At 32.3% G+C, this 144,179-nt stretch overlaps 9 protein-coding genes across 28 annotated transcripts in view; 4 read left to right on the top strand and 5 right to left on the bottom strand.

The window, feature by feature from the left end:
• The first annotated feature begins 26,652 nt into the window (after positions 1-26,652).
• Positions 26,653-40,659, top strand: LOC134688475 (uncharacterized). Its single transcript, XM_063549230.1, has 6 exons — positions 26,653-26,808; positions 32,351-32,731; positions 34,298-34,666; positions 34,984-35,394; positions 37,420-37,538; positions 39,101-40,659. Exons 1-6 carry the CDS (start codon positions 26,736-26,738, stop codon positions 39,185-39,187), a joined length of 1,440 nt encoding a protein of 479 aa, XP_063405300.1. The 5' UTR covers positions 26,653-26,735; the 3' UTR covers positions 39,188-40,659.
• Positions 40,660-46,171: 5,512 nt separating this feature from the next.
• On the top strand, positions 46,172-50,795 carry LOC134686603 (uncharacterized). Its single transcript, XM_063546276.1, has 5 exons — positions 46,172-46,556; positions 48,266-48,634; positions 48,943-49,083; positions 49,490-49,605; positions 50,566-50,795. Exons 1-5 carry the CDS (start codon positions 46,211-46,213, stop codon positions 50,689-50,691), a joined length of 1,098 nt encoding a protein of 365 aa, XP_063402346.1. The 5' UTR covers positions 46,172-46,210; the 3' UTR covers positions 50,692-50,795.
• Positions 50,796-51,235: 440 nt separating this feature from the next.
• LOC134688474 (uncharacterized) lies at positions 51,236-59,277 on the bottom strand. Its single transcript, XM_063549229.1, has 5 exons — positions 59,245-59,277; positions 58,113-58,560; positions 57,733-57,903; positions 52,478-52,759; positions 51,236-51,846 (listed from the first exon to the last, which is right to left on the bottom strand). The coding sequence occupies exons 2-5, from the start codon at positions 58,551-58,553 to the stop codon at positions 51,340-51,342; spliced, it is 1,401 nt and encodes a 466-aa protein (XP_063405299.1). The 5' UTR covers positions 58,554-58,560; positions 59,245-59,277; the 3' UTR covers positions 51,236-51,339.
• A 4,939-nt stretch (positions 59,278-64,216) lies between these two features.
• LOC134688473 (adenylate kinase 9-like) lies at positions 64,217-100,538 on the bottom strand. 19 transcript variants are annotated; one of them, XM_063549208.1, is made up of 41 exons: positions 100,485-100,538; positions 98,742-98,885; positions 98,125-98,245; positions 97,359-97,508; positions 96,807-96,919; positions 96,317-96,424; positions 96,022-96,090; positions 95,525-95,653; positions 95,015-95,089; positions 94,380-94,621; positions 93,659-93,839; positions 93,239-93,398; positions 92,007-92,060; positions 90,397-90,426; positions 88,717-88,848; positions 83,829-84,135; positions 82,915-83,142; positions 82,221-82,345; positions 81,823-81,840; positions 80,045-80,131; positions 79,048-79,101; positions 78,328-78,374; positions 76,882-76,914; positions 75,714-75,891; positions 75,199-75,320; positions 74,673-74,891; positions 74,131-74,327; positions 73,387-73,611; positions 72,801-73,020; positions 72,577-72,645; positions 71,861-72,091; positions 71,001-71,219; positions 70,522-70,735; positions 69,924-70,125; positions 68,893-69,039; positions 68,066-68,283; positions 67,330-67,488; positions 66,733-66,934; positions 66,354-66,452; positions 65,660-65,877; positions 64,217-65,163 (listed from the first exon to the last, which is right to left on the bottom strand). In XM_063549208.1, exons 1-41 carry the CDS (start codon positions 100,500-100,502, stop codon positions 64,952-64,954), a joined length of 5,976 nt encoding a protein of 1,991 aa, XP_063405278.1. In that variant the 5' UTR covers positions 100,503-100,538; the 3' UTR covers positions 64,217-64,951. The 19 variants fall into 19 exon arrangements, with proteins under 19 accessions (XP_063405278.1, XP_063405279.1, XP_063405283.1 ...); XM_063549209.1 differs by having other exon boundaries at positions 79,048-79,098; XM_063549213.1 differs by lacking the exons at positions 90,397-90,426; positions 92,007-92,060 and adding an exon at positions 92,664-92,723.
• A 4,060-nt stretch (positions 100,539-104,598) lies between these two features.
• LOC134688137 (uncharacterized) lies at positions 104,599-106,158 on the bottom strand. Its single transcript, XM_063548609.1, has one exon. The coding sequence runs from the start codon at positions 106,156-106,158 to the stop codon at positions 104,599-104,601; it is 1,560 nt and encodes a 519-aa protein (XP_063404679.1).
• Positions 106,159-106,162: 4 nt separating this feature from the next.
• Positions 106,163-108,610, bottom strand: LOC134688136 (uncharacterized). The gene has a single exon (XM_063548607.1). The coding sequence runs from the start codon at positions 108,608-108,610 to the stop codon at positions 106,163-106,165; it is 2,448 nt and encodes an 815-aa protein (XP_063404677.1).
• Positions 108,611-114,573: 5,963 nt separating this feature from the next.
• LOC134688471 (uncharacterized) lies at positions 114,574-125,511 on the bottom strand. 2 transcript variants are annotated; one of them, XM_063549206.1, is made up of 3 exons: positions 125,368-125,511; positions 119,213-119,362; positions 114,574-116,176 (listed from the first exon to the last, which is right to left on the bottom strand). In XM_063549206.1, the coding sequence occupies exons 1-3, from the start codon at positions 125,482-125,484 to the stop codon at positions 115,016-115,018; spliced, it is 1,428 nt and encodes a 475-aa protein (XP_063405276.1). In that variant the 5' UTR covers positions 125,485-125,511; the 3' UTR covers positions 114,574-115,015. The 2 variants fall into 2 exon arrangements, with proteins under 2 accessions (XP_063405276.1, XP_063405277.1); XM_063549207.1 differs by lacking the exon at positions 125,368-125,511 and adding an exon at positions 122,551-122,569.
• A 7,440-nt stretch (positions 125,512-132,951) lies between these two features.
• LOC134686601 (uncharacterized) lies at positions 132,952-135,342 on the top strand. The gene is made up of 2 exons (XM_063546273.1): positions 132,952-133,102; positions 134,119-135,342. Exons 1-2 carry the CDS (start codon positions 133,053-133,055, stop codon positions 134,762-134,764), a joined length of 696 nt encoding a protein of 231 aa, XP_063402343.1. The 5' UTR covers positions 132,952-133,052; the 3' UTR covers positions 134,765-135,342.
• A 1,261-nt stretch (positions 135,343-136,603) lies between these two features.
• The window catches only part of LOC134688470 (eukaryotic translation initiation factor 3 subunit H-A-like), a 12,788-nt gene continuing 5,212 nt past the window's right edge, over positions 136,604-144,179 (top strand). Inside the window, exons 1-3 of the mRNA XM_063549205.1 lie at positions 136,604-136,717; positions 141,055-141,211; positions 143,444-143,611. Of these exons, the coding sequence (XP_063405275.1) occupies positions 136,661-136,717; positions 141,055-141,211; positions 143,444-143,611 (382 nt within the window). The 5' untranslated portion in view covers positions 136,604-136,660. The remainder of the gene's footprint in view (positions 136,718-141,054; positions 141,212-143,443; positions 143,612-144,179) is intronic.

Genomic DNA, 144,179 nt, shown 5'->3' with positions numbered 1-144,179 from the left:
AAAGGCATATTTTGTTCAATAATATGTATTTGAAATCTTTATAAAAAAAATAATGATTGATACATGCAATTGTATCATTTACAGTTTAAAGAACATTGAATATTGATGCCAAAGTTAGTTTTTATCGCTAATTGTATTCTTGCATATATGCGTAGGGTGAAATTTACTTCCGCACGGTACCATAGCTAGTCTTGGGTCCTGGGTTATCCACCTGGGACAAAAACATCATTATTATCAAGAATAATACTTAGTTTTGCAAACAGTATTTTTTTTTATAAAATGACTATATAATAGATGTACATGAATAAACTGAAGTCGTGACTAGCTATCGAATAAAAACGAATACATTACAAAATCACGGCTCTGTTAGCACATCTTATATAAATCTTTTAATAATAATGTATAGATAAATGTAAATATGATCAGTAGGGGTTACTACTTGAACAAGTATTGTTTATTCACTTGAATATGTAAAAATCAATATACTTATATAAGTTAACTTGTAGGATACTTATACAAGTGTATTTTATTACTAGTATATGTCAATTATTTTCTGGCTTAGTTATGTTTATTAGACATTCAGATGCTTTTACTTATACAAGTAAAAATGTTATCCCACCTACTTGTTTCTTTTTTTTCTTGAAATCTCAACACTTCTTTGATGTAACAAAATTTTTATTGTCTGTCCTTTGCAGATGTATTTACTCGTCATGTTAATGCAATTTCATGAGCAATGCAAATCTCGTGTGTTTATTATATACAGTCCGCCAAATTTAAGCAACACAGATATATAATTGGCAATTTGTTTTTAACTATTGCATAAAAAATATTTATGTTTGGTGATATGAATTGCCTTTAATATACTGTGAAAGTACTTTTACGCGGGGTAACAATTTTCGTGGTTTTCGTGTTTGACTTTATCCACGAATTTAAGTGTTTAACGAAATAAAACAACCATTTTCCAAATCAAGACATGGAAAGATCCCCATCAGTCTGTTTGACTTCTGATCAATATGATCTAGAGAATATATTGAATAACGCCAATTCTGAGAATACTTTAATAGCAGTTACAGATCTACAACCGCATGCATGAATATACCCATTTAATCTTTAACATCCTAAACTCTACAACTTTTGATCTTTAAATTCTCATAAAAAATATTTTGGATCGATGAAAGTCAGATTTCCGGTATTGATAAAGTTTTCATTTTATATCCTCATAGTTACATATCGGAAACAATAATTTCATGCTTGGCTGATTTTGATCATAATTATTTAACAATTCAAGATAAGTTTATAGCATTAGTTTATGTACCTGTTTTCTTTAGGTGACATGTTTATGGCCTAATTAACACCTTTGATGGTCTTTAATCTGTTGATCATTTTATCATGGGTTAATTAGTGTTATCAGTATGATTTACACTACACGGGTCATTGTTTACTATGCAATTTCCTTCAATCCAGACTATTTGTAACCTTCGTTTCTAAAGGCTATAATTTACAATTTGTTTTTTAGAAGAAAAAAACACGAATTTAAAAACCACGAAAATTGGTACCCACGAAATAAAGTCCTTTTACAGTACACTAAGAATATTCATTACGACCAAAAGGATTGAACTCCGATAAAGCAGTCAAGCAACTTTTTATTAAAGGGCATCGGCGCGTTTACAAATACACTGTTTCTCCAGATGGTCGTGTTAGTGTGCGAACATTGGTTCGTCGACTTCATAAAGGCAACCGAAAAGCAAGTCGTATTGTCAAAAGACATGCCGTAACAGGTAGGCACTGTACATGCAGGTTTTAATAGGAAAATGACTATCTATGCTCGAACATGTGAGGCTGACAAACCACTCATTGTCAGGTGAGAGTCGGTTCATGATTCGACCAGTAGACGCCATAATACGAATTTTGCGGGGATATAATAGAGCCTATGACCAACACAACATTTTCCCAATGATTTCATTCGGTCCTGGTGGTGTTACAGTACGGGATTGCTTCTTATACTGTTGTAATCCGGGTGTATATATCCTGCAGGGTCACATAAACGGACAGACATACAGAGATTTAGTGCATAAAAACATTGTAGTCCTTCATTTTGATAATCCCCCAGTTTCGTCAATAGGGTCACGACCCTTGTACATGGACGACAACGCTAGACCACACTGGGCAAGGAGTCCAAAAAGCAAAAAGCTATTTACACTATCTTTAGGCCTTCCATGTTTCCATACATAAACCCTATCGAACATGTCTGGCATGTCATTGGCAGAAATCTCAATCACAGAGACCAACCTCTATAAAATGTTGTCGATTTAAAAGTGGTAATTGTTCATGAATGGCTAAGATTTCCTCGACTTCGGTTTTGAATGCTTGTAACGAGTCTCAGACGTCGTGCTATTGAACTGTACCGGAAGAGAGGTTGTTACACATGCTATTGACTCAAATATTGACATTAATATATGTATAACATACCAAAGATTATTTCTAGAAAATGTTAATGATATTGGGTGATTAATTGTTGTAAAAAAATAAAATCACAGTGAAACTTAAATTCCGTTTCTAATTTGTGTAATTTAGACTATTTCTATGAACGTAAAACCTAAATGCATAGAACCTTCATAAGTGACCAAAATTATATTTGTGGTTTGTTTATGGTATATGTTAGCAAAATTGCTACATAAATGTTTTCTTTTTTTCGAGGTATAATTGATTTTTTAAATTGGTAAACAATTTGATGCAATAAAAATAGGTTGTGCTTAACTTTAGGCGGACTGTATATAAAGAACACTGTTCATTTCATGAATTTACAAGCCCTCCAAGGGCATTTTGCTAAGGTCCTGCCAAATATATAAGATATATGCGCTATCAGTTTCTATGTTAAATCAAAGAGATGGAACATTGAACTATAATAATAGAAAAAAATAACCGCTATCCTGCGAAAAATTGTTAAATGCATGGTTTTCAATCTTAAAACTTGAGAATTTTTGTGATATTGCATAAAAAACTACGTATAGACGTACAAGTAAATGTTTAAGGAAATTAAGGGGGAAATATTCAAACATTAAAATGAATTTATATCAGTATATTATTTTTACTTCTTCAGATAAAGATTACTTATACAAGTAGTATTGTACCCCAGACTAATGTACTCTGATTATCATTTGGTCCATTTATTGATGAGTTCTTCCGTGCATTTGTTATAAATATTTTCGTTTGACAGATAGCATATATTTTAAATATTTGAGATAACATTTGTATCCTGTCAAACAAAATTCAACTCGAGTGAAAGGCAATGATACAATTAAAGTATTAAGACATGAAGAATGTTTTTTCACATATCACAAGTCTTGTCTCGAACTATTTGAGAAAGAACTCAAATGCACTGACAATTCAGCTTGCTGTTATTATGAAATAAACTAAAAAATGATGAAGATTTTCATAAAGCCATTGCTGATGTAGATGCATTGCTTTGTAAATGTACCATGCTGAAATTGTCAATATTGTTTTGGCACCTAAAGAGAATTAACTGATAATCTATGTAACCATTGCTATATAAACACATCCAGGATATCACTATTCAACATATATATTCTTTCCTAATTGTAAAAAATCAATTGATAATATATAGTATTTTATATGTCCAAATGGGGAATATGTCAAAGAGACAACAATCAGAACAGCAGATAGTTTATTTAAGTAAAGGTATATTTAATATTTAAACAGCAGATTATTTCTACACAGTATTTTTTTGACATGGTTATTACAACAGGCAATAAAATGATGAAATGCTCCTTTTCTATTTAAAAGATTACTAGTACTATAAGTATTTATCATTTTGATGATCGGCCAGTTTCTCTGTCGTTTTCGGCTGTTGAACTATCTCTTTTCTTATTTGTTCCCTTCCCGTCAGACACACGTTTCTTTTTTTCAACAACTGCATACACATTACTCGTTAAGGGTTGGTCCTCGCTTTTATCAACGTTCGCTTTGTTTGGTTTGCTAATAACAGCATATTCACATCCATTTTCACCAGGTGCTGTAACATGCTTCACCCTTTTCTTATCAGGGACAGAATAGACATCATCTGCAATGGTTACTTTTTGTTTAGGCTTAGGAGCAATAGTCGGTTTTCCATTTGTTGACCCGTTTATATTCGACTTCGACATTGTCGGTTGTATTAAGTCAATTGAACTGTAATCCCCGGTTAAATCTTCTACCTGTGGTACTTCATCCAGATCTACAGTACTGTAATTACCATCAGTATCAATAGATATACGGTTTGTATTTTGGCAATTCCCGCTGTTTTGTGTTACAGTAATTTTAGTTGTTTGTTGCGATGAAACATATAGGGCATTGTCTCGCATTCCATACGTATCAGACTCATCAAATGCTGGGCCTGGTGAAGATGTCGGTTTTGAGTGGTATCTGAAATTGTAATGGTAAAACGCCGTCATACCACTTTTGATACAGGTTCCTGATTAGATAATTGAGTGGATCATTTAATTTTATACAGTTTGGTTTGCAAGTACTATATTAAACTGTGGTAACAAAATATCCGAAACGTAATTCAAATGGAGTACAAAAAAATGCCTTCTCAAGGGCAAAGTGTCACGAATCTAACAGTTTTTAAGAAAGATGTCAAACAAATTACAACTAAAATCTGCAAATTCGTATATCATCACTACGGGGTTATTTCTCGAGATTTCACTCTCCAAGACACATCTGCATTTTTACATTAGATACTGTTATAACATTTCCTTATTCGGAACAGTTCAACTTTCGAAAATGCTTATTTTGCCGTTTATATATTTAAAATTTTACTGTCATGGTTAAACATTATGTTACCATTTAGATTGAGATGCATTGTTTTAAATAAAAAATCACACATTGACTAGTATTACCAATAGGCCTGGATCAACATACATAATTGGATGATGACTTAATGTCAGCCAGGTTCATGAAATTTAAATTAAAAAAAAAACCAACTACACGACCTTTCAAAATGTAATATATGTGATGATTTGACATACCTTCTATAGAGAAATACCGCCACACTAGTTATTACAATGATTACAAATCCTACAACTGATGCTCCTGCTGCTAAAACAGAGGTGTTATCATTATCTGTAAGAAATTATAAACGTTAAACTTTAGATGTCCTTTTATAAAGCTTCCAAAATCAATATTTCAGAATTAATTCCAGAATGAAATAAAAATCTCCATAGCAGAAAATTAAATATGAGAAAGAAACCTGGGAAACTGGATAATAACAAATCTATCAAATATCGTCCTACTCATATTTGAGGAGTTTAATAAAAGTAAGAAGATTTGAATAAGATAAGCACGAAAACTTTTTTCAAAAATAATATATAGCAAATATTTTTGTTGATATATACTTGAACAATGTTGATATGCTCAATGCTCTTCAACTTTGTAATTGTTTGGCTTTATAAATATTTTGATATGAGCGTCACTGATGAGTCTTATGTAGGCGAAACGCGCGTCTGGTGTACTAAATTATAATCCTTGAACCTTTGATAACTATTGATATATTATGTCAAATAACTCTTTCGCCTAGCTTATTGTCAATCGGATATGAGCGTCAATATTCGTGTGCCCTCTGTAGTTGTCATCATAACTTGTTTCTTGTTTGACATAAGTTGCGTATGATCAAGTCCTGTTAGTCTACTAGTACAGATATCAAAGAGTAGTGGGTTGTCAAGCCTAGAAACCGAAATGAGAAATTAGAAACTGATCCAATAAACAAAGCAAATATACTAAATGATCATTTCAAATCTGACACACCAGGACAAGAGATTTTTGAAAAAAAAATGACAGATCTACCAGAAAACCATTAACATAATCGAAGCAGCGAACAAATAAGCATTACTAACAATATAATGGATTAAACAAACAACTAAATCATTTAAACCATGCACGGCCCCTGGAGCTGAGAACATCAAACCAATGGAAACCAATGTAAATGAAATAACTAGCCAGTGAAGTTGCCTCAATTTTAACAACCATTTACTATTTTTCAATGGAAAAGGAAAGACAACCTATCACCGGCGAACTGCAAATGCAACTCCAACACATAACAAAGACCAGAAATGCATTATAGTTAAATAAAGGCCAATATCCCTTACACTTATCGTTTGCAAAATAATAAAACACATTGTCACAAGAAATATCATGAAATCTCCAGGGGTACGTGACATCCGACATAGTAGTTACAAATGTCATAAAGGGGTCCAACAGTAAACAGTCTGTTTTAATCTAAATTGTTCTTTTTCATACACACCTTTAAGGATTTGAACAAACTATATATTGACAGCAAGTCTCATGCGATATTCAAACCTCATGTGACAGTAGATGTCAACATTGTTTAAGAAAATCACAACCGATACCAGTCTCAACCTGACATACTTATAAGATATTCTTGTATATACAACTATATTTGAAAGAACTAGAGACAAATTGTTATTTTACGTGAAGTTGATTAAGAAAACCCTTGTATACTAAAAACTCGTAAATCTATGGACAAAAAACAAAATTGGGGTAACAAACTAAAACTAAGGTAAACGCATTAGATATTAGAGGAAAACAACGACACAACATTAAGATGTAACACACTAAAAACATATGATACGTATTGATGAACGCACTGTCATTTTGTCAAAACTTTACTGGCCGAACTGAAAAAAATCATTCCAATGTCATTTTAAATCAAATAGGTCTGAGTTAAGATTGAGAAAAGATGTCTTTTAGTTATCTATGGCCTAATTCTCTACCTAAAATCATGCAATAACCATTATAAGATATCATTACACTTTTTGTTATAGTGTAATGTTACAGTCATCAGTAATACGTATAAGAAAAAGAAAAAATATATATTGATTCGGCATACAGCACAATCTCTGGCGTTTTTGAGAAATTTGATCATAAAATTTAATTATTCAAGTTCTGTTTCTATATGAGAAATTATTCGTCATTATTGTTTTATAATGGAAACAAATGCAAGTAACATATCTATATTTTTAATCATTTAACGGCCTTGTCAAATCAGTGTGTGTAAGGTTTGTTTGATTCATGCAGTAATTGACAAACTAAATAATCCTCAAGATTTTTAAAGAAACTGTGAAATTGCTATCAAATTAAATGATAATCTAGAATCTTCTCAAATGCAATTCAATTTATCTAATTTCATCACAATTTATAATGTAATATCGTGCATTAAATCAGGAACATATGTGTATTGTTAGATAAACTGTTCCCAGCGTAAATGATACATCAGAAACAACACTCACAATTGAGTAATTCGGAAAGCCTCTATTAAACGCTTGCAGTTCGGACCGTCCAGTATGGTCAGTTTGTAACTACCCACCCAACTCCTTATAGACTGAATATTTTCCTTGTACATTTGATATTGATAATTATTAGGCCAAGGTTGAATACGAAAGAATGATTTACTGTACTGTATTGGCGGCCAACATAGTTAATATATGGAAATGCTCTAGAATCTCAAAATTATCCTTACAGTGACGGAAATAATAAAGAAGTTTGTGCCACTTTCTGTCAAGATCTGGAATCAATTTATTTTCTAAATGGTGTCAAAATATTAAACTTATATATAAAACCAGTTTAGGAACAGGAACTCTAAACTTATAGCGTATTTTTTAACTGTATATATTTTTCAGTTATCTTTAAACGGCTCTAGAGTAAATTTTATGATAAAATATCCATGTAAAACTGAAAATTTTTGCATATAATTAGTACTTAATTGAAATGTGATCGACAATTTTGATCGACGGATGCATTCTGATTTTTTTATCTATACAATATGGGAATAAACTTAGATATTTTACACCTATAACATATATTACCTTTATTCATTTGTTGTGATTGTTTTGGTTGTTTTGTACTAATTAAAGAACCATCAGTACTGGCAGAATTTTCAGATGAGGACTGGTCAATATTCAGTACTGTTGGTGTGGTTATTGATATCACTGGTGTCGTGGATATCTTCGATGTTATTTCTTCTGATTTTGTTGATGTGTGAGTCGGAGTTATGCTGCCAGTACCACATCGTAGCTTTAGTTGGTTTCCTACTGAATGATCGACTGCTATGAATCAAATAAATAGTTGTAAGAGATAATATTGCGTAGTTTCTTTCTAATTATCTAACAAACTGTCAGGAATATCTTTTCGTGACAAATTAAATAATAAAACAAATAGTTTTGTAATTTTATCTTTAATGTTTGTTTCACAGAACTAGATTACGATGAACTCTCGTATCTATGCAACATTGAAAGATCACTAATAAAAAATAATTACAAAATAAAAACAAACATAGATATGCCATAGTTGTCTTTATCTTGTATTCAAAAATTTAAGAACATGAAAAATCTATCTTCAAATGTACACAATTATTAAGCTTTTCAGATTTGATAATAGATATGCCTCGTGATTCATATTCAATTAGGAGAGGAATATAATTGAAATTCTGCCGAAGTTACCTCCGTTTCAGATACCAGCGGTTGCAAATCGTGAGAGATGAATCTAACCATAGGCTACATCTTGTACACAGACTTTGCACACACATCTTTATTACTATTTGTTGATCAACTTCTCATCAATAATCAATCTGCATACCCAAACATAAATCTCTGATCACTTTTAAAAGACATTTGAGTTTTACACGAACGGGTAAGTGTTGGATAAAAGTAATTTTTGATGAAGTAATTTAATATATTGGGACACACAACGCATGAGGCACACTTTTCTCTTGAGGGAATATTTGGTTTATTGTATATAGAAAAGGGGCAATCGACAAAGGATCGCAGTTGAGACCCATCTCAGAATTTCAATTGGGAAAATTTTAAATTGTGATTTTACTTATACTGGCATCTTTCATGCATAGTATTTATTTTACGCCATCTCCAACAAAAGTGTTAATTTAGACTAACAAACTTTACAAAAGAATGTAAAAGTACGGTTTTTTTTATGGGAAACATGATAAAGTTGCCTTAAAGGGGAGCAATAAAAATGAAATTGTTGTGAAATTGAATATTATATATACTGTTAATTCATTTATTTTCGTAGATTGCGGAAACTTTGCATTTTGGTGGATATGTGACTTCGTGGTTCTGCCAAAGTCTGGATACAACTGTATATAATTTGTATTTCGTTAAACATTTAAATTCGTGATTAATAGAACAATAAAACAAAAAGTCAGTCTTTACGTAAGATTGATTGGTAACTTTATCTATAATGTTTGTTCCACAGAACTAGATTATAATGCACTTTTGTATCTATTCAACATTGAAAGATCAATACTAAATTATATATTTTTATAAAATAGATTTATAAATAGAAAGTAGGTATACCTTAGTTAAACATTTAAATTCGTGGATCACCTGTACCGAAACCTACGATTTATAATGAATCTACAGTACTGACACTGCAATTCATTTGTATTTGGTTCACCAGGATGGATAGTTGTATGGACTAATATATTTAATACATCCTAGATACATAGGGCCTAAGTCAGCGGTTGATGTGGAATTCTTCTACGACTCAATATAGATGATATACCTAGTAATCTGATTAAATCATATGGTGTTTTGGCTCAATGAAAAAAATGCAAAATTATAAAATTTATAAGCATGACAACCCCCTTTACACAAATCTGTTTCAGAACATATTGTTTGGGTACTCGGATTATGAAGAAATGTCTTACATGTATTTGACCAATGCAGTCTGCTGTATATCAGTATAATTACATAGATGTATGTTTCATTATAATACGTTATTCTGATTGGCTAACTAGCAATCTCGTGATATTCCTTAATCAATTGCATTATACAATGCAACTTTTCATTCATGATGACACGAGGTCCCACAATAAAGTGCACAGGTAAATGAAATAAAAATTTGTTTTCATGATCCTTTAGGTAAAAATGTAATTATAAGTATTGAATGCGCTTTTTTTTTGTGTAACTTTATAGGGGTGTAAAAGCGTTGACCGTGAGCATTCGCGCTTCATACAAAATGCATTTCGGTCAACGCTTTTACACCCCAATAAATTTACAAAAAGAGCATTCAATACGGGCATACGATACAGTTACAGGGAAGGTAATGACGTTGCTAACGTAATTTGTTATTTTCGCGACGTCAAACTGTGACATATCGGGAAAAGATGCATTTTCCGACTGATTTTTATCATTCAAACTGATTTAATTTGAAAACGGGTTCATGGACCCCTATTTTTCAAAACGGCATTTTGTTTCATTTTGCAGGGAGATTATGTGAACCAAATTTTATAAAACTGTAAATAGAGGATTTTTTTTAATTTTGATAAACATGCAGTAAAAAATGACGTTTTTTTCTCAATTCATGAACATTTGATAAATATGAGTTATTTCTGAATAAAACTTTTTAGGATATTTATAAAATACGGAAATTACAGATTAGTTAACAAAAAACAATTTGTGTTTATCTTTTATAACAAAAAAGTTATGTCTTTCCTTGGAAAAAGAAATTACGTCAACAAATCTGAATTTCGAGCAAATATACAAAATGTCTACCTCATTTTACTAAAAAAGTAGCACATGAAGGTATATTTTTTATTACATATTTGATTTTATCAGGTAAAAAATAGCCTACATGCAAATTGTCATGAACTTGTAAATACAGGATCAAAACTGTATCGTATGCCCTTAAATAACAAAAAAAGGACGGTTTCATATTGAGGTTTATGTTGTCATCCCCGACGAGATAAAGTTTTATAGGATAATTAATAACCGTTAAACATATTTTTTTTAAAATATTTGCGAATTTTCAAAAGTTCGGTCTTTCAAGCAAGTCGGATACATTGATTGAAACAATAAATAATTATTAAAAACCGAAATTGATTTATGTAAAGTGGGTATAAGGATACAATCCTTGTTTGGCAAGATAATGTTCTAGAACTGGAATTAATCTGTAATCTGAACAATGTAAATGTTTACGAAAAAATACGTTATCCCAAAAATATTGTATTTATATTAAACACATTATGTTTGAAATTATTCGTGTTTCTAACATATATCTCTATAGCGATTGTTATGTCATGGTTTTTAAGAAATACATCATCTTGAATCTCGATCTAAAGAACAATGCGTTTGTTTTCTCGTTTAAAATGTTTTACCTAGTCATATCGGGGCATTTTATAGCTGACTATGCGGTATGGGCTTTGCTCATTGTTGACGGCCGTACGGTGACGACCTATTGTTGTTAATGTCCGTGTCATTTTCGTCCCATGTGGATAGTTGTCTCATTGGCAATTATACCACATCTCCTTTTTTTTTATATTAAAGCAAATGGATAACACTTGTCATATTCTTGGCTTAGAGTAGGCATTTCCTTATATGTAAAAAAAGGTGGATTTAAACTGGTTTTATAGATAGCTAAACCTCTCACATATGTGACAGTCGCATATTATTCCATTATACTGACAAGGATGTTTGAACAAACCAAACAGACTTAATAGGTAATAATATCTAAAATAGGAGGATAGCTTTAACCTTTATCACTTTTTAAAAATACAAACACAGTTATTCTCAATGAAAATCAAAAAGTCATATGGAGTCACATGAAATGGATATTACCAGCAAAAGATATGATTTACAAAGACAAATAAAAGAAAACAATATCACGTAATAAGGTAGCCAGAATCCATACTCAAAGACCATCATGCATTTTTTGTGAAGTTGATACGGAATATTTATCCACAAGGTATCTTCCGATGAACATCTATATAGAAAATAAAGTAGGAGACGTTCTTTAACATTGGTCTAGTTCATTAACCTTCTGCTCAAACACTGGTGACGTTTAGCAAAATCTGACTAACCTATACAAGTTTTTTAATACTGAATAAGCTATGAAATGTATATCCAATACTAGTATACAAGTAAAGTCATACGGTTAATAAGTTTCCTTATAAATCAGTTTTTATGTTCGTTTTCTTTTTCGATAAGCATAACGATGGAGAAGGGTCACTAGCCTTGTGTGGATAACTTGGCTTTTTTCAGGAAGTAATGCGAAAACAGTCTGTTGATGGGTCTTTTGACGAACGCGAGTTTTCTACCTCAGTAATATTGATTCCCTTACCAGAATTTTGCAAAACAATTCAATTCTCTTCAACTTTGTACTTTATTTTGGCCTTTTTATCTTTTTTCTATTCGAGTGACACCGACGATTATTTTGTAGATTAACGCGCAGCTGGCGCATATACAACATTTTAATCCTGGTGTCAATAATGAGTTAATTTACGATAAATATTTAGCTAATCTGCAACCAATTCCATCTTCATGTCTTATATATCATGTACTGTGTTACAATTCTAGATTATACTAGACCTAGACTAGACGAAAGATAACACTTGGCCACCGAAAGCTGGATTATAGTTCAATCAAGATGTACATAGAACAGGCGGTAGTCTTTCGATATCCCAATAGCCTCAAATCAAATCCCGGCGAGGTAAGAACAAAAATGTGCTTCCGCAAATGTATCACGAAATGACTACACCTGCAAGTCCAACCTCCCCGTAAAACTTCATTTGAGATCACATGGGCACGCCTAAGCTGATCGTGAAACCCTTACCATCACAATAATAGACCGACACGAGGGTTGGTCAAGGGCCGAAAGACGTGCCCGGGAAACGTTAAGGATAAGAATTCTAAGGACTGTTTCCCCACAGGGCATAATGAAAAAAAATACCATCCCTGTTTTAATTACTCTAACGTTGTCAAATTTGTAATATCATACCAGCCTTGATCGGTCAGTGCTGTTTATTGGGAATGTATTTCCACGCAGTTGTTGTAACATCTTAGCTGTCGTCATTTTGGAATTATAGAGTTGTGTCAGTTTATATCGCGAATTACTATTTTTATTTTAGACATGTCTTTGCGTCGTGTTTTTGAAATTATAGAATTGTACTATAATCTCTTTATATAATGTTCGTGTAAATCTGTTTTATTGTATAGAATTGCTATTCAAGATTGTTAAAGTTATATAATCAGAATAGATTGATATGATTTATTTTACATCTTGATCACACTGATGAAGGATATCTGTTATCCCAAATATTTAACATTTTTTCATTTTATTGTAATTTTTTGGTGATGTTGTACCCTATTAGACTGGTAATAAATGAATAAATGTATATATAAGTCTAAATATTGGCACAACGAAACTAATATGAGAAGGTATTATACGAAGATGTTGTTATTAAATCGTGTTGAAAAATATTTCAGACGCACTTATAAATATAATTATTTCTGTGACTGTATCTTACATTTATTTGTAGTATCCCTTACTATATATATTTCAGCTGATCTGTAACTATTCCATCTTCATCCAATATAAAGCATGTACTATATTACGACGCTACATTAAAACTGACGAAGATAGGTAACACCCGGCCACCGTAGGCTTCATTATTTGTGAAGCCCAGGTGGTCAAGTGGTCTAGAGTGTCAGATACAGTGCAGGCGATTTGGTGTCACGATATCTCAGTAGCATAATTTGAAGTCTGTATGGAAATCTAGAACTCTCGTAACACCTAACATCCACCAAATGAATGTATCATTCAGCTTCTAACTTTGATGTTAAAGTCAAATTACTTCACATTCAATGGTGAACACTTCCTCCAAGTCAATGGTACAACAATGGGAACAAAAAATGCACCGTCTTATGCCAATATTATTGGGAAATTCGAACAAAGATTTCTCAATTCTATTCTTCATCAACCCCTCTTTTGGTTCCGATTTATCGACGATATTGACATGAAGTGGCACAATACTGAACAAGAACTAAATTTGTTCATGCATCATGCCAACGATGCTTATCCCTCAATAAAATTCACATATGAAATATCTGACTCTAAGATCACAATTCTTGACACTACAACGCAAGTGAGGGATTGAAACACAGACAAACATCAATATCTATCTTCTTATCGTTGTCATCATAAACACTGCACTAAGACCATTCCCTTCAGCCAGGCCATACGAATAACAAGGATTTGATCCACCAACGATATTGAAAAAAACGACAGCAATAATTTCGCGTTCACCTAAAACATCGGGACTACAAAAGAAAAGACATTGATAAAGGTTTTTGTCGCGCTAACAATATCAGCCGAGATGAGCTTTTACAATATAAAGACAAAAAGATTAACAAGAGGCTGCCTTTTGTGTTGAATTACCACCCAAAATTTTACAACTTATCTAACCGAATCCGCGAAAATTGGAAAGAGATCGAAAAACATCCTAAACTATCCAAGATCTTTCCCGACTCACCTGTACTGGCTTTCCGTAGGCCCAAAGGCCTAAACGACTTGCTTGGAGAGCTGATTTATACTCGCAAAAAGGCTCTTCATCTGTGGGCTCTTGCAAGGGTTGCGGAAACAAACGATGTCTGACTCACGAACAAATACTGGATACCCAGACTTTAAACAGTCACTCCACTGGTACAGAATACACCATATTTTGCAATGTGAATTGCACGACTTCAAATGGTGTGTATCTCCTACAGGGTGAATGTGGTAAACAGTATGTTGGCGAGTCAGAACAGCCTTTCACAAACGAATGAACAGTCAACGTAGCGACTATCAATGTAAGCCAGACTTCCCTCTCAGTCGATCCCATGGCCACACTAAGGCAGATCGCAGCCGACTGACCATTACAACTCTGCTTGGTCTAGGGAGGATAGACTCACTCGGGAAAGGTTTGGCATACGAAAATAAACAACTCTGGCACCAAATGGGATAAATGAAAAGATGTAGTTCAACTCCGTGTAGTCACATTTAGGTTATATTACCTATTATAACAGCCTCTGTTTTTATTTCTTAACCTTACTCATCTATAAAATACATTTGTTGAATATACCAATTTAAATTGCTTACTTTTTGAGGATTGTAAAAGTACCAAGCCACGTTCAACTAGTTAGTCTAGACTTATTATAATATTTTAATGGCCGTTTGTTTGCGATGTTTAAATACGCAGACTCTGTTTCTTCTCTGTCAATTTTTGAAATATTCATTAAGATAGATCGTTCAGTACTGTTTATTTTGTATTCACATTGACGTAATCGTTCTAGTACCATCTGTCGTTACCGTTAAAGCTTTAGAATTGTGCTAGTTCATATCGCACATTACTAAAAAAAAGTATTATTTTCATTTAAAGCATATATTTGAACTCTTTGTTGTAATTAGTCATATAAACTATGTCATGTTTAACAATTTTTTTCAATGGTGCAAGCGTCTTAACTGATGTTCGGTTTGACTTTTTATTGTATAAATTCAAGATTGTTATAGTTTAATCTCTAAGAGGACTAAAAGATGATTTATTTAACGTCAGGATCTTACTGAGGAGGGATATCTGTTATCCGAAATATTTATAAATAATTACATTGATAGTTACCAAATATTTAGATCGTAAGATTTAGTAAAAGTTTAATCTAATGAGACTTAAAGATGATTCATTTCACACCAGAATCTGACTGACGAAGGATATCTGTTATCCGAAATATTTATAAATAATTACATTTATAGTTACCTTTTTTTGTATTTGGAGTTGTTGTGTACACTTTTTTAGGCGTTTATATATATACAAATATATATATTGGCACAACGGAACTAATGTCATAAGGTATCATAAGAAGATGTTGTTATTAAATCGTATTAAAAAATATTTCGGCTTAACAATTAGCCATCGTCTATAATTTTAACCATACTGATTAAACTACAGGTAACATTGCACAATATCCTAGTGATTTTCACGGGTGCCTTACTGTGAAAAGTAGAAACAAAGTTACAAACACAGAAATATCCGAAAAAAGGTTTTCAGAAAGCGGAAACAATTCCAAGGAGTAAACTGTTGGAATACAAAGTTTAAGATACAAATAAAAGGATTCCATGTATTCTTACTTACCACCCATCTTTCAAAAACAGCTGCGGTGTCATTCATGATCATTGGAAAACAGTAGCATGAGTTCGAAACCCGGCCAAGGAAGAACGAAAAATTTGCTTCCTCAATTTACAGATCTTACATTGTTAGGCTGATTAACATTTAATAAGACTTACTATTTTTCATTTCAATGCAATATCCTTCATTTTTATTAAACGTTCCATTCACTGCGAATGACTTTATTGTGATAACATCATGCATGTCCATTTGTCTACTAGTAACGAAACCATTTATTAAGCAATTGGCTACCCAAAAGACATCATTTCGGACATCAAACTGCAGTATCAAGCCACAGTTTAGAATAGACGGGTGAGAACTTGACAAACCACCAAATGGTTTTATGTAAACTGAAATTGATTGGTTTTGTTGGATTACAGAGAGTTCACATGTACAGTTGTTTCTGGAATCCGCTTTAATTATGACAATTTTGCTTGAATCCTGGAATGTAGTGGCTTTCCTACATATGTTGACCACTGAAATGAAGTAAATAGATTGAGTTAATAAAATTTTATATTAAACGTATTTGTCACACATATGTTAAACATATGTATACATTTTCAATATTTTAATTACTAATTTAAACAAATACAGAAAGCTAGTATGGCGTTCATTATCACTGAACTAGTATATATTTGTTTAGGGGCCAGCTAAAGGACGCCTCTGGGTGCGGGGAGGGAATTTCTCGTCACATTGAAGACCTGTTGGTGACCTTCTGCTGTTGTTTTTTTCTATGGTCGGGTTGTTGTCTCTTTGATACATTCCCCATTTTCATTCTCAATTTGATTAAATATGATATATATAAATGAAGAACCAGAAGATGTCGATATTCCCAGATTAAGAAAAAATAAGTTCATGGATTCCTTTTACCCAGTAAAGGCGCTACTTTAAAACATTTTATTTACAAAATGTAAGCATATATTCAACAATTTATCGTCTGACGAACATAAAGCTGTGTGGTTGCTTGAATACGACATTTTAATAAAACCAGCAGATAAATGCAGCGCTGGTTTTCTTATAGACCAATGTGGTTACATTCAAGAGGCAGAAATTCAACTCTCTGTTTAAAAACTTTACAAGAAATTAGACTCTGACCAAATCCCTCGATTCAAAATAGAGGTCACCACAAATTAAACTTGAAAAGCATGTGTGAACACTGTCATATTGATGAAGACACATTAAGATATCTAAAACATTAAAAACCAAATTTGGGGAGTTTCTGTATTCTTCCAAGTCAATAATCCAGGTAGAGTAATTGATTCTGCCTATGACCACCCTACAGAGAAAATATCAGAAGTTACTGACCTTCATCTGAAACCACATGCAATAAATTTACCATCCTATATACAGTACACAACACAATATCAAAAGAAAGTTGAAACGCTTGAAACGATCCCTGTCTCGCTTGATTTGACTAACTTTAAACTAACATTCCCCATGGCGATGGCATTGAAGCTTGTATGGAAGTGTAGATCTGGAACTCCTGCAACACCTTAAAATCACCAAATGAATGTTTAATACAGATTTGAACCTCTGGTATTGTAATGCAATAAATTCACATCCAATGATGAACACTTTCTTCAAGTTAATGGAACAAAAATGAGAACAAAGATTGCCCGTTTTGTGCCAATTTTTTAATGGAAGGAAAAGGTAAAATCCCCAAAATACTGAACTTAGAGGAAAATCAATTCGGAAAGTCCATAATCACATGGCAAAATCAAATAACAAAACACATCAAAAACGAATGGAAAAGAACTGTCATCTTCCTGACTTGGTACAGGCATTTTCAAATGTAGAAAATGGTGGATTAAACCTGATTTTATAGCGCTAACCCTCTCACTTTGATGACAGTCTCATCAAATTCCGTTATATTTCCATTGATGCGTTAACTAAACAGACACAATAAATGAAATAGTCAAAATATGGGTACATCAGTCATCATCGTATAACAATTTACAAACACATTCATTGATTTGTGTGTCTGACGTCAGAAAACTTTATACGTCACATAGATTTGTCGTTCAATGTGCATACAAACAATTTTAAAATTTACATAGGCAATGTTAGCATACAGGGTTAAAAAATCAAAAATATGTAAGAATAAATTTCAGAAATAGACCGAGATTTAAACTAGTCCAAAAGTTATATATAGAATTTATAAGAATCCACAAATAGTTAATTCCACTACGTGATTGAATGATGAAAGATTAAAACAGCGAATTCTCAATTTTCTCCTTATCAATTTCTCTCTCTCTCTCTCTTGGTTCCGATTCATCGACGATACTGCATGTAGTGGGATAATACTGAACAAGAGCTTCATTTGTTCATTCAACCTGCCAATGAAGCTCATCGGTCAATAGAATTCACTTATAGAATTGCTGACTCTAAGATTTCATTTCTTGACAGTGTGGAGGATCGAATCATACTAACACATCACAGACGTTATTCTAAGCATTTGGGCATTCTTTACAGCCAGGCCATTCGAATAAATCTGATTTGCTCTACCAATGATACTGCAAAAAGGTGACTTCAAGAACGTCGTGGTCACCTAAAACTAAGGGTTACGAAGGAAAATATTGATAAAGTTTTCGCTCGTGCAAACAGCATCATCCGAGATAAACTTTTGCAATATAAAGACAAAAATGATCGCCAAAAGGGTGACTTTTTGCCTCCTTAACATCCAAAACGTGACAAGTGGTCAAACCTTATCCGCGAAAACTGGAAAGAAATTGAAATACGTCCTAAACTTGTCAAGATATTTCCGAAGCCACTTGTACTGGTTCTTCGTCAGCTCAAAAGCCTTTAAGGTTTGCTGATGACAGCAGATTTATCGTGCAATGCAGAATCTTCGTCTGTGGGGGTCTTGCAAAAAATGCGGAAACAAACGATTTCTGATTTGCAAACAAAAACTGACTACCCAAACTTTGTACACTCCCCTCACTTGTACCGAATACATCACAAGATCGCAATTCTAATTGTAAAAGTAGAAATGCTATTTGTCTTCTACATTGTAAAACTTGCTAGTCGTTCCTCTTAGTCGACATTTGAGCTCAATCAACTAGCCATTACAATCATACACTACAACGGTGCTTGGCCTAGGGATAATAGACTCACTCGGGAAAGATTTTGTGTAAGACGATTAAACACTTTAGAATCAAATGTGGATCAATAAAAAGGTTTAGGAGTAATTCGCACATTGTTTCAAATTTTGTATATAGTGTTATCTAAGTTGTTACACTTAGAGATAGTGAGGTCGAAGATGATTTAAAGATTTTAAATCTTAGTAAACCCAGAATTAGTAAACCCAATATATTTCAAAGAGGCTGCATCACAGCTATGTAAACTATTTAAATTCTCTTTATCTTGTTCTTTATTTACTGTGAATTGGTGAAAAAGGAAAATGTTATTCCAGATTTTAAGATTAACAATAGTATGAAGGTGAAAAATTATAGATTAATCTCGAATTAAGTATCTTAGCAAAGTGTATGGAGCGATGTGTCTATATAATGTACACTATTTCTTATTTAGAATAGGATCATCACCCATAAATCCATTGATTGATATATTAGGGCTCTAGATAACAGAAATGAAATAAGGGTGTGTTTTTGTAATATCAGCAAAGCCAGGCATAAAGGTATAATCCAAATTTAAACAATATGCCATTTCACGAAATTAAATAAATTGGTTTTGTAATTATTTTCTGGAAGAACTTAACGAGTGGTCTAACACAGGAACAATTCAACATGAATACAGAAAGATTCAGGTGTCCTAAAAGGCTCAGTTGTAGGTCATCCATGTTTTCTCGTCTTTTCCAACGACTTAGTTACTGATAGTAAAGCAACTATCAAATTATTTATCTGACAGTAGACATCCCTACGAATATTGCTGAAATTTTTGATAGAGATCTGAACAAAGTTCATATTTGGTCCTCTAAAAGAGGGACTAAAGATACCAGAGGCACTGTCAAACTCATTTATCGAAGAAAAACTGACAACGATCTGGCTATAAATGAAAGCAAACAGACAAACAATAGTACAGACGACACCAAATAGAAAACTCAAGAATAAACAACACGAACCCCACCCAAAACTAGGGATGGTCTCAGGTGCTCCGGAAGGGTAAGCAGAACCTGCTCCACATGCGGCACCCGTCGTGTTGCTTATAAGATAAAAAAAAATCCGTTAAATAGTCTAATCCGGTAGGTCACATTTATGAAAGGAAAGGGGATTGTAGTTACGATTTAAGGAACATATCCGATATCATGTGTGAAACAGTTATTCAATAACGGTCAACCAACTCGTGATGGCGTCCGTAAATTTTACGACTTGTAAACTTTAATTCACTTAAAGCAGAAACCATGATTATTTCAAAAAAAATAATAAAACATAGTCATCCGATTTTAAAAATGAATGATAATGATCTCCAAGAGGTTACTCCTCAGAAAATAGGTTATGGCATAATCATTTTGAACATATAGTTAAACGAGCATACAATAGAAAAATATCCTTAGGAAGATGTGTTTTACACTCAAAAGGCTTACTTTAGAAACTGTATTTTTTATTATGTACGTAGACCTATTTGCATTTTTTTTCAAATTACATTTTTCTTCTTCTTTCTTTCAATGAGGATATATGGAGATTCGTCTAATATATCTTTTTTTTTTTAAATATTGTCTCATGAACACATCCGGTGACATTTTTTTATAGGTACACATAAAATTTATGATCATGAAAATATAACGTAAAGAAATATATATAGAAAGTGTTTTCTATACGATAAATCTTAAGTACAAATATTGACCTTGTGACTTCTCAGCTGTAGCACAAGGCTCTCCTGCAGTCTCTAAAATCAGAATTATATTAAACATGTAAATATGATAAGCTGCATTTCGTATTTATGCCAAAAAGAAAACACCTCAAAATTAAAAAAAGTAAAATAACCGAAAGGAAAAGTTCCTGAACAAATGCAAAATTTTATAAATAAATCTATTATACCGACTTATAGTGGTGTTCGGCTGATTAATGTATTCTAGAGTTTAATAGTATTGTTTGTCTTTTTGTCGATTGTCGGTTTTTGCCTTGTGGACATCAGTTTGATTTCCGACTGATGAGTTCTTAATGTGCTTTTGGTATGTCCACCTCTTTTTCTTGTTTAGGTAGTGTCCGTAATCGTCGGTTCCCTAGGCGTGAGACAAAAATGATATAGCTACAGGTCAGTCAACGTTTACATAAGATGAGAACTTATAATTAGTAATTAAAAACATAATGAATAACCATATTTTGTCGCGAATATAAAATTTAATAAATGAACGGTTTACAAACGGTTTACAAACGGTTTAGAATAACCGTAGCCCCCTTTAGAAGTAAATTAGTCAATTCCTTATTGTACTGTCAGAAATAGTAACATACTGGAATTGTTTTGAGAAAAACAGAAAAATGTCAACGTAAATATTTTATAATAGAGACACGAAATGTATCGCCTTAAATAATTCAAATCTAATTCGAAATGTAAAGTGACCATGAACTCATTGATCATGCACGAGTGATTCTATTCATTTAAAGAGTCCGTGTTACAAGTAAAAGTGCCCATGTATCATCAAAACTGTCCGTTTAACACCCGTTAAACTGTTAAAGGTATTGTTTTTCTATAGCTCTGCTGGGGGCAAAGTCGTACAACATCATAAGAACAATAGCACGTTGTAATTAATCTTGTTTGTTATCACATCCATAATTGATGGCTCAAATGTGATCGTATTTCCACTGTCCCATAAAACAAGATATAGAAATTAAAGTTCAAAAACTATACTCACTTATAATAATAGCAATACTTATCAACAATATTACATATATAAATGTTAACGTTTTCGTATCCATTTTATAAACATAATTTTGGAAACAAACCAAAAGTAGGAAGTTAAATAGCATACAATATGTATAAACCGGTTTTGTTCATTTACTATTATGTGTAGTCTATAGTAAACTATTTATAGTCCTGTCATCTTTAACATTTATTCAAAATATATAAAAGACAAATCGAATTCAACGTCATTTACGGAGGAAAAATATTAATGCTACATGCGGACTTTATATTTAAAAGGGCACTATAGCTACATGATACATTAAAAATTTAAATAATATGATTATTTATTGTTAAATCATTAATGAAAGTGAAATAGTGAAATAGGAATTCGCTATTAGAAGCCAGTATGGTTTCATTTTGTCAAAATAAATTAAGGAACATCGATGATGAATTGCAAGTGGACAATATTTTACCTCATTGATCTGTATTCATGTGAACTTTGATTTAATTTCTTAGCTAGGGCTGGATTATGCATGATTGATGCGTGTTAGGCTATTAACAGAAAATAATGTCAACACTGAAAAGGCCGATTCGATCGACAACAATGATTCTTTATTCGGGTTATTCATTGTGTAACACATGTTTTATGTTCATGTTATTTCTTCATTAAAAGAAAAAATATTACAGCCATTTCTTATAATTAAATTCTAAATTTCATTCTAACATGACGTCCTTCAAACGCTTTGAGTACACACCCGTGGTAAAATATGAATATATTTCATGGGCTGTTCCCATTGTACCCCCACGTCATATGTTTTTTAATGAATGAGCGACTCGACGTCATAGAACAATGACGTCAGAATATAAGCAATTTACGGGAAAATACACGCTGAAACGGAAAATCATCACAACAAGGAAACGTTAACAAATGATGCTAAAATGAGTTATATTAGCCGTTTTTGTATACATATGAGACATATAAGTACAATAATAATTAGATTAATCTAAAATTATCTAAATATGTTTATATATTGGAACGGCAAATAATGCCATCACCTAGAGCGCTTCGATCCAAAATAATTGCCGTATTTGTCCTATTAGAATCGAAATAATTCATGGGGGCTTGAATATATCTATATTTTATCACGGGTTGTCCCTTTATGCCGATATTTTACCCCTCGCTATCGCTCAGGGTAAAATATTTGTCATAAAGGGCCAACCCGTGGTAAAATCACGATATATTCAAGCCCCCATGAATTATTTCTTAATTTGATACCGGAGTAAACCAAGAAAAAAGGTTGATGACGTCACATTCACATGACTAAATTATGTCAATGAGCTGATAAACAAACTAACGTCAGCCAATCAGAAGACGCGTTACATTCAAAATTAAATTATATCGTGTAAAGTAATCGTCATTGGTTTTCGGGGTCATCTAGATTATTAGTTTATTAGATGGTGTCTAGACTGAAATACACACGAAACGAAGCTAAATATTATCGAGCTCATGTCTAGTAAATTGTTTATTTTAGGCGTTTTATAGTTTGGATCATTTTCCTGACTTGAAATATATATAAATTAAAAGAGTGTTTGACTCAAAGCCAAGAAATCAACCATCGACTTATTAAAACAAAATTGAGTGTTTGTTAATAGTGATCAAAGGTACAAGAATTATAATTTAGTACGCCAGACTCATCAGTGACGCTCAAAATATTTATAAAGCCAAACAAGTACAAAGTTAGAGAGCATTGAGGATCAAAAATTCCAAAAAATTGTACCAAATACGGCTGAGATTAAGACATTTGTAAAAGACAACCATATAACAATAATAACACAAAATTTGGTGAAAGTCTCATATAGTCCACATTTTTCACATAAGGAAATGACTGTTCTAAGTCAGAAATACGACAATTATTTTCCATTCGTTTGATATGTTTGAGCTTCAGATGTTGCCATTTGATAGGGGATTTTCCGTTTTAAGTTTTCCTTGGAGTTCTGTGTTTTTGTTATTTTACTTTTATTAGATTACATATAGTATATATTTCCACTATATTCCAATTTGTTTGCACCTGATTATCAATTATGTAAATAATCGCGAAAAGTGTCATCGACCACACTTTTATCAGCTGATTTCAAAAACATGACTTTTGAATTATCAAAAATGTTCATTGAATATTAGTTAACTACTGTTGCCTCTGGTCTAAAAAAAATATTGAACTCCGAGGAAAAATCTGAACAAAAGGTGCCTAAGCAAATAAAAAAATAAAAAGCTCAAACACATCAAATGAATGACTGACAACTGTTATATTCCTGTTGGATTAACCTGGCTTTATAGCTAACCAAACCTCACATTTGTGTTAAATTCGCATAAAATTTCATTATATTTACAATGATGTGTGACAGACATAATAGGTAAAAATGGCAGAAAATATGGGTATAAGGATCGACATTGTGTTATAATCTAATTCACTATAAAAACAAGCAAATGTTCAACAAATATAAACAAAAAAGCATATAGACAAAGCACCCAAACAAAAACAAAAACTGAATACAAAAATACAAAATTTTCCAGAGCACAATAACAAAATGGCGGGATGTGAAAGTATCGAGCCACGTCAAATGGATATTGTCAGATAGATATCAATGGTACCAGGCTTATAATTTGTTTCGTTGTTTATCCTTTTAAAACTCAAATGTTTAAAAAGAAACTTAAAACGGAAAATATATGCTGCATAATATATAACTTTGACCATATTGATATGCATATCAATATAGTGAAAGTTATATATTATGTATCATATATTCATCTAGATGAACATTAAAATGTATGTGGCATACAAGAATATACTACCCTGCCATGGTGAATTTTTCAAATACCTGCAATGAAACTTGTGCAGTGTTGTAAAATTAACACATTTTTAATTGGGATATCTTCATTGAAACGAGCCCAGTATCCATAGGTAAGAATGAATTTACTTGTCGTTAGGGAGTAGTCCTTTGCAATAAATTATGATTATATAAAAAGGTTGAAAAGCAACATAAATTCTCTGAAAACATGGTATTTATAACATCTACTGCTATAAGCAGCAACATCCTGCGTTATATGAGCTAATACGAATGCCATATAAAAGGAGTACTATTATTGTAAGTTCAATTGAATTTAATATCACTAAAACCTTAAGTTTTACTAATTTAAGACATACCTGACTTGAATCAGATTTGACACAAATTTTAGGTATTCTAGGATTCCAATCACCTCAATCTTTTTTTAAATCGATTGAATTTATATTCAGGCTGTTTTTATATGACCAGCAATGTACAAATCGATCGCGTGTATGCATGAGATATAAGAATAATAATTTGGCACTCGTAATACAAAAAAAAATGAAACAAGGTCTTACCCAAATATACTTTGCTACAGGATGTATTTAACCCAATGAAGGTGATTTCCATTTTAGTAAGTACTTGACACTGGTAAATGCATACGTGTAAAAATGATATTTTTTGTCAGCCAAGTCGGTATTACATGATTGGTTTGAAACATGCTCATTAGAAACAAGTGATTCACAAATTGTCTGACTTATTATATAGTATAAGCAGGTCCCTGTTAAAGTTTTAAAATTGTGTTTTAATTAATTCAGGCTTTCTTTTGCCTTTGACTGAATATCTACAAATGTCTATTCCATTACATTTTGGTCTCTGTCACAATGTAACTCGTATTTTAATATTCTGCAGTCATTACTATCCCCTCTCCACACACACACACACACACACACACCCACACACATACAACAAATCAAATCAAAGTGTTATTCATTGTCGAGACATCGAAACCAAAGTAAAACAAGCTCTAGTGAGCTTTTAAAATGGACACACACACATACATACATCATTAAAAGTGCCCCGAGACAGAACCCCACCCCATGTATGTTTTCGCTGAGTTAAATAGCTATCACTCGATAAATCTGAATATCAATTTAGCCTATAGACAAACCATTCAGAGTTGTACAATATATCCGGAAATATATATTAAAAAATTGCTAGAGTACAGATGCAATTGAATGGTATTGAAATCAAAGTATTATAAATAGGTGTTAAATTCCTCTATACAACAAAAAAGGAATTGCACATTTCCTTTGCCGTATCTTTAGATTGTGATTAATGTGAAGGTATTTATGACAAGAAAAACAATATTTAAAATGTGTAATGAGGAAAAATGAGTATATATAGGTTTGAAGCTACATTAAATATCCAAATATCATAATGTGGATTCCTTTATTTTCGTGAGTTCCAATTGCCGTGGAAAAAGGAAAACCCACATGTCCGTGGATGATTAATTTTGTTGATTCGCAGAAGTCTGGACACAGGTCTAAAAAAAATTGTCATTCGTTGAACATTTAATTTCGTGGTTCATCTGGGCCTACGAAATCCTGGAAAATTGTTATCCGACGAGTAATGATGAATCCACAATACAAAAATTATATTTTATATGGTCTATGAATATCATCAATTTCGTTATTTGATCAACTGAACTAGTTATTATGACAATGTCAATGTGCTTCCTAGTTCGATAAAATTCTTTACTGTTTCATACTTCTGGGTCGTTACAGAAATTCCCTTTCATTGCAGATAATAAAACAACTGTAATTAAATAAGGAAGTATGTATTGCATGATTGGTTATAAAAGAAATTTAAAAGAAAATCAATATATCTTATAATATTGAATGCAGGCATTTAATTTAATTGAACCGCTTTTAAACAGTGACAGTACAGTGAATACACACGATAGATCTATGACGAATCGTTGCATAGGTATTGTCATTGAACACTTGTTAAATGTTATAGAAAGTCTTGAGCAGTAATATTTAACCAAACCCTAGCCTACAAAGTATAAATTTCATTAGAAATGTTACAGAAGAGTTGATATTATCCGATGGAATATTTGATGAAATTTATTAAATTTTGTGGGACATTATTGTATTTCTGTTTGCTGTTTTTACATTCTGGTAAGATATAATGGTGTGCTGCTTTCCTTCTTCACTACATGTGTGGGTTTCTATTGTTTGCACTTTATACATGTTTTGGTTTTTACTTGGATGATAGAATAATAATAAATATGAAGGAACTGTACATAAATAAAAGATACGGAAAAAAACTGTGTCACTTATAATGGCGAAATAGTTCGGGCCTTAATTGTATACAATTTGGGTTAAATAATTTCAACTAATAACAAAGAAAAGATGACCGTTATTGTGGTATAACCTGTATCCTAAAACGATAACATTTATTTTTACGAGCTGTTGAAGCAGCACAAAAACCGAGGTTTTTTTGTTTGGTGTTTTGTAGCGAGTGGAAATTCGTTTTATATTTCCAACAATTGACAAATTGTTTTTTTTTCCCTATAATTTACAACCGGAACTGTTTTGCTTAGTTGTCTGATTCTTTGAGTCTATAAGATTTATTGTATATCTTTCTTATCTTATCTTTATTTCCTACTATAATTTCTATCTATTTGTTTTAATAATCAAGATAATAAATGATCATTCTAAAAAGCTAAAATTCCTCATTCATTAGCAACAATTTAAATACGGATTCGACTGACAATATCAGTCTTTACATTCATTTGTAGGTTTTATATTTCTTGTGATGCTGGCTTTTTAACGTTTTTATCTTTATATTATAGTTCTTACAATAAATGACAGAATGCCTAAAAAAATATAAAAGAATTACCATTTTAGCGTATATACTCAAGATTTTAACATGTTGACTTATTTATAGAGTTTGTCTTCCTGATCTTTTTTTCTATTGCTAGTTTATTTCTAGGTAATAGGCCAAAATTGTATCAATTGGACGTTTAATTTGTAGGGCAGGATCATCGATTACATTTATCAATTAGATACCGTTTTTAAAATTATGATTTAATTTAATTCTTTTCGACCCATGTTAAGGTTTAGGAAGATTTTGGTAAAAGATAACACAAATTTACAAAAAATGTGAAAAAATTTACCTTTAAGGGCAATACCTCCTGAAGGGATCAATTATCAATTTTGATCATGGTGACCTTTTTGTAGCACCAGAGCTTACTTTGCCATACAATTTTGCTATTGACAAATTATTATTTATTATAAATCTCTAAAATCATTTCATTCTAGATAATAACCAAAATCTGCAAAATTACCCTAAAATAATCAATAAAAAAGCAGAAATCCAACAACTAACAACGTGTCGTGTGATGCGTTTTAGTATGTCATGTCAGATAGATCTTGTCCTGATAAACAGTGTACCCCATGTCAGATTTACGCTCTTAGTGCTTTAATTAGATATAGGAAGATGTGGTGTGAGTGCCAATGAGACAACTCTCCATCCAAATAACAATTTAAAAATTAAACCATTATAGGTTAAAGTGCGGCCTTCAACACGGAGTATATACGTATATAAGTATATACGTCATACTGCATTTTGATCCCCCTTTTTCTCCCTGTTCTTTTTTTCATGGCGGCTATCTTGGTTTATGTGCGGAGTGTTCAGGTACGTTTTTAATAACATATCCTGAAGATAATTTCGGCAAAGTTTGATTCAATTTGGTCCAGTATTTTCAGATGAGAAGATTTTTGTAAAATATTACAAACAGTATGGTGATTACTCTTTTGGGGCGAAGGATGTTGTTTTGTCTTCAAAACTTACCAGTGATTTGAGTCGCTATGCAATCACAATGACATCATATCTGACATTTGAATCATTAATAAATAAAGAGGAAATTATTATTTTAGACAGGACTAAATAAATCTGACTCTTTGCGATTTGGTCCCTATAAAGAAGAAATATTGAGATATGTTATGAAATGCCAACGAGATAGCTGACGACCATTTGAAACTGACAAAACACATACAGTAAAGTCCGATATGAATTGCACAGAAAAGAAAATACCCGTACCATAACTCCTCCTTTCTTTGGACGTATTTTATTACCGTCAGTATTGAACCAGTACTAATCCCCGACTTCCTTGTTTATAACAATTGAGACAATGTTCTCACATTAAGATGTTTTATTATCACCTGTCTATAAGACCCTTTGTACTGAAATCATAATACCATCATAAATGTATAAGTATATTATGCAATTCAATACTGTTTTATATCACATACAATATTTATTTAACCAGATTTAGAAATTAAACTTAAGTATAAACCACTTACAAGTATACATTTAGCAAGCTCTTGTATGGTTTTCTCGACAGAAAACGAAACTTACTTATATACCTGACTTTTTAGTTGCTCAACCAGTCATCTCTTAATATAATATCAGGCGTTTATAGAATAACTCGTAATTTCAAAAATAAATATAGATTAACATGTATCATATATGGTGCACGATTACAAATTGATGTTTAATCTATGATTTTTCATCAGCTGACTAAATTTTCTAATTAATTACTTTATTCAAACAAGACTAAGTTTGTTTTCACTTTTGAATACATTATGTCACCATTTTCCTTACGACCGTGATCGTCTATTTAGTATTAAAAAAGAGTTTTAACATGATAGACAAATTCATTTGTCATTTTTGTATAGAACAATATATAGATAAATGTTATCATCATATATATACATGCAAAAACATTATTCAGAATTAAGATATAAATGAAAATATTAGTTCATAGAGGTGTGCTGTTCAGAAGAATTGTCCAAAGAAATAAACAATGGGTCATATAATGTATTTTTGATATTGCAGGTGTAATACATTCCTTCATTTTCCCCGATTACTCTTAGTAAGATTTGCACATTTCGAAAAATTGTGCAAAATGTGTCTTCTTTTTCAAATAAATATTTTTTTTGGAAGAGTAAAGTTGAATCCTGTCCAGTTCAATGGAAAATATTTCAAATTACATTTCATTGCATAAAATTAAGAAAAAATTAACCATCACTGGAAAATAACCTATCAAATGTTCACTCCTTTTTCCCTATATGCAAGCTTTATTAAACATGTCACTTCAAGTTCCAAAGATATTCTATAGAAACCCCAAATAAAAAATAATGCTTCTTTAAATTAAACATATTTATTTATAGTGGATTATATCAATCCCATTCCACTTTGCGAGTGCTGCTTTGTAGAGTCATTATTTAGCCTGCTCTTTTTCGAAATCTACAAAGGAGTATTTTACGTGCACGATATATGGCTCTCTCTTAACACGGGTCAATCATTTATCGTCTCCTTCCGACTAACTACCAACGTTTCTCAGGACCATACTAGTAAATGGTGTCTTAGGAGAACGGGGTCGAACCAGGAACATTTGTGTTAGTATCTGATGCGCTTACATCTTTGCTTCTTCGAAACACCCAAGATATATGTTTATGACTCAGAAGTGTTATACTGCAATGAAATGTAGAATATATTTCCTACAACTGTCAAATTTAAGGAGAATTATTTGTTCGCTCTATTTCGTTATGTAACCGGATGTGACGTACCATGATTTGGTGGTATTAATCCTACAAATTCCTTTGTTTATTTACTATAAGGATGTTATACTTATTTATTTGATTGTTTGTATCTGGTTCAAAAGCTATGATTGTAGTTATTCTGCTCATTTTGAGCGTCTCATCTTTCTTTTATAGTATTTGTTTGTTTGTTTTTAAAACAAAATATGATTTATATTAAATATGAACACTTGTTTTAAGTTTTAAAACACTATTGATAGAATATAAGTCCTTTACATTGTTGGTCGATTTAGAAGCTTAAAAATTTATTTTAAGTCTCAGAAAGGATTTCAAACTTCCACGAATCCTTTATAATAATAAGTATAAAAACAGAAATCTTAAAAACAATTAATGATTTTCTTTTACTTCCTCAAGTGTAATCAGACTTTACAGGTCACGTTTTAAATAAGTTTGTTCCCAATGCTCAGTGAAAGCTAATTCAACAAAGCCATGTGTATAACTTGGACAGTTTCCATTCAAAATCATTGTTCGGTAACAAGCTTTTATTTTATCAACGTTTATTGGATGGTCGTGTCTTTAATAAATAGAAAACATTCAAATTGTGTAATTCATTTGTAAAGCAAAATATTGTCCTTTGACATTTTATCCACTGAATCCATTACAAAATATTCCATGACTTTGTATCATGAAATATTGTTCTTTTCTATGATGTAATTCCTAGATAGAGAAGGATAAAGGTCCATAGTAAACATTATCCTCCAAATTCCAAAGACTATTTCATTACTTTATGTCCCTATATTTGAAGTAATTTGAAGAGAGGTACAAAGGTTCATAAGAAATTTTGTCCATATAGAGTAATGAATATTTGAAAAACAAAGACTTGTCTACCTCAGACATAGATTACCTTAGCTGTATTTGGCAAAACTTTTTTGTCATTTTCGGTCCTGAATGCTCTTCAAATTCCTTCTTTATTTGGCCTTTTTAAAATTTTGGATTCGAGCGTCACTGATGAGTCTTTTGTAGACGAAACGCATGTCTGGCGTATATGTAAAATTTTAATCCTGGTATATATGATGAGTTTATTATCATAGATAGAGAGAATGACATTTTATTTTTTGCTTGTGAGTGAGGTGTTATTCAAAATTATATATTATATATATGAAGACAATATCTCATAGATGGATTGTCATGAGAAATTATCTCATAAAGGGAGTTTATAATTATACATTTAATATTATGGATAATGAGTCATTGCACGAGAGGCGAAAGATACCGAACGGGACTTTCAAACTCGTAAGTCAAACAAAATTGACAACGTCATGGCTACAAAAGAGAAAGACAAACAGACAAACAATAGCACAAAACACAATAGTTATCAAAAGTACCAGGATTATAACATAGAAAACCAAAGAGTGAGCAGCACGAACTCCACCACAAACGTGTGGAAATATAAAGCGATTTATTTGAAAGTGTTTCACATTGATATCATAACATAGTGAAATATAGTCGAGGGGGAGGTAACAATATTTCAAAGATAAACACACTTATTTCATTGTTCCTACAAGAAACTTATACATATCGTTGCAGTACTTTCTAAGATCATATTGCTCATTTCTTGGAAATTGTATTGGCTCATAGACGATTGGAGGCTAGAACTTATGAAATATGTCTTCAAATAGTTTTCAATTTCAGTAGCTACACATAAAACTATTAATTTGCCGTCAGATTCTACTATCGGTTTTACAATATTAAACATACATGACTGGTTCTGTATTGTATAAACCTCAAGAAATATAAAAAGTAGTAAATAAATAACTTTATATCTGGAATCACCTTGTCTGTTCTTTATTTCGACTGTTCACCAAACAAATATGGTAGTATCTTACAAAACAGCCGAACAGAATGACTTTGTTTCTGGGTTGCAGTTTCCTTGTGATGACTTATAACGTATACGCGTATTGCAGAATTTTCGATCCTTTGAATGACAAATGGTTATATATATATATTTGAAACTTTTAGTTGTTCTTTTTAAAACTTGGGAATAAAACAAATCATATTGTTTTATATGCAGCTATATAAATAAACATTGATTTAAAATTTTATTATTATACAGATTGCACCTTAATAGACTATGTTGAGGAAGCCTGTTACGGTAATGGACATGTTGACATTCTTCAACCAACATGTCCGGCAGGAGAGGTTATATATCCAAAGGACATATATACCTATTGTAAGAGAATAGAGACAAACTGTCCATTTATTTCCTATGATGGAATTAGGAACGAAACATACTGTTGTAGGTATGTGAATGAAACAGAGGACTGTGGTATGAGATACTTTGGTGTAGACCAAGGACTAGAGCATTACAGAAAGTTTACAGGTGAAGACATCGGTTCCTTACAAGTGGCTTGGAACGATACAGATAGTGTATGTGATCAGTCCATATTCTTTTCAAAAACACATTATATGAGGATGACTTATAATTGTATAAAATGTAAGTAAGCATTTGATATAGGATACGATATTGTAATAATATTCGATATTACCTTACAGTCTATGAAAAACACGATAAATATATGTATGTGTCACGGTTTACTTTTACAAATTATGACCTTGATTGAACTTTGTCTAATTTGCACTAACACCACATCTTATATTTATGTGATATTACAATCGATTCGTTATTTGTTAATTGCTATTTGAAACATTCAAATCTTCTTAGTTTCATTTCCTAAAAACAAACTTTAATATCATGCATGTTTAAAAAATCATGATAGTAATAGTTAAAATAAGAGGCACGAAAGATACCAAAGGGACAGTCAAACTAATAAATCTAAAAAAAACTGACAACGCCATGGCTATAAATGAAAAAGACAAACAGGCAAACAATAGTATACATGACACAAAATAGAAAACTAATGAATAAACAACACGAACCCCACCAAAAACTAGGGGCGATCTCAGCTGAATGTAGCAAAAATCTAGATATATGGGAATTTTTGCTGTCACCAATTCAAGTTAACGTATACAAAATAGGGACGAAAGATACCAGAGGGACAGTCAAACTCATAAATTGAAAATAAACTGACAAAGGCATGGCTAAAAACGAAAATTATTAGTGGTGAAACACATTGCTAAGGTTTTCAGAGTTTGATGGGTATTTATTCGCGAGCTGCCTGCACTTTTTTAACCTAGATACACCATTTTATCATGTAACCGTTGAAATAGTCACTCATTAATCAACAGTCACATTGTCCTGTTTAGCTGTACTTTAGATCCTTTTGCTTGGTCAGCTCTTCAACCTTTGTACAATATTATGTTCCGAATGTTTCCACATTTTGGTCTCTTGCATCACGGAATATACACTAATTGTCGGCCAAATACACATTGGATGCAGAAAATTTTGTACCGTTGGCGTACTAAAATTTAAAATTATAATCCTGGTACCTTTGAGAACTATTTACACCACTTTGAAGATGCCACTGCTGGTGGACGTTTCGTCCCCAAGGGTATCACCAGCCAAGTAGTCAGCACTTCGGTGTTGACATAAATATCAATAATGTGGTCATTTTTATAAATTTCCTGTTTACCAAACTTTGAATTTTTCGAAAAACTAAGGATTTTCTTATCCCAGGCATAGATAACCTAAGCCGTATTTGGCACAACGTTTTGGGAATTTTGGATCCTCAATGCTCTTCGACTTTGTATCTGTTTGGCTTATAAATATTTTTGATATGAGCGCCACTGATGAGTCTTATGTAGACGAAACGCGCGTCTGGGGTACTAAATTATAATCCTGGTAGCTTTGATAACTAATTATATTATTATAGATCGATACTGTGAGTAACAAACAGACTTATGTTTCGATAGGGCATTTACAAAACAAAATAAGATTGTATTTGCACCTTTCCTAAAAGTATAAACAGATGAAAGCATATCAGCTGTCATAATCAAAGTGATATAAGACGAACTTTAATGAATACAAAACAGAAATACATTTTTTTTGTGTAAATTAGAACAAATTGCCATGCTACTATTTTAAGATAAGATTATTTTACAGCTAGTCAAATCGTGTCAATGTGCAATAGTTCGGCAAGTGGAGATCAATTATTCTTGTGGAATGACGGATATCCGAACTCAGATGGAGGCTGTGGTTTGACATCTGGTTGTCAGTGCACTATTCAATCAACGGGAGGTTCTGGTATACAGATAGATGCTTTAGATATTAGATTTGCAATAAATGAATCAACGGGGCTGTGTTCACAAAGATTATATGTGATCGACGGTTCTGACGTAAGTGATATTGCTTGTGATGATGTCAATCTTTTTGAAAGACGGATATTGTATTCAAGTTTGACAGACACAATTCAACTCAGATATGACAATACATACGATGGATCGAATGGAAACTTCTGGATCTTATTACAAGGTTAGTAGTTACATGTATGAAGACTTTTTCATGTATACAAGAAAGGTTATTAGTAACTTATTATTTAAATGTGATCTATATATTGAAAAAAAGACGACGAAATTATCTATATAATGTGATAATGATTAAAAGTTTTAGTTATAACTAATGTTTAATTCAGTGATTATCTACACCAATGTTCAGTTACTAAAATGTGTCTTTTATACTGATTCGTTTTCTGAACATGCCCCATTCATTAATTTCCAAGTCTTGACTGCTCTTAGTAGTTAAATTATAAGGTGAAAGAACTAAGAATTGAACGTATACTATATTTGCAGCCACCGATAGCAGCCAAACCGTAACGATAACATGTAGTGAAGTTCTATTAACCAATACCGAATACAATTGTGGTGAAAACTTCACGATCATTTCTCCGGCAACAGAGCCTACCACAACAGATACTGTGACAACAAATAGTGAACCATATTCTACATCGATGCCTACAACGACACCCTCATCTTATACTTCTAAAAGTACACTCCCTGTTACTGTACTACTTACTTCAACACCTAACTCTGATGGTACTGTTCCTACTGATGTTACTATTCCAACTGACCCCACTGATGTCACTGATCTTACTGATGTCACTAATCCAACTGATGCTCTCGTCACAAAAGTTACTTCGTCATCATCCTATACATCAACTAGCAGTTCACCTGGTGTATCTCAACCGTCAGAAAGCACCGAAGGTTAGTTTATTGGGCAAACGTGTATTTGACTCAATTTCTTTGTATCAAAAAGAAAATTCCATTACCAAGTCATGCAAGTGGAGAATACGACAAATATAAAAAATCAAGAGACAAAATCTTATACAAAACGAAATATTTTTAAACAATTGACAAGTATAAATGCCATAGATACGCTATTTAATTAATTGTTTTATGTGTAATACCACTATTGATTTTCCCCTATTAGTCTTTTTCACTTTTAAAAAATGTGCAGAACTTATCCTTGTTTCGAATAAAGAAATAAATGACATGAGTAAATTTTTATCCTGTCCAGTACCATAGACAAAAAAATCACATAGCGTGTCATTGCATATAAGAAAATAAAACATCACTGGAAGTTATTCAATCAAATTTCTCCCTTCATATAAGCTGAGTACAAGTTTTAGTAACCATGTAACCGCAAAGTTTACAAAATATTCTATAGAATCACCAAATAAAAAAATAATGGTGCTTTTAAATACCCAAGACATATGTTTATGAAACAGAAATGTTGTATTGCAATAAAATTTTGGATTGATTACCTACAACTGTCAAATTCAAGGCAATATTTTTTCGACCTATATTAATACACTTTGTTTGAATCATATGTATAGTTTAAAACATGAAAAATTTGTTCAGTATTTATGATTCTGAAACAAACTCACCTTTGACATTAAATCTACACAGCAAATACATAAGAACTTATGGCGTTCATTATCACTGAACTAGTATATATTTGTTTAGGGGCCAGCTGAAGGACGCCTCCGAGTGAGGGAATTTCTCGCTACATTGAAGACCTGTTGGTGACCTTCTGCTGTTGTGTTTTTTTTATTTGGTCGGGTTGTTTTCTCTTTGACACATTCCCCATTTCCATTCTCCATTTTATTGATTCAAATTATTTTAATGTTTACTAATGTTAATGATAAGATGTAATGCGCTTATATCGTTTATATTTCTTCTGATTTTTATAGTTTTTCTAATGTTGTACTGTTTGACCACTGTCCCATGTAAGGAAAGCATTGGGATCCAGTTGACATCTTCAACCCCGCCACATTTTGTTTGTATGCGCCAGTCCCAAGCCAGGAGCCTGTACTTCAGAGATTGTCTTCTTTTGTAATGTTACATGGTTGATATTTTCGTTCAGTTTGTTTTGTACATTGATTAGGCTATACGTTTTTCTCGTTCGAATTGATTTACATAATGTGATTTCGGTGCTTTTTATGACTAACTATGCGGTATGGATTTTTCTCGTTGTTGAAGGTCGTACGGTGACCTAAAGTTATTAATTTCTGTGTCATTTTTTCAAGAGTTTTCTCATTTGCAATCACGCCTCATCTCCTTTTTTTTTTTAATATGTTTACAATTCAAGGTAAGTGGTATTTGCATGTATTGGGAAAATGTCTTAGATATGAAAATTAGTACATATAGTACTACAAATATCAGACGTCGCTTAATGGTGAGCATTTATTGACATGTTTCATTTTGAACAATGACAAGTTTTAAGTGGTAATAGTTCAAAATCTTCTCCTGTCAAATTAAACAACATCACTAGGTTGTGGACATGCAAATCAGTTTCTATATACGGTGTGGCCATCTTGGATAATTTGCTTTAGTATTTATTGGAAGTTTATCCTGATCCGTTTGTCAGTTTGGCTTTTTTTTTGGCATTAAGTAGAAGAAACTGCTAATAATATTCAAATTTATTATCTAGTCCATAATTATTTTACAAACATTGTGCAAATATTACGTACCAATTCATACTTTTGACTTGACGAATTCAGAGGTTAGTTAGAAAAGACAATCAAAGACAGATTTTTAACCACGATGTTTCTATATAAGCCAGCGTTTGCTCTTTGTTTTTGTTGTGAAATATGAATAAGTATTTAAATCACAGTCGTGTATTTCCAGAAATTATTCAATCGAAATAATGTCTTTCATAGGAATTATCGTTTTCGGTCAAAAGTTTGTTTGTTTTATCATTCAAAATAGTTTATTTTTTAATTATAGAAAAGTCAGCAAGCAAGGGTCCTGTTATTGGTGCCATTATTGGAGTCGTAGCAGCATTAGCCGCAGCAGGTCTAATAGGTTATACGATCTGGAGAAAGAAGTTCAAAGGGAAAGGAAAGGTAAGCTCTACATCAAAATTAATAATAGGTGTAAGGGCTACGACTTAAAAATGTAATGAAGCGTAGTAAGTCTACATTAAGCAATGGAGGTACTGTTTATAGAAACAATAAGTTCTACATCAAAACAAAAAATGGTGGTAATGTTTAAATCAACATGAGCAACGAAAAAATAGATTGACATTGAAATAACCTGTAACGTCAGGTCTACATTAAACAATCTAATACGAAAGTAAATTCTACATCAAAATAATTAATTATGAAATAAGGTCTATATATAAATTATAATGATGACTACAATCTTTAAATGAAAATAAGATATTATGCAGATGACGTCTTCATCACAAAAAACAATAGGTTTACATCAGAATTAAGGTAATGGTAAGACCAAATGGGTGGTAAGGTCTACATAAAAGTTAACAATTCTTGTGGCACGATTAACGAATTTCCTACCATTCTTTGAATTCTGAAATGAAAATTTAATGAACACATTCTGTGTCGTTACTTGCTTTGACTTTTTCAATCTGGTTAGCTAAAATCTATGTATATGTTTAATTGAATTTGATTTAGTCAGTTGTGATGTATCTTTACACATTTTAACCTATTGTATTCAAATTATTACCACATTAAACTATTGTGTCTGCCTTGGATGCTCATCCAAGTTTGCCCTATATATCAGAACTATAAACGTCTGCCATACGTGTGGGAGATTAAGCAAACTTCAACCCCAGGTTCAATTCAACATTTGTTTCTTCTGAAAATTCCTGTACCAAGTCAGAAATATGGAAATTGTTTTTCACTCGCATGTTTGATTTTGTCAGTTTTTATGGTTTGCCCACTTTTTGAATTTACCTTCGAGTTTGGAGTTATACATTTATACTGATTAATTTACCTTCGAGTTTGGAGTTATACATTTATACTGATTAATTTACCTTCGAGTTTGGAGTTATACATTTATACTGATTAATTTACCTTCGAGTTTGGAGTTATACATTTATACTGATTAATTTACCTTCGAGTTTGGAGTTATACATTTATACTGATTAATTTACCTCGGAGTTTGGAGTTAAACATTTCTACTTGTTAATTTTGACTTCTTTTACAGCATACTTGAGTGTATAACATAAACAATCAATCTAACAATGCTTATTTGCTAGATCGACCGTACATTCACTATTAACTATTTTATTCTTTTGTTGCTTCGTTGTTTTCCTCTTATAGTTAATGTGTTCCCCTCGGTTTTAGTTTGTAACTTGAATGTGTTTTGCTATCAATCGATTCATTACTTTCTAACAGTGGTATATTACTTTTGCCTCTATTAATTCAACTATTTAAAGATTGACAATGCTTATTATCATACAGTGAAACCACAGGAAAGTAACTAAAAGATGACTTAAAAGTTGTTTTGACCAGTTAATTGTACTATATTTACAACATCTTATTAAGAATGCATGGTTCGCATATTAAATGAGCAAGCTGAACATACATCTACGAAATACACATTCAATAAGACCAGTTGTATGTTTATGCAGAATTGTAATGCGTCTTTATTCTACTCTTTCTAGGTAAGCCCAGAAGATGAGTACACGGATTTATTTGACAGTGGTGCTGTCAATAGTCAACCACCAGAAAGCTATAGACCTTTACCATAATGTTATTTGGCATATTTAACAAATGAAATATGTTTAAACTAAACTTAGCAATGCAAAATCAAGAATTCGTTGCATGTTTTTGAACCAAAATTAAAGGAAATTCATAAGAGCACATACATTCATTATGACACTCTGTTTGTTAAGTTGAAGTATAAAACTTATATTTTTGAAACTGATTTTACTTTATTTGAACCATCGTTATAACATGATGTCGTGGTTATTATACCTATTCATGTTTATTTTTTAAAGTCGTGCATATACGTCATGCACACACACTCATCTTTAAAATAATGATCATGCCTCTTTTTTGTATCATACAGACAGTAAAAGTTCTGCTATTTTATTTGGGCATATTTGATGTATTAAAAGTTATATGATTTGGATTGCAATATGTTGCTTTAAAGCAAACATTCAAAATTCCAAAAAGTTGTGCCAAATACGGCTAAGGTAATCTGCTCCTAAACACATGCGTTCATTGTTAATGTCGCAAGCGTTTATCTTTAATGACTAAAGCGTTTATCGTTAATGACATAAGTGTTTACCATTAATGGCATTAGCGTTTATTGTTAGTGTCAACTGCGTTTATCATTAATGTTACAAGTGGTTTTTTTATAATGTCACAAGTATTTATCGTTAATGTCATAAGCGTTTATCGTTGATGTCATGAGCGTTGATCGTTAATGTCATTAGCGTTTATCGTAATTGGTATTAGCGTTTATCGTTAAGTATCAAGCGTTTGTTTGTTCGTGTTATCAGCGTTTGTCATCAATGTTTCAAACGTCTTGTGTTAATTTTACAAGTGATTATTTTTTTCCTCGAAATATTGTTATTTGATAGATTTGGATGTTAAATTTAGTCGCAGGCAAGAGAGGAAGGAAAGTGGTGATATTCATGTGTTTTATGAATATTGTTAATTTGTTTTAATTGTTAATATAACGTTTCAAGAAACCATGTTTGTTCTAATGTGCTATCTTCTTATGTTTAACATGTTGTTCCAATTGTAAACTTTACAAGTGTTTATTGTTAATATCACAAGCGTTTATTGCTAATGTCATAAGCGTTTATTGTTAATGTCATTAGTATTTATCGTTAATGTTACAAGCGTTTATTGTTTATTTCACAAGCATATATCGTTAATGCCATAAGCGTTGATCGTTAATGGCATTATAGCGTTAATCATTAATGGTGTTAGCGTTTACATATGTATCAAGCGTTTATTGGATATGTTTCAATCAATGTTTCAAACATGTATTGTTAATGTTACAAGTGTTGTTACTTTTCATCGAAATACTGTTATTTGATAAATTTTGATGTTAAACTTAGTCGCAGGCGACAAAGGAAGGATATGTAGATGGCGATAATTCATGTGTTTAATGAATATTATTATTTCGTGCAAATTGTTAATATAACGAACGTTGAGTTTTCTATTTCTGTTAATTATTTTCTAATCGTAAATAAAAGTTTATAAAATATATGATTTTCATTGTGGTTTGTCTGCAGATTTTTGGTATATGTTTACTGTCCAATAACCCGTTTTGGTGACATATGTGTTTTCTAAATTGAGTTGAAAATGTTTATGCATATTTACCTCCACATGAAGAATAGTTCACTTGAGTGAATGTAAACAACAAAAAGGCGTCAGTGTATATAGACAATGTATTTACATCGAATCATAATCAAATAAGATGCATACAAAGAAACTAGTTAGTGTCAAGGAAAAGTAAATGGATTATGTCACAGATTTATGTAAACTTTGGATATTTGCATATTACTTTTTCTCTGTAAACTTTAACTTAAAAGCGAAAATAAATAATGCACTAACGTCTTTATTTTCTTATTCATGTTACTGAATATTTTTTTAAATCGGTAAACATTTGTTTAGAAGGCACATTAAATCGGTATAAACCTTTGAAATTTGTCTAAAACATCTTGAAATCAGTCTTTTCTAATTAAAAGATATCAAGTTGCAGGTCGTAAAAGTTAATGATTTACTTTTTTTCTTGCTGCAAACTAGATAACAGATTGGATTTTAGACATCAACAAAAAAAGGTGGTCATAGGAATATTTTATATTTACAATTAACAATTAATTATATTTCAATCATTTCCTCTTTTTTTTCATAGATTAAAACTGTTTTTATAGTCTTATATTCACATTAGTTGATATTTCTAAATGTTCCTTTTGGTATACAACTTTGCAAACAAATATTTTACACGTTTGTACAATTGCCAACATACAGTGAACTAAGCCAAAACAATAAGAACAATTATATTTTACCACAGAATAGTTAAAACATGCCTGCCTTTATATACGTCGATGAATAAATGTGTCGATTAGGTTTATGAATATCAAAAGCTTTCTGTTAAACTTTACATAATGCCGTTAACGTTAACAAATGTCTCTTAGAATAGAAAATAACAAATATATTTAAATAACGATATCCAATATTATTGTATAGCAATATAATATTTCCCACAGAAAGTAACCAACAGTTAGCGTGCAATAAATTCCAATATTGCACTAGTGCGATAAATCTTCAAAATTCATGACGTCATCAACGACAAAATATTAGTTTAAACCAATTTTTACTTTCAAATATTATATTGCTATACAATAAAAGGGTTATTGCATGAATATTGTGAAATATTGTCCCTCGTAGAACATATATTGCACTCGCAAGCTCGTGCAATATAAATTCTACTCGGGACAATATTCCCCAATATTCATGCAATAACCCTATAGTATTACATTGAATAACCTGAAATTCAGTTTGACTGCTTCAGACATACCCATTTTTATCTTGTCAAACTGGACTAGGCACTACTTTACGAAAATATTCATGCTCAAAATTTTACATGAATTTGACCCTGCCTAACTGTTTTATGCATAGATTACAAATAAACAAATTTGGAAGGTGTATGAACGAAACATTGCAAGTTATATAATATAATGTGCACACTAACCAGTCGATTTTGGAAAATAAAAGAAAATAACTGTGTCCCTGAACCATATGTGAGATCTACATCAAAATAAATAACGAAAATAAGATCTACATTATAAGTAATGATAATAATGAGTGGAAGTGAATATGAGACATCAATAACATGATATTTTTCTATAAAGTTGCCTATAGTTATGGTTCCATTATTTGAGATTAAAAATATTCGTTTTGAAACACAACTTTGCATAAATGTTTTTTAAATATTGAATAAAATAAAGCATAACATTAAGAAGCTAAACACGAAACAATAAGAACAACAATAGTTGAATTAAGAATAGGTAAAAAATGACTACATTGACGTCACTGAATAAGTGTGTCGATTTGGTTTATGAATATCAAAAGTTTTCTGTTGAAAGGTTCATACTTCTTTTCAAATAAAACAAAGATCTCTCCAAATAGAAAATAAACTTAATATGCCAATTAAATTTAAATTACGAAATAGAATTTTTTTTTGTCATCATATGTACACATATAAATATAGATATATATATATACATATAACGTTGTTTATTATATATATGTCATCCTTTAGAGCAAATCATACTCTGTGAAGTGTAGTGGTGTGGTATCCTTTTTGTCTTTGGGCGTGCCTCATGAGTTCAATTGGTATATTGGCATTGATTTGAACTACTTGAATGTGATGATTATTATAAGTTTTAATAGTCTCTGCATGTGCTTACAAAATTGAATGATAAATAAGAATAATTAGATATATATGACCATGACTTTTTGAAGTTGGTTGTCGATTTAGCAAAACCGAATCCGGTTAACAAACAGAATCGAGGGAATCTTTAGTTAATAGAGAATAAAGAAATAAAATACTTTTATAGATTAAAAAAATGAAGAAATTGTCCATTTGAAGAAAACAGTAGACTCATTGATGTAAATATTTCTTTGGTTTATCTGATTTCATAATTTATCTGACCGACTACCCTGTAGCACAATAATCATATCACCATTCAAATTCAACTCTTTTTCATTGGATTAAACTCACAGCTGATTAAAGACAAAACAAATTACTAAAACCAAATATGACAGACATAAACCAACTAGAACCTTTGATTTATAGGCTCCTGAATGTGAGCAGGCACTCATAGACTTCGGTTGAGATAAATGTGTTTGTGAAAATTAAATCCTGGACAGTAGTTTTACGGCAAAACATAAAAACAAACTACTTGTATACAAATCAGTTTAAAAGGTCGACAAAATATTGGCTTTATCTGCTTTATAACACAAAAAGTGTAGCATATATTCGCAAGCCCGCCCATGAGTTGCAAATTTGGTTTCATAGAAACGTTTGCACAACTCTGTTGTACCAAATGACATTGGTTACTGTTTATCTATTTCGTTTATATTTATTCCATTCAAATTGAGTTTATGATTTCGTTTAACAAAATATCGAGAAAGCCACACTAGAAATAATGGTGTGGGCGAGTTGGAATTCATTCATTCTTTCAGTTATTAAGTTGTTTTCTATGTTTTCCGCAGATTGAAAGGATGAGAATATACATGTATGTCCCTAAAAATACATCAGACAGCAATTCCCTTATATCTCTCGGTCCCATTATGTTTATGTTGCCGCGGTTTTTGTTTTTTAACGAATTATAACATTGCTTTTTATCCAAAACTGTGCAAGGATATTTCAAAAAGTATTATTTGTACAAGTTAAAAAATGAAATTAATAGACGGTTCACGAAATGCACAACTTGACCAAAAAAGACACATGTATCCGTTGACGTCATAAACTGAGCTTTTTCTTTTAACCTTGAAGAAGAAAGTAAGCTTAATGGGTCGATTGAGTTTAAATACCAACATGCAATATGAAATATACATAAGTATAAAGATAACGTTGTTTATAATAAATACGACATGCTATTGAACAATTCACACTCTGTGAAGAATATAAAGCTATAAAGGTAACGTGATATATGTCGTTCAGTGTGAATCAAGTTAAGCACACAGAAATTTATGTATTTCGGTTTGATTCCTGTTTTCAATTAGTGTGTGAGGAATGCTACTGAAAATTTCAAAAGTGTTAATAATCATTATTTTACTCTCTGTTGGTACGTACACATTTTATTAAGAAACAAATATAAGTTATAAAGATTGATTTTTAATGTATAAACTTACAATTCAAAGAAATAGTTTATATAAAATTAACGGTACCAATGTTCTTGCATCAGATGCGCATTTCGACAATTTATGTCTCTTCAGTGATGCTCGTTACCAAAATGTTAGGCAAAAGTTAATTGATTAATAGTATCATTTGAAAGTTCCGTAGACTCCTTGTATTATTTTTATTAACTATACGGTAAAATTTCTTATTCATATGTGACAATCATTGTATCAATCGAACTAGAAGTACTTCAAAAAAAGCTTACTGCAAGAGAGGGACATTCCAACTCATAACTCGAAAATAAACTGATAACGCCATAACTAAAACATTTAAAATACAACAGACAAATAAGAGCACACCAAACACAACATCGAAAACTTAAGACTGAGCAACACTTAACTATACATCAACCTTTGTAAAGTCTATAATGTACTACAGGGAACATTAACAATCATTTAGATGGATAGGAAATCATGCGAGTAAGCTTATAGTATATGGTTCACAAAACTCTCTCTCAAACGGTTTCAGGGATGTTTACCAAAATTGAATATTATCATTCTAGCATATCGTGAACAAAACAAAACAGCGACAACATAAACTAATGCCGACAAGTGAACAAACATACATCATGGTATTATAAATGCTGATAAAGGATGAATGATTAAATATACTTCCCAATCTACACCACCCACTTTGGAAACACTTATGATGAAACAACAATGAAAAAGCACACATTTGAAACGATTATATGTTTCTACTTTGAATCAATCGAAATCAGAAGCAAATTAATCATCAGTATTTTTTCTTCATTTACTTAGTACTCGCCCTGATTATTCGTTACATGTGCACTATTGATACTGTAGTTTGGAAGAACATGATTCATGTATTAGTAGTTATTTGCTTTGAACTGGCTGTCAGTTTCTGCAAATTCTCATATTTTGGTGATTTGACTCTATTATTTTTATGTTATTATTTGTGTGCCGCGTATTGATCTTTTGCGTTAAGCTAATTATTACTGTTTTTTTTTTTACATTTTGTTATTATGTTGTGCTGTTACATATACCTGGTTCATGTCTGTCAAATTTGTTTTCGTATTTTTTATAATATAAATCAGGTATTTTCCTTGGGATGACACATAAAGAATATGGCGGAGTGAAACGTGTTCGTAAGATCTCAAACCTACCCTATCATTATACAGGATGTAAACGAGGGGCGAAAAATACCAGAGGAACAGTCAAACTAATGAATCGAAAAACAAAACTGACAACGCAATTGCTAAAATAAAAAAGACAAACAGACAAATAATAGTACACAACAAACAACATCGAAAACTAAAGACTGAGCAACACGAACCCCACCAAACATTGTAGTGATCTCGGGTACTCAGGAAGGGTAATCAGATCCTAACCCACCTGTGGCACCCGTCGTGTTGCTTGTGTTATTAAAAATCCGGTAAAAAGTCTAATTTGGTAGGTCTCATTCGTAAAAAAGGGAAAGGTATTGTAGTTACGACATAAGGAACATATCCGATATCATCTGTGAAACGGTTTCCCATAACGGCCAACCAAGTCGTGATGGCGATAGTTTAGGTATCCAATACAGTGACAATACAAGAACAGATTGTATTTTCAAATCAGTTTGAAATGGATGTATTTTTCAGATCTTTATAAACCACAAAACCAACAAAAAGAGAAGAAGGACACATATGTCCAAGGTAATAGTCAACTAACAGCTACTGGAGCTGGTTCAAAGTGTAGTTTGAATAATAAATAAACCAATATAAATTTTGTACACTTACATTTCAATAAAAAGTGTCAAATAACAGTAAGCAGTCACTTTAATTTAAAGCTATTATTCCACAGGTATCTGCACATCTACCCTAGTCGCAAACGTATCAGAAGAGTGTATGGGCAACACACATAGTAATTTTCTGTTTCCATCCTGTTTTTCTGGACAGGTAATGTATGTGTATGATGTGAATTCATACGCTAAGACGTTAGATTCCGGTTGTCCACAAATACAGACATCAAACGTGAATGTTTCTGAAGGATGCTGTGCGTATTACAATGCATCAGAGGATTGTGGAATGCGCTACTATGGACCAAATGGAGATCTTACAACTTACTCTGACTGTAGCGGAAGTGTTTCCTGTCAGAAACCTGTCGGATGGAATGATACTGTAAAAGAGTGTAATCAATCAGTGTTTTTACCACAAACAAATTATATGCAGTTAAACTTTCACTGCATTGAAGGTAATATGATTATTTGTATACAAGACCTTATATGACTGCTTATAACACAAATTTCTGTTTTACGATAAAGTATGTTGCAAAGGATATATACATTTGATACGCACGCATACACAATAATTAAAATGATGCATTTACTAGGGTAGTGTGTTCGTTAATTGACAAATTGGTCTTCTTAAACGTATAAAGACCAAACCGACACTGGAAAGTGGGGTCTGTTACTTAGGCATTGTTAGGAAGGTTGGCGAACGGTCTACTAATTGCGATATTATGATACAGGTTGATAACAGGTAATAACCAAACAAATTGATTTTTACACAACGTTTTCTTTAACCTATATAAATCATATGAAAATAAAGGTAAGAATTGTCATGTGATTTCCAATGGGAAAACTGTCCACCAGATAGCAAAGGACGAGGATGTGATGTCGTAAAGGTTTAACATTATAAATAACCTGTTTTCATACTGGCAGTATGAAAAATAAAATGAACAATAACTTGGAAAGCCGAGTCAAAATGTTCTGGCTAGCTACTACAGAAATCTAGTTAAGATGATCTGCTGTCATATCTGTAGCCGGTTGAGATATGATATGTTTTGTTATCAACACTTTTAAAACAGACAAATAAATGTATCGTTTGAATCGTATCAAACCAAACACTGATTCACCTTGTGAACGATTGTTCAAATTCATATAAGTTCAAAATTTGTATCACGAGCATTTTACATCAATCGAATGACTTTAATTTAGTTAAGATGCATACAAGGATATATTGTATTTCATTTGACATATCCTATGAATATAAAGTAAGTACCTGTTACGTGGAGTATGCTTTTTCTGTGGTTTGTTAAAAGGTTAGATTAAGATTCAGTATATCAAGGTTTTCTTTGGTTTTACAGTCTACTAAGCTTGTTCATTGAACATTATGTCAGAAAGGAATAAATTTTACAATAACTGATTTTTAATGCGATTGATCATCAAAATTATTAAAATTTATTATAAACGTGGTAGTACATATGAGTAAACTCTCATGCGAAAATAACTGTTTATTAAACATGAAAGGTGTTTTTATAAATGATCTCCATCTAACAAAGTGTTATGCATAAAACAAAACTAAATTTGGCTTTTTAGAAAGAATTGAAAAGTTTATGTAATTACTGTGCTACAACAAACGAGTAGGCATAGCTCGCCATAGCATTACGTTACAGCTGGTTCAAGCCATTACAATAATAGTATTACACATTTTAGAATAAATCAAAACTAAAATTTGTACACTACATGTAAATATGATATATATTAAATATCTTTATCGCTTGTTTCGAAATAGGCTATAAAAGATCACGAAAGTCCGTGTAAGCCATTAAAATTATTTGTCTTTCACTTTAAGACATCAGATTACATAACAAAGGACTTAACTAAGGATTATGATAATCAGTTTGAGTTATTAACTACAGCAGTATTCGTTGCATGACATATAAAATTGCTATTCAACGTTGTTCATTGCAATATCGATAAACATTTTATCAGCGGTGTTCGTTGGAATATCGATAAACGTGTTATTCAGTGGTGTTCGTTGTATTGCAGATGAACTTGTTATTCAGTGGTGTTCGTTGTATTGCAGATGAACTTGTTATTCCGCCGTGGTTGTTGTATTGCAGATGAACTTGTTATTCAGAGATGTTCGTTTTATTACAGGTTATTTTGTTATTTTCAGAGATAGAAATTTGTAGCATATGTTCTTGTACTGTGTCGGGGACTTCATTATACATATGGAATGGAGAGTATCCAAACGCTGTGAATGACTGTTCTCTGGCATCTGGATGTTCCTGTTCGATAACATCAAGCGGAAGTTCTCGAATACAATTAATTGCTTTTGATATTCGATTTAAAATGAATTTAATCACTGGTGATTGTGCTCAAAGACTACACATACAAGATGGGGAATCTGAATTCGACATTGCGTGTGATGATCATAATGCTTTTAAGAAACGAACAGTTTATATAAGTACATCTAATCACATAAAGCTGAGGCTTGATAACAGTTTGGAAGGGTCAAATGGCTATTTCTGGCTTCAAGTAAAAGGTAAAGTAATCTAACTTATACTGATTGTTCTTCAAAACAAATATCGGTGCTATGAACTGTTTGATAAAAGAGTGGTTTTTTGTGTTTGTTCTATTTAAAGATTGTTTGCTTCTTTTTGTTAAAGTGTGATTAGCGATTGTATTAATAGCATTTATATATGGGATTTGTGAAGTCATGTCAACCAAAACTATGACAAAGATTGTTTTTTAAAGAATTGACAATATGTTTTATCAAATCCACGAACTAATCAATTAGTGCTAAACTATTCAAAACAAATTATCCATTATATTACATTTTATTACTTTCAGCATTTGACAGTATTGATACGCTAAGCTTACATTGTGGAAAGGAGAATGCCACATACAGCTGCAATGATAACTTTACAATTATATCTGAGAACGTCACAGAATTTGTCCTATCAGAGCAAGAGAGAATTACTCCCGAGAGTGGTAAGTTACAAAATTAGCATTGATACTCGCAATAGGAATACCAAATACTTTCTCTACATGTATATATAAAAGAACAAAAAAAAATGACTCATCAGTGACGCTCGAATCCAAAACAGTTAGAAAGACCAATTAAAGTACGAAGTTGAAAAGCATTGAGAACCAAAATTCCTAAAAGTTTTTCCAGATACAGATAAGTTAATATATGCCTGAGGTAGAAAAGCCTTAGTATTTCAACAACAAAAATCAAGAATTTGTTAACAGTGAATTATAATTAGAATACACGTGAAATGTCTTAATGGAGTTAAAAAAAAATCACATTTTACTACGGATAAAACTCTATTTTCTCATTTTGTAACAACGAGTATTGTTTTTATAATTTATAATTATAGCTACAGGTGTTTTGCAGGTAACGGTGTTGGTATTGGTACTATAATAGGAGTCGTAGTCGCAATAATTGTTATTGTGGTGTTGACTTTGCTAGCTTATAGATTATGGAAGAGATATAAAGATAAAAACACAAAGGTGAGATATATACAGCTTTCTACTAGCACTTACAAACTAAAAAGATCAGTGATTTCTTTGTGTGTGTTTATAGGGACTGAAGTATATAAAACGGTACTTTTTAAAGCTATACGTTATATGAGTAGTCCCCGCAAGATACTGATGGTTAGTTAACATGGTTAAGGTGGTAAAACATCACAGTAGAAGTGACTTTTATTGTGTCAACTCGGGCGTTGGTATATAAAGTCACATTAGTATTGTGTCATTTCCTTTTGTTGATTGTTGATTGTGTATGGTATATATAGTTACCATTCCAAATTACCACTATGCGACAGCCAATTAGAAGATTATACAGTGAATGCTCACATGTGAATGACAATACATCTTTCTGTTCGTTTTCAGAATATTTGAATCATTTTAAAATGTTTCACATATTTCCTGTTTCCATGTCAACAACAATCATATTGTACTTCCCATTCAACAAGCAACACTACACATCCCTGGTGTAATTTTCTGTAATATTTCTTTATATTTTAGTGGTCTCATGGTTATGGCGACCATTTCCAAATTTCAAAAGACATCTGCTACATAGGAAAATGACCCGGAACACACCTTTAAAGTTTCACCTACCGTGTAAAAGATAAAAATACTACTTTTATGTTTTTCCACAGGAAAAGCAATATGTCCACCATTTGGAGTGTCATAATAATAATGATAGTGGTTGGACATTATATTCAAGACAATAACCACATGTCTTATGACTGATGAGATGTGGTAATGTTGCCAATGACAACTATTTACCAGTGACAGAAAGAACGCGGAAGTAGGATATATTTTTCTACATGTGCATATTTGTAAATGTATTTAAAAGCAGTTAGCTAGTTACAGATAATCGCAGGTACTTTTAAAAGATAGTCTTGCTTTCAATAAAATTGATTATAACACTGTAATGTTAACTTTGTCTGTTTTTTTATGTTGAAGGTGGACCCAAAACCTGACCCAGAGCAAGATACGGACGATGATGATGTCTTTAATAACAACGACCAAACTCCAATAACAAGTCGTGCACCTGAAGCTGTCCTAATCCGAATGAAAACAAATGTATAAGTCAAAACACTTGGAATGTAAAATTCAATTCGTTGTACAAATTATCTTAACATGGTTAATACTGCAACAATCTCTTACTGATAGTCCAAATTCAGAATCATGTTCTCAATTTACATTACACTAGTAATATAGTTAAAATCGTCTTGTATTAATTTTTTCGTGAATTCTCATCCAACTGGGCATGCACTAAGTTATATTTCTGAATTTTATGTTGTTGATTATTTTAGACAGACAAAGAATAAAAATTGTTGATTGTGTATGGTATATATAGTTAGTAGGCCAAACATATTCAAAGTTGAAGAACAATGAGGACCCAAAATTCCCAAAATTGTGCCCAATACGGCTAAGGTATTCTATGTCTGGGATGGAATAATCCTAAGTATTTCAAATAATTTATACTTTTGCAAACATTATATCTAAACATATATATTATGTTTCATATTTGAATTAGATTACTTCAATTAAACGTGAGAAAAAACTGAACGATATTGTAAAAACTAGTATATAAATTGTATGTTTTACATTTATTAATAAGAATAACAAATAAAAACTATAACGTTATAACAACTCATGCAATAAAATGGCTAACATAGATATAAAAAAAAAGTAGAAATATGTTCCTTCTAGTCTGAATATCAGCCTAGTACATTACGTCAGTACTTGTAGTTGACGTGGGGATACTCTCTCCCTCCTTTGACATCTCCATGCGTAGTCATAGTGCCCAAGATCGGCCATCTTGTTTGTTGTCGCAGATGTTTTTCTCAAAGGAAAGTGTCTAACAAATATACGACAACCTTTCTTTAAAACATCTTCTACCTCATTTCTAACGTCTGTGTTATTTAACAGTTTAGATTCCCATGATCCTTTATCCAAAGTGAACCCCTTGTTACACTTACAATATACAACATATCGTTTACAATGTTCATGCGTTTGAACAGCGAATTCATACAGTGCTGGTTTCTGATATTGTCCATTACATATTTCTGTTCTACGATATCCTGTCAAGTCACCTCTACGTTTTTGCCATAAATGAGATTCTTCTCCTTCTGGAGATTCGGGTGTGATTGCTAATTGCCATCTTGACCATGGGGCATCATTAAGCATAAAATTTGTCTCTGTTACGTTTTCTCTTTTCAGCTTTGGCAGATTTTTTAACTGAAAAAAGTAGAAATGACATTATGGGATGGTATTCTTTAAATATACACAACAAATAATATCAACGAAAAATAAAAAAATATCCTTGAATTTATTTGGTTTGTGTTTGTCGATGCATTGTCTAAAAAAGGTTTCATCTTAACAATCTTTAACTCATTTTCTAAACAATTTTACTGAGCGTCACTGATGAGTATACTGTAAAAGCGCGTCTGGCGTATTAAATAATAATCCTGGTACTTTTGATAACTGTTTACACCACGCTGTCGATGCCACTGTTGGTGGACGTTTCGTACCCGAGTGTACCACCAGCCCATTAGTCAACACATCGGTGTTGACATGAATATCAATTAAATGGTCGTTTTTATAAATTCCCTGTAACAAAACTTTCAATTTTCGAAAAACTAGGGATTTTCTTTTCCAAGGAATATATTACCTTAGCCGTATTAAGCATAACTTCGTGGACTTTGGAGTCCTCAATGCTCTTCAACTAAGTACATGGTTTGCTTTATAATTATTTCCATCTGAGTGTCACTTATGAGTTTTGTAGACGAAACGCGCGTCTGGCGTATTTAGTTATAATCCTGGTACCTTTGATAACCGGTTGAAATGTTCAAAATGTATGTATATGTACCTTGTATTTTTCGAGTCGTTCCTCGTTTCTTCTACTCATCATTCGTTCATGTTTAGATATAAACCGTGTTGTTCTTGAATTCCTACGTGGTTTGACTGTTGGCTTGGTACTTGTTTTCAGTGGTGATGATGGTTTTGTCAGTGATGGTATTTTTACCAAACGAGCTGGTGTTGACGGTGCGGTTTCCATGTCATCTGTTTCGGTATGTCGTAGATTGCCAAACAAGGCTTCTAAATCTTTATGAACTGTTGTTCCTCTTGCTCTTACTTCTGTTTCATAATTCTGGATAGATGATAAAGAAAACACATGTTGTATTATGGCTAGTATCGACGTTAGGGGTTTATGTCTAGAAATGAAAAATTACTTTGAATAAATTTTCATGAAGTATTATTTCCACTTTTTTTTATGAATGCAGAAAATATTGATTTCGATATTCATCTAAAATAACAACACTGTAAAAATAACATTATTAGTACACACTTTACTGATGTAATCTCATTGCAATTTATACCATAAATCTCACTATAATACATAATATTAATACAATAACCAAATATATATTTGCCGACTGCCCAACGTAATCTAGAGGACACCGAATTTATTACAAATAAATAAACATGACATGTGAAATATAACAGCATGTGTGATATAACCATACAGCATAACATACTGAGTTGTAATTAATAATTATAAATCATCAAAATTTCTCCATCCTTAACGATCCCGCCGGCCAGGAAAAACCAACTATGTCGATAGACGGCGTTGGAAACCTGTGTCCAAACCCTAACTTAGTCGAAAGTTAATATGCTCGAAAGACCGTTTCCGGAGTCATACTTGGACAGTATACTTAAAGATATGACATAAAACAAAACAAAAAATGATATAAAGTGAAACATGAAACAATAATACATTGCACAAACATAATAAAAACCCAATTAAGATCTAGATATGAAATATTAATGAGAAACGATATATACAAATATCGTTAAGAAACTTGACTGTATCAGTGTTGAGTAGAGAGTGATTACTCCACGGGATTATTTCCCGCTCATTTATTACATGTACATGTAAACATGTGATAATCACATGATTAATCAGACGGAACGTTAGTACAATAATTTTCCTCTATACTGCGAAACGCGGAAAATTATAAGTACACACTTTACTGATGTAATCTCATTGCAATTTATACCATAAATCTCACTATAATACATAATATTAATACAATAACCAAATATATATTTGCCGACTGCCCAACGTAATCTAGAGATCACAAAGAAAGGGATGAAAAGAGCCCAAATTATAAACCAAGTTTTCTAGATACTGATAATCTCATATCTAAGGAATCAGCAATGTAACCATCTTTGCTAATATCTGATTTCCACCTTCCATGACGTTTAATACATCTCTCATTTACTTCTGACCTGGCTGCTGCAGAAGCACCACCAGAACGTAAAGAATGCAAACCTAGGTTCAAGTCAGGAGCTACAGTCTTTAATCTACGTACAATATTCTCTTTTGTGGCTGTATAGCTTAACTTCTTATTCTTATATATCAACTTAGCTAACCCCTTAGACCTAAAAATCGGTCGAAATATAAAATAATCCGAATTAACATCCAAACTAGCAAGTGAAATGTATCGCTTATACATAACAACTGGACATGCCAAAGTGTTACCCCTAGAAATAAGTATCTCGTTACCTTGTCTGTATTGATCGGTCTTGGACCGGGGCAGAAAAATAGAAATATGATCATCAAAAATCTTAACATCCCTACATGTAATAGAACTTAATTCGTCAAAGCGCAAAAATCCAGCATAGCCTATCAAAATCATAGTCAAATCTCTAACAATAAGCAAGTCATTTTCAAATTCATTAATTTTACAGAGTTCAAGTATTATATCCGAGGTAACAGGGTCCTTCTTTACGACTGGTTTTCCATTTAATCTTTTACATGATTGAGCTAACGAATGAATGTAAGCGTTATTTGTAGGATCAACGTAACCATAAAGCTCATGTACCGACTTTAAAGCATAAATTATCGAATCTAAAGTACAAGGTGATGACTTCTTGTCAATCAATAAAGTTAAAAAACAATGAAACATGAATCGGATCTGCTGGTAATTCTTTAAAACCATATCCTTGAGCAAAAGATCTCCAACGATTATAACTAGCAAAGTACTTTTTTGTAGTTTTGTCACTTTTAGACTGGATAAGATAAACCGACATCTTTTCTGCTAATTTTCCAAGTTCAACCGAACATCCTACAGTACTCTTCTCTACAATCTCCACAACATGTTGCCTCAGTCCTAAGCCTGAAAATCGCAAATATGGATCATTAGAACATAATATTTAAAGCTATCAACCTAAATTTAAGTGGCCATTTCCCGAAAATGCCGTTTTTACCGGCACCCTTCACTATAACTTTGTCATTTGTAAGATAAATAGCGTCTGAAACAAAACTCTTAAAAATCTCTTGTGCACAAAGTAAAGGCCAAAATGCCGCCGATTTCCATTCTGGTATAACCAAAATACCATTAGCACGCTCATTGCACATTTTGTTAACTGTTTTTGCAATCAAAGAAGGTGGGGGTACCAACCAATTGTTGTCATTTCCCCAATATTGACTAAAACTGTCAACTGCTTCAGTTCCTGGGCACCATATAACTGAATTAAAACGCGAACAATGTGTATTGTAATGAGTGGCAAATCGGTCTATGCTACACGGACCCCAAATATAGTTTAAGAAACTGAATGTTTCATCGTTTAAAGACCAGTCATCGTGATCTGTATAACGACTAAGTTGATCTGCATACACATTCTGAGCCCGAGGGACCCAGCGAGTCTGAATATTAATGTTTTTCTGTTCACAAGATTCTAAAATATTAATCGCAGTTTTTTGTAGTGACAAATTTCTGCTCCCCACCGTCAAAATACGTGCGACATTTTGATTGTCACTGTTGACTCGAACTAATTTGTTCTCCAACAACGAATCTTGAGTATACAAAACTCTCTTGACGCATTCAAGTTCACGCCAAGTTGAACTCTCAAAAGGTTCATTACCTACCCAGTTACCGAATACTTCGGTACGATCATAAGTGGAACAAAAACCACCAAAGCCTACATCTGAGGCATCACAAAACAAATCAACATCAAAATTGTCGTGAAAATTAACTGTGCTTATATTTACACCTTTACTATTCCTTGCTCTGCAAGAAACTCTCCAAAATTCTAACTCATCAATAGCTTCTGGTGTAATTTTTACAGATGCCTCCCAGCTTGCTCTACCTTTAACACAAGCATATAAAAATCTTGTTCTCAATCTCACGAGATCACCAAATACTATTTGCATTGATATGAGTTGACCGACTATGCCCGCTAAAATTCGAGCCTTTAACAAAACTTTACCTCTCCCAATCTCGGAAAGTATATAGTTTACAGTTTGCTCTGCTTTATCTATTCTCTCAGGACTGACGAATATTCTACCAGTTTCAGTATTCCAAATGAAACCTAACCATTTCAATTTTTGGCATGGATCCCAAACACATTTTTCATGTGCAATTAGAAAACCTAGCTTTTGAAGGTGAAATTGTACAAACTGACTACTTTTTTGACAAGATTCAAAATCTTTACCACCTCCCAAACCATCATCTAAAAACATAATAATTTGTTCGCCTTTAGATCTGAAATACTTTACAACTTCTCTGAGAACTTTGGTAAATATGTAACCAGCAGTAGCCAATCCAAATGGCAAGACATTAAAAACGAAATATCTGTTTGCACCATTTATCTCCCATGCAAAACCTAAATATTCTCTGTGCAATTCAACAATCTCAATATGGTGATAAGCACTTTTTAAATCATAGCCATATAGAAAATCATGTTGGTGAAAAATTTCCCTTGCTAACTTTGTGTCTTCATATTTAAATCTAAATTTAAATAAATGAGGATTGATGTGTCTACAATCCAATACCAACCTGGGTTTTCTCGATTTATTAAAAGCAACGGTCAAAGGATTAACTACACAAGGTATATCATTCACTTCTGATATACAACCTTTTGACAGCAAAGTTTCAATTTCTGACTTAACAAAACTTGCGTTATCAAGAGATGATCTGTTATTTCTAATAATTTTATGATCTGGTTCTGTTTTGAAAGGTATCTTATACCCGTTTTGTATAACATCAATTATATGTGTATTACCTGTGATTAATCTCCATTCATCGATAGCATTTTTCAATCTACCTACTGGACTAACCGGTTTTTCCACATAAGTAACAAGATCAACTTTTTGTAAACAATCAATTGTTATTGAAACCTTCTCATTGGCGTTTCTAATTTTGGAATTATTGCAATAAAAATTATCATCTGAGCTACAAAATAAGCTTGAACTATCTAAGTTTGATAAATATAAAGAATTACTTATCTTTTGTTTTCTATCAGGACAATTATCTGCCCAGTGCCCCCTTTTTCCACAATTGAAACACTTTCCAGGCTTGAAAGAATCATCTTTATCTGCATTCCTGGCATAAGGAACTTGTCTGGGTTTGATGCTTTTCTTGGTTTTCTCTGCTTTACTCTTGCGCTCTGCTCGAGACTGAGCTCTTAACATTTTTCTCTCATCTTCGGAGTCTTCTGCTATTGGGTTGGCAACATACTCATTAACCACTTTCCAACCGAGTTGAGAAGAATCTGCAAGTTTAATTAACTTTTGTCTCTCTTGCACAATGTCAATACCTTCTGAAATCCTGGATTTAGCGTTCTGTACGGTCGCTCTGGTCAAATCATGAACTTCTAAGCTTGACTTCGCCTCTTTCAGCTTTGTTAGAACCTTCACACCATACTTGAATTGGTTTTCGTTGCCCTTCCTCTGAAAATTATAGTTATCGGTCAGAGTTTCCTCCATCTTGGCCATTTGAGTCTGCGAAATTTCTTGTTGACTTTCTTGTAAGGTGGTCTGCAAAGTTGTCAGTTTACTGTCCATTATACCGTTTATACTGTTCAATAAATCCTGTTGAGATGTTGATATGGCATTGGAAACTTCTATCGAAATGGCATTTCTTAAAGGGCTGCTCAACATATCGGTGTCCATCTTGACTGTATCAGTGTTGAGTAGAGAGTGATTACTCCACGGGATTATTTCCCGCTCATTTATTACATGTACATGTAAACATGTGATAATCACATGATTAATCAGACGGAACGTTAGTACAATAATTTTCCTCTATACTGCGAAACGCGGAAAATTATAATTACCTGCAGAAGAGTTTCATCGTGTTCTCTGTAACATATAGCCATCATTAGATCAAATATGTTAGTAAAGTCTTTCAATGTAAGGAACTTTCCGTTAGTTGCCTCGGCGACCTTGTTGAAAAATTCTGTTGATGAATCATCATCTCCACATTTAACTCCATAGATAGTCACATTCTGGAAGAAAAGGTATAATGTTAATAAACTCATGATATGTGATAGTTTGTTTTTGTTTATCTTATTTTGCAAACTTTTATTAGTTCTAACAATTAATTTTTATATCAAAGTTAACAATATGAAAAGATATCAAGAAGTCAGGCAATTCTACCAAAAACAGTATGAATTAGTTAAAAGGGTAAATGACCATAATATCATTATTGACTTACCATCATTAAAAGTTTATATGTTTCGGCTCGCCAGTCTATGTTATAAGTTTTCCCGCCACACCTAAATCCCGGTTCATGGGGGTCTGCATCCCCTATCATAACCAATGCTCGTTTTGATCCTGGTGTCCATGACAACGACTGAACTTCTTGTAATACGAGTTCATAACATTCATCCCAGTCGCCGCCTCTGCTCTCTTTTACATTCTTTACCCAGTTACACAGCTCTGCCACGTCTGTTGTAAAATCAATGTGTTTTGTGACATAAGTGGGAGAGCCATAATCACCATGCGCAAACACTGCTATTCTGATTCCAGGAATGTCTGCTTGCAAACGTTGTATTAAGTCTTGAACTTTTCCTTTTACTTCGTCAATGTAGTCATACATAGAACAGGTTGCATCAAAGGAGAAACAAATTTCTATTGGTCCTCCAGGGTTAACCATCTTGTAGCTGAAATTCAAAAGAGAACAGTGAGTATATATCTAGAGCGACAGACAACATAACTTGATTATAATTCTCATTATTACAGTTTGCATTGAAACGTTTTTTAACTATATTCTGAAACCGGTATTCTTTGAAATTCTACGAATCGAAAATTAAAAGCGATGTTTGCATTTTCTTACCCGTATATTTTATTGGTTTTTTTTTGTATTTGTGATAATTTATGAATTTGCTATTGATAAGTTCTTGCTGTTATTTAGTTATTTTTTATTTGTGGACGACCTTTTGAAATACTGCGGGTTCGCACAAACATTGCCACTGTTTTCAATCAATCAATTTAATTATGACTTTCGTACAGGGGTATATTGCCCTAATTTTTCAGTATTTTGAGAATCAGAAATTTTGTATCATTTCATGTATATTGAACGTGCCTTTGGAAAGATTAGTTTAACTTTAGAACAAAATAGTTTAACTTTTCACCTACAATACAAGGTTTCAAATTTACAACCTTCCCCTTAACTCAATAGTAAACGATTTTCTAAAATCGGGATACCAAAAATACACTCTTGCTGTATATTGCTATATAAAAAATATAAATTAATCAACTGAAATTTTAGTTTAGATGTAAATATTTCCTTACTCTCCTAACGAAAACTGAACCATGCTAAGGATAAAGTCTTTTAAAGATATTACCTTTTTGTATCAGATCTGTCAGTTCGATTAAACTGTATACTGGTATATATGCCGAACATAAAATTTTACCTGTATTTATATACTTTTAAATTTACGTCATAACTATACTACTAAAAATAGCATATTATATGTTCTGAAAATCTTCTGAATGAACTAGTTAAGAGAAATTAAGAGGATTTATTCCTAAAATGTTTCGAAACAAGCAATTGAACGTTGATTTTCCAACTGTATTAAAATGAAATACTTAAAGATGATAATTTTCACCATAATTTGTAAGCTAAAATAACCTATGTATGACATTATATGCTATATTAATAAACACAATAATACATTGATTAAATTCTCCTAACCTAGCAAAAGCAAAGTCGTAGCTTGAGTTTGTTGGGAGAATTTATTACATTTTTGCTGTTAGCCTTACATGGCTTACTTTATACCTCAATATTACATCCCTCAATTTCTATTGTAAACAAAGTTTCACATCATTTCATGATTTTCAAACTTTCAACTTTCTAATATTCATTTTTATATTTCTTCATTTGTTTTCGTCCTGAATATCTATGAAATATTTGCCACTGGACAAAGCTTGGGACTCTTAGTGAAATTTGTAACAAGCAAGATTTCATGAATAAATATTATTATGTTGTTTAAAAAATAGCCACTGGACAATCAACGATACATTTATCAAATACATAATACTTCTTTGCCTTATAATGCAACATTCAGAAATTCAGTTTAATAGTCATATCAAGCTATCCATTCAAAATATAGATTTCATAATATTTGATCTTTTTCAATTAAATAATACCTAAATACATGTAAACGATCATATCATCAACTAAATTTATGCCACGGTGTCTTTTTATGTTTAAATAATAGCGTACAAACACAATGGTAATGGTCGGCAGTACAGATCTGAATCGACTGAACGATCACCAACTCTGAACACATCGAAGCATAGTCCAGAGAAGAGAGAGAACTCCGAGCGCCGATAGATGTTTGTTAAGAGAATAAAAAACGTTAGCACTAGATAAATCATTGAAAAGAAGTAGTTCGTACCGTGCAGTACATAAAGATGAAAATCCTCTCATAAGATTTTATCTTAATGGACTTCCTTCATTGGTTTCCCCTTAAGGCGGGTCTTCTCATTGAGTTTATCATGAATATAAACCCTTTCGTTAGTTAATCATGAGTGTTGATAGTCATTAGCTTTATACTGAATATGGTTCTTCTCATTAGCGTTATCCTGAATATGGTTCTTCTCATTAGCGTTATACTGAATATGGTTCTTCTCATTAGCTTTATCCTGAATATGGTTCTTCTCATTAGCTTTATCCTGAATATGGTTCTTCTCATTAGCTTTAAACTGAATATGGTTCTTCTCATTAGCTTTATCCTGAATATGGTTCTCCTCATTAGCTTTATACTGAATATGGTTCTGCTCATTAGCTTTATCCTGAATATGGTTCTTCTCATTAGCTTTATCCTGAATATGGTTCTTCTCATTAGCTTTATACTGAATATGGTTCTTCTCATTAGCTTTATCCTGAATATGGTCCTTCTCATTAGCTTTATCCTGAATATGGTTCTTCTCATTAGCTTTATACTGAATATGGTTCTTCTCATTAGCGTTATACTGAATATGGTTTTTCTCATTAGCTTTATACTGAATATGGTTCTTCTCATTAGCTTTATACTGAATATGGTTCTTCTCATTAGCTTTATCCTGAATATGGTTCTTCTCATTAGCTTTATCCTGAGTATGGTTCTTCTCATTAGCTTTATCCTGAATATGGTTCTTCTCATTAGCTTTATACTGAATATGGTTCTTCTCATTAGCTTTATACTGAATATGGTTCTTCTCATTAGCTTTATCCTGAATATGGTTCTTCTCATTAGCTTTATATTGAATATGGTTCTTCTCATTAGCTTTATACTGAATATGGTTCTTCTCATTAGCTTTATACTGAATATGGTTCTTCTCATTAGCTTTATCCTGAATGTGGGCTCTCTCATCAGCTTTATTCTGAATGTTGTCTCTCTTATTTAGCTTTATCCAGAATGTGATCTGTCCCGTTACCGTTATCCTGAACTGTGTTCCTCATTTTTTTTACTAAACGTCATCCCATTCATTAACTTTTCTATGAATGTGGTTTCTTTCACTAGCTTTTCGTTGAATGTGGTCCGTCTCATTATCTTTTCTCTGAGTGTGGATTGTCCATTCTCTATATCGTGAATGTTATTTGTCTTATTAGCTTTGTTTTGAATTTTAACTCTCGAATTAGCTTTATATTGAATAAGGTCTGTCTCATTTTCTTTTCTCTGATGGTAATCTGATGGTAATCTGTCGTATATGTTTTATCATATTTGTGGATCTGCTGGCCCTTTTGAAGTACATTTTTTTCTTTCAGCATTGGTATTAAATGGTGTACGTGTTGGTCATAGCTTGGTATTTTTATGGTGGACTGTTGTGTGTATATTAGATTTCGTGATTATATAAATGGAATCTTCTCCGTACGCTTAGACAATAACGCTAACCTTTTCATCATGACTCAGTACTTTTTTTCTTAATATAATTCTAGAAGTTCAAGCTATGTTGATGAGCCTTTTGTAGACGAAACGCGCGTCTGGCATAAAAATAAATGTTTAACCCTGGTATCTATGATGAGTTTATTGTTGGTGTATAATATGTGCCGAACTTTCTTTATATAGCGCTTTGTTGACTATTGTTTTTCTTTTCGTCTTTTTAAGAAAAAAAAGGTTTAATTTAGTGACATGATCTGTTAGGTAAAAAAAACACATTCATTTAAAGATTTTAAAGTAAAGGATATTTTGTTTGAGCTTGTGTTTCATATATAAATTTAAAAAAGTCTATTGAACGTTAGCAAAATTAAAAATTATACATTTAGCTTGTCATTTTAAAAACTAGTATATTTATTGATTGTATATTTTTCATTTGTTGATAAATATCTATATCTTTATTCACATGGTAACAAATAAAAACGATATCGTTATAACAACTCATGCAATAATATAGCTAACATAGATATTAAAAACGTAGAAATATATTCATTCTGGTCTGAATATCAATCTAGTACTTTAATTTAGTACTAGTCTTGTTGTTGACGTGGGATACCCTCTCTCTTCTTTGACATCTCCATGCGTAGTCATAGTGATAAAAATCGGCCATCTTCTTTGTTGTCGCAGATGTTTTTCTCAATGGAGAATGTCTAACAAATATACGACAACCTCTCTTTAAAACATCTTCTACCTCATTTTTAACGTCTGTTTTATTTAACAGTCTAGATTTCCATTATCCTTTGTCCAAAGTTAACCCTTTGTTACACTTACAATATACAACATATCGTTTAAAATGTTCACACGTTTGAACTGCAATTTCATACAGAGCTGGTTTCTGATATTGTTTAATACATATTCCTTTCAAGTCAACTCTACGTCTTGCATAAAGGAGATTCTGCTCCTTCTGCCAATTCAGGTGTGATTAATAATTGCCATCTTGACCATGGGGCATCATTAGGCATGAAATTTGTCTCTGTAACGTTTTCTCTTTTCAGTTTAAGCAGTTTTTTTAACAGAAAAAAAGGAGGAAAAAATTATGTTAATGGCCAATTTGTGTGATGGTATTTTTTTTTAAATAACCCCAAAAAATGATATCAAAAAAAGGTTAAACAAAATCAAGAAGGGAACAAAAAACAAAAAAAAGAAGATAAGTACAAAAAATAAAGCCAATAATCAATGGATGGTGGTGAACACTTTTTTTTTGCTCATTTTTGTACTATTTGTTCTTTGTCTTTTCTTTACCTTTTGATTCCTGTTTTTTTTACCTATAGCTAGAGAACATGTCTGTTGAGAGGACTATTAGTTTGGTACCATGATCTATGGTCCGCTCACATGAAATCTTAGCTCATAAAAGCACATTTTTTTAAAATTTACGTTTCATAGTATAGATATCCTTAACGTGATTTTTCTCCTTTAGTGTTATCCATAAATGCGATATTTCTGCTTAGCATTATCACAATGTGACCTTTTTCGAAGGCTTTATCCTTAATATGATCCCTCTTATTACCTTTATCCTGAATAAAATCCCTCTTGTTAGCTTTATCCATGAATGTGATTTTTCTCATCAACTTTCATCTGCATGTGATCTCTCTCACAAGCTTATCCTAAATATGATCTTTATCATCATAATCGAAAATAAACAATGCCATGGCTTAAAAAAGACCAATAACCAATAGTACACAAAACCCAACATATAAAAGTGATCAACACGACCACCCAAACAACCGTCAACACTTGGGATTCCTGATTTAATAGGTTCTTTGTGAGCAGAAAACTTCTATCAAGGAAATCATGATAGGAATTACAAGCCCTGGAATATCATATCAACTCGGAGATATATACTTCGTATTGCTTCATTGTTATATTTGTAGGCAAGTGTAATTTTTATTGATCAAATGAAATCACTTGTTTCCTTAAACTGCTATTTGCAGCTCATATATATATTAATAAAAAGAAGAGGTGGTATGATTGTCAATGAGAAAACTCTACACAAGAGACCAAATGACACAGAAATTAACAACTATAGGTCACTTACAGCCTTCAACAATCTGGTTCAGACAAGTGCCACTTTTTGAAAATGAACAATTTATTCAGAAGCTGTCATTTAAATTTCAACTAGTTAAAGTTTTTGAGTGTCAGATTACATTTTCTAATGAAAATATAAAATACTCAATAAGCATTCAGTTTAACATTTCAGGTGATTTTTTTTTTCTTTCACAAAACTTCAGACAAAAAAATAACTGAAAAGCCAGGCAAATTCATCTATTCATGTCACATTTTTTTTAAGTATCAAAAACATTGAAGAAATATATAAATTTTAAGTTAATAATGAATGATTTCATATTCTGATGTCTTATGTTTACACATGGCCAATTAAAGTATTTAAACTAACGTATATAAAGAGTCATTTTATTAACATCTGGACGGATGACCATTGTATATAAAATATAATGTTAACATTATTCGTGGTGAAACATAAATAAAATTCATTTAAAATATACAGATCACAGACTTCATGGAATAATTTAAGAATAAAAAATATCACAAATATAATAACACTGATAGATTTCAAAGTAATATAACAAAGCACATAGTTCTTGTTTCTAATATATATATAGATAGGCACTACATGTTAAAATTGTAATGCTGTGAAAAACATAAGATTTTGGAATGCTACAAGTTACAACAAAAGTCTATATTTGGTTATTATTAGGCACTTTCTACAAAGAATGTGAAACTATTATGGACATATTTCATAAAAGGTATTTATTGTCAAATTAAACAATGGTGTTCATTACAGGAAAATTGATTGTTGCCAAAATCAAATTCAACTTGTAAAAGTAAAATTTAGAATAATGGTTTAAGATATAGAATTTTAGTCAAACCTCATATTTATGTCATAGTACACTATTTATTCTTACATCAGAAATACCTTCAAACTTAGTCACAAAAGATATTATTGAAGTTCCGCATAATGATTTTTCGTGTCTTGTAAAAATCTAGTGGGAGGAATGTTTGTTCTTAAATTTGCTGGAATGTATTTCTCCCCCCAATAATAAATAAAATACACATCAATAGATTCATTATCAAATAACTTATTCTTCCAACACTATACACAATATCTATACATTTATGCTAGCCATGTTGTGGTTGGTTCAAGTCCTTTCAAGGCAAAGAATGTTTCCAGTTTATTGTCAAAATCTCCTGGTCTTTCATTAGGGTCTCTATAACGCACTGTCATATTGTCACCAAGATATCGAATAAGTGTACATGTTTCTTCAAATTTCTGTAATTTTTGTTTATACTTCTTTCTCACATATTCAGAACTTTTGGGATTAAAAGCTGTAAAATATAAAACAAAATATTATTAAATGTTATTTCAGAGCTAGCTTGAACAATTTCCTAAATAAATTATACTACTACTCCCTTAATTAACCAAGGAGCATTATGTTTGAGGTGACTGTTAAAAATGAACTGTCATTACTCTGCATATTTAATTTAACCCGAGTTTAATGCTTAAAAACAACACAGACTCCACAGAGGTAGATAAATAGAAAATTTAGAGGGAATTATAGTTTTATTTTGTCTTTCAAACAAATCATGTTTGCTGAACTTAGTACACATTTTTGTTTAGAGGTTGGCTAAGGCCCACCTATGTTACATGATTTTCAACCTGTGGTAAAAACTCATTGGTGTCCTTAGGCTGCTTTCTGCTCTTTGGTCGAAATTTTTCAATTCTAAATTTAATAACAAATACACTTAAAATTTGTCTGATTTGACCCTCCTTTTTTAAGTTATCATAAGGGAGGTTTCTCCAAATACCAACAATACAACTTACCTTTCAGATGATATGCCACATACAGCTGTGCAGATCTAGCAGGCGTTAAGAAAGGATATTTTGGTTTAAAGTTTCCAACTGCAGTTAAAGCCTTGACCATATTTGTAGCGGCAGTCTGTTCCAAGTATCCTAACATTGGTAATCCAGTCACTGGTAATGGATCTTTGGGTGGGGGCAGTTTGTGAGGGAGGGTCAAATTTGAGTACTTCTCTGGTAATCTGAAGAATACAAAATTACCATACAAATAAAACATTTAGTTACATTTGTATCAGTATATATCTATTTTGTAATTAGAACATACAAAATGTACAATAAATGAAAGCTAGACTAAGTAAAGTTTTATACACTGAATTATCAATTTATATTTGTTTTTTCTGCAATTAAAGTTTTAATAAATTTGTTTATACTATTAGTTGCTTACACCTTTGTCTTTTTGTCCTGTTTGAGAGTTGTCTCATTGTCAATCATTCCCCCATCGTATTTCTGTATTACTGGTATGCAGTTAGCAGAATTCTAAATATTTATTTCGGCTTTTAATTCTTCTTTACAGGGTTGTTAAAACCATTTTCTCTTTAAACTTTAAAAAAATCAAAAACTGGATACTGAACTTTTAGAGCATGTAAGTAAAGACTCCTACTATAAAAAAGATGAATAAAATCATCAGTTCATTCAAAAATATCCGTAAAGAACTTACTTTAAGAATTTATATAATTTTTCTTCAGACTCCATGTAAAAGAATTTCCCTTGGTATTCTCCAATAAAATCTGGATTTCCAGGTACAATAGCTTCGTACCTAAAATAGAACATTATATAACATCATAGTTTATCTTATTCATAAAGTGTCACCATTCTTTGAAACAACTATATATACATGCCATAAAAAACAATATTGAATACAAACAAACAAAAAACAAAAATGTAAACAAAAACCCTTGTCTGTCACTAACACAGTTATTCATAATAGCAACAAAATCTCCTCATGTTGCTAATGACCTTTATAGATAACATTTCAGTGAACTTCTAAATTCTTGTTTTTATAATCAATAAAAATAGTATCAAAATAAAGTGAGTACCTGCACTGTCCATCCAGGAACGTGACAGGACAATAACCCTTCAGTTCTATTGACTGTGAAGCTTTCACTTGTTTAGGACTATGTCTCTTGGGTAATAACTCTTGAGCAGGTAATTCTCTAGGGGCGAGTGGAGGAACATATTTCTCTGGGTCAGCTAAGAACTGTTGTAACTCTTCTGGACCTGCCATCTTGTAATAATGAGCTGCAATAAAAACATACATAAATTAAATACACAGCCTTTTTGTGTTCTGATATTTTTTTTTTGCTTGTAGTATCTAAACTTATTAAGGAGCAAAATTAGGGCTGGTTATTAGCTTTAACCATTGACCTCATTTGCATGACAATATATCATTGTAAACACGTAGGGAATTTCACCCTGATATTTCTAACTTAAAGCAGTGACTTTTATCTTTGAAGTGAAACAAGATTTCTACATAGAGAACATTCGGTATATGAAAATATTGAGACATAAAACCAATTTAGATACATTGCTTCTTCACCATTGAACGTTAAATAAAAAGAGTCTTAGAAATGATTCCTAACTCTAGCTTTTATATGAAATGAATCCTTAATCAAATTAATCTCCAAATAACAAACCTCTATATTCTGCAGCATATTCCAGTGTTGGATTTGATGAGCAGTCCACAAGTTCTCCCCGTAATGCCAAACTGACCGGACAGTACTGTCCATAATCTCCAACTCTTTGCAGGAACTCGTTTGGTGTTATACACATCTCACTGATAGATGCAGAGTTACCTACAATAAATAATCACATGACATATCAAACTTTGTAATCTTTAAGCTAAAGTCATAAAACTTTTGAGTCAGTTTTTTGTACTCATTTTAAAAATTCAACCATTCAAAACATTGGATTTCATGTTTCAAGCATGATTTTTGTGCTTTGAGAACTAAGCAAATTTTTATGACTTCAACACAAGATCTCTTAAAAAACAAAAAGAGAAACAGATAATGGATCATTACTTTAAGCAACATTTTCTCTGTGAGTGTAATAGTGTTAGACAACTACAAGCAGTAATCATCAATTGCTTTTACTAATTTAAGGTAAATAAGAAAATCAAATACCGTGGTAACTGTCATATCTAAGCAATCAGTTTGCTATAAATTCTTTGACTGCCGTACAGTGACCTGTAGTTGTTAATTTCTGTGTCATTTGGTCTCTTGTGGAGAGTTGTTTAATTGGCAATCATACCACATTATTTTCTGTTTAAGCTGTACTTTTAAATTAAACGATTTATATTGTTAACCAAAGAATGAAATATGAAGAGTATCTATAGCTTTACCCCATGAATAAACAGTGGATACCTATACATACCATCAGATATTCTCTGTAAGTAGGTCTGGATTTTCTTCACACTTTCATGAGCGATCTCCAGACTTCTGTTCCACACCCACCATTTTGACCTTTCACCACTGACCTTGATAAAGTTCATGTGCTCCTGTTCATAATATTCCCTTATTGGTGAGACTTCCTTGTTGTAAGCAGCCAGCTTTATTGCAAGAATCTGGGCACTGTCATGAAGGGGAAGCATTCTGAAAAAAAATATATGATACTTGTTTCTTTCATAGGTACAGATTTTTTTATTGCAGCTACAACATACTGATTTTTCTTTTTTTCTTTGGCTTTTTGTACACAGGATCAAAGTTCACACGGAAGTAAAATAGCATAAAAGCATTTCAAAATTATCATTATCTTGTCAATAATTATATGACCTTTTGATGTTAATAATCTGTTAAATTATATAATAATCAACTGAACATTTTTGTTGCACATTTATAATATATAATTAGAAATCTCTCTTGCTACTTGACAAATGTGGCAAATATCCATCATCATAGTATTCCATATCTTACATATTGTAAGACATTCAATAAATGTAGTAATATACCATAAGACACTACAGCTCCATTATCAAGAGTAAAAAGTATTTAGTATATGTATATATATATACAGATGACCTATAGTTGTTACATTCTGAGTCATTTGGTCTCTTGTGGAGAGTTGTCTCATTGGCAATCTTACCAAATCTTCTTATTTTAACTTTTAACAGATTATCATTTCTTCCAATGAAGCAATGATTAAAAATTAACAAACATCATTGAATTGATGAAAGGCTATCTATAATTCTTTGTTAAACAAACCTTGCAGAGGACATTCTGTCTCTCAAGCCTCTGACCATGACTTCTTTACTGTTTATCTCTAGTTCTATAACACGGACTGGTATAATACATCTCTCTGTCATTAATTCCACCTGTTTCATTGTTGTAGGGAAACCATCCAATATATACCTATATAAGATACAACAAATAATCAGAAAATTTAGATCTCATTAACTCGTTTCAATCTTAAGTTGTTGAAATTACAGTTCCTGTACAACCTAAAGTTATTACATTCATGCCACATGGTCACTACTGCAACAAATTCATCCAATATAAACATGTTCAATTATAGTTGGTTTGTGTGAAAGTATGTGCGTGATTCTTTGATGATTACATCTAAGGTCATAATAATCATGTATTTTTTTTCCTTCTCCAACCTCAAAATTATGAGAGGCGTAACCCAAAATCTTTTGTATCCTCTTGTCCTTTTGGAGAAAAATCACAAATGAAAAAAAAACATGACAATTTCACTACTGACTTACTTTTGATGGAAAAAAACGATCAACTGATAAGATTGACATACAACATGTTTAACCCCACTGTATTTTTGTGTCTGTTCCAAGTCAGGAGCCCCTGGCCATTGTTAGTCTTATTTGATTTTTAATTTTAGTTTTTGGTGTATAATTCAGAGTTTAGTATGACGTCCATAATCACTTAACTAGTATACATATTTGTTTAGGGGCCAGCTGAAGGACTCCTTTGGGTGCGGGAGTTTCTCACTTTATTGAAAACCCATTGGTGGCCTTCCACTGTTGTCTGCTCTATGGTCAGGTTGTTGTTTCTTTGACCCATTCCCCATTTTCATTCTCAATTTTATTAGGACATTTAGTAAACCAGAAATTCTACGCAATTCATTTTTTGTGGCTAATTTCCAAGTTTAAGTAAAATTGAGTTCTGATTTTAAATGCAATAATTATATGAGTTGATGTCTAATGTTAAAATGTGTAAAGATCCCTATCCCATGAAAAAGATGAATTTACAAATAGTGGACAAACAATTGTTAGTGGACATACCCTCTTGTCTGACTTCTCATTTCTAACAAACAAATATCCAAGGCTTGGACGGCTAATTCATCAGGAACTGTTAATCCTTTAGTCACATGTTTGACCAGCTGTTTAGAGAGATCAGATTTAGGTTGTTCCAACATAACACGTCTCATAGCTTCTCCTATTGACAGTCGAACTAAACCATACTCCTCAACAAATCTGTTCGCCACTGAAAACAATATATTCCAGTTAAAACATGTGAATTACAATTAAACTCTACATTTATCAGCAAGATTGTTTAGCATATATACAATCCTATTTTTAATAAAATTTACATGTTTTATTACTGAATGTTAGATTTTGATCATTCTTTGCTTGCTTTGTTATTTTTTTCAATACCTTTAGCCTTCTTTTTCACAAAGAGATTCAAGTAAGGTATAAAAATAAATGTATCTATCTTTTTTCTTGAATTTATTTATATTTCCCATTAAATTAAAACTATACATTTTCATGGTTATACATGATGCGTGAGATTTTTTTTTATCAAGGATTAAAAAGAGAATAAGTAATTATGACAGCCCTTCCTTGGGTCAGATGTCATCCATCCAATGACTGAGAAACTTACAAGCTGTTTTTCCAGACTTAGGAGGTCCTATGACTGCCATTCTGATTGGTACCACTGGTTTTGGTGTTGGTTGTTTAAGGTATGCCATTGGATCTAAAATGAATTCATCTCTGGCCTGGACAGACGACAGGAAGTAGATATGATGGCGATATATACAGGGATACGTGGCAAATCCCATACCACTCATGGGCTGGATACAGTTACCCTCCTTTGACTGAAATGGAGAAAAAATACATATTGTAAAACTTCAAGGTTAAAACATTATTTGTACAACAAACTTCTTATTTGATATTAGTCTTTGCTTTACAATGAAAATATGTTTTTCGGAACTAATTCTTACTTAATTTTGCAAATAATTGCTATAAAACATAATTTTTGAGTATAAAATGGTGCACAAAAAGAAAACATTCACTTGAAATCAAAAACAGCAATGGCATAATGTATTTTAATCCCTAAATAAATAAAGCATTAATACGAACCCTAACAGGACACCATCTTCCAAATCTACTTGGCTGTTTATATCCTGTCTGTAACATTCTCCTGGCTAAGGCTTCACTGATTGGATACACTCTTTCAAACATACTGTGTCGAGCTTGTACATATTTCTTCAGTTTTTTATTCAGAACGTACGATACAATGTGAGGTTTCCTAGTACTATCAACTTCTACAGAATCAATAAGCACCTCCATAAAAGTTGCCTGAAAAACAGTAAATAATCATTCAAATGGGTAACACATGGTATATCATAATATGAATAAAAGGAGATGTGGTATATATATGTCAATGCAACTTTCAATAGACATCCAAATATATAGTCATGCTATCAACAAAGATTATCATGAAGTCTGTTAAAAAGCTAAGATGTAAGTGCAAACTTTAGTTTCCTTTAAATTTATAAACCAACAAAAAATATTCAAAACTTTTGGCATTTATATTTTTTCATTGAAAAATCATCATTATCAAACTCTTGATTATGATAACTATATTCTTTTGTCAGCCCCTTACTATATCATAACATGTTCCAGTTTGTTTTCTTCAATATCAAACAATTAATTAGGGTCCTTTTTTCTCAGCTTCAGAACCTTCCTAACAACAACATCTTCCAGTCTGTTTTTGTCATAACCAGCAGGTATTTACAATCATTTTTCATCCTGTCCTGAGCCCCTAACTTACCACAACATTTTCCAGTCTGTTTTTATCATTATCAAACACTTCACTAAGATCGTTTTTCATCCTGTCCTGAGCCCCTAACTTACCACAACATTTTCCAGTCTGTTTTTATCATTATCAAACACTTCACTAAGATCGTTTTTCATCCTGTCCTGAGCCCCTAACTTACCACAACATTTTCCAGTCTGTTTTTATCATTATCAAACACTTCACTAAGATCGTTTTTCATCCTGTCTTGAGCCTCATCCTCAGCCTCTTCCTCCTCCTCCTCTTCTTCTTCTTCCTCCTCAAACTCCTCAGCTAACATGGCCTCAATACTATCTTCCTCTTCTTCTTCTTCAGCCTCTTCTTCCATCTCTTCATCTGATTCAGCCTCCGCTCTTGCTGCTTCTTTTTCAGCCTATGGAAATGTAAAAAAAAAAAAATTGTTGTGGGAATAATACATTGACCATCAACTACAAATAATACAGAAAACATGACTGGATTAACCTCTTCTTTGCACAATATAGTCTGTAATGACAATTCATCTTACTTATGGTAATCAATCGACAAAATTAGCAAGTTGTGAGTAAATTTTGATATTTTTTCAATTCTGACAACTTTTGGAACTAGAAGATGCACATGGACCCTTCATAGAGATATTTTGTACAGGAAATTATGTTCTCACCTCAGAATTTATTAACTTTGATAGAGAATTTTAAAACAACTCTAAATTCTCTATCAAGAATTACTTTACACATTCTTTAGCACATTTCTCATGATAAAAATATCTACTATTTCAGCTTTCCAAAAATGTTTCACTTGTCTAATATTTGTGCTTTTTTTGTATTACTTCAATGAATATAAAGCTATTGAGTAATCAATATTAATTTAAAAACAATTTACCTGTTTTTCTTTTTTCCTTTCTTCTTGTTCCTTAAGTAATTCTTCTCTCCTTTTCTGTATTGATTCTTCCTGAAATTAAATATCAAATTTCTTATGATTAATAAATTCTGAAGAATAAAAAATACATAACTGTTTGTTTTCAAATGACATGACATCAGATAAAAGAAATCATCAGGATTTTTGAAAATAGTTTATTATTTTTAGTTGAAGGAATTTTTCCTTACCCTTTTCTTTTTTGACTTTTCCTTCTTTTTCAGTTTGATTGCTAGTTTTTTGTCCCTTCTTACTCTCCACTTTAGCATCTTTGGAGGTAATAATCTGTTGATAACATCCTCAACCTCTACATTCATGACAACCCCCACGTCAGGGAATAATCCCATCTCTGCCAAGTATTTAGCCTCCTCACTTGTCCTAGGAAACCCTTCCAAAATAAACCCAGTAGATCTGAAACACAAAAAAGATATTTGTTATACCCCACTCAGATTTATTTGTGTAGATCACAGTGCACAAATATTATCAATAAAGTTTAATTTGCTTGTTTATCGGGTGGAGTAGGAAATCCATATATTTTTTTATTGCTATGCTGTCATGAGATTATCAAATCATATAACTAATAACAAACGGATGTCTGAAAAGACAGCTATTTAGTGAAGGCGACAATAACAATGATAACTCAATGAAGAAGTCCTGGTAAAGAACAAATTTCTTAAAATAGTCCAAAATTTGTCCTTTTTATGAAATTCAGATTGATTTATTACAGAATTATAGATTTTTAAAAATAATGTTTAGATTTAGCTAACGTAGACTTACTTGAATGGTTCTTTCTGCCAGAAAGGTTGTAGTATATTATCTAACACCTCTGCTGGTAAAGGTTCCTCTGATTCCAAATTATTTTTTATAGCTTCTTCCTCCTCTGTATATTGTATTTCCTCTTCCTCTTGGTTTTCTTTACTCTCACTTTCTGATTGCTGAGTATCTGAGGGTACAGGCAGTCCATCAGGACCAGTAACTCCTGCTTCGTCTTCATCTGGTTCCCTGTTAAAAACAATATATTAGGATTATTCTTTTTGAATAATTTAAAATTAAATTGATGAGAGTTTGTTATAAAATGAAATGTTTGTTAGGGTTATATTTGCATTTAAATAAAAAAAAAAAGCACAATCTTTTGGCTTTTGTAATGGTTGTATTTTCTTTTATGCTAGTTATTGCACAGTTATTTAAAGTTTTTTAAATGTTTTGATAAAATCGACATTGCCATACATCTATACTCGTGCCTTCTGTAAGATTGACAAAATATATTAAAATTTAACAGATTTCATGAATCATCCCATATCGTTGACTTATTCAAGTTCTTTGTTGTAGATCTAAGTAAATAGTAAGATGAATAGAAGAAACAAAGAAACTCTAGTCTGATATATATTCAAATTCCAAGTATTCAGTTGAGTCAGTTTTCATCAAACATTTCTTATAAATTTTCCCAGTCAGAATTCAAAATTCAATTAATTCTTTTGTCTTCAATGATTATGTATGATAAAATGACATGGTCAGACTTACTCTTCCTCCTCAGGATCAGGTAGATTGTCTTGTTCATACTCTGGACCTATCCTCTTCCTTGTCTTGTGTATAATAAGTTCCTGTAATCTGTCTCGGAATGAAATATGGAACAGTCCCATCTGTCGTGCCATGTTTCGTGCATGCAATGATTTACCTGCTCCTCTTGGTCCAAGCATTAACAGTCTTAATGGAGGTGGCTAAATAAAAGATAATGAAAAATAACTAACTTCATCATTGTTCTTAAAGACTTTTCATTAAGAAACTTTTTTTCTACTCGAGTCAATTCATATTGTTATGTATAAATATTTGCCTAAAAGATATAACTATGTAACATGTGAAACTTAGTCAACTTACATTTCTTACAATGCAGATGCAGTAATTACATGTATAAGTCTTTTGAAAATCTATAAATAATATTTGAGACTTTTATATTTTTCATTCTATTATTCAATTATGGAAAGGGATTCAAATTTATTTGTACCAGAAAACTACAATTTGGACACTTTTAAAAATAGTGATAGACTTTAAATATCTTACTATACCTGTAATGGTTTGTCTTTAGGAAGGAAATCTTCAGGAGTGACTAAGAACTTGTCTCTAGCTTCGTTAGTAGAGAAATAGTAGGTCTTCTCCCTGTATTTGGAAGCTATCTCTGGGTTACCAGGATACAACACAAAGTTCTCTTTCAGAGCCACAGGACAGAACCAGTTGGTGTCACCCAGAGGTTTCTTCTTGCCACGACCTCTATTGGTATCTTCCTCCTGTGAAAACAAAAATATCAAGTTTATTTTTAAGCAAAAATTAAAAAGGATGTAATCATATATAATTATCCACACTTAGTCTTTAGTTTTCTAATGTTTTGTCTTGTGTATTATCATTTGTCTGTTTGTATTTTCCCTTTTTAACAATGGCCTTGTCAGTTTGTTTTTTGATCTATGAGTTTGACTGTCCATTTGGTATCTTTCGCCCCTCTTTTATGTTTGTAAAATCCTGCTCTACCACTAACTAACAATCCAAACAAACAAAACATGATTTTAATCAAAGACAGAAGTATAGACTGGTACCCACCTCCTCAGCCTCTTCTTCTCCTTCCTCCTCCTCAGCTGCAGCATCAGCATCATTCTGTAGATCCTCCTCTTCCTCATCCATATCTGCACCAGATAATTCCCAGGCCTGAGGTTTGAACTGTTCTGTTAACATAAAATTCAGGATGAGTCAAAAATAGAATACCAGTATATTGTCTTTCTCAAAGTATGAATTTTAAGTAACAAAACTCTACTTATTTTTCTCATATTGAATATCAAAGCTTATTCTTCATTCTAGAATGTATCCACTCATTATAAGACAAAATGATAGTTGAAAATCCTACTTTTAAAGATCTTCCATAATAACATATGGAAAATTCCTGAGAATCTATTTTCCATAATAAAGATATAAATAAGGAGATATAGTATGATTACCAATGAGACAACCATCCACTTAAGTCAATTGAAGTGGATGTAAGCAATTAGAGGCAACCATATGACCTTCAAAAATGAAATAAAACATGTTTCACATTTATAAGTTCAGCTTTAAAGACTTACTTTCTATACTTAATGATGATTCTTCTTGTATGGCCTCCACGGTTTTCTCTTCCAGATCAATCTGTACTGGGTCTATAGAACTTCCTCCTGATATAGTGGCCAGGATGTTCCCTATGTCTCTGTCATACTCCTTACGTTTCTCTTTAAAGTCCTCCAACTCTGGGCCCTCTGGAACCTTCTGTTTATGAGTTTTAAGAAAAAGTCAAATGTTAATAAAGGAAAAATTGAATTGAAGAAACACTTAATTTAGAGGGCAAACCTTTCTAAGATATTTTAATATGACAAAAACTTTGCACACATTCAAAACTGATTTTCACACAACCATTATCAATATCACTTTGAAACTTAAATTAGTTGCTGATTTATGCTAACAAGACATTTTTACATAAGTATTAAAACTATAGCAGATGTCTTTAATGATGAAATATAGGCATGGCAAAAATATTGTTTACAGCAAAAATCATTCATGTTTTAACCCCTACCATCAAATTTGAATTTTACACATGTAAAAGAAGAAAATTTGTTGAAATTGCCCTGCTGAAACAAATTTAGTTTATACTGTATAAATGGTAACAAATTAAAATGAAGATATCAACATCTCAAAGAGGCAAAAAACACATATTAAAACATGCTTTTAAAAAAAATGAAAATGGATCAACTTCTATATAAAAAAAAAACATAAATGGCTGAGTCATTAATAGCTTTAATCTGGTGTCCATTATTACCTCTTGTCTATACTTTTTTTAACTCTTTTGATAAAATATAACAAAAATAAGGTTACATATCATTTTATTTGGTTGTCATGTTGTAAAGGGATTTGATGAATGATGGCTTGATAATTCAGTGATTTAGTCTTTTGAACTAGATATTTTGTTAGGTTTTACATGCAGTTAAAAATGAACTAGGATTGGAATAACATATAATGATGTAGGTAGGAATAGGTGACTTTTCTGGGATTTACATATGATTTATTTTTTAAACAAATGATAATGTTATGACATGGATGTTTCAAGGATCATGTGATTCAACAGATAAAATGGATGTTTCCAGGATCATGTGATAAGACAGGTACAAAATTTATGCAAGGTATACAATGAATACCATGATCATTGTATGTAATTCAACAAACAGAGGAACGTTTCATGTGAACATCAAAAACAGAATATACCTTTATAACAACTGGTGTAGCTTTCCTTTTTTTCTATAAAATTGGGAAATTGAGCGTTATTCATATACCATAACCCTATTAGTAAGTTCATTATTATAAAAATTGAATTTTTACACCCACAACTGGTATTAAAGTACCTAAAGAAAGGACTATCTCAGATCATGGTTAAGCATAGTGTAGCTTTGAACTTTAAAATATCATACACAAGAGTGCACATGCTGAAATGTCTCGCTTTTGATATTATGTTGATTGACCTATATATAAAGCTGTAATACAACTGTCACATGAACTCAACATTAACCAAGAAAACGAAACATTGATCAATAAACCTTGAAAATGTAGTCAAGGTCAGATGAACCATTCCAGGCAGACATGTACAGCTAACAATTCTTCAATACAACAAATATAGTTGACTTATTGCTTATAAATTAAGAAAAATAGACCAAAACACAAACACTTAACACTTAGCAATGGACAGTGAAAATAAGGTCAAGGTCAAATAAAACCTGTGTAACATACATATAGATCATAAAACATTTCCATACACCAAATATAGTTGACCTAATGCATAAAGTATTAATAGAAAAATAGACTAAAACTTAAAAACTAAACTTTGACCAATGAACCATGAAAATGAGGTCAAGGTCAGACGACATCTGCCCGCTAGACATGTACACCTTACAATCATTCCAAACACCAAATATAGTTGACCTCATGCATAAAGTATGAGAAAAACAGACCAAAACACAAAAATCTAACTTAAACCACTGAACCATGAAAATGAGGTCAAGGTCAGATGACACCTGCCAGTTGGACATGTACACCTTACAGTCCTTCCATACACCGAATATCCTAGACCTATTGCTTATAGTATCTGAGATATGGACTTGACCACCAAAACTTAAACTTGTTCACTGATCCTTGAAATGAGGTTGAGGTCAAGTGTAAACTGTCTGACGGGCATGAGGACCTTGCAAGGTATGCACATACCAAATATAGTTATCCTATTACTTATAATAAGAGAGATACCAACATTACAAAAATTCTTAACTTTTTTCTCAAGTGGTCACTGAACCATGAAAATGAGGTCAAGGACATTGGACATGTGACTGACGGAAACTTTGTAACATGAGGCATCTATATACAAAGTATGAAGCATCCTGGTCTTTCACCTTCTAAAATATAAACCTTTTAAGAAGTTAGCTTACACCGCCGTAGCCGCCACCATCGCCAGATCACTATCCTTATGTCGAGCTTTCTGCAACAAAATTAAAGATTAAAATGTACATGATGTAACTTGCGATTACAATTTCTTTCCTCCTACATTGTAGTATCCTCTCATAGCATTCTAATTTCATGGAATGAATATTAAATAACAATTTAATGATTTATAACCCTGATATCAGAATGAGCAATAAAAAGTTCAAATGTTTGTTCTATACTAACCTCCTCTTCCTCAATCCTAACAGAGGGTTCTTTAACTGGTTCTTCTGCTAAAAGGAGCAAAAGAATAAAAACAATTAATAGAAGCAACCACAGACATGGAAGCAACCACAGACATATCAGTCTTTATTGATTATCATCTATAAGACTTTATGGATCAAAACAATGAATTCAGTGTTTAACTTTTTTTTTTTACTTCTTTTTTTTCAAGGAGAATTAAGTATTTCTTTATTTTTTTTATTTAAAGATGATCAGATAATTAACACAAATGTGTCCATAGTACAGGGATGCCCAAATCGCACTTTTATTTGCTATGCTCAGTGGACCGTGAATTTGGGAGTAAAAACTCTAATTTGGCATTGAAATAAGAAAAATAAGAAAAATTTGCCGACGACGAGGGAATGAAGGATCGCTTAGTCTCGCTTTTTCGACTAAAGTCGAAGGCTCGACAAAAATTGTGTCATAGGAAACATGTACACTAAGTTTCAAGTTGATTGGACATCAACTTCATCAAAAACTATCTTGACTAAAAACTATAACCTGAATCTGGATGGACGAACGGACTGACGAACGGACGAACAGAAGGACGAACGGTCAAACGGAAGCACAGACCAGAAAGCATAATGCCCATAAATGGGGGCATAAAAATACTGTTTAAAAACATAGTATAACTCAACACTAAAAGTACAAAAATACCCTTAAATTTGTCAACTTATTATTTACCTTCTGTTGTCTCAGTTTTGGTTTCTTCTGCATCTGTTTTGGTTTCCTCATCTTCTGAAATACACAATAAAATAAAATACCATTTTCTTCTAGCACTCTCTGTAAATTTTCTTTGCTATATTTTTGGCAGTAAATAAACAAGATCATAAGAATTTCATAATCAAAAATTCTTATTTGGTCATTGTTATTTATCTTCAGATATTTTTTTTCTCATAAAAAATGTCTTATCATGTGAAGACCTTGTTCTGATTATCAATAAATTTCTATTCAAATTTTTAAGAAAGATTTCTTTTGTGTGTGTGTGTGTGTGTTGTGTGATCTTTTCCATCATTGGTTTGTTTTTAATCAAACTTGATAGAATCATTGCAACACTATCATGTTATGATTAGTCTAACAAATTTGACAAAATCTTTAAACTGTATTTATAATGATTCTAGTGAAATAAAACTTTGTTGTGAGTGCTAGTGGATGATTATTCTGTGAGTTTCATTATCATATCATGCAATGTGCAAATTCAATGTTAGGTCACAATCTCCTATTTCCCATGCACACAACCTAGTACCAGAAAATGATAAGCTTGATACAAACTTTTATGGAATAAAAGCACAAAAATATTTTAACAAAGATTGACCAGTTATAAAAAGTGTTCTTTGATTTGATATTCCTGGATTTCTATGCCACAATATTTTATTCAAAATAAAAATCTCAAGTTTAATTATAATCTTTATTTAACATAGTTGCCAGTTTTCTTTTGAGTATCTCAAATTGATTGAATAAGGCATCGAGAATGTATTCCCTTTTCCTTTCTAGGTTTCATGTTAACACAAATAGTTACATATATAAAAGGAGGTAGGAGGGTTGTAAATCAGGACATTAAGTTGAGTAATATTATATGAATAAGGGTAATATCAACGGACCTTTTGTGGGAGATGGGAGAGTTGTAAATCAGAAAATTAAGTTGAGTAATATTATATGTATAAGGGTCATATCAACGGACCTTTTGTTTCAGGTTCTGCCTCTTTTTCCTCCTCCTTTTCTTCCCCCTCCTCTTCATCTGGCTGTGCTGGTGCATCACTTTTACTTGCTAGACAAACATGCATAAAACCACAGTGAGATCAATCATGCATTAAAACAATTAGCCATTAGAATCATAACTAACATGTGCAGAAGTTATCTCCCTTGTCACAATGTAAATACTTTATGAAATCTGATTCAATTGCTAAATGAAAACTGAATTTTGTTTCAATAAAACCTTCCCAGAACAGATAAAATCACCATGCTTAAACATGCATCATATTTAAAGAAGTATTTTGAAATTGCATGCAGTAAAATTTCGATTACTATATATATGTTTTGTGAAAAAAGTTACATTTCTTGGTCGCAAGAACTTGTTTTCGGGAAATACTCAAAAATGTATTTATAAGTTGTTAATTTCTTTATTCAAAATATAATTGAGTGTAAACAAGTCATATATATCTAATATTTTCTGGATATTTATTCAGACAAGTCCTATATTTAAATCCATTGAAATAGTTTTTACATGATTCTGAACTCAGCACATGTTAGTTATAATCTGTCATTGTACATGTACCATAGGTGAGTGTTAAGCAGTGACACATGCATTCAATGTTGATAACATGGTATTCTTTAACATATACACCTGTGTAATTTTCATGAAAACCGTGCACCCATATTAAGTTTACACCAAGCAGTCAAAATTTTTACAAACATGACAAATGAAAATGATAAACATTTTTAAAAGTGTGTGTTTTAACATTCATCATCTATCAATCAAATATTTTAAGTCGTCACTCTTTGTTATCATTTAAAACAATATTATCCAATATTTTTCAATAATATGCCATTAACAATATTTTTAATGTATTACATGTAAAAGGTTATATTATATTTAAAGCATTGCAAGTATATCTTAAATAATAAAAATAATAAGCTTGCAGAATGGATAATGCTAAATATTCTAAAAAGCAGGTTTAATAACTGGAAAAATATTGTGAGATCATGCATATGTTACATCTACATTAGTATATCCTTTATCGGATTTTTGTTTTAAACTTCAACATCTTGATATTGCATTGAAGATTTTGATGTCAACATACCTCACAATGTTGAGATAAAAAGAAGCAGTTTTTTAATTTCTTTTAACCAAGGGAAAATTTTCCTTAGTTTTTTATTGTCATCTCCATTTGCATATTCTTGTTGATAAATAAATTGGTTTGTGAAAAGTCCTGTTGTAAATATTTCAATTTGTTTTTTACTAACATGTGATAACTTTGTCATTGTAAAAGCATATATAAAGTGAAATGGAAAATATGTAAAGCCTTATATAACAGTATGAAGCAGTGCTACATATTAATATTGGCATGCTGTTCTGTTTAATCAAATGCATCATATTTTAAAGGTAAACAGAGATTGATCATTCCAAAAAAAAAAAAAACCTCCAGCTTTGGACCAGTAATATATTTCATATTAATTGGCATTTTATTTACACAAGAAATTCACTGTTTATGCTCATGTCCATGTTGTACAATTGACAATCGAATTTAAAACTAAATCAAACCTGTGCATATTTTCATTATATTTCGCATAAAAATCAATGAAAAATAAACTTAAGTAATTGTATATCAGCTGTACATTAAAGGCTTAAATGTGAATAAAAAATATAATATAATAAAATGTAAGCATATTGAATGGTTACTGTGCAGTAATGTTTATAAATAGAGTGATTATAAATTAAGCTTAAAATGAACAGCTTACCAATTGATTCATTTTCATCTATTTATAGAAAACATTTTATTAATTTTTTTTTAATTGATAAAACAGGTATTTTTAGAAATAGGTCACTGAAAACAAAACCGTATTCCAGTTAGTAAGCAAATTCATCTGAGTACTGTCACCAACATACATGTGCAATCTCAATAACATTTCTTTCAGTTGTGAAGTCACCAACTATTTACCCATTTATCCACACTTCTTTCTTAAAACCTAAAAATCTGGCTTTCTTTCCTGACTCAATTTTTCTAATATAACTTAAATGAAACACAATAAAAACAAAGAGATATCATGATATGACCAAGAAAAGTTAGTAAGAACATTTCATTGGTGCCCTTTAAAAACCCATCTTGAATCATGTGACTCTTATATTTGTCCCTTACCATCCTCTTCCTCTCCACCGCCTTCTTGTTCCTCCTCTCCTTCCTCTAATTTCCTCAGTCTTTCTTCCTCTGCAGCTTTCTTTGCTGCTTCTTCCTCTGCCCTCTTTTCTTCTTCCAACTTTCTCCTATAATTGATATTATAGTGAAGACTATGTACAGAAAATACAAGTTTGATTTCAGATGTTGTATGATTTCTAACCATATCATTTAATAAGGAATTTAATTCCAATCGAATTTCTTCAGAAGTTTTATATCAGAAAATGGATAGACAGAAAAAAGTTGCCATTACATTTTTTATGTAAAACCCATTTTCTTAAACAAACTGGTGTTTTAGAGTTAAATTTATTTTGGGCGAACAAATGCTTGAATAGACCACTTTTGAGTTGTCAAATTGATATTTGTTCTGCATGTACTTAATCACAATTAACCAATGACAGCAGTGCTGAAAGACAATTATGAGAATTCAATTTGATGAATAATAAGTGCAATATAGCTTTACAGTTTTCCAACCACTCCCTCAACATTGGAACGGATGTGACGATTCCCCTAAACACACGAATGATGTTCACTAAAACCAAAGTTTTTTGACGGAAATGCATCGAAACTCAAAAGTTGTCTGTTGTACATGTATCACTAATTCACTACATGATTATCTTGTGTATAAGGTCTTAGGTCAATTAAGCAGATTTATTACCTTTTTTCTTCCTCCTCTTGTTTTTTCTTTTTCTCCTCAGCATCTTTCCTCAGTTTAATCTTTCCATCAATCTCCTCCTTGTTAATTAAGTAGTACCTCTTGAGTAGGAATTCTCCATTGTCACTATCCTTCAGACATACAACATCATCAGGAAGAACATTCTTCTCTATAGCCATAGTCCACTGGTCCCTGGTTCGTGGAAAGTTATCAAGGATCCAGCCTCCATTCCTGAATAAATATTATAAAGTATAAGTGTTTTAGTCATTACTTTTGACACAAAGAAAAAAAAATCCGCTATTTGAAATTTCTTTGTCTATAGATTTCTTTTTCTTTTGATAAATCTATTTTAGAGTCTTTCAAAAATTTCTTGCAGGTTTATAAGTTTGAAACGACTTTGCTAAGGGTTTTAGTCTTATATATATCTAAGAAGGAAATTTCTGCAGCAAATTTGTGCAAAGTATAAAGAACAGGGCCTTTGGAGCTAATAATATAGTTAAGGTTTTGTTCATTGTGAAGTACGTGTCTGTAAACCTTCACAACATGTGGACAGTTGATAAATGGTTGTTTCATATCACATATCATTGTTTTTATATTACAAATAAACAAGAAACATACCTGCCAACTTTTCAAAATCCCCGTGGGGGTTTTGCATGCAAGATGGCTCTAATATAGTTCTAAAAAAAACTCAAGGGGGCCTTGAAATGTATATATTAATGTTGTTTTTTTGGCTTCTTCATACTTTTAAAAGCCTATAGAAATGGAAAAATAACTGATTTGTTTGAAATTGTAGACAAAATTGCACTTACAAAATTTACATTTGATAGCTTTCTTGAGGAAATTCCCCTGAAAATAGTGACAGTTGGCAGGTATGAAGAAAAGGGACATAAATTACAAGCCATACAAGGTATACATACAGTGGTCCCTCAGCATTCTGGTCTCTTTGTTCTTTCTCTACATCTTTGATGGCTTTGTCAAGGATATCTACATACACCTCAGGTGTCAAGGTCACTGACTGCTTCTCTGCCTCTTTTACAGCCTCTTCTACCATAGCTATAACTTCTGGGTGGTTGCCATCAACCTCAGGTACTTTTGGAGCCTCTGGTTTGGCTGGTGCTCCAGGTTCTGATTCTCCAGTTTTCTCGTCAGATGATTTTCCTCCTTCACTTTCTTCTGGTTTCTTGTCCTCATCTGTTTCTGTTGGCTGATCATCTGTGACAACACCTGAAGGAACAGAGAAATAGAAACATTTCAGAATTATAAGTTTCATATGAAAACTAAATGTTAATTTCACATTTCAAATTGATTAAAGTTATATGAAAATGTATCTTAAGATTTATCTATTAGAATGACATGTCATTTTTAAACTGAATCTTTGACATGTTAAGTTACATTCTACGAATTGAAATATAAACTGCACAATTAGATTTTGACCACAAAAAAAACATAGATGCTTCAATAATTAATTCTTTGAGAGAATGCCAAAATTAAAAGTTTAAAGTTTTTAAATATGTAAAAAAAAGTCTTTTTTAATCATTTAAAAATTATTACTTCAAGATTTTCCACAGAAAGTTATTAAATTCCAATAAATAATCAATTCTGTATAAATTTGCTGTAATATAAATATAATTTATAAAACAATCAAAACCAAGCCAGAAAAGATTTAAACATGATAGTATTTGAAAAAATAAACTGAAAATATAACTTTAGTTGACTTACGGTATATTTGTCTAAAACAAAGTGAACATTTGCATCAAAGCAATCAGACACTACATGAGTACACTGAAATGTACTATATAATGTCTTACACTTTATTTCACTCAAATTTAGCATTTTGCAATTATTCATCAAATAACATATTTAAGAAAATGAGGAGCCAAACAAAACTCTCGAAGCATTTTTTCTAAAAAATCTGACCTTAATATGGACCTGGCTTAAACAGTAAGATAAGCCTATGACATATTACTTCATACATGTGTGTACTGTAATCATAAGCCATACTAGTCAGAAGGCATATATATTATTTAATAAAAATAAGGATAAACTGTCAAAAAGTTTTGAATATTTGAATGGTTTTGAAGCCCTATTGAAGATAAATCATTGAAAAAAAGCTTCAAACCACAAAGGATTTGTACTAATTTGACTAAAGAAGATATGCATAAAGAATAAAAAGTAAGATATACTTTATCATAAAACGTTTGATTAATTGAAATTGATACTAATTCTAAGTAATATATCATAATAAAAGGTGTATCGTCAGAACAATAATACAAGAGAAATACTTGTAGACTAGCATCTAATATTACCAAGAAAATGTCTTTTTGACCAACTACATTTATAATGTTTCTAGTATAAAGTAATAAGATGACAGACTGTCTAGCATGTATTTAGTAAAAATCAATTTGAAGCAATCATAGATGAAGTTCAATTGTTTCTGTTCAATAATTTCCTTGCAGATTCTGAATATTTGAGAAAGAAAAAAGTAGATGTGGTAGGATTGCTTATCACAACTATCCAACAAAGATCAAATGACGCAGATGTCAATATTGGGATAAAATAAAAAGAAGAAAATTAAAGATATGAACCTTGTAGCAAAATATAACCAAAGTTAACTGTATGACTAACACATAGTTGGATGTGACAATAATATGGCATGAACAGAGAACATTGTTTCTTTTCCAGAATAATGCACTGACAATGTATTCATTCTTTTTGTTCGACCAGTACTTCTTAGAATAAGTTCTTACAACTTAGCATGGGTTAATAATTCCTATCTTGTTCCAGTGATCCAGTGCCTAAAGGAATTCCTCTTCCTATCAAATCATGTAAACTAACACAATATCCTTCCTATAAAACTCGTAGTTGGACAAAACAATTAAACTTAACTAGTCTTTACTACAGTGGGGCAACATTATAGTATTTATAATTTATGATATATGTGACAGAAAAACTCCAAAATGAATATATCAGTTGGTTAAATCTTGATGTAAACACATACACAACTAGAATCTTTCATAGAATTTCACTACTAAAACTTTCCAACACATACACACTGACAAACAATTGTCTTTGACTTACTGTCCTACTTAAATCTTGATCTTAATGAAAAACTTGGAACATTTTGAAACAGGGGAAACAACCCAAACAGTGAAACTATTATTAAATTTATGAAATGAGGCAAGATAACAAAGAGTTGATGATTGACTAGATAGCTGTCATGTATGTTGAAATAAGTAAAACTAGCTGATCATGTATGTCGCATAAAGATTAATTAGCTGATGATTCACTAAATATTCTGCTATCAAAAATCATAATAAAGTAAAAAGAGTTAGTGATTGACTAGGTAGCTATCATGTTTGTGGTATAAAGTAAAAAGAGTTGATGATTACTAGGTAGCGTTCATGAATGTTTGAGGTATAAAGTAAAAAGATTTAATGATTGACTAGGTAGCTATCATGAATGTATAGTAAAAAGAGTTGATGTTTGACTTGATAGCTATGATGTATGTAGTTATAAGTAAAAAGAGTTTATGATAACTTGATAGCTATGATGTATGTAGTTATAAGTAAAAAGAGTTGATGATTGACTCAGTAGCTATGATGTATGTAGTTATAAGTAAAAAGAGCTGATGATTGACTCAGTAGCTATCATGTATGTAGTTATAAGTAAAAAGAGCTGATGATTGACTCGATAGCTATGATGTATGTAGTTATAAGTAAAAAGTGCTGATGATTGACTCGGTAGCTATCATGTATGTAGTTATAAGTAAAAAGAGCTGATGATTGACTAGATAGCTATGATGTATGTAGTTATAAGTAAAAACAGTTGATGTTTGACATGATAGCTATGATGTATGTAGTTATAAGTAAAAAGAGTTGATGATTGACTCAGTAGCTATCATGTATGTAGTTATAAGTAAAAAGAGCTGATGATTGACTAGATAGCTATGATGTATGTAGTTATAAGTAAAAAGAGTTGATGATTGACTAGATAGCTATGATGTATGTAGTTATAAGTAAAAAGAGTTGATGATTGACTCAGTAGCTATGATGTATGTAGTTATAAGTAAAAAGAGTTGATGATTGACTAGGTAGCTATCATGTATGTAGTTATAAGTAAAAAGAGTTTATGATAACTTGATAGCTATGATGTATGTAGTTATAAGTAAAAAGAGTTTATGATAACTTGATAGCTATGATGTATGTAGTTATAAGTAAAAAGAGTTGATGATTGACTAGGTAGCTATCATGTATGTAGTTATAAGTAAAAAGTGCTGATGATTGACTAGATAGCTATGATGTATGTAGTTATAAGTAAAAAGAGTTTATGATACCTTGATAGCTATGATGTATGTAGTTATAAGTAAAAAGAGTTTATGATAACTTGATAGCTATGATGTATGTAGTTATAAGTAAAAAGAGTTGATGATTGACTAGGTAGCTATCATGTATGTAGTTATAAGTAAAAAGTGCTGATGATTGACTAGATAGCTATGATGTATGTAGTTATAAGTAAAAAGAGCTGATGATTGACTAGGTAGCTATCATGTATGTAGTTAAAAGTAAAAAGTGCTGATGATTGACTAGGTAGCTATGATGTATGTAGTTATAAGTAAAAAGAGTTGATGATTGACTAGGTAGCTATCATGTATGTAGTTATAAGTAAAAAGAGTTGATGTTTGACTAGGTAGCTATGATGTATGTAGTTATAAGTAAAAAGAGCTGATGATTGACTAGGTAGCTATCATGTATGTAGTTATTAGTAAAAAGAGTTGATGATTGACTAGGTAGCTATCATGTTTGTAGTTATAAGTAAAAAGAGTTGATGATTGACTAGGTAGCTATCATGTATGTAGTTATAAGTAAAAAGAGTTGATGATTGACTAGATAGCTATCATGTTTGTAGTTATAAGTAAAAAGAGTTGATGATTGACTAGGTAGCTATCATGTATGTAGTTATAAGTAAAAAGAGTTGATGATTGACTAGGTAGCTATCATGTATGTAGTTATAAGTAAAAAGAGCTGATGATTGACTCGGTAGCTATGATATATGTAGTTATTAGTAAAAAGAGTTGATGATTGACTCAGTAGCTATCATGTATGTAGTTATATGTAAAAAGAGTTGATGATTGACTCGGTAGCTATGATATATGTAGTTATTAGTAAAAAGAGTTGATGATTGACTAGGTAGCTATCATGTATGTAGTTATATGTAAAAAGAGTTGATGATTGACTAGGTAGCTATCATGTATGTAGTTATAAGTAAAAAGAGCTGATGATTGACTAGGTAGCTATCATGTATGTAGTTATATGTAAAAAGAGTTGATGATTGACTAGGTAGCTATCATGTATGTAGTTATAAGTAAAAAGAGTTGATGTTTGACTAGGTAGCTATGATGTATGTAGTTATAAGTAAAAAGAGATGATGATTGACTAGGTAGCTATCATGTATGTAGTTATAAGTAAAAAGAGTTGATGATTGACTAGGTAGCTATGATGTATGTAGTTATAAGTAAAAAGTGCTGATGATTGACTCGGTAGCTATGATATATGTAGTTATAAGTAAAAAGAGTTGATGTTTAACTAGGTAGCTATCATGTATGTAGTAATAAGTAAAAGAGCTGAAATTTGATTAGGTAGCTATGATGTATGTAGTTATAAGTAAAAAGAGCTGATGATTGACTAAGTAGCTATGATGTATGTATAGTAAAAAGAGCTGTTGATAGACTAAATAGCTATCAGGTATCTAGTATAAAGTAAAACTAGCTGATGTTAGTTAAGACAGCTAGCTTTGTTGTATCTTCACCTTCCCCTTCAGATTTGTCACTTTCGCCTTCTGGTTTTTCGCTTTCTCCTTCTGGTTTTTCAGCATCATCCGATTCTTTCTTTTCATCACTTTTACTGACTGCAATGGTCTCTCCTTCTGTTGTAGTTCCATCTGTGATTTAAAGGATCAAATTGGTCTTATTATTCTAATCCAATTATGTTATAGAGAATCCTCAGTGCAGTGGATTCATGATTGATACCAATATAAATCAAAGTCTGTGAGGATGATATTTACCAAGATAAAGAAATCATTTGACTGACCAGTTTGTAAGATATACTATTTGATACCCAAAACCTAAAATGCATTTCATAAATGCATAGAACACATTTAATCTGCACTAATCTTGCAGGTTTCTCACTTAGTGAGTAAAACACATGCCTACCTTTTCTTATTTTGTTTCAAGCAGAAAACATTTGGATTTCATAAAAAAACATTTGTTTTAAAAATTACAATTTACCATAGGTCACCAATCAGCTACCTAGATATTAAGAAATGTTTTTAAACATGTTCCAATTAAAAGCTTGGGCATACTATGGATTCATTTATTTTCGTGGGTACCGTACCATTAATTTTCATGGATTAAGGAAAATTCCCAGTTGGAAAAGAAATGTAAAAATTTACAGACCAATTACCTGGACATACATGACATATATTTACAAGATAAACTTAACATTTTGGCAATTAATACTTTCAACATACAAGATCAATTGTATCCTGGACATTATGGAAACTTATTTATATTGATTATTCTCTTTTACAACAAATCAATTTGAATTTTGATAGAAATTAATTTTCTCAAACTGTTACATCCTAGCAACTGCATACCCATCCATCAAATCGAAGTTTGTTCACAATAATCTTCAATTCTTTAGTCCATATTATGGTTACAATTATCAATTTATATTATATGATCACACGGATATAGTATACCATCATATGTATTTCAATTAATGTATAAATCTTGATATTTATAATATCAACACTGACTAAAAACATAAAAAGCATATATACAAACAATATAAGTGAAGAAAATACTGTGGATATAAAGTGGAATGCAGGTGCAAATATATAAATTATAAGAAAGTGAAGAAAAATAGTGCTGTAGGAAAGAAGATGCTGATACTAACATAAACAAAAGGGTATAAAAGCATGAGGTGTCTGTTGATATAACAGTCTGAATGGGTTAACTTTTTGTATATAAAATAATACAGAACGTCAGTACTGCCTTCTTTTATTTAATTCAATACATTCAGTCCACTTACATTTCTTTAGCTTAGGCAATTTCAGTTCAGATTTTTTTTCGGAATATGACAGCATTCTTCAGCTTGCATAATGAATATACCTTTTGATTTTATTTTTAAGCTGATTTACTTTACAAATTTGATTTTAATAACATTCTTGTTGCTGTCAAAAAAAACATAGTAATTAATTTTTTAACACCCTAGCTCATAATTTTTGGAACACTTTAATCATGTTAATAGTTTTAAACAATCATCCATAGTCGACCTCCATATTTTCATGTTTTGTGGTCTAAAAATTATAAAAAGTTGTGTAATGGTGGGTGCTGTAGAAAGCCGCTAAGGTTGGTTATACAAGCAAAGGACTTATATCAAGCAAAGGGAGATAATTTTTAAGCAGGGGAGGTAATAATGATCTTACCATCATCAGAATCTTTTTTCTCGTCATCTTCTAAATATAGCAACAGAACATGTTATTCTAGGTACTAAACTTTAATAGGAGGTTCAAATGAATTGATAAATCTCACTATGAAAGTGCTAAGATTTCAAAATAAAAAGAGTTGAAAGTTTAATAAGTCATTATTCAATATGAATAAAAATTAACCAGAAAGTTTTCACTATTCTATTACAGCCATGAAATAAGAAATGATTGTTTATATGAAAAAGATGGGAATTGAAAGATTTTAAACTATTACCATTTTTGACACACATTTTGTGAAATCTCAAAATATATCGCTTTAATAGAGTAAATTCCCATTATATGTAAATAACAAAAATATTAAATAAGGGGTGTATGTTATAAAAGGATTGATATTTTAAATATTATACAAGATGTTATGGTGATAAGAATTTAAAATCATGCATATTGATTTATACCTGTGAAAGTTATAAATAAGCTTATGTAATATATGTATATATATGACTATTATACTGGCATGCTTGCATTCAAATCAGGAAACTTTTCTACATGATAATGTATCTTCACAAAAAAAACTTTACATAATGTATTCTACATTAAATATATATTTATTTGGCTGCTTATTCAGTTTCTATAAGTACTGTGGATTTATTAATTTTCAAGGATAAGGGAAGACTTGCATGTTCATGGATATCTAATTTTGTGGTTTTGCAGATGTCTACATGCAAGCATACAAAAAAATTGTCACTCTTTGAACATTTAATTTTTGTGGTTTGCCTGTACCCATGAAATGAACGAAAATTGGTATTCAACGAATATTAATGACACCACAGTAAAAATTTAGAAATGCCATTTCTTTTCAAACAAGAGCAATCTTTTAAAAATATTCTAGCTTCTTATTGAGGTTTCAGAAATAAATTAACAGGAGAGGGGTTAGAAGCACTTTTGATTTTCACTCTGCCAAGTATAAGATTTAAGTGATTCTTTCCTATAATTGTCCAGGCTATCTGTCAAACCACCAGGAAATTTTAATAGATTAGTGCCTTTCTCCCTACCGTAACCAGATACACAATATAATGATTCTGTATTAATCCTCAAGTGCACTAACCATGCACAATGATATAAAATGTATGAGTAGGGTTGGTGTGTAAAACATGTATTTATGTTTATGAGATAAAGATTTTTAATTCAACTTCAAATATTCTAATTTTATCCAAAGATATGTATAATATTAATGGAGAGCTCAGGGGTTTTTTAACTAAAAAATCAAATTATACATACAACATGTACAAATATCCTTTATACAAAATATAAAATTTCTTTGAGTAAATGTACAGATGTCTGTGACTTCAAGTGAAAAAAATAAATCAAATATATACATTATTTCTGTGTTAAATAACCAATATAAATATTAGTGATAGGGTCGTGAACTTTGTTAAGTGGGTTGTGAACTTTGTTAAGTGATAGTCGAATATTTTAGGTAAAGCGTTTTTACTGTCATTTAGGAATTTGGTAAGAAAACCTGATATCATACTAAAGGAAAGTGACTAATCTATAGTGCTACAATGCTAAATAGATGCTATTCAAAACATGCAAGTGGTAGTCATGGATACCTTCTGGTATATCTTGTTCTTCCTCCTCAGCTTGTTCCTCTAACATAGCTAATTCTGTACACAAAATTACACAATTAACACATATACACACAAGTTAATCTACACAGTACATGTAGGACTACAAACAGTGTTAAAAGACTGGGCTTTTAACACACACAGACTCAGCCCAAATTACATGACTATTGCTTTTCTACTACCTTTAGGAACAGTCAGGATATTCATATCAAAGATACCCTTTTAATCTTGATTCTGATAAAAGTCTAAAACTAATTGGTATTTCAGAAATTTCTGATGTTTTTAAAAGTTAGATGATTTTCAACAAAAACAAATTTTACTTCAAATATAATCCAAATGTAAAGAGTTCAAGTGGCAAATACCTACACTAATTTCATTCATGTCCTAATTCTAAGAAATGTCTTGCTAAAGTTCTCTACACATAACTAACAATAACAGAACAAATAACCAAAAATTAAAAGAATGAAGTTGACCAGCAAAAACCATCTGTATGTCATTTATTCAAGACATAATTATTCAATAACAAGAATTCTTCATGCTTTCTTCTAACCAATCACTAACGAATAGTATTTTACAAATGACGATTTTTGCTGGTTACTAAGGACAACTAAAATAGAAACAAAAAGTCAGCTAACTCCTGACCTAATGTAAATGTTGTCATCGACTCTCTTTCTGCTTTAGCTCTCTCTTCTGCTGCTATGGCTATTAATAGTCAAAAAAGAGCCGCAAAGATCAATAAAATTGGATATAACTTATTACCCACATACCAAAATGTTTACGTTATAATCTAACACCAATACTTAAGCAAATCCTTACAAAAATATAATTCCTAACTAATATCCCTGAATAAAGTTAAATATATAAATCTATATACCATGCTCCAAGGTAAATATAATAACAGGTAAAATTACCTACCAACAACATTAGGCTTAGGTTTTTCTGGTACAGGACCAACTATTCACAATCACAATAATTAGAAAACAATTAGGCTGATTTCTTTAAGGTGAAACTATTTAACAATTACCATTAAACAAAACAATACTTTAACCAAGACCTGTGTTTTTTCAGACAAACATATTTGAGTTTCATGCAAGACACAGGACATTACAATTTGTACACTTAAAACTTTTCTAAACCAAATTAGAACTAAATGATCATAAAATAAGTGTTAAAAACAATTCTATTGGTTAAAGTGTCAAGATTTCTTATTGGTTTACCTTCAGCTTCTCTAGCAGCTTGTTCAGCCTCCATTTGTTCTTTCATTTTCAGTTTTACAGTAGTAATAGCAGTTTCTGTAGCATCCTCTTTAGTTTTCTCAAGAAATCTTTTCTTTTCTTCATCTAAATGAGGCTGAATTATGGCATCCATATCTAAAACCTATAACAGAAAGTCAGAAACAGTGTTCAACTATGATTAAAACATGTTTTTGACCCAAAAATTGACTCCATAACTTCAGAATCTTTGAGATACATCTTCATTAATATGACATAAATATTAAATGTAAAATACTTAAAATAGAATTGGCTGATAAAATTTCATGAATTTAAAACAAGTTGCTCATGTATATTACTTTGAACTACAATATAGAATTGAAAAATTCTAATCAAAACATCTGAAATAGACAAAAATAAACAAACCTTTGCCCCATATTTAGTGGCAAGAAGATGACATAATGTAGTTTTTCCTGACAGAGGTGGTCCCATGACGGAGAGTTTACATGGTGGTCGTGGCTGGGGTGGCAGTAGGTACGGCCGTGGATTCTTCATAAACTTAGATATGGCATCAATACTTGACAAACAGTAAATCTTATCCAGGAAACTGTAAAAACACAAAATTACAATTTATTCAAATAAGGTAACTTTTAACATGTCTCAAAACATACCTTTTATTTTCCTATAATTGTACAATCAGATAAAACATATTAACCCTTCACATGTATTTATATTTTATAACAGATGCTAAATGATCATTAGTCTAGATATGTGAACCCTAAAATAACAAATTGTTTATCGTTTATAGCCTAAATTACTGAAAATAACAGTACACATAGTAAGTGCATGGCATGGGCTTTGCTCATTACTGAAAGACGTATGGTGCCCTAAAGCTGTTAATTTGAGAGTCATTTAGTCTCTTGTGAAGAGTTGTTTCATTGCCAATAATACCAAATCTTCTTTTTTATATACACAAGAGAGAAGTCAACAATCAGCACAAATTCTAAGGTTTTGGTAAATGACCTAAACACAGGTATAAAACAATAGAAGAAATAAAACAGATAAATAACATATGAGAGAACAATCTAATATAATGCTATAAAAGGCAAGATTACAGAGATATCTAGATTTAAGCATTGCACTATACCTGACACAAAATTCTGGTTTTCCTGGTATAATATTTCCATCATGTAAGGCAACTGGACAATTCTTCATCCATCTACTGCGACGCCACCTGAATCTAGGAGCTACCATTCTCTTTGGACCAAGAAGTCTCATTAACTCATCAGCCTCTATGTCCTCTGGGACATCTTCCTCGTCAGGGTCAATCAGTCTCATTGGAACAGCGGCTGGTCTCAACACAAAACAATTCAACCGTGTCATTAATTGCTAAAAATTATTGAAAAAAAATTGTGAATCATACTTTAACATAATAGCATTTTAAGTTTTCATGTAAGGATCACCATCTGTCAAAGAATGGCAATTCTAACTTTAAAGTTACAAATTCATGGTTTTCCCTTGACAATTTAAAATTTTACACTTTTTATTATAAACAAGTTGAAAGGATATAAAATTAAAACTTCAAAGTATCTTCATTCGTGGATTACAATTTTCTTCGTCTTTTAAAGATAAAAAAAACTCTTGAAAGATTAGTAATTAAGTCATGTAACAAATGTGTTTCATTGGGTCTTCACATTTCTTAAGAAGGTTATCATGACATGAAAACAAGTGATTTGTAAATTGCAAAATGTTTGACTAAAAGTTCTGATACTTCCTACATACTTTGAATAGAACTGTCTGTGATTGATTTCCATCCATCTCAATCAGAAACTGCTGATCATGGTCTGCCATGTAATCCTAAAACACAAAACACATAGTACTTAGTCAAACATACAATAACTGATACTGTCTATATATAACCCAATTCTATTTTAATACTTCATTTTAATATAATTGCTATAAATACTCCTATTTGCTTATTTCAAATACTACTTAAAAATCTATGCATCATATATTCTCTTTTGTTTACCAATAATTACAAAATCTACTGCAAATAACTGAACATGTACTTATTTATGAAATTAGCAGAGTCTGTTGAAATATGAGTTGTCAATGCTCTTAAACTTTGTACATAATTTTAAACTTTCTTGAATTGAGTGCCACCGTCTTTTGAAGACAAAACTCATGTGGGCAAACAAAATTTTAAGCCTGATATCTATGACAGTTTAGCTTTGACTCTCTTCCCTTATACCATATACAATTTCAAAATGTATTTTTTAATTATTGACTTACCTCTAGTAATCTTAGCATGTTAGTTTTATATTTGCGTATATTATCCCCCACTTTATTGGGAAGATCTTCTGGTCTTCGTACAAGTCTCTCTAATGTCTCTGGAGGCAGTTCTTCAACCATCTCTTCTTCCTATCATTTAGAATACAAATGTTAATGGATTTTGCTGTTTAAATGATTGTAATCTCCAAAAATCAAAAACAAACAAAAAAGCTTTTTACAATGCATGCCTATATAATTATCTTTTCATCTATTAAAATCATTTGAAATGAATAAACACAAAGTATAATAAATCTTAAAGACGCATGTAAGAAATGCTGATAATAGTAATAACAATATACCTTTCAAAGACTATTGGAAATTTGGCATGTCAGTTGATTTGTAGTTAAAAAAAAACTACCAAGTTTCTTCTGTATCCTAACTAGAAGAATGTTTGAGCTTTTTTAAGGTAATTTATCTCCCCTTTTCTATCCTGGTACCCTGTTTATTTTACTCCTTACCTCCAAACCAGCCTCTTCTTCTTCCTCTGCCTCCTCCTCTTCTTCTTCTCCTTCTTCCTCGGTGGTAGGCTGTAATTAAAAGGTATTTCCAATTACAAAATGACAATTCAATAAAAATAATATAATTTGTACTGACTAGCCATTACTTAACAATAGTACTAATACAAATTTTGATACAAAACTACAGAACTTTAAAAGGTCATTCTACGATATGTATCTATTTACTTTCACATTCTCTATTATACTTGAAATTTTGATTTATATAATGAGAAGTCCACTTTAAAAATATAATTACCTGTTTAGTTGGTTTTTCAGGTGCATACACTTCCTTTATGTAAGTTATACCAGTTAAAGGGTCAACCTTCTGACCAGTTCTTCTCTCTTCTAGATCTTTATCTGGTATCTGTGAAAATTAAAGTTTACGTAATATTGATTTATTTTATAAACATGAACAAAATGAATAATAACAGTGTAGTTTAGACATGTATATCATTATAACATCACTTTAATTCCTGAAGCCAAATGAAGTTCAACAAAATTAAATGAAGAGAACATAAAAAGAGATGAGGGGAATATGTACTGCAATATTAATCTAAGGACAAAATAACAAAAAGACATCTAGCCATGATAGACAGCAACATACAGTCTTAGACAATAGACATGTCTATACAATAGTTAACCTATTAGACAAGAGTCTTCACGAAGTGAACAGATAAACAGAAACAATGAACAATTTGTCATCAACATGTTATTTGTCAAAGTCTACTTATCAAGTTCATACTCACTTTAATATTAATTATGAAATCTGGTTTAAGTTTCCAGTTCTTTATAAGTTCTAGCTGATCCTTTATACTCATATTATCTTCTGACAGAGATGGGAAATCATCTAAAACATAACCTGAAAAACAAAAATATATACTATTAATATCTTGTTTTTCCCTTTCATTTTAGTAAGAAACAGTTATCATTGGTGGATTTCTCTCAAATATTATTACAAGAAAACCTATGTATGTGATTAATTAGCATTGGTCAGATTAATCCTGTATTTTTGAACTCTGTAGCCTTTTACTATCCTGAAGGGGAAAAAAGGCAAATAACTAAAATCTGTTGTTACACTTAAAATTTTTAAACTATTGGAAATGCTGTCAATATCCAGCAAACTCTGTTAAGGGTGTTCCCTTTAAAATATCTTTTTGAAACTCAGTCAGAAAAGCATGGTTATTATTACAATACATGAGAAAAATGTTCAACTACTTCTACTGCAGGTGATAACTCCATTTTCTTAGCCCCTACCCTTCCTTGAGTGAGGTATATTTTATAATGGAACCAGTTCTCACCGTGATGTGCTACTTCAGGGGAGTTAACTTTCTCTTCTATCATTTTTATAACCATATCCTCCGACACTGCTTCACCACGGTTTAATATTTCTGCACACTTTTTACCAGACTCTGTTTCCATTTCAATTGCTCTTAGTATAATTTCAGTAGCTGAAAAAATCAAAAAAAAAAATCAAGATTAATAAAACATTTTTTTGTTTTTTTCAAAATTTCAAATTGTGGTTGGGACTTTATATTTTTTATTTTTGACCCAAGTTGAAATACCAATCATTTTTAAAACATACTTCTTTTTCATAGCTGTTGATTCATCTATTTTATTAATTTAAAAATGTTGTATGGCAAACATTAGAATACAAATTGATTTCTCTTTAACTTATAATCAACCCTAAAAATTCTGACCCAACCAATTCTTTTTTATTTATAATCAACCATACAGTAATACTGTTTCTGAGTCCTAATCAAAGAATATCAAAAATATGAATCAAATATACATGTACATTTGTACATGTAACAAGTTGCTTATTACTTTTAAATTATATATATATTTTCTTTAAAAAAACACACAAGTCATTCATAAAACCTATTCACTAAAGCATGCCTCAAATCAGATGTCATTTATATACAGTACGTATGTATGATGCAAAATCTATCAAGTTACCTTTTCATTGATTTTTAAAACTAGAACCATATGTAAACTCTGACATTATTGATAATAAAAACATGCATATTGAAAAAGTTCAGATGAAATAGTTGTCACAAAACTTACGATTTATTAGTTCACATTTCCACTCTGCTGCTAAACGTCTTACAAGGCTGGTCTTCCCAGCTCCTGGTTTACCAATCACAATAAAACAGGTTGGCTTGGAATGTAGAAACCTTAATGCAGTCTGCAAATTAAGATATATATATTTTATTTCATTGTTTATAATATTGATAATATATATATCTATAGTATTTTCATTTATGATCATATATAAACCCAACTACATTTAAATGCATTACATGTAGTAGTATAAGTGTGTATATCTAACAAGTTTCAGAACAATCACATCCAATGGATTAAACATTGCATATATACCATTCACTATAAATCAAAAAAATAAACAATAGAACTGTTGATTGGTCTATGACTGTTTAAAATGTGTTGCAAATATACATTTGTACATGTAAAAATGTATGTTAATGAGGTGAGAATTATAGTCTGTTTGGTGCTAGCTTTTAACCTTAGCTCTTACAGTTTTTGCAGTGACTCAGTGCAGCTTCTATGACATAATAAAAAAGTAACTTGTATTTTTAATTCACATTTAAAGTATTAAGTCCTAAATATATTTTGCCTGTAGCAATTTGATATTACTGTGTTGTGATTGACTACTATAATCTCACCTCATTTTCATTATAAGGATCCATCTCCAGTTCTGTATTTTTTATAAGATCCTCTGGAAGCTCAAATGGTGTCTTGCTCCCTGGTTCTGACACACTTACTGCACGTAACATTATAGGTTTTTCACCCTGGCCTTCCTTTGTGGCCTAAAACAACAAATTCTTATATTATTATACTTACAATGTATATATGCGGACAAAGTTTTCATTTTCAAAAGTAAATTAAATATTCAACAAGTGAAACTGCAGCGATTGCAGCATTTTTTTAATTCCAGTCAAATCGGCACAGGTCTGTTTAAATCGGCATCTGGTCAAATCGGCACACTGGGATAGTCAAATTGGCAACTGGTCAAAAATTGGCACCTGATGTAGTTAATTTGGCATCAATGTTACATACGTTGAATATATTTGTTTCAGTATTTTAGCAAAAATAATAAAATAAAGAAGGGAATGATTGTTCAGAAATAATTACCTTTTTACATTTTTTGGTGGTTTCTGTACATATTTTTTCTTTCAACTTTTTGTAACTGTATTCATGATATAGGATATTTGTATTGCATGTTTTAACCAGAAGAATTTTGAATGATTGTTGGTTTAATGCTGTTTAAACTTTCCCAAAATACCACCTTAATTTCTGATATTTGCATGCCAGTTTGATATAGTCTTTTCCCATTTATGGCTTCTGATTTTCTCATGGTTAAACAAGAGCTTTGTAAGAGTAATGGTGTTATTGAACGTTATACCTACAGTTTATTATAAGTGGGGCCATGATAAAAGCAAATTTCAGCATTGTTCAAGTGATGTATACTAAAGAATCCAAAATTGCAATGAATTTACGTCTTTTTAATCTTAATAATGAATTACTTGATTTTTAATGATTCTTTCAATGATTAGAGGGACCTGGGATTTAAACAAACTTTATATCAAAATTATAACTAACATAATCTATACAAAAATGCAATACAAGACGACTTTACATAGCGCTACTTAATCAAGGTAAAGGATTTTTACATACTTTAAATCAAAATAATTACTAACAATAACATATTCTATACAAAAATACAATACAAGACAACTTTATGTAGTCAAAATGCTGAAATTGATAAGTCTCTGTGAAAACTGTACAAATATCGAAAAAAAAAAAGGTTGGCAGGTAGGTGAAACTTACATAAATGGAGAGATAAATGAAAAATGCAGAGATAGATGCCTGATTTATATAATTCCAAGGCAGTCAGTTGGCACCAAAAGTGAGGAAGCAGCACATCTATTTTGGGTGGGCAAATATCCACTTTTTTATATGGGACAAGCTCTGACTTCCCACGGCCCCAGCTTGTCTGGCAGTACAGCTGTTGGACGTTAGAGTAATCTCGGACTAAACTTTATGTAGCGCTACTTAATGAAGGTAAAGCCTTTTTTATGTTTTGAATATGACTGAGCATGCCGAGCTCTCTTTCAGATATACAACATATCTCATCAAATAGATGGAAGAAAACTCGTTGTATAAATAAACAGACGACTCGCTTTTCATGTCTTCGTTTCATGGTTTGCTTAAAAAATAAACAATTGTTGTTATTCTTAAAATGTCAACATGTGTATTGTATTTCTTTGGTGTCATCTACGTCCCATAATCTATTCAATGGAGAATGCATTTTTCTTTAAATTGTGTCATTATTTGCCAATGTCTATGTCGATAATAAGCCTGAATTTGATTAGAACATAAGTCATTTTGCATTTTTTAAATGTTACCATTGTGGGATCCGCCATGTTGTTTTCGTCTCCAAGGAACGATCTAACCGGAAGTCAAATGTTTGGAAAACTTGCTAAATTAATGTTTGCCGTATAACTTGTATTCGTTATTCGTTTTTCGTTATATGAATTAAAATTGGAGCTGCTATTTGAACAAAAGATAAACGACAGTTTATATGATTATTCAATGTTCAATTTAGCAACATGAGATTATAATGCTTCCTGTGTTTTATATTTTTAATCCCATATCTAATATATTATATAGATCTATACAAATTATACAGTACTTCATATATTTTCCATATCAAAATGTGTTATACCATATATGTACAAACCACATTATATCATAAGGAATTCCTATACTCATCGATTATCGCGATTATCTGAAATCCTGAAAGACCAATCAGCATTTTCATTGAATATCACCGGAATATTTTTGTCTTTGAGACGGTCCCTATACGCGCAAATAAATAAACGCTCACATGCGCCTAATTTTCCGAGTTGATATTTTTTTTCTTCAAATATTTAATTTTGCTTCTTTTCACTTAAAAGAGTACGACTGATTTTACCAATATAGCATTACATATATTATGAAGTCTATTATAAGTATTTGCACGTGGAATTGATTAAGATAATATTATACCTGGAAAGTAACCATTGCTTTATTGTGTAGTCTAACCTTTATATGATTAAATTTCGGTTCTGGCTACAATTTAGACATTTGATACTTTCATGACTTTATAATGAATCAAAAAGCAAAGTCAACTGATAATAAGGTAACTATTATTATTTTATAGCTGACTATGCGGTATGGGCTTTGCTCATTGTTGAAGGCCGTACGGTGACCTATATTTGTTAATGTTTGTGTCATTTTGGTCTTTTGTGGATAGTTGTCTCATTGGCAATCATACCACATCTTCTTTTTTAAATTATTATAACATTGTGGTTGCTTCTTTAAGAAACCAGTGAATTTTATCAACTCAGTGGCAAACAAGCCGAAATTTCAAGTTTTGAATCTTGAATGCATATAAATACATGCATGTATATAGAAACAGAGTACGAGGTCTGTAGCTTCCATATTACCAGTAAATGCTAGCAGACCTCTTTTCAGTAAATGATGCAGATGAAATCATATATATACCGACTTGTTTGGTCAATAACTATAACCATTTGTTATATGTTCAACAGGGGACTCAAACAATAGCGGAATTACTTCTCTTAGTGAAAACACTGGCTATTGTGGAAACTAGAAACATAAATACAAGTCAGTCTTACAGGACAAAAAACTACAAATTCATTTAGCCATCCTAAGAGCCTGAAATGATTGAATCATGTATAGAAACTAAAGACCACACAGGATAATAAAAAAAGGGCAGCACTACAGGTTGTACATTTAGTGTGTGGGCGAATGTCATTTGACTGGCTCAGGAAAGATTAGAACAAATAGTGGGAACTTCATCCTACAATTTGGACAAGAACAGTCATATTAATAGTGTAGTAATAATTAAACGTAATGAATAGACAAAACACTACTAGAATGGAACCCAACCAATGACTGACGAGTAACAGCAAGATTGAATCCAACTTTCTATCATACAGTGTTACAAACAAACAAATGATGCTGAAGATGAGTCCAAGAATGATTTTTACGAACAGCTGCAGATTACCATTTTTAACTGAGTACCTCAGTTCGACATACTGGAAATAATGGGATCCGGAGATCTTAAACAAAAGTTTGATAAGATAAATGTACTGATGCTGAAATTGTCATGGGCAGGCATTGTTGCAAGGTGAAAAGATGAAGACGAAATTACTATTGATCTTTGTCTCTGTAATTAGTTGATGATTCAAGGGAACATCTTTTCTCACAAGGTCAGGCAAAACAAATGCTTATGGCTCTCACCAATATCTATCTGTAGGCCAACCCAAACAAAATGCCTACTTCTAGCCTACACAACTTTTATTGCAGGCCAAGAAAAAAAACCTGAATGTATATGTCTCCCCTCTACAACGTTCTATATAGGCCAGACAAAAACGGAATGCTTATGCCTCCCTCCACAACTGTCATTGTACGCCAAACAAAAACTGAATGCTTATGACTACACTCAAAATCTTTTTCTGTAGGCCAGACAAAAACAGAATGTTTATGTCTAACCTCAACAACTTTCTTTATTGGTCAAACAACAACAGAATGCTTATGTATCCCCTCCACAACTTTCATTGAAGAACAAGCAAAAACTGTATGCCAGTCAAAACCAGCCAGACAAAAAAAAACTTAAAGCTTATTTCTCGCCCCAATAATTTTCATTGTACTGAGGCCAGACAAAAACTTAATGCTGATTTCTCACGCCAATAACTTTCATTGTACTTAGGCCAGACAAAAATAGAATGCTTATTTCTCGCCCCAATAACTTTCATTGTACTGAGGCCAGGTAATAACATAATGCTTATTTCTCGCCTGTATCACTTTCATTGTAGGCCAGACAAAAACAGAATGCTTATTTCTCGCCCAAATAACTTTTATTGTACTGAGGACAGGCAATAACAAAATGCTTATTTCTCGCCTGTATCACTTTCATTGTAGGCGCCAGACAAAATCTAAATGCTTATGCCTTACCTCTACGACTTTCATTATAGGCCATGCAAAAAATGAATGATTAAGTCTCCCCCCACACAATTCATTGTAGGCCAGACAAAAACTGAATGTTATAACTCCTCTGCACAACTTTCATTGTATGACAGACAAAAACAGAATGTTTATGTCTAACCTCAACAACTTTCTTTATTGGTCAGACAACAACAGAATGCTTACTTCTCACTCCAATAACTTTAATTGTACTTAGGCCAGAAAAAAAAAGAATGCTTATTTCTCGCCCCAATAACTTTCATTGTACTGAGGCCAGGCAATAACAGAATGCTTATTTCTCGCCTGTATCACTTTCATTGTAGGCCAGACAAAATCTGAATGCTTATGCCTGCCAGACAAAAACAGAATGCTTATCTCTCGCCCAAATAACTTTTATTGTACTGAGGACAGGCAATAACAAAATGCTTATTTCTCGCCTGTATCACTTTCATTGTAGGCGCCAGACAAAATCTGAATGCTTATGCCTTACCTCTACAACTTTCATTATAGGCCATGCAAAAAATGAATGATTATGTCTCCCCCACCCAATTCATTGTAGGCCAGACAAAAACTGAATGTTATAACTCCTCTCCACAACTTTCATTGTATGACAGACAAAAACTGAATTCTTATGTTTCCCCTCCACAACTGCATTATAGGTCAGGCAAAAAAAAAAAATGCTCATTTCTCGCCTCCATTTCTTTCATTGTATGTCAGTAAAAAACAAAATTGTTATGTTTCCCATCCACGTCTTTCTATGTATGCAAGACAAAAACTGACTGCTTAAATCTCCAATTCACAACTTTCCTTGTAGGCCATACGAAAACTGAATGCTTATGTCTCCCCTCCACAACTTTCATTATAGGTCTGGCAAAAAATAAAACTGAATGCATATATGTCTCCCCTCCACAACTTTCGTTATTGGCCCAGCAAAAAAATTGAATAATTATGTCTCCACTTCCCAACTTTCATTATAGGACAGACAAAAACTGAATGCTTATTATCTCCCCTCCACAACTTTCTCTGTATGCAAGACAAAATCTGAATGCTTATGTCCCCCCCCCCCCCCCCCTCCCACACACAACTTTCCTTGTAGGCCAGACAAAAATAAGTTTTTTTTCTCTCATCTTCAACTTTCATTATAGAGCAGGCTATGTAAGATGCTATGATGCTAGGGTTAGTACTTCGCTTTTGTAGGCAATAAAAAGACGTTGTGTTGCTTTCAATTCTATAATTCAGATCCCATACAAGTTTGCGTTACAATAACGTTACGTCAACAATAGTAACGTTGGGTACGTTTGAACAAGGTCGTGAATCTTTGACACTCCGGGCGCCGAAAGTGAAATATAAATAGAAATGAAATGAAAATTTGACTAAATTGAAGACATATATCATAATTCATCACTTAACTTTAAAGTCTATGTATCATAAAAGAAAGAATTAATCACTTTGAATTTGAACAGTCTATTTCGATCATAATTTGAAAAGTTATTTTGTCCACTCGTGAATCTTTTGTACAGCATCTGACTTCGCCTGACGGAACATCTTGGGTCGTGTAACATCCTCCGGTTCAGATTCAATACAGTTCACTTCGATTGGGTATAATTTCGTGATTGGGCGGTTGGTGGTTCCGTTTTTAGTGCGAAGTTTTACAGTTCTGATAAGATTATCCTCTCCTTTTACGAGTTCTTCGACAACGGCGAGTTTCCATGAATTTCTTAAAGTTTCGTCATGTATTTGAACAACATCACCAATAGCTATCGATTGTTCGTTATTTCCTACACTTCTGTGATGTTCCCGTAATGAGGTCAAATACTCATATTTCCATCGCTGTTGAAAGTGGTTTAGAATGTCTCTTTGTAATTGAACACGTTTGTTAAAGTTAATTGGTTCAAAATGTCCATTGTTTTCACTATCTGGATACGGAAGTCGCGTAATTTTTCGACCATACAAAAGATGTGATGGTGTCAGTGGTTCTGGATCCGTAAGATCGGATGAAACATACGTTAGAGGTCTATCATTGAGAGTTGCTTCGATCTCTGTTAACACAGTTTGTAAAGTCTCTAAATCGACACAGTTACTTCCTAATACTTTCTTCAAACACATTTTCGTTAACCCAATCAACCGTTCATAGAAACCACCAAACCACGGAGCTTTCTTTGTAATAAATTTCCAATTTGTTCCTGTAGAGCTTAGACTTTCGCGCACTAGATTTGAGTTTGTAAGATGTTTGATTTCTCGACTGGCTGCTTCAAAAGTTAGTGCATTGTCAGATATTAGTAACTTCGGTAAGGATCTCCTGCTTGCGAATCTTCTGAAGGCTAACATAAATGTAGGTTCTGATAAGTTATTCACAAGTTCTAAATGAACAGCTCTCGTCGACGCACATGTAAACAAACATAAGTATACCTTTGATTTTATATCATCTGTATTTCGCACATACATAGGACCAGCAAAGTCTACGCCCGTAACAGTAAACGGTATATCCTCGTGTAACCTCTCTTTGGGCAGTGGCGGTGGATCAGGTTGTTGGTAAGCATGCCCTGTTACTTTCCGACAGTTAACGCATTTTCTAAGAACAACTTTGACTCGTTGACGAATTCGAGGTATCCAGTATACTTGTCGCAAGTGTGTTACGGTAGAGTTGACGCCTTCATGTAAATGATTGATATGAGCATCCATAATAATGAGTGAAGTGAGTCTATGTAACGGAGGTAACAAGTATGGATGTTTAGCTGATTCCTCCAAAGGTGCATGTTGAATTCTCCCGCGGCAACGAAGTGCATTTTTTTCATCAAAGTACAAGTTGAATTGTCTTACAATAGACGGCTTAACTGTCACAGATTTGTTGAAATAATTAAACACTTCATGATATTCTGATTTCTGAACCGTTTGTATCCATGTCAATGTAGCATGCTGTATTTCATTAACAGTCAATTCCGACAATGTTCTATCACTCCGTGCTAACCTACAGTTTTGTATAAATCTCATCACATAGGCTGTAACACGTATTAATGTCTTCAAACTGCTATAACGTTCGATATCCATAATCTTATGTATGCCAAATTCTTGACGTTTCTGATCGAGATGTGAGCAAGACGTGCTGTTTTTCTGAGGTTTCATTAGTGGGAATCTCCATTAAATTCTCGTTTTCAACAATTTCGTTTCCGCTCCATGTTGGCCATTGTGTTTTGTCTGTTATCCACTCGGGTCCATGAAACCATAATCTGTTGTTTATGAATTTCGTTCCTGTTATGCCTCTAGTTAATAAATCTGCAGGATTTGCATCCGTCGGACAATAACGCCATTTTAGATTTTCATTTGACTCCTTAATTTCCTTGACTCTGTTTGCGACAAACTTTTTGAGTGGTTTTGTTGATTGAAGCCATTTCAAAACGATCTGACTGTCACACCAGAAGTTGATTTGTAAGTTTCCAATATGTAGATTTTGAATAAGATGTTTCGCAAGTCGAGCCCCTAAAAGGGCAGCCATCAGTTCAAGATTAGGTAGAGTGACACTTTTCAATGGGGCAACTCGATTCTTTGCCATTACTAATGCAGACTCCTTTTCTGTGACAAGATACGCACAGGTTCCATAAGCTAGTTGACTTGAATCTGTGAAAATATGTAATTCTGCTGTTTCAATGTCCGTTATTCCTGAACATTCAAAATAACATCTAGGAATCTCAATGTTCATTGCAAATTGTAGATCTTTGGTCAAATCACTCCATGTTGATTCGATTTCTTTTGGTAAAGGGCAGTCCCATGCAAACTTTTCTTTCCACAACAATTGCATTAACATCTTTGTTCTGACGGTGACGGGGCTAAGCAGACCTAGCGGATCATAAATGTTTGAAGATTGTTTTAAGATCTCACGTTTTGTTATTATCCTTTCCGTTGTTGTATTTATGTTGTTTCGAAACGAGATTTGATCGTTGTTCACATTCCAACGGAGACCAAGAATTTTGATGTTCGTATCTCTTTCTATGCATTTTTCAGATTGGGCTAAGCGTAGTAATTCTGTGCTATTTGACGTCCATGATCTCAGATTGAATCCTCCTCTTGCCAATAAATCTCGTGATTCTCTGTAGAATTTCAGCATTTCTTTCTCATCCCAGAAGCTTGACAAAACATTGTCAACATACAGGTCGTTTTTCAGTATCTCGGCTGTTTTACAAGAATTGAGTTTGAAGTGCTTCATAAGGGTGGCATTCAAGATGTAAGGTGAGCATGTAGTTCCAAATAGAACGACTCTAAAACGGTAAGTTATTAGTGGACTGTCTGGGTCAGATGGATCACTCAACCAAAAAAATCTTGTGACGTCCCTATCTTCTTTATCCAGTTCGACATTCAAAAACGCTTTCTCTATGTCGGTAGTCACTGCGTGCTTGTGTAATCTGAATCTAGCTAAAATTCCCGTCAAATCGTTTAACATCGGCGGAACTGACATGAGACAATCGTTTAAACTAGCCTTGTGAGGTGATTCGTGACAACTACAATCATAGACTATACGTATAGGAGTCGTAGATGAGTCCTTTTTTACTGCATGGTGAGGAATGTAGTGAATTCTGTTTGACTGGTTTCCATTTTCTGTTACCCGCTCAATGAACCCTCGGTGTTTTTGGTCCTTAATTATGTCGCCATACATTTTCAGCATGTTGGTATCCTTTTTGAGTCTATCGATCATATTACAAGTTCTGCGTAAAGTGACATTATAGTTCGTAGGTAACTCATTGAAATCATTTCTCCATGGCAGTTTTGCGGTATAGCGATTATCTTGGTAAGTTATGCATTTTGTTTCGTATTCATCATTGAAGTCTTTCATGGTGGTTGTTTCTAATTCGTCTGCTTTGACACCAATAGATTCTAAATCCCAAAACTTTTCCAGGCTGCTTTCCTCTTGTTGATGTTGAATCAGTACATTAAACATTCCTGTTGATGATTGTTCTCCTGTAAAAGTATGCATCGGTCCTGACAACAAGTATCCCAAACGGGATTTTACGGCCGTTGGCCCATCTCCTCTGATCACGTGATCCTGCACAATACTCCAATAGTAGTCCGCTCCAATTAAAAGAGAAAGTTCAAATTTCCTATCCTCTGTGACTGGGTTAGCTAATCGTAATCCTTTGAAATATAGCAGTTTTGAAGCGATGACATTTGTAACATTACTGAGGGGTGCGGCAATGCGCGGTACTATCAGTACATCCATAGGAATAAATCCACCAGTTTCAATTTCTAAAGTAATCTGAGCCTTATCCATGTGTCTCACGTTCTGGTTGGCGTTTCCAAAAGTTGATAAACTAATTGTAGAATTTCCACAAGGTTTAAGTTGTAATTGTGCTGCTAAATCTTCTGAAATAAATGATTTCTGAGACCCTTCATCTAGTAAAATGTTAGACATCGCGCTCCGATCCTCGAACCATACAGGTGCTACTGCTGTCTTAAGAAGTATCTCGGTATGTGCCTGTGCTTGTGGTGTTGACGTGTAAAACGTTGACATAGGGTTACTTTCTTCTCCATTAACATTTACTGTATTGACAGCGGCGGCATCAGCGGGAGGTACAGGTGCTTGAATTTCCTGATTACATAGAGCAGTGTGATGTCTCTTGTCACATTTACGACATTTATATCGTGATCTACATTCTGATATTCTGTCTGGTTACGGCGCTTCTGTGGCCTCACTGCTTTCAGCTTATCCATCGGTCACGGTACCAATATGTAAGATGCTATGATGCTAGGGTTAGTACTTCGCTTTTGTAGGCAATAAAAAGACGTTGTGTTGCTTTCAATTCTATAATTCAGATCCCATACAAGTTTGCGTTACAATAACGTTACGTCAACAATAGTAACGTTGGGTACGTTTGAACAAGGTCGTGAATCTTTGACACAGGCAACATAAACTGAACTTGATGCATATGACTTCCCATCACAACTTTCAGTATAGCCCAGGCAAAATAAATATGAATGTTTATCTTTGCCCCCACGACTTGAATTGTAGGTGAAACAAAAACTGAATGCTTTGGTCTCCCCTCCACAACTTTTATTATAGGCCAGACAACAACCAAATATTTCCATAGAGATCCTTCATGATAGGCCAGGCAAAATAAACTGAATGCATGTCTCGCCTCCACTACTTGCATTGTAGGCCTGACAAAAACTGAATGACTATATCTCTCCTCCACAACTTTCAATATAGGCCAGGCAAAAACTGAATGTGTATGTCTCCCCTCCACAACTGCAGTGCAGGCCAGACAAAAACAGAATTACTATATCTCTCCTCCACAACTTTCATTGTAGGCCATACAAAAACTGAATGTGTATGTCTCCCCTCCACGACTGCATTGTAGGCTAGACAAAAACTGAATTACTATATCTCTCCTCCACAAGTTTAATTATAGGCCAGGCAAAAACTGAATGTGTATGTCTCCCCTCCACAGCTTTTATTGTAGACCAAACAAAAAACTGAATGTGTATGTTTCCCCATCAAAACTATTATTATCATGATTATAGGCCAGGCAAAATAAACTGAATGCTTTTGTCTCGAGCTCCCATCCACAATTTTCATGATAGGCCATGCAAAATAAACTGAATGTTTATGTCTCCCCTCCACACATTTCATTATTGACCAGGCGAAAAAAAAATGAATGCTTATGTCTCGTCTCGACAAATTGCATTGTTGGCCAGACCAAAAACTGAATGACTATATCTCTCCTCCACAACTTTTCTTATTGGCCAGACAAACACTGAATGTGTATGTCTCCCCTCCACAACTGCAATGTAGGCCAGACAAAAACTGAATGACTATATCCCTCCTCCACAACTTTCATTATAGGCCAGACAAAAACTGAATGCTTATGTTTCCTCTCTACAACTTTCATTATAGGCCAGACAAAAACTGAATGCATGTCTCCCCTCCACAACTTTCATTATCGGCCAGACAAAAATTGAATGAGTATGTCTCCCCTACACAACTTTCATTATAGACCAGACAAAATCTGTATGCTTATTTCTCCCCTCCACAACTTTCATTGTAGGCCAGACAAAAACTGAATGCTTATGTTTCCTCTCCACAACTTTCATTATAGGCCAGACAAAAACTGAATGCATATGTCTCCACTCCACAACTTTCGTTATAGGCCAGACAAAAACTGAATGCATATGTCTCCCCTCCACAACTTTCATTATAGGCCAGACAAAAACTGAATGCATATGTCTCCCTCCACAACTTTCATTATAGGCCAGACAAAAACTGAATGCATATGTCTCCCCTCTACAACTTTCATTATAGGCCAGACAAAAACTGAATGCATATGTCTCCCCTCCACAACTTTCATTATAGGCCAGACAAAAACTGAATGTGTATGTCTCCCCTCCACAACTTTCATAATAGACCAGACAAAATCTGTATGCTAATTATCCCCTCCACAACTTTCATTAAGGCCAGACAGAAACTGAATGCATAGGTCTCCCCTCCACAACTTTCATTATAGGACAGACAAAAACTGAATGCATATGTCTCCCCTCCACAACTTTCATTGTAGGTCAGACAAAAACTGAATGCATATGTCTCCCCTCCACAACTTTCATTATAAGCCAGACAAAAAATGAATGTGTATGTCTCCCCTCCACAACTTTCATAATAGACCAGACAAAATATGTATGCTAATTATCCCCTCCACAACTTTCATTATAGGCCAGACAGAAACTGAATGCATATGTCTCCCCTCCACAACGTCATTATAGGCCAGACAAAAACTGAATGCATGTCTGGCCTTTACAACTTTCTTTATGGGCCAGACAAAAACTGAATGTGTATGTCTCCTCTCCACAACTTTCATTATAGGCCAGACAAAAACTGAATGCATATGTCTCCCCTCCACAACTTTCATTGTAGGCAAGACAAAAGCTGAATAATTATGTCTCCCCTCCACAACTTTCATTGTAGACCAGACAAAATCTGTATGCTTATTTCTCCCCTCCACAACTTTCATTGTAGGCCAGACAAAAACTGAATATTTATGTCTCCTCTCCACAACTTTCATTATAGGCCAGACAAAAAACTGAAGGCTTGTCACCCACCCCTTCAACTTGTATTGTAGGCCAAACAAAAACTGAATGCATGTCTCCCCTCCACCACTTGAAATAAAGACCAGCCAAAAAACTGAATGCGTAAGTCTCACCTCCACAATTTTCATTGTGGGCCAGAAACAAATGAATGCATGTCCTGCCTCCACAATTGCATTGTAGGCCAGACAAAAACTGAATGCTTATGTTTCCCCTCCACAGCTTTATTTATAAGCCAGGCAAAACACTGATTGCATATGTACGGCCTCCTCAAAATGCATTGTAGGCCAGACAAAAACTGAATGCTAATGTCTCCCCTCTACAACTTTCATTATAGGCCAAACAAAACTTAATGTTCTCTTGTCTCCCATCCACAACTTTCATTATAGACCAGGCAAAAACTAAAAGCCAATGTTTCTTTTCCACAATTTTCATTATTGGCCAGTCAAAAACTGAAGGAATTCCCCTCCAAATTTTAGCCTTAAGTTGCAATGCTCTTATTTTTTTATATCTTGAATGCAACATAATGGACATAAAATGTTACCAGCAGCTAACATTGGCCATTGTTGACCAAGAAGGTAAATACCAAGTAATGAGTAAATACAGCAATTTTTTTCCAATTTTAATTTTTAACAAGAAATGCACAATATAACAAAAAGTAATGCCCTTTAGCTAATACATTGCATAAACCCAATTATTTTCCTGAATATCAATGTGAGAACAACAATGTGTTGGTTTAACTATACTTATCATATAGGCCCATATAATACAATTATTTCAATAAATGATGACATTTTAAATTGTGTAAATGTGATCAAGCACCAAAAAGGTTAACAAATTTGCAATACAGGTATTTACAGGCCTGAGCAAAAATCAAACCATGATAAAACATAAGAACAAGGTAAAAACATGGAATAGACATGATAGAGGGAAATAAATAACAGAGAATTTGAGTAAATCATTTTCATTTTCAACACATCATGACCAAACATGTAACCAGATAACTTGACAAGTTGTAAAGATCCTCTTAAAAGATTTCGATTTAAAAAAAAACCAAAACATTAAGCCAGTATAATATTTCGGTTTTTCACCTATAAATGTCTAGTCCTTTTAAAAAAAAGACAACAAAGTGTTTGTGGTCCCATCCTTAATTCATGTTTAAAAAAATACCATTTGTGTAGGAATTAACTGCATAAGTTGCACAATATTAAACAGAACACAATAAAACTGACTAATAACAGATCTTTCTTCTCTTAAAGATTCGAACAAAAAACTAAAAATAACTACAGAATTCAAAGCAATATTATTTACATGTATACATTTAACATTAGCCATGTTAGGTAAGGCGGCTGCCTATCAATACTTAAAGTTTCCAAGTACTGTAACAATGATAAAATGAGTCAAAGAGCACCGAGTTTGTACATGTTGTATGTGAACACCTATGTGGGACTAGATAGCACAGAAATATATATTTCATCATTTACAAAAGAAATTAACATCATCATGATCATTGAATTGCTTTTTTTGACCGATTAGGATCAATACATATATTGTACTCAGTCTTGCCAGTTGCGGTAAATTTATTTAAGGAATGACTGTAATATTTTTTCTGTCTATAAAGAAATAACATAAGAAATTTGGTTCACACTGAATAAAGCGTGTAGCAGGTTATTTAACAGTGTGTACCACATTTTTATGTTATTTCGAATAGACAGAAAAAATATTCATGATACTAGTCATTTCTTATAACTTAATTATACATTCTACTTTAAACCATAGAAAACCATGAAAAAACGTTGATGATGTCACGGTCACATGACTAAATTATGTCTATCGGCTGATAACCAAAATAATGTCAGCCAATCAGAAGATGTGTTACATCCAAAATTAAATTATATAATAATAAGTACAAATGTACTATACAAAATTATGGTAAATGTTTGTAAAGTCTTCAATACAACTGAATTGTTAATCCTATTTTTTTCACTGTCAATGACTGTTTAACAGGCTAAACAGCATTATCTTAGCAAGATTTGTATAGAGTATATTATGTATCAAAATAATGACTTTCACCAACCAATGATGAACCATGTACATTATATTGTTTCAAGCCAGCGGCTGTTAGACGCAAAAATTGTGTCTTGAATTTTATTACTCTCAATCAAACTTATATATTACTGTAGCAAATATGTTTGAAAAGCATCATAAGGCATTTGGAAAGATTTCATATTAATCATTAAAAGTTATCAAAAGTTTTTACCAGAGTATAATTAAACATTGACTGCATAGAGAAGCTTGGAAATGAATATTTTACAAAACTAAAGTAATTGAAAATGAAGCAAAAAAGAAATTTGGTAAATTGAAAAATGTTCTTCTTATCCATCATGTCCACTGCAACCAAATTACGTTAATAATAAACAAATGTTATTAATATTTCTTTCACAATATTCCAAGTATTCTTACTATTCTAACATTCATACTTAATATAGTGATAAGATAATGGAGAAGAGTAGACTTATTTTCACAATCAGTAAATGTACATTTAGGACTTTAGACATATATCAGAATTGGGAATGGTAAAATATACATGGAAGAAAGTAGCACTACAAGTTTTCAACTCCTAATCACAATCACCAACATGACCAAGCACCTCTCTAAAAAGCACAGAAAAAAAACTGAACTGAACACCATATATTCATATACTGTACTTGTACTTTTTTCGCGGGTACTTATTTTTTGCGAATTATGTATTTCAAACATGTTCGCATTTATATATTTTCGTGATTTTATAGTTATTGCCTTACAGGTGAAAGGTTTGATTTAGATTTGCGTGTATTTATTTTTGCAAAAATTACCAGTTAGGTTCAAAATTGAACTTTAAAAGTTGAGATATATAGTGATAAATTTTTCTTTCTTATTTGATGTTAAAATGATAAATTTAGTCTACATGATCTATGTTAAATTTCTGACATTTAAATACATACATGTACAGTTCTGTTTTAATTAAAATCTTCCTAACTTTCTAAAACTAAGGTATAATCATTTATCTTATCAAATACAGGTAGAAGTTAAAATTGTGTAAGGCTATGTACATTTTGTGTACATGTAGTGATGTACAATGTGACATGTACAACAGTACATGAATATAAAGACTAAAATAATCTTTTGACTTTTGTACTGTCGTAAGTTATACATGTAGCATCGTCTATGACTATGAGTTACTGTATAACAACATTTACATACTAATTATCATACAAAATGTATAACTGGGTAACAGTTTACAATACAAGATTGCTTTTTTTAACTGAACACATGCGATATTAAAATGTAATTGAAAAACAAAACTAGCATGACTAGTAAACAAGTCATAATAATCAGAACACTGATATACACAAATTTTTAAAGTAAATTCCATACCCATGTTATTGTACATTTGTACATGTATATGTATTTATACAGACATAGTAGAAGATATTGAACATGTAAACAGTGGTAAATGCCCCCAAAAAAGGTGATTTTTCTCAATAAAAACAGACTGAAATGGTAATTAAAAAGGTTTTAAATTTGTGACACATTTACATACGTGTATAAAAATCACATTCAAATAAAATGGCTCACTTAATTAACTTTTATACAAGTTTGCATCATGGAAATCTTTTATGGTTTGTGGATTGTTTGAACAGAAGCAAATTAAAAGCTTGAAATAAACAAGTACAAAATGTACATGAAGTCATAGAAAATGTCTTTATGTAGACATCATCAATCAGAGCATTGAGGTATGTATACAAAAACCCTCTCCTGTTGGAAACAAGCGTGTACACGTTACTTTGTATGACAAGTTTTAAACTGATTTGAAGTCCTTTTCCTGTAAGTGATCACTGAGGCATGTTGATTTATGACCATTTTTCCAATGTTCCTTCTGACATTTCTCACTACAGTATCTGGATAGTTTACAAGCACCACAATATAGAAACTTGTCTTTGTCACAACACTGCTTTCTACAACTAGGACAGGAACAGAAATAACTAGCTTCATCTGATAAATCTTCACTCAGTTTGTCTTTGGGATGCCAACTGTCTTTAAGATTCTCCTGGGATTCCTCAAACAGAATTTCAATCAGGGAGTTGAAATGAAGGAATAGTTCCTCTTTATGGTAGCACCAGATATAATTTTTCTCCATCTGAGGATGGTTTGGATTGAAGTTCTTGGCATATTCCATTAAAAGTTTAAGTGCCTGACTGGATTTGATCCTACGTTGAGTGTTAGTTCCTCCCAGCAATGCCATTACATGAAGAATCTTTGCACAGTACTGAATCGCCTCCATACTAGGTATGCTGTAAAACTGCAATCTACATTTGATGTGTTCTTGAATGTCTCTGAAAATGTTATGGCGGAGGTATAATTCAACCATACTAAACTTTCCTACAAGAAGACACCGGTACAAACTGACAAACCCTTTACGAGAGAGTTCTGGAATTTCCCTCTGTCGTACTGCTTTAAATAACACAGACACCACTTTGTCTTTATATAGATTGATATGTTTGATAACAGCGACTGAACTTTGCATTTCTACAAACAGTTGCATCAGGACATAGAGGTTACGATTGATATGACATTTACACGATGCTCGTTCACAAAGAAATAAGGACCTTATGATCATGTCTGAGCCAGTCTCACCCAAACATTGTAAAACTTTCCAGTAATTATCTTCATGTTTTTGTTTACCACTAGACCTCATTTTCTGTAATGTATCGTAAAAGGTGTCTAAGTATGGATAATCTGCATCCTTTATCTTAGTGATGATTTCAGCAACATAACTTTCAACAGTCTTACTAGATGACATGGTTGATGTGTAAATCTCTTGGCGACAGCAATCACATAAATCCCATTTACAGCAGTTGTTGTCTGAGTGAGGAAATGAATCCTGTGCGATCAAATCTTCCCATGTGTACCAGTTGTTGTCCGAGAGAAGAAATATATCCCGTGTAATAAACTCCTCCTCCTACAATATTCAAGATATAATTGACATACATTGTAAGTAAGTGCCACATTGTATGAGTTAAAAAGATGAAGGATATCTGTAAATTCATAAAAGTATAAACAAGATTTTGGACAGAAAAACAAACAATGCATCATGTGCATTGAAAGCAAGGATGGGAGCTATTGAAACTGTGAATTATAGAAACAAGACTGAAGAGACTTCAAGAGATTTTTTTTTCCCAAAAATAAATTGATACAATGCAAAAGGATTTTTTGATGAAAATAGGAAGTAGGAAAAACCCTATCAATGAAACTGACGAAGTTATCATAGGTAAAATAACGATATAACATGCATAATCAGATTATCATTGGTTATCTGAACTCAACTGCTTTCCTCAGTTTTGTCTTACTGGCTTAAGCAAGAAGATCAATCTCCTTGAGATGATCAACAATATTCTATAATCATATTGAAATTGAGTTGTTTGAAGCAAACTTTATTTGTTTAAAGAGAAGAAATATTACAAATTACAGTGGTGGATCTAGCCATTTTAAAAAGGGGGGTTTCCAACTATATGTCCCCATCCAAATGCATTGATTGGCCCCAAAAAAGGGGGTTCCAACCACGGACCCCCCCCCCCCCTGGATCTGCCAATGAATTAATGTGCATTTTAACATTCATAAATATAGACACTGTCACATTTTTATCAATGATTTTTTTTCTTCTGAATGTTAATATATGATTATATCTAGGGCATGCTATGCCTTAAAACTTTTCCAGATGTACAGGTTTGTCTGCACTTAACTTCTTAAGGTAAATTTTGAGGTGAAAAAACTGCCATTTTAGCTGAAGGGTCCACATAAACCTTAATGTGGCTCAAAACAAGTGTATGCATATATTTGAGGCTTCCTTGACACTTGGTCCAAATAATTATGACGTTTTGAAAGGCTATATAATATTTTTTTCTTTGACGCCTAATGTTGCAAGAAAACAAAAATTTAAAATAGCCTGCCAAGACGTCATTAACATGAAAATGGAAGCAAGTTAACTTGTACCAACGTAAACACGTACTTCATCAAACTCGTACCATTAAAAAGGTATTCTTTTTGTGTTTTAAAAACTTAATAAAAAAAAGTTGAATTTATAATACTTCAATTTGCCCAAAGTTGGTTATCATGTACAAAAAGCGTCAATTTGACAATTTTTCGTCCTTTGAATTGATTTTTTTCGATTTTTCAATTCAAATGGAAGTAGTTGGTTCCTATTTCAATAATAAAATTTTACAACCAGTAGTTATGTGCTTGTGGGTTTGCACTATTTTTACAAGTTTCATGCCTCTGAACTTCCTGTGTTAATTAAAGTATATATATCCATCACACCATTTGAATGCATTTGAATTTTAAGTTGGTACGAGTTTACAACTGTATGAATTTACTGTGGTATGAGTTTGAATTAGTACAAGTTTTTTTTTAATGGTACGAGTTGACATTGGTGAGGGGGGTTAGGAGGGGCCCTGATCCTGAAATCCCAGGCTTAAACGAAATCCTGAGGTCCCAAAATTTAATAAACAGCTGCGCCATGAGCACATGATACGCCCGACGTCTTATGTGGAAGTAATATGCAATAATCATAAATAGTTTCTGAGAAAGTTTTAAGCAATAACCATATATAGTTTTTGAGACACAGCGGGAAACCCCCCACCTTGTTTTGTTTTTTTTTATCAAAAAACTAAATATCAAACCCCCCACCCTAGTTTGTTTTTTTACAAAAGAATAAATATCACTTAAATAAAATTTTGAATCAATACCAAAAAGTATACAGATATTTAGATTAATATAACAAAGATTAGTGTGTAAAGTTTTAAGCAATAATCATAAACTATTTTTGAGATACGGCGCGACATGTAAAAAAACAACTCCCCTGTTTAACAAAATACTCTATAACTCAAAAATAAAATTTTGAATCATCACCAAAAAGTATATAGATCTTTAGATCGATATAACAAAGAAGTGTGTAAAGTTTTAAGCAATAATCATAAATTGTTATAGAGATACGGCACAACATGTAAAAAAACCCTCCCCCTTTTTTTTTAACAAAATAATCAATCACTCAAAAATAAAATTTTTAATCATCATCAAAAAGTATACAGATTTTAAGATTAATATAACAAAGACATGTGTAAAGTTTGTAGCAATAATCATAAATCGATTTTGAGATATGGCGCGACATGTAAAAAAAAACCTCCCCCTTTTTTACAAAATACTCAATAACTCAAAAATGAAATTTTGAATCATCACCAAAAAGTATACAGATATTAAGATTAATATAGTTAAGAAGTGTTTAAAGATGTAAGCCATAATCAAGAATTTGTTTTTGAGATACAGTGTGACATGTGAAAAAACACACCCCTGTTTTAGTTACAAAGTGCCGTAAATCAAAAAGTTTTAATCTGATTTTCACCAAAAAGTATACAGATCATTTGACCATTTTAAAAAACAACTATATAAAGCTTCATGAAATTTGGATAAGTTGTTCTCAAGTTACGGTGCAACATGTTTACGCCGGACGGACACCAGACATGTGTATACCATAATACATCCCGTCAAAAGGCGTATAAAAATAGAGTTCCCGAATTCAGAAAGGGTCAATCCCGAAATCATGAGCTTAAAAACACCAGATCCCGGAGTCCCGATAAAGGTCCTATTCCCCCTCATTGGTACAAGTTTACAATGGTATGAAATAACTTTAATTCGTCAAAATCATTTGGACTACCTTGACACTGACAGATGCAGTGTAGGTTAATCATTAACCTGTTAACAGGGGTGGATTTTGGAGAAGCAGGAGGCCTTGGTCCCCTTCATTGGGGAAAATGTCCACTAGTTGATTATATAATTGGGAATCAATGAAGTATGACTGAGTAGTTCCCAATTTAGGCAGTCATGCAGTGTCCCCTCTGTAGCCCGAGTGTAGGCTCTTATGAACATTTCTGGATCTGTCATTGATTGCTGATAAACCCGGGGTTTACAATTTACAAGACAGGAGGGTGAATAATGAAATCACCTTTGCTTCTAAATGGTCATAAAATGCTTCTGTGACAAACTGTACTCCTTCAGCATCTCCTCTTTCAAACTTCTCAATCATTCGCTGTTCTTCATCTGCAGTAAGTTCTCGCTTGGGCTTCTTCTGCAACCGGAAGTCACGTTTGATCTTCTGAAATGGAAAGTCTCAAAGGTGAATAATATAATTCGGACCAATACACATGTTCGACCCTAGCTTGGTTCATGAAAAATACAGAAAATTTAGTGAAATTAAAAACATGAAGCTATAAAAAAGAACTTAAATAATTAGTAGCCATTTCACTCTATTTATTTCACTAATACATGATAGCAGATAAATATATACAATGATGATAGCAAAGATTTGTATAGCCACTTTACAAATCCTTGATGACAAGAAGATCTAAGAACCATTTCATGTATTTCATGAATATAAAACTTTCTAATTATTGATGGTGGCAATATAAGCTTTAACAATTTTATCATGATTTTTAGATACATTTTGTACATTGATACAAGATCATGAATTATGTTTATAACATTTCACTTAGCCTGGCGTCCTGGACTAATATAATACTTCGTCAATAGGATACTGTTAGAAATGCACATGTATGTGCTTTACGTTTTGTATTTATTAGCCAGTTTCTTTTCCCTCTCTTAATTGGTCCAGTAGGACCTGACCACTGTGGTTAACTGGACTAATAAATGACAAATGATATTTAATCCAACGAAATGTTTTGTATTACGTATAACAACAGGACGACAACCAATAGTCTATCCATAGAACAGAACAGAACAGAACAGAACAGAACAGAACATAACATATTTTATTTCCAATTAAGGGCCCAACAAGGGGCATACAGAGCATACATGAATAAGAAACAAGTTGCTTTCTTTAAAAAAAGAAAAGCAATACATGAACCTAAGACCGCTGACTGGCCGGGTCACCAAAAGATTGTTGCTGAATTTGTGTTTGCTTTTGAATTGAAAAAATTGACTGTGAATAGAAGAAGCCAGTTGAAAGTATATATTTACAGCTTCTATTTGAATAGTTATTTTAAAGCTCGACTATTTTATTTATTACATGAGAATGTATATAATGTTTCCGATTATAACTCTTTGGCAAATCCTAATTTCTATACTAACCGGATGATTTATGCAAATTGCACAAACCTATCGAAATATAAATTTATGCACTCAGTTTGCTTTATAATCTAGAATTCTGGATGCATTTATTTTATCTATCATATCTTTATACTTTGTTCTCATGGTGGATGTTGTATGCGGTGAAACCTGTTGCATGCAATTGATTGGGACCTCTTATAAAACATCTCAAATGTTAAGGATTTCCTGATTTTACTTAAATCAAAACAAACATTATACAGGAAAACTTAGTTTTGCCGAAGAATTTCTTAATTCAGAAGTTTATGAATACCTTTACACACTTTCGAAATATCCAATTTATATAAAAAGGTATGTAGATATAAAAAGATACCAGAATTAAAATGATGTTCGCCAGACACGAGTTAAGTATACAAGAAAAGCATCAATGACGCTCGAATGAAAAAAGTTAAAAGGCTAAATACATGAACATTACAAATTTAAGGAATCTATTCTTTGGGTAGACAATCCTTAGCGTTTCGAACAGGTTAAAGTTTATAATAGAACAGTGACTCAAAAAAGAAATAAAATAGAAACAACTCGAGGTCAGAATACCTTAGTAATGATGTCCGTGCTTGAAAGTCACATGTAAATCTCTTTCTGTCGTGTCCTGTATTTAGATGACAAAAACGAACATAAGCATTCACTAGTGAATTTAAAAGTATTGCATGCACGTAGTATTTTAGCGCACGAAATAGTAAATAGAAAGCATCTCACTGATACTCAGGAAAATCTAATAGTTGAATTCGAATGTCAAACGGTCTACATTAAATGTTTTGACTCCTTATTCATTTACATTTTATCCAGAAGTTTGAGAACGCAAACCGATCGTGTGCTTTTGAAATGTGATCTAAAATGTGAATGAATCAAGACGTGTAGGATAGTTGGTCAACACAATGAATACAATTTTCAAAACCGTACCATAGTACAAGTATGTAGATACTATAAGGTTAAACTATTAAAACAAACAAACAAAATTTGAATTGAAATTTCATAATAAACTAACGTTCATGTTAGTATTTTGTTCAAATCTGTTGAATATATATAATATCAATAAACACGAACGTCAAGTATTTACGGATAGACATTTTATTTATCGAATGAATTTATTTTCAAATTCAAACATTCCACTATGTGAATTTAGTACTATGCAAAATATAAGCAAAGGCTTCTAAATCCATACTAAAACAGTATAAAATAATCAACATTATGGTCGTAATTAAATTTTGTTGTGAAAATTGTAAATTATTTTTACGGTTGATGTGAGCTGCAAGGATTTAAAATCATGCTTTATGAATTGAAAACACACAAGTAATTTTATTCACGACCCTTTAAAATTTGAATATTTAATAAATTTATCTTACTTTCCGTTTTATGGATATATAATAATACAAACAAAAAAAATAATAATTACTCATAAAACCCAAATAACAAAACGATATGAAATAAATAACGTAGAAATATAAGGATTATTGTTTATAAACATTTTTTTGTATGATGCAAGAATTTATAAAGATTTAATTTTTATGTTTCCTACATACAAATGAATATCTAAAAATGCCAAAGCAGAGTGTCTTGTCATATACAATGCTTATTTCTTATTTGCAACTCTGAAAACATTCTGATTTCAATCATTGTTAGTTTCTTCAGAAACATAAATACAGTATATATTTTATATATATTTCTTTGATTCGGATTGAATAAAATAAATTTGATAAGAATTTAATCTTTACGTTTCCCGATCTAATATTAATATTTTAACCAGAATGTTCACTCTCGTAAGTCTATGATGAAGTACACAGTATCCCGTGGTTCAATCTTCAAACATAATTAGTTTACATGTTATCGAGACAACAGACACTACCACGTTATAATTGACCTAGATATAGACAGTGTGCAGTGGTCGTTTTAAAACATATAATTGCATCGTCAAGGGCCATCAAGGGACCACATCAAAGACTTGATAACGACCTGTTAAGACCTGTATAAATAACCGAAAACTTTCGAGACGTTCCGAGAAAATTATTCTGACTTCCGGCCGAGAGATATCGAGTGGCCCATAGACACATCCAAAACTCACCAATATATAAGCATGAACCCCCTGAGAATATTGATTTGCATAGATACAGATACAAACATTTTTTACATACAGTAACAATACAATTACTAACTCATATTCACCATATGAAATGGAGGGACACATCCTTGGAGCAGTCAACCACAATCCGTACCTAGGAGTGGAGCTATCTAGCACTTTATCATGGAATTACCACATCGGAAATATCACTACAAAGGCAAATAAAACTTTAGGCTTCATACGACGGAATCTTAGTAAATGCCCAATGAATATAAAGCGTCAGACATACATAACCCTTGTACGACCAACACTAGAATATGCTAGCAGTGTCTGGGACCCGCATCTCCAAAAACACATACAACAGCTATAGAAATGGTCCAAAGGAGAGCAGCCAGATTTATCAGGCATGAGTATTCTCGAGACCCGGGCATAGTAACATTTTTATTAGAGGACATAAACTACCACAATTGTTACAGGAGGGACGAAAAACATTACGTTTACTCCTGTTTCACAAAGTAATCCACCAACTTATTGCTATTCTGATTTTAGAATACTTGATGATACCAGCAAGAATGACGCTTCAGTTCCATCAACGACGATTTGTCAGATTAGGACCAAGTTCCGAACAAAGAAAACATAGCTTCTTCGTAAGAACCATCACAAACTGGAATGAACTACCGCCTAGCTTATTGGACATTGATGAGGAATTCAAGACCCATTCAAATGCATTGATCGTCCAAAAAAGGGGGTTCCAACCCCCGGACCCCCCCCTCTGGATCCGCGCCTGGATATAGATGGGGCCAGGGAGCCCGCCCCCTTTTTTGGAAAAAAATTGGTTGCTTATATAGGGAATCACTGAAGCGTGAGTGGAGCGGGCCCCCTCTTAGGTCAGTCAGTGGGCCCCCACTTACGAAAATTTCTGGATCCGCCACTGTTCAGATTTTTATATTGAAGCAGTTTTGTGCTATTACAAGAATTTAACTTATGGTATATTCTTACAAGTGTTTTTATTTGCGTTCACATTTTTTAAAAATAAGATTTCTAATCAGATTACTAAGCAAATTCAGCATATTCAATTTAAAAAAAAATCAGTATTAGTATTTAGATAGGCTATTGTCTCACTCGTAAAGCCTATAACCCACTCCACCTGTTCAGCCTTTGAATTAAAGCCATTTGTGGCACAAATGGTTAACAACAGGGGTCTCTCTGGGTCATTAAGATTCTCTCAGTATCAATTATGAATAATTCTATACACAATACTGTCTTGAAATTTAATTAATTAGTACAACCATGGAAGTATTATATTGTCAATATAATACTTCCATGGTACAACCGAATTGTTTTTGCAACGCAACACTAACATCACAAAATTAACACTTACAATCCAAACACCGTAGCTGTTATACAAGACATCATAGAAAGTTTAGTTTACACAAGGAGGTTATATGAGAAGGAGAGTGAACACTCTGCTTGATACAAAATTAGCATCCCCAGGATATCAGTTCGATCAGAGAAAAATGATAAAATTATAAAGAAACCGACATGTTTATCACCCACTTGATACGGCCCTCTGATGTACCGGGCTAATTCTAAGCGAAAAAAGTACATTGCTTTATGAAACATGTGGAAAATAATGTTTCCACTATCATACAATTTTGCATGCCTTTGTTTAAGTTATGACAATGCCACACGAAGTGGTATTCGTCTTCAATTCTATCTTGCATAAACACCCCACAAGTATTTCATTCAGTCCAGTTACCATATATCTCCTTTTTTCTATTTCAATATTTCAAACGATTTCAGCTCTAAACGAATGATTCGATTCAATTAAAGCCGGTTAATCAACATAATGTGACTTTTTCGAGGAGAGAAACACAAAGAGAAAAAAATTTTTTTTTATACGATACTCGTTGAGCTTTTGATATGAAAAAACGACGTTGATGCAATTGGTTAAAAGTTGTTTGAAAGTAATATTAGATAGCAGCAAAGCATACCAAAAGGAACATTTAACCTCACAATGAATAAATAATATGATGTGGTATAATTACCATTGGGACTCTCTAGCAGAGACGAAACTAAAGTTAATAATTGTACCGTAAGGCCTTCAAATATGAACAAAACCCATACCGCGTTATCAGCTCCGAAATGCCGGACAAAATCACGGTAAAACTATTAAAACCAAAACATAACGGCCTGAATTATGTTAAAAAACCAAACAATGAACGAAATACAAATATGATATATAACAACAAACCACAAATGAACGACAAAGTCTGAATTACAGGAGTGGGTACCAAACTCTTCCCTAACATGGGTTAGCAGACAGAAAGTCGCAGGACATTTCTCGAAAGTGGCACATGTGATAGGACAAACAGTGACAAATAATATGATTACAAATTACAATTAGTTGTATATATCGAGATTTGTTTAAACGAAATGAAACCAATTTTAGAATAAAATGTTTATGTTCCCTGGCCTTCAAAATCATTAAAACAAAAGGAATTTTTCTGTAGCGCGAAAGTCTATTATTCTTACATATTCTATTTTTTTAATACCTAAGGACAAGGATTAACATACTCAATTTTGTGAGAGAAAACATATCTCTTAACGATTAAAATGAAGGGTTTTGAGCCCTGAATTTCCAAAATAGCTCTGCACGTGTTCTAGTACTATTTTTTTAAATGATTTGTCTTGATTAATTTCTTTTTTTGTAATTACTATAGTAGAATACAAAAACTTCTACCAAGACTTTACATACAGATAACGTATGATATTGTGTAAATTCTTAAATTCTTGGCCGTGTGTGCATGCCAAACATAAATAAATAAAATGGTAAAATCTGGGACATATTAAATAATTATACTATTCCCAGGTAATTTAGAATAATGTAAGGGGATAACAATGAATAACGTAGTACTTACGCTATTCTGTACCATACAATAAGCAGTAACAAACGCACAAACTTTGTAAACAGTGATGACAAAATCAAGAGTCAGCCACGCTGGAATAAGTTTTACCGCGCTCTGTAAGTAATCCATGATGGAAATGATGCTATGTAACCTGATCACTAAGACACCTACTGAGGGATAGGGAATGGTCAATTAAATAATTAAAACACGTGTCATTTATTGTCAATAAACAGACAAGAACTTCCTTTCTATATAGGATGTCAACATGTAAATGATTTAAACATGTTAAATATATCAGATATTTATAAATACCTTAAAACTCCATCAGTTTACTAAAAAAAACAAAAACATTTTTTTTTAAAGGAGCACTAGCTACGATATATATAAAAAAATAACGTATGATTTTTATTAGATTAATCATTAATTAAATTGGAACAATGAAATAATAATTTGCTTTTAGCAATCAATTTGCTTTAATTTTGTTGAAATATGCGATTATACATAATTTTTGACTGATTCACTTGCAAGTGAATACGTCATCGTCATTCTAACCGGTATTCATGTGAACTTCAATTTAACCCCCTAGCTAGAGACTGACAACGCATGCATTGTACGTGTACTGGTTATTTAAAGAAAAAAATGTCAACAATGAAAGTGAAACTACGGTTAATCATTTGATTACTAATTCGATCCACATAAATCATTCTTATACTGTTAAAAACAATGAGAAACTTATATTTGTAATCTATAAATTCAAATCAAACAGACCTATAAAAATCCAATTGCACGTGCTGGTTTAACCTATTCATATCTTTATTTGTGTTTACATCGCTTATATGGTCATCTGAGGTCAAATCGATAGTTAATTAGATGGCATCTGGATTTAAATACACACGAAACGAACCTACATATCATCTACCCCATACTCTGTAAACTGTTTATTCTAAACGTTTGATTGATTGGATAAATGTTTTACATTGTTATTAATCATATATGAGAATTTGAGTCAAATTGGTGACCATGAATTTGACAGCTAGTGCCCCTCGAATTTTTTGTCCATTGATTTTAGAAATGGTTTTTTAAAAAGTGTCTTTCTTCTGTCATTTTACAGTATATCTTGGTGTTTTTTTAAACACCCTCTTTTTATGTAAGATTACGGTAATCTTTATATTATTTTGTCAATAATCATTTTGAAACTTATTAAAAAAAATATACAGTTCCCGTTTTTTTATTTTACCTTTGAAAGTTTATTTCACTGATGTATTTTTCTTGCGAATGCATGGAATCATACCGAAAACTTATTTTTAAACGAAACAATTCTCCGCACTGCCACCTGCCTACAGATTTTTATTTTATCTTTCCATAAAATATGGGTGTTACGACATGTGTACGGGGATTAATATAGTGGTAAAATGACAGACATGTTGTTTTTTCAAAGTCACAAAATCCCTTTGAAGAAAGTCACAAGAAAACAAATCACAATATATGTTGATTAAAATTATTCAACAAAACTTTGTTCTTGCGATTTTTTTTCCTAGGGATTTTGTGACCTTTTTTCCAGTGATTTTTCTTCCCGTTTACCTAAGGAATAGAGAGTTATGATGTTTTTAAATTATATAAACAATTGAGAACATTATGGACTAACGGTATGAGCCAAGGCTCCGTGTTGAAGGGCGTACATTGACCTATAATAGTTTACTTTTATAAATTGTTATTTAGATGAATGGCCTAAAAGATTAAATACAGAAATGAACATTCCCCATCATGCAGACACTCGTACATGACTGATCAACCCGATCAACCGACAATATGCTTATTCACAAATTAAAAATTCCCTGAATTCTTTAAATGATTCAAGTAGTGTCAGTGAAATCCAAAATGGTCTAACCTTGGAAGTGTTCGGTCTAATTTTAAAAAAAAGAAGTTGCAAATCTCTGATCTCGTTATACTCATATGAAGTATAACGAAATCAGAGATTTATATTTTCATTAGATTGGGAAGTATTGTATGTTATAATACTTGAATGTATGGTCTTACATATGCAATCGGTTTACATCATATCAAACAACTTTATACCGTTCTTAATTGAATTATTTTCATATTTAAAGTCGGTGCCTTGTATAGCCGACTATACAATATGGGGTTCAGTTCTCATTATTGAAGTTCGTACGGTTGCCTATATAATATTATTGCTTAAATTAATTTCATAAATTAGAATTTATTATACGATCACGTGACTAGTGATAGTGGACAGTCGTATTTTCTCTGTGATCTTAAAAGTGATTTTTAGTGTATTTACTGATTTTATAGACTAAACTTTTAGTTAACAAGTAACTTTATACAGTGCTTAGTGGAAATACAATCCACTGGGAATTTTAATTTGCAAAATAACTGGATATATTACACGATGGATGAATTTTCTAATTATCGTTTGTGTACAAATGGCGCCGGTCAGTATTTCAACAACTTGATGACGAGTAATGGACATGTGCCTGTAAGTACTTTTAATTATAACATTGCTTCACCTAGCGAAAGAAAACGGCAATCAGATCAGATGGCTGAACATTACATCGAATCAGACAATATAAACAAGAAAAGTAGATGTGATTTGAACTACTCGAGTGCACCCTCGGCGATTGATAGCGAAAATTCCCACAATAGACTTGAATCTTTAATTCTTCAATTGTCGGCTAATTTTACATCTATGAGTAAAAGCTTAGAAAAAAGAATTGATGACCTCGAAACTAACATGGAGGAAAAAATATCAGTAAAAGTGTCCGAAAGAATTTCAACAATGATAGACAACAAGTTGAAGGAAAAGATAGATGAAGTAAAAACTGAGGTAAAGAATGAACTTGATGTTATGAAAAGTCAAATAAACAGTCTAGAAAAAAAGGTATCAGATAAAGACACTAACAGTTCACGCCAAAGTAATACCAGAAACCGATTCATAATCAAGAATTTGTCGTTTGACGAGCGAGAGCTAACCGAAGATGAATTGACAAAACATAAAGTTAAAGGTATGTTGCGAGATGGACTGGGTTTAGCCAATGTTGATATAAAAAGTGTACAGAGAAAAGAAAGTAGGGGGGCTTACCCTGGTATAGTGGTAGTCGAAACGAGCAACATTGAAAACAAAAAGGAAGTCATGAAAAATAAATCGAAACTTAAAAGCAGTAGACAATTTGAGAAAGTGTATATAGAAAATGATATGCCGTTGGAAACGAGGAACTTCCAAAATGCGATGAGGACCGTTTTGAAAGAAATGGGAAAAGACAAAGACTATAAATTTGCAGGAAGTCGACTCTTAGCCAAGCGCACATAGGATGCAGTGCGGCTTGGGGTATGGAACTGCAGGGGATGGTCTACTAAATCGAACGAAAATTCAATTTTCCGGGAAAAAGTTTTAAACTATATTAACTGTGATATTATTGGAATTTGTGAAACATTTTTACGTGGAAATGAACGCCTACACGTTCATGGTTTTAGATTTTATGGAAATAATAGGAAAACATTGCATAAACGTGCCACTCGCGGCTCAGCAGGAGTAGGTGCCTTTGTGAAAAACAATATAGCGGATATGTTTGATATACATGTTTTAGATGAGGAGGAAGAGGGAGTATTATGGTTGGAGTTCTCAGCTAAACTAGAAAAACTATGCTTTTGTGTTGCAATATGTTATTTGCCACCAGCAGATTCATGTAGACCTGTGGACTCGGACGTATTTTTTCGAAATCTATTACATCAGATATATTCTTATCAACACAAAGGGAAAATATTTATTTGTGGAGATTTTAACTCTCGTGTAGGATCAAATTCCGATTATATTGAAGGTGTTGATCTTGTTAAACCAAGGAATTATATTGATCATACAGAAAATCATCATGGAGATGTGTTCATTAATTTTTTAAGTGACGTTAATTTCGGCATGTTAAATGGGCGATTTAATGATAACCAATTTACCTGTATTTCTACAACTGGAAAATCTGTAGTAGATTATATATGTGTTCCTTACGAAGATATGGAAAATATCGAAGACTTCAAAATAGTTCCAATGTCAGAAATAATTAATAATATTTCATACATTCCTGATAGTATTCCGGATCACTCAGTATTATATTGTGATGTGAATTTATCTATTAATTTAAAAAGGAATATGGATATGAATAAAAGTGAGAATAATGCTAGTCATAAGCATAATGTTTCATCTGTGCCAAATGATTTCTTGCTAAATGAGGATATATTTCATAAAGTACTGGAAGCTATTCAGAAAATAGAAAATTATATTGAAGTATCAAGTGATGTTCAAAATGCCTACGACGAATTCCAATCTTTGCTTAAATGTGAAATGGACAACAAGTTACCTATTTATAATAGTTCAAGTGGAAATAAACGAAAGAAGTCACGTTTTAAACCTTATTGGAATGATAGTCTAGCTGGTCAATGGAGTAAAGTTTGTGAAACTGAAAAGAAGTGGTTACGTTACACTGGACCAACATCTTTAAAGCAAAAATATAAAAAAGAATACTGTTCCGAAAGAAAAACTTTTGACCGTCTAAACCGAAAATTTAAAAGAAAATATCAAGCCAATGAACGCCATATACTTGAAAATAAACTGTGTGAAACCAATCAGCGTGATTTCTGGAAATCTATTGGTAAATTGGGTATTGCCAACGAGCGTAAACCGTGTATTCCAATGGCAATTGTTGATGAGAACGGTTCAGTTAATACAAACAGAAACGATGTTATGAATAAGTGGAAGACCGATTTTCATTCATTATTTAAGCGAAAAACCGGTGTCGAAACTGAACTTGATTCTGCGAACTTTAATATTGAAATTGATGTAACTACGCTTAATGCATCTATTTCCAGAACTGAGGTTCTCGATGCAGTCATACGTGCCAAATCACGGAAAGCTACAGGAATTGACGACATCCCGGCTGAAGTATTAAAGAATGACACAGCTATTGACTTATTACACCAAATTATTATGGGCTGTTTCAATCTCGGCAAAGTTCCAATTCAGTGGAAAAGTGGTATTATAAACCCGATTTTTAAACACGGATCCGATGACAATAGAAACCCGCTCAACTACAGGGGAATAACTTTGATTTCGGTGCCTTGTAAAATTTATTGTAACATTTTAAATTATCGTTTAAGTAAATGGCTTGAAGATAACAAAATTTTATGTGACGAACAAAATGGATTTCGACGAGGCAGAAGCTGTGAGGAGCATATACATTCGCTATACTCAATCATAAATGATCGTAAAATATCAAGAAAATCCACGTTTACATGTTTCGTTGACATGAAAAAAGCATTTGATACGGTTGAGCATAGCTTTTTATGGTATAAACTGCAACGTGCAGGAGTAAGGGGAAAGTTTTTATTCGCAATTCAGTCACTGTATGATGATGTTAATTGTACCCTTCGTGTAAATAATGATCTTACTCAGTGGTTCAACGTTGAAGCCGGAGTAAAACAGGGATGTATCCTTTCACCGACATTGTTTTCTCTTTACATAAATGACTTAGCGGACCGCATTAATGCGTTAAACTGTGGAGTGAAGGTTGATGATTTTCATTTGAGTATTTTACTATATGCGGACGATATCGCCTTAATCGCACCCGACGAAAATAGTTTACAACGAATGCTAGATGTCGTATCGGACTGGTGTGCTACATGGAAACTTTCAATTAACATTAACAAAACCAAAATCGTACATTTCCGAAATCAATCAATTGCAAGGTCAGATCGGATTTTCAATTGTTCAGGCAATAATATTGATTACTGTGAATCCTACAAATACTTAGGTGTCTGGATGGACGAGTACTTGACTTTTAAAAAACATGTAACGGAGTTATCAAAAGCGGCTAGTCGTGCCCTTGGAGCTTTAATGACAAAGGCGGCTATGTTAGGTGGAATGACATATAAGGTTTACACTAAACTGTATACATCAATGGTAGAGCCAGTTCTTCTCTATGGTAGTGGTATCTGGGGAACTAAAGCGTTTAGTGCCATATCGACAATTCAGAACCGGGCCTGTAAATTCTTTTTGTCCGTAGGAAAACGAACGTCTAATTTAGCATCACGCGGCGATATGGGCTGGACGTCGTGCTTTACAAAACAGCGAATTAACTTCTGTAGGCTTTTGTGTAGACTTTTACGCTCTGATCAACATAGAAACTGTACTAAAATACTTAAATGGACTTCAAGGTATAGAAAGGGTTGGGCTTTCCAAGTGCACAAAACTGTTGATTTGCTAAATGTGAGAGATCTTGTGTACGATTTATCTGTATCTACAAAAACTGTAATGCGTACAATTAGCGAAAAAATAACTGTATTAGATAACACGGAATGGAACGAGGAAGTCTTTAATGATCGACATAACTCACAGAACGGAAACAAATTACGAACTTATAGGCAATACAAACAAAGTGTGAAAACCGAACAATACGTCCGTTTGAACATTTCCAAAACTGAGCGACGTACAATGGCTCTGTTTCGCTCCGGTTCACTTCCACTTGCGTGTGAGACGGGAAGATACTCCAGGCCGCCTACACCCATTGAAGACCGAATATGTATGCTTTGCAAAACCAACAGCATAGAAACAGAAAAACATTTTCTAATGGAATGCTCATTATATGACGATCTTCGATACAATTTGTTTAATGAATGCTCAAAACTTATTGAAAACTTTCAAGATTTTAATACAAACAGAAAATTTATCGAAATTATGAATTGTACCAATATCCAGTATTATTTTTGCAAATGTTTACATAAATTTTATTTACGTAGAAAATTATTTTTACAGTAATATTTTTCATTAATCAATTTTTAATGCATTTATTTATAAGATTTTTACCCAATTTTATAGTATTTCATATTTCATAGTTAATACATATCTTTTTTTTTTTTTTAAAACTAAGAATTATTTATATTTTAAGCTACTTGTTCCATTTAGATAAAACTTTTATGTGATTACTTACAAGTTTAAATAGTATATTTTTGTATATATTTTGGTTTTAAGAATCAAGTGTCTCATAAGTCATTTTTTGGCTGGATATTGATTGTTGTATGTATGTATATGTATATTGTGTGAATGTCTTGTTTCAATCAATATGTGACACTATAATAAACAATTTTATTCTTTCTTATTCTTCATCATGTTATCATATTTCTATTCAGTTACATACATGTCATTATTACTATATATACATATTGTGCACTAACAAGTACTAACTTATCAATAAAATGCTATATACTAATGTTAACGAGGCCGGGATAAGGTACCGGTACTTTATGTATCTCTAACAAATGTAAAATTCAAATAAAATATTATAACATTTAAAAAAAAAAAATAAAAAAAAAAATACACTTCTTTCTAACTTTGGACGATATTTGTCTCGTGTTATTGTCAATCATACCACATCTCCTTATTCATATAATGGCCTTAAATATTTTATCCTTTTGAAATAAATTTGAATCATCATTATTCTGTTTGCCGATGTAAATCAACATTTGCTTATTCAGAACGATGGAAAAAACCTGTACTATTTATAGCATGTAACTTTACTATAGCTGGTAAAGGGGGTTTCCATTGAAAGGCCGGCAATTTTGAAAATAATTTGATAAACACAACATAGAAGTGCGTTTCTTTGAACGACGCTATTTTAGAAAAAAAAAGACGAAATAAGATGTTAGTGTTACTGATGGTGCTATTCCAGACATCTTACTATCTCATCAGGTAAGTTAACAGTCATTATTTGTATCGCAATGATCATTATACACATCATAAACAATAGTGATTTATCGAGGACTACAAAAACACACATTAATTTACTTCCTTATTTTAAAAGTAGTAGTTGTACAATTGAATTAAATCATATAACGACTTTTAATTTCGGGAACCTGAGTCCTCGTATATTATTATTCATTTATACATAATGACATAATTATGTATACTTCATTGAGACCATATTAAAAAACTTATTAAAAGTAATCATTGGCGGATCCAGAAGGGGGGGGTTGGAGCCCCTCCTTTTTTTGGCCGATCAATGCATTTGAATGGGAGCATACACTTGGAACCACCCTAACTCTGGGTTGGGAACCCCCTTTTAAAATGGCTGGATCAGCGCCTGGTAATTCACAGGAAAGGACGCGCTACGTCGTCAAATGAAAGTCCTTTAAACGAAGCACAAGCTTCCAAATTCGTTTTTTTTATTGACTAATTGCACACCAAGACCAACTAAAGTCAAACAGAAAAAAAATCAAAATTTAATTCAATTGTAAAAGAGTATCAACATTTTGGGACTGGTCCATCTTACTTGATCTTACATATTACCCATCGACCGACATGACCTCGGGAATGCTACTATTGGCATACATTGCATAATAAACTCATCATATATACCAGGATTAAATTTTGTATTTACGCCAGACGTGCGTTTCGTCTACAAAAGACTCACCAGTGACGCTCGACACATGGGTACTTAGGAACAGAACAATTTGTTATTAACAAATACACCTTATTTATAATATACGTATGTTAATAGTATGACAGAAACATGAAAATCATGGAATTTTACAGGAAATTCAAATTAAAAAGCAACCGACTTCTAATCAATGAATGATTCTCACGCTTCAGTGATTCCCTATATAATCAACCATTGTTTTTTTCTCAAAAGCGGGGGCCCGGCCCCTCTGCCCCCCCCCCTAAATCTGCCTCTGCTTCTTTCATGATTTATTATTTTTTTATTGCAGCGGAGCAACAGTCTGTCCAGATGACAACACGTGGTCGAATAGAGCAAAAACGTTTTGTTCGTTGAACCCTCATGAATATCATTGTGTATATAATACATCATGTCAACTTATAGAAGATTGTAGACCAAGTCAAACAAATGATAGGATTAGGCTTTACTTTAGTGAACGAAATACTGAGACATTTTACATTAAGACAGTGCCTGTTATGTCAACAAATAATTCCAATTATCACAAACTACAATATATAACTTTATGTGAAAGTAATATGAGTCATATTCAAAATTCATCGCCTACAAGGAAGAATGATAGTTATAAGATATGCTGTATCGCAGAATCTGTTATACTTGGTCTTTTAGTTATAGGAGTCGTATGGAAATATAGACAATTGCGATATCAAGAGAGTGAAGCAAGTAGTCAATTAACAGCTAAAGATTGTGAGATAGCGAGAATAAAAAGAGAAAACTGTGATAATAAGGAACAAATAGATCAGCTTAAAGAAGAGAAAAATCATATCGTGGAACAACTAGTACGGCTCAAAGATACGAATGGAGAAAAGCCCGGCGTCAAAAATCGCTTTGCGCAAGAAAGTTCACCAGTAGGACAGACATTTGGAGATTTTCGTGAAACTGACATCTTAATATCATAGTCTGACATAGATAGGATCATTTGAAATAAGAAAATATGAAAGCTAGACTAAGTGCAATTGGTTGGTTGATTAGTTGCCTCTCTGGTTATTTGTCTATTTGTTGGGTACATTGATTGCAATGAGTGTAAAAGTATTTCCGTATTTTCTACGGATTCTACAAATGGGAACATTTCATGAAGAATTCGAAAAAAAACTAACTGTTCATTAGATGGATTTTTAACTGAAGCATCGTGCAACTATAATTTGTATTCAATGTAAACATGCATGCATATATCTGGTTTTTTTTGTAAGTGTGTGTGTGTGTGTGTGTGTGTACTTTATGTCATAAACATGCATATATCTTGTTTGTTATCGTTATGAAATAAACTTGTCTCGATTACGACAGGTCGTGAGTGCCATCTTCGGCTATGAAAATCGCGCTGACTTTAAACCTGCTTATCAACATGACCAATCAGTTGACATTTTTGAATTAGAGTAAAGCCTGATCAGATTAGTGTGAGAAATCAAAACGGTTTTCATTCCTGGCGCACTATAACCCAATATCTTTTAGAGTACATACACTCTAACTCTCTTTCATCTTGCAGTAGTATTAAAACATTTGACTTTTGTACAATTTACACAAGTATTCCCATTTCAAAATAAAAGACAAATTGGAAGAGTTCGTATTGCTTTGTTTCATAAAAAAGAATGGCCAACGTAGATACAAGTATTTTGTCTTAGGGACTCAGTCAGCCATGGCGCTGTCAGTTTGTTATCGATCTATGAGTTTGACTGACCCTCTGGTATCTTTTGCCACTCTTTTTAGATACCACATTTAACAGCTAGGATGCTATACTCTGTAAAAAATTCTCCCCATTACTTGCTTTTCACTTTTTTCTTTCGCAAAAACAAAAGCAGTTGTAGGAATAATCAACTCTTTCAATTTGTTGTAGTTTAGAATGGGGAATAATGTGTAAAAGTGTAGAAAAGTCAAATGTTTTAATATACTATTGCAAGATGAAAGAGTCTTAAATTGTATGTACTCTAAAAGATCATATTTTAGTATATCAACATCAATCTAATTAAAATAAAGATCTCTGATTTCGTTATACTACATATGCCTATAAAATGTGATTGAAAAATCACCAAAAAAAACGGATTTCGGAAATGAGTACTGGCAAAGCAGTATTATCCAGGCAAACATGTTTTTTTTATAAGATCGACAGAATGAAAAAACAAAAACGAATCCGAATTATAGTTGTACTTTTTTTTTTAACTTTTTTACTTTATCGACATTTTTCTGAGAAAATATTGTACAACTATACATTTAAGTCATTGGTTCTATAATGATTAACGACACAATGTCCTGTACCAAGTCAGGAAGATGGCCATTGTTATATTATTGTTCGTTTCTGTGTGTGTTGCATTTTAATGTTGTGTTTTTGTTTTTTTCTTATTTTTGAGATATTAAGATAAGACGTGGCACGGTACTTGTCTATCCCAAATTCATGTATTTGGTTTTGATGTTATATTTGTTATTCTCGTGGTCTTTTGTCTGATGCTTGGTCCGTTTCTGTGTGTGTTGCGTTTCGGTGTTGTGTCGTTGTTCTCCTCTTATATTTAATTATTTATGCCATAACCATTTAATGTAACTGTGTTTGTGCGAATAAAATATTGTCTATTGTCTATTGTCTATTTAATGCGTTTCCCTCGGTTTTATTTTGTTACCCCAATTTTGTTTTTTGTCCATGGATTTATGAGTTTTGAACAGCGGTATACTACTGTTGCCTTTATTTTTGACTCTAGTACTCATAGGACGAAATATTATTTGGGGCGAGTTTGGGTCCAGAAATAAATAAAATATGTTTTGAGATTGTCCAGAAAGCGTTTCAGTAACCCGGACTCTCTTTTTCCAAGATGGCTTCCAGAAAACACACGAGTTCTCCTGTACAATATGTTCAAATTGATGGTCTTGTACGTGTTCTTATTAATAGATTTCAATAATTAGTGTATGTCCATTAAATATAACTATTTATCTTTTCAATAAAACCGAAAAGGTACCTTCTAATCCGGCGACGCAATCACATTATAGTCCCCTCATCGTTTGTGGTGCCACAGGAAATTCTAGATGATAAATTCTGTCAATAAAAGTCTGAAATAATAAAGTCGACTATTAGAAACGCTATTCCTCCGTTTTTTCATAGACTGCTATGTATGTTACAAATCAAAATAAGCCAGGCCTCCCAGAGTGCGGCATTCGCAAGTACAAATACATTTTATATATTCTGTAAATTCTGAAAATGTACTTTTATTGATACACCCGGCACTTGAGCATTAATTTTTTAAATCCAATTGGTTGCCTCTGATATTTCAAAGAAATAACATAGTTGAAAGAGTGTATGAGTGGCCTCTTGTCTGTTTGAGATGCGCCCTAGTCAATTACATTTTATCCTACCGTAGTCTAAGATCGTTCATCTTGTCAGTTCGTTAGGTATTTGTGTTTGAACTTAACACACGGGGAAACTCCGCATTGATGTCACTACGGTACTTCTGACGTAGAAAAACAGTGCAAAATACGTTTTTTCTGCACTTTTGAATAAAAAAAACATTTCTAAAGGTAAGTTTTCATTGTTGTTCTCAATTATTGCCAAAAAATGCCAATTTTCTAATGCCCGTTTCAATCCCAACTTCCGAATATTTAAAAACATTCTAGAACTTCACAAAATCCCATTTCCGGCCTCCATTGCTTTGTGTACATTCCATTCAGCGTCATCACTCTTGTGGCAGGCAATACAGGTCAAGCAAATCGTATTTTTAGTAATTTAAAAATGACATGCTCCTTACCTCTTTCTCAATTTTCCCGCGAAAAAAGCCCAACCAAAATGAAAGGAAAACTATATGAAAAAACGATGTCATAATTTTGAACAGGCATATAGAGTTGGTTAATAAGAAACAATTTACATTTATTTTTCATAGAATTTTTTTTTTATTCATTATAAAAAGATCGATATTCTGACCAACATGACTGTAGGTAAATATTCATACAAAATTCCCTTGATGTCAAAAGGGATGGCAAAAAAAGAGTTTTCCTGTTGAATAAAACCCAGAACTATTGCAAAATATTTTGAAGTTATATCCCAGAAAGAAATAACGTAATTGCCGTAGACTGAAAAATGCCCTAATTGACAGTAGCGCAATTTGATTGGATATAACGAATTGACATCACATGATTTTGACGCCATTGAAATTTTAATGTAAACAAACAAGGTCAGAAGGTTCCGTATGGGACATCATCGTACAATTAGTTACTGACAAACAATTACAAGTTATCAAGCTTGCCAATGCATGGTTATAAAAAATTAAAGCTAAGTCTACAGAAAAAATAAGAAAAAAATAGCCTTAGTATAATGACTTATCATTACACCTGGATACTACAATGTTCATAGTTAGACTCGTAACGGGAAGAAGAATTTGCCATCAAGCATCAAATGGTTATCATTCAATACAGCCTACTTACAAAATGTATAATCTCATCAAGTTTGACGGAAGTTTGACATCTTGAACTTTTTCGACCATCCAATGTTGATTTCTGGTTACTAGGATCTTCTATCTTCTTTATGACTAACTATGATATCTAATTATAACCGAATTTGCTATTCATATGCAAGAAGGTAGAAGAACCATGGTACTGGAAATCAGTGTAGATTGGTCGAAATAGTTCAATATGTCAAACAGACTTCCGTCTAACTTGATTAGATTAAAAGTAGAATGTATAATTAAATGTTGAAAAAAGCTGATTATCTTGATATAGTAAAGTCGTTGATTCTAATAAGGCACATGCAAATGTAGAAAAACATTTATCTACAAGTGTGTACTGGCACGGATATCTGACAAATTTATACAAAATGAGCCCAAACAAATTGTCCTCAATCTTCTGTTTTGGATGGGAACTGCTTTCTGTCTCTATATTCATGATATTGCACAAAAAAAAAGAAAACAGCAAAATCCATAAAAGGCAAACGTAAATTAGTAAATATATGCATTATAGGGACAGAAGAATTTGGTCCAGAAGAATGCACAAGAATTTGAATGACTTTTCTTCATCTGATGGCTGAGTTTTTATACGACCGCAAATTTTGAAAAAATTTTCGTCGTATATTGCTATCACGTTGGCGTCGTCGTCGTCGTCTGAATACTTTTAGTTTTCGCACTCTAACTTTAGTAAAAGTGAATAGAAATCTATGAAATTTTAACACAAGGTTTATGACCATAAAAGGAAGGCTGGTATTGATTTTGGGAGTTTTGGTCCCAACATTTTAGGAATTAGGGGCCAAAAAGGGCCCAAATAAGCATTTTCTTGGTTTTCGCACTATAACTTTAGTTTAAGTTTATAGAAATCTATGAAATTTTGACACAAGGTTTATGACCACAAAAGAAAGGTTGGGATTGATTTTGGGAGTTTTGGTTTCAACAGTTTAGGAATAAGGGGCCAAAAAAAGGGCCCAAATAAGCATTATTCTTGGTTTTCCCACAATAACTTTAGTTAAAGTAAATAGAAATCAATGAAATTTAAACACAATGTTTATGACCACAAAAGGAAGGTTGGTATTGATTTTGGGAGTTTCGGTCCCAACAGTTTAGGAATTAGGGGCCAAAAAGGGACCCAAATAAGCATTTTTCTTGGTTTTCGCACCATAGCTTTAGTATAAGTAAATAGAAATCTATGAAATTTAAACACAAGGTTTATGACTATAAAAGGAAGGTTGTTATTGATTTTGGGAGTTTTGGTCCCAACAGTTAAGGAAAAAGGGGCCCAAAGGGTCCAAAATTAAACTTTGTTTGATTTCATCAAAATTGAATAACTGGGGTTCTTTAATATGCCGAATCTAACTGTGAATGTAGATTCTTAATTTTTGGTCCCGTTTTCAAATTGGTCTACATTAAGGTCCAAAGGGTCCAAAATTAAACTTAGTTTGATTTTAACAAAAATTGAAACCTTGGGGTTCTTTGATATGCTGAATCTAAAAATGTACTTAGATTTTTGATTATTGGCCCAGTTTTCAAGTTGGCCCAAATCGAGGTCCAAAATTAAACATTGTTTGATTTCATCAAAAATTGAATAATTGGGGTTCTTTGATATGCCAAATCTAACTGTGTATGTAGATTCTTAATTTTTGGTCCAGTTTTAAAATTGGTCTAAATTAAAGTGCAAAGGGTCCAAAATTAAACTAAGTTTGATTTTAACAAAAATTAAATTCTTGGGCCTCTTTGATATGCTGAATCTAACCATGTACTTAGATTTTTGATTATGGGCCCAGTTTTCAAGTTGGTCCAAATCAGGATCTAAAATTATTATATTAAGTATTGTGCAATAGCAAGTCTTTTCAATTGCACAGTATTGTGCAATGGTAAGAAATATCTAATTTCACAATATTGTGAAATAGCAAATTTTTTTTTAATTAAGAGTTATCTTTGTCCAGTATAGTAAGCAAGAAATATCTGCAAGAATTTTTTTTAATTGGAGTTATCTTTCTTTGTCCAGAATCAACTTAAATCTTTGTTATATACAATATACAATGTATATTCACTTTTTACTACCAACTGATAAATTTAAATAATCTTTACCATTCAGTGATAACAAGCAGTTTTTTTTACATCTTAATATTTTATGATGTATTTAAATGAGTAGTAATTGTTGCAAACTCCATTAGAATATTTTAATTGAAATTAGTTTTGGAATAAGGGAAAGGGGGATGTGATTAAAAAATTGGGTTCAATTTTTCTCATTTGAAATTTCATAAATAAAAAGAAAATTTCTTCAAACATTTTTTTGAGAGGATTAATATTCAACAGCATAGTGAATTGCTCTAAGAGAAAACAAAAATTTTAAGTTCATTTGAATACATTCATTCTGTGTCAGAAACCTATGTTGTGTCAACTATTTAATCACAATCCAAATTTAGAGCGGAATCCAGCTTGAATGTTGTGTCCATACTTGCCCCAACCGTTCAGGGTTCAACCTCTGCGGTCGTATAAAGCTACGCCCTGCGGAGCATCTGGTTTATTACGAAGTTGACATATCCTTTTGTTTCGTGCACAGATGTATAAAATTCATCGGAATGTGTGAGATGGACCAACTGAGAATTCATTCATATATTTTGCTTTGTTGCATTTTAGGGTGCATTGAAGATGGTTAAGCATTGTCAAAAACACGTTCACATACATATTTTTACTTTTAGGTTGTATTGAGGATAGTTAAGCATTGTCAAGAACACGTTCACATACATATTATTTATTATGTTACATTGTAGGTTGTATTGAAGATAGTTAAGCATTGTCAAGAGGAAGCAGCTGGTGGAACAGATTTGGTCCAGGGTGTTTTGTTAGGTCTAGTCGTCGACAACAAGTTGGAAATCACAAATTGCTTTCCTTTCCCTAGGCATAATGATGAAGAAGAATTTAATGAAGGTAAGTAAAGATATTTTCTGAAGTTTACCTCATAGTTCCAGTGTAAGGAGTGGTCATTATGAAGTGTCTGTGGTTGTATGTGTCTATAATTTGTATCTCTTCTGTAAATGTTTTTCTCTAATTCTATGGAAATTTATCCCTTTCCGAACCCATTGTATAAAAAAGTTTAATCAACGTGTGGTTACTGGTGATCTCAAAAGATCATTGGATGATTTTAAGGGTCATGACCTTTTTAGCTTACTGAATGAATCAAAATATGCTAACAGGTGTTTATGAAATTGACCACTTCGTGCACTGCGAAAGGCACTCGAAGGGAATTTTCGGTTAACAAAAAAAGAAAATGTATTTTCAATCATTAGAGAAACAGATTCTTACATAGTTACTCTTGGATTATCGGATTTATCCAATCTCTATAGTTAAATTATAAATTTTAAAGTCCTCGCCGAGGCGGCTCGTACTTTAAAATTGATAATTTAACTATCTCAATTGGATAAATCTGATAATCCACTGGTATCAATGTAAGAATCTATATGAATAAAGCTGAAGTTGGTGGTTTAATAAATTAATATCTTTATTTTTATACTTTTGGCAGCAAAATCAAATGAAAGAAATCAACAATGTTTAAAAACTATACTAAGTTATGCCACAAACCATAAAACCTTGCAAAGAAATAATTCCTTCTAGGCTGCAAGGCCACCACAGTGACCATTCATTCAAGCCTGCTAGGCTGCAAGGCCACGACAGTGACCATACATTCAAGCCTGCTAGGCTGCAAGGCCACCATAGTGACCATACATTCAAGCCTGCTAGGCTGCTAGGCCACCATAGTGACCATACATTCAAGCCTGCTAGGCTGCTAGGCCACCACAGTGACCATACATTCAAGCCTGCTAGGCTGCAAGGCCACCATAGTGACCATACATTCAAGCCTGCTAGGCTGCAAGGCCACCATAGTGACCATACATTCAAGCCTGCTAGGCTGCAAGGCCACCATAGTGACCATACATGTACATTCAAGCCTCCTAGGCTGCTAGGCCACCACAGTGACCATACATTCAAGCCTGCTAGGCTGCAAGGCCACCATAGTGACCATACATTCAAGCCTGCTAGGCTGCAAGGCCACCATAGTGACCATACATTCAAGCCTGCTAGGCTGCAAGGCCACTACAGTGACCATACATTCAAGCCTGCTAGGCTGCTAGGCCACCACAGTGACCATACATTCAAGCCTGCTAGGCTGCAAGGCCACCATAGTGACCATACATGTACATTCAAGCCTCCTAGGCTGCTAGGCCACCACAGTGACCATACATTCAAGCCTGCTAGGCTGCAAGGCCACCATAGTGACCATACATTCAAGTCTGCTAAGCTGCTAGGCCACCACAGTGACCACACACCCAAGCAATATGGCCACCTTCAAGCAGTGATCTAGATAAGATTTGAAAATAGAGGGACATAATCAGTACTTGTGGTATCTCTACATGCTGTATAATACTAGTCTTTTGTCCTGGTAAAACACATTTAGAAAAAATTATGTACTTCAAGATACCAAAGCAGCAATAAAATGTTAAAAAAATGTAAGTAAGACAGATGTCACCCTTCATTATAATAATTTGTTTATCCCTACCATTTTCTCTTTCCTTTGCTTACTTCCCTTCAGACTTTGTAATTAATGAATGAACATACAAAAAGAAAACATCACCTTATTTAGGTTTTGGTTTCATATACATGTACATTGTAATTATTATATAAGTGTCATTGTAATTTAAATTCTCTTTTTTATTAAACATGTTTATTGATTATGAGTATGACATAAAATTTGTGTATATGATAAACATTGTATTGAATATTTTGTAGTTTTTGATTTGACATCATATTTCTTTCATATGTCATGATTACCAACCAAATATATTTTTATTGACCCGCAACAAAGTTGTTGGTGCGATATAGTTTTACCCTTGTCCGAAATACTGTAATTCCGTAATTCTGTCATTCCGCAACAAACCATTCTACAGAGTTTTTTTCTAAACTCCTTCAGATATTGGGCTGATTTTTGATTTGTGAGACTACCATCATGTTTATGTCCACATTGATTTTGCAGATTTTTCAATTTTTTGAGAAGGGGCTATTCGTGTCTCTTTGACACATCTAGTTTTATAATAATGTTTTACTTGATGTCATATTTCTCTCTCATGTGATGATTATAATGTACATTTATGTATTATTTTGTAGTTCAATACCAGATGGAAATGATGAGAAATCTACGACATGTAAACATAGACCATTTACATGTTGGATGGTATCAGAGTACATACTTTGGGTCTTTCATCAACAGACCATTATTAGACTCTCAGTTCAACTACCAAGATAATATTGAAGAATCTGTTGTTCTTATTTATGGTAAGGTAATCCTTATATCCATACACTTATGATTTCTAATAGTCATCCATTGCTAACATCACTGGGGATAAAGTAAAAGTAAAAAATTGTTAATAAATCTTAAGGATTTAATCACTATGTCAGCAGCTTTAATTTAACCAACTAAAAAATGTAGCATTTTAAATTCAACCTAAGTGTAAACATACAGAATAAAGGTCAATGAAAGAGCAACCCAATAACACAAACATACAACGGACATGTTACCGTAATAAAGTGCATGTAGTGTGTTGTTTAAACAAAGAGAGACATGTAAATTTAAATGCACTTAGAATAACTGTTTGAACTGATTTTGATTAACATGAGAGAAAGGAGATGTCTGATGAATCATGTTCTACTCTTGTGAAACCTTTTGATCACTTGATCACTATCTGAATTCAGTTTATAAATACCAAGGTATACTTAAATGCCATGTTTTTTAGCCTGAGGAATAATTTTCAAATCAATTTTTATATGTATTTCAACTATAAAACATTTAAGACCCTTTGCGTACAACACAGGGATATTTAGCATTAAAGGCCTACAGATTGAC

Source organism: Mytilus trossulus, chromosome 10 (assembly GCF_036588685.1).
Source record: "Mytilus trossulus isolate FHL-02 chromosome 10, PNRI_Mtr1.1.1.hap1, whole genome shotgun sequence".
NCBI classification, from domain to species: Eukaryota; Metazoa; Mollusca; class Bivalvia; order Mytilida; family Mytilidae; genus Mytilus; species Mytilus trossulus.
This window is presented reverse-complemented; position numbering and strand designations above follow the sequence as displayed.

Excerpts from the sequence above, each read along its gene's own strand:
- LOC134688474 (XM_063549229.1), bottom strand. The coding sequence starts at position 58,553 with ATGGTTAACCCTGGAGGACCAATAGAAATTTGTTTCTCCTTTGATGCA. Across the intron at positions 57,904-58,112 it reads CATATAAACTTTTAATGATG|AATGTGACTATCTATGGAGT; the intron begins GTAAGTCAATAA and ends CTTTTCTTCCAG. Across the intron at positions 52,760-57,732 it reads ACGATGAAACTCTTCTGCAG|AATTATGAAACAGAAGTAAG; the intron begins GTAATTATAATT and ends TCATCTATCCAG.
- LOC134688475 (XM_063549230.1), top strand. The coding sequence starts at position 26,736 with ATGGAATATTTGATGAAATTTATTAAATTTTGTGGGACATTATTGTAT. Across the intron at positions 26,809-32,350 it reads TTTGCTGTTTTTACATTCTG|ATTGCACCTTAATAGACTAT; the intron begins GTAAGATATAAT and ends ATTATTATACAG. Across the intron at positions 34,667-34,983 it reads CTTCTGGATCTTATTACAAG|CCACCGATAGCAGCCAAACC; the intron begins GTTAGTAGTTAC and ends CTATATTTGCAG.
- LOC134688137 (XM_063548609.1), bottom strand. The coding sequence starts at position 106,158 with ATGGATATCGAACGTTATAGCAGTTTGAAGACATTAATACGTGTTACA.
- LOC134688136 (XM_063548607.1), bottom strand. The coding sequence starts at position 108,610 with ATGTCAACGTTTTACACGTCAACACCACAAGCACAGGCACATACCGAG.
- LOC134688473 (XM_063549208.1), bottom strand. Across the intron at positions 96,091-96,316 it reads CTGAAAAACCAACTAAACAG|CCTACCACCGAGGAAGAAGG; the intron begins GTAATTATATTT and ends TTTTAATTACAG. Across the intron at positions 74,328-74,672 it reads CTAAAGACAAACCATTACAG|CCACCTCCATTAAGACTGTT; the intron begins GTATAGTAAGAT and ends TCTTTTATTTAG.
- LOC134686601 (XM_063546273.1), top strand. The coding sequence starts at position 133,053 with ATGTTAGTGTTACTGATGGTGCTATTCCAGACATCTTACTATCTCATC. Across the intron at positions 133,103-134,118 it reads ACATCTTACTATCTCATCAG|CGGAGCAACAGTCTGTCCAG; the intron begins GTAAGTTAACAG and ends TTTTTATTGCAG.
- LOC134688471 (XM_063549206.1), bottom strand. The coding sequence starts at position 125,484 with ATGGATTACTTACAGAGCGCGGTAAAACTTATTCCAGCGTGGCTGACT. Across the intron at positions 119,363-125,367 it reads ATTGTATGGTACAGAATAGC|AAGATCAAACGTGACTTCCG; the intron begins GTAAGTACTACG and ends TTTCCATTTCAG. Across the intron at positions 116,177-119,212 it reads ATGACCATTTAGAAGCAAAG|GAGGAGGAGTTTATTACACG; the intron begins GTGATTTCATTA and ends TGAATATTGTAG.
- LOC134686603 (XM_063546276.1), top strand. The coding sequence starts at position 46,211 with ATGGGCAACACACATAGTAATTTTCTGTTTCCATCCTGTTTTTCTGGA. Across the intron at positions 48,635-48,942 it reads TTTCTGGCTTCAAGTAAAAG|CATTTGACAGTATTGATACG; the intron begins GTAAAGTAATCT and ends TATTACTTTCAG. Across the intron at positions 49,084-49,489 it reads GAGAATTACTCCCGAGAGTG|GTAACGGTGTTGGTATTGGT; the intron begins GTAAGTTACAAA and ends GGTGTTTTGCAG.